Consider the following 107638-nt stretch of genomic DNA (forward strand, 5'->3'; position numbering starts at 1 on the left):
CCTACTCCGCAGCCAGAATGCATCTATTTATGGGTCCCAGATATTTAGTGATGAATATTCATGCAGACTTGGGGGCAGATGAACGACTACGACCACTCCGATGACGCTGCAAATCAACAGACGAGCATAATTTTTGTTAATAAAAGCGTGTAATAATTTGCTGCCAGCCAAAAACACGTTGAAAGGAGAAGGGGCATGGGGGAGAAGTGCCCAGCATGTGTTGCAAATGAAATTATGTAAATGTGACAGCAACAGCGGCAACAACAGAGATGTATCTGCAACTGAATTTTGTATCTTTTTGGGCAGTCGGCAGCGGTTGACCCGCGAATACAATGGAACTGAGGGGGGATTTTCAGGGGGGGGAGTGCGGTCTGCATTCCCTGCCAAAACATGGCTTAATGTTGATTAGATGCATTAAACATGCAAAAGCCCCAACCAGCAGCAGCCGATGTTCTTGTTGTTATTTTGGGGCAAAACAATAAACGGAAGCATAAAATAGATATGTGCATTGCGTATTTGCTGGTTTTTCGTGGGGGGGAAATGAAATTAGTGCAACCTTTTAACTTTTGCGCGGCAATTGAATAACTTTAATTGGTAATAAAGCTGAGCCCACATGGAGCCGGAAATTGCGAAATTGCAGCTGGCAAAGCCAATTGCCAATCGCCAATCGGCAATCACCAGGGCCAAATCAAAAGGGGCAACTATCCGCATTTTCCCGACTTTCCCCCCCTTTTGCCCGCAAGCTGTTTACGATCCTGCCAACTTTAATAGTAAATAACAACAATAACAAGCGCCGCAGGAGCAGCTGCGCAAAACTTCAGAACAATACAAAATCAAAAAAAAAAAAGAAAAATAAAATACAGGGAAAAGCAGCAGCAGCAGCAGGAGAAAAACCAGAGAAAAGAAAAGTTGGAAAACACTTTACTTTGATGGCCGTCCAAGTCTTTTGCTCTCGACGTTGTCGCCATGGTTGCCATTCAAATGGCTCGCTTAATTTTACCCTCACCGCGGGGATTGTGGCAACTTTTTAATGACTCCTGGACATCCATATTGTCCGCCCAGGTTGTCATCTCATCTTCAAAAGGGGGAATGTGTCGCTTCGCCGGACTTCGGGTTCAGTGTGAAAGGATCCACTTCTCGGGTACTCCTTGTTGCGGAATTTCAAGAGGTGCTATTTATCTTTACCTTTAAAAGTCACAAGTTTGGATTCCAGGAAATTACAAGAAATGAGTCAGAAGCAGCAAAGAAGTTTGAGGTATTTATTTAAACCGACATTTTGTAAATTCAATTGGAGATCTTTAATTTTGAGCAATTTATAGTTGGTGGTACAGAGTCAAAACATTTTGAAAATGCCTATAAAGGTGTCTAGAAATATGCAGTCATAAAATGTATCGTTGTCTCTCGCAATAAATCAATAGAATTTCTAGGATTCAAAATATATTTTTTCATACCTAAAAGTACCTTTCGACACTACAGGAATTTTTAAAAATTGTTTAGCTTAATAAATACCCTCAAATATAATTCATACCTTTTTTTCCACCTTTTACCAATATTATTTTTCATAACCCCCTTTTTTTAATTTAAAGGGCATTAAAGAGTCTGTGATAAGACCCAGGATTGCATCCAGTTTACAGCCGATGGCTAGGCCAAATCATTATTGATTTCCCGACTGGGTGCCCCAATCGCGTTCGACGGCGGACTTATCTGGAAAAGGGTGAGCTGCGAGTGCCACTTGGGGCGCTTTGACAAAAACTTTCTTTTGTACATATTATTTATGCCCGGCTCCCGAGGGCTCAAGCAGTGATGGCAAAGGGGGGGTGGAAGCAGAGGGGGGTCAGAGGTCCCCTCAATACAAGTTGCTCCTGTCACGGTTGTTATTGCTCTTTTATTTGTATTGGCTTTGGGCCTGCTTGCTACATTTTTTAATTTATGTAGCAGCTGTTGCTCCGGCGAAAATGTCAAATGCATTGGTTTTGTATTTCCCTTTTTTTTTTTTTAAAGGGGGAGAAAGTCAAAGCGAGGGACTCATAATGTGTTAAGTTTTCGCCCGACGAGTGAGTGGCTCGTGCTCGAGTTGTTGGCAAACAGTTTGGCTCCTTGGCCAAAACGCCGCTCCACTTCTCCCAACTTCGAGCTTCAAGTGGCACAGAAAGTTTGGGCCAAAAGAGGCCAGCAAACTAATTATTTAGTTTCGCTTCGTTCCTTTTCGCAGCAGCGGCAAATGCCAAACGTCAGCCAAATATCAATAAAAACTCCAATCGAGATCTATTTCAATTAACTTGTTAAAAAACTTTTTAATTAACGGCACTGCAGAGTGGTTTGCTCCTGTTCGCCAGAATTTATGGCTTCGCCTAATTGGGCAACAATAAAGCGGGTGAAAAGGACGAAAGCAAAGAAAGCTCTATAAAAATGGAAGAGGAGTCCTGTGATATGTAAATGTTTATAAATCAAGTTGCGACTGTTGTCGGTGACAAGTGGTGGTCGGCCGACTGGTCGTACACTTCAAATAAATAAATAAACAAACAAACGAACCGGCGACCTGTGTCCTGGTTAGTTCAACATTCCAATTCCCCCGTTTTATTCGTATTTGTTTGGCATAGTTCCACTTTCACTTCTACCCTAATCAAAAATAGACTGGGGGTTATTTTTTCAAGCTGACACCTTGTGATTTAAAAGCCGCAACATATGAATGGGGAGCCTAGGTCTTGGGTGATTTATACGGGCCAAGTTGATTTACCGCCACAAAGGCTATTAGGAGGGCCAACAAGGAGTCGAGGATCCCACTCCTCGAGTGGCCACTCGATTTGCTGCTGTCGACAATTACATTGTCTAGACCAAGGCGACTGTCAAAACTCGATGCTCCTGCAGGACTTCGAGGACCTGGAGGCCAAGTCATTGCCTTCAAGTCGATTATAGAAATGACAGAAGCAGCATGGCAATACAAAGCTAAGTAAATTCGGGTTTTTTAGCCGCTTGATAAATTGTGCGACCAGCTTGCTGGAGCTATTAATAAGATAAATGAGCGGCAATAAGTGGCGCTGGCACTTCGATTTCATTCCCGGCTGACTTTCCGACTTCCGCTGAAACAACGCGGCGTATGCGTAATTACCATTTCATATGCATTAAGAGGAGCTTCAATCACATGCCAATCGTTTAAAAAGGAAATAAGGTGCACTGTGGAAAAATAGCATAAATATTTCTATGATGAATTTGTATACCTTATTTTTAATTTAAAAAAAAAAATAATAATAAAATTCCTTAGTTTCCTATTTTAACGGTTGTTCAAAAAATCAATTAAAAATAAGATAATTTGAAGATAAAATTACATATTCTAAGCACTGTTATAGTTTTTCTTCTTAAAATTATCTATATATAACAAAGTAAATTTGTAAATATTTATTGTGGCTATGCCAGTTTGCTTTTAAATATTTATAAAGGGATAATTGTTATAATTTATGGTGAACGCATCATGACTAAATTACCGTTTCACCATAAGTATATAAATCTTTAGTTTTTTTTGTTATTGTTATATAGGCATTCATTTTTCCTCAGTGACCATAAAAGAGGAGTAGTGGTAGGGGACAAAAAGGAGCGGAAAAGATAGTCAGAAAGCGGGAATAAGCGAACTGGAGTAGGGGCAGTAGTCCCGATGTCATTAAGCGCATTTGAAAAATCATCAACAATACAAATGCGATGCGTTGACAATGTTGCCAGCTTGGACGCCAGCGGATAAAAAACGTACCAATAAATTGAAATACGATCAATAATAATTATGATTGGGATTGGGAGATTGCCAGCCAGACAGGCGGAGCACGGGAATTTCTCAAAGTGAATACACCGAATAATTGCGTTTCCATGCAATTGCTCAATTCCACAAGGAGCCGCTGCCTATCGGGCACAATAGGGCGATTATCGATAAGTGAAATGGGGCTGCAGAAATAATCATTAAAGAATGGCCTGCCGACAAATGGATGCCACACTCAAGTTCTCAAAGGGCAATGGAGTGCCGCTTTGGGCTTATTTCCAAAGAATAATATTTTACAATTACTTATCGATGGGAATTAAGTGCTTCAATGGGAAGAATTTTATTTGTGCTTAATCAGTTCGCAAAATAAAATAATTTATTCCCAGAAATGTCTTATAACTAAACTTAAATTATGGAAATTATAAATAACTATTAAAGATTTTCTATTGATCAATTATTATCTTTTAAAAAATTTGACATTTTTTTCGCTTTGTTTAGCCAAATATTTTTTTAGTAAATATTGAAAAATTGCAACAATTATTATCTTTAATGCACAATGGTTTATAAATCCATTCATCCATTGTGATATCCCGCAGAGTTCAGACCGCAAATCCCCATCGAAGTTTCTATTGTGCTGCTTCCCTACTCTTCGGATATATTTGTGTATATACTTGTATATATATATCGCCACGAGCCACCGACAATGGCAGCGTTTAAAAAAACATTAGTTCAACTGGCCGGCAGCAAGTTGAACCCCAGTTTATGTTTAGTAAGGGAGGGGAGGGGGAGGGAGGCAGACCAAGATGACAAGGTCCAAGGTTTTCCCCGCCCCCGAAAGTGAAAGATATCCCAGCCGAGTGACCGCAAATTTCACTGGCCTGCTGCTGTCCAGTTCGTCACAATGGAAATCCAATTTAATTTTACTGATTCTGCACTTTGCACAAATCGAAGTGCCCTGACCAAAATCTCATCGTTAAAGATGTGGTCGAGCTGAAACCGCAGGTTCCACCGCAAAACGAACTGCATTTGCCAGGCAAAACTGAGGACCAAGGGAAGTGCTCCATTTCACAGATGCCCAGACATGCATATATAGTACGGCACAGTACGGTGGGCACATCTAATTATTGTTTACCGTGCTTAAACGCCGGGAAAATTGAATTGGAATCAACAAAAAAATGCGACGAAAATCGAATTTGCGTCCGGAAGTTGGGTTTCCTTTGCGGCCAGCAGACCACGAGACGGGAAACAGAAAGGAACCGACCAGGACTCACTGCCAGGACAGGCCAACAAACAAATCCTCAAAGATTTCGGCTTAGCCCCAAGGCAATAAGCAGTCAGAGAAGCGTAAAGAAAAGACTTGGGAAAGACACAGGTAAAAGAGATGGCCACACTGCGAGAAATCTCTGGGGTAAAAGAATGGCGGAATACGTGGAAGCAATTTAGATTTTTTAAAGAACATTTCACCCAAAAATATAATTAAATCTTATTATCTTTAAAGCAAGAAAATTTATATATACGAGTAGTTGTATTTTTTAATATTTGTAAAGGTTCTTTTACTTGACTAAAAGCTCAATAATATGCAAAGTAGAGTGTGTGTTCTGAATGGTTTATAAACACCATAATTGAATTGTTTACCTAATCTACAAACAAAATAAATTAAGTTGATTTTCTTAAATGAAATTATTGTTATAAAAGCTTCTTGTTAATAATTCTACTTCTTTTATTTATTTAAACACCATATTCATAATTTATTGGATTGATTTCATTCCAGTCTTGAAAGTCCAAATGAGGATTTTAATAAACATATAATTATAAGTATAGTAAAGGAATCCTTTAATGTAGAAATACTTGTGTAAAGATGATTCAAAGTAAATTAGCTAAAATTTTCCAGATAAATGAAAACTTTTTAAGAGTCCTTATAAATTCTTTGATAGTTTTATACTTTTTCCGCCGTGTAGCTAAAACAGAAAGACGGACAGCAGGTCGGTTGGGGTCTGGCAAGGTTAGGTCCGGTTCACTAGACGTCAAGTCAATGTGGATTTGACATTTGATTTCAGACATTTGGCCTGGCCGAAACCTTTCACTTGCCTCGAACTCACTTCGACTCCTACAATCCAGTTTCGTTTGGGAAATGCAACTGGCCACAACCAGAGTCATCCAATTAGAAGAAAACACCGAAATGAACAGCTCCAAGCAGCTGTCAAGTTGGGGAAGCGAACATTTTGCATTTCGAATGCAAATTAAATTTCTCGCCTGGAATATAAATCGGAGCTAAGGTTGTTGGGCCCCTCAGATTTGTGTGTGTTTTTTCGGTTTTTCGAGGGCCCTGAAATGTCCGGCAAATATTTACCTTATTAATACAACGCGACTGACATCGAGTGGCCATGCCAACAGCCCACGCAATTTTCGCAGATTTTTCCTGAATTTCCACCGAGCCTATTTTATTTCACCTTTCGCCCGAGAGTATGCCACAAAAATTGAGCCTGAGCGGCAACTTATGCTAATGCCCCCGCCGGTGGGTGTTAATTCAAACAACATTATTTAATGCCCAGCACACGCAACACTGAAAACAAACTGTGTGCCAAAAGCCGCAGCCAGTCGGATGTGTGAAAAGAAAGTGCCTTTAATTAAACGTGTGTGTTAAGTGTTAAGTGTGGCTTGCATAATTCAATGAAGCCCGACGAATTTCTACAATTGCGCAATGTGCAGGCAGCTGAGTCACGTTTTTCCAACAATAGTTGTCTTTAAAACTAACAACACCACATTGCGGACATTAAATGCTCATCTTTAGGTATTATTTTCATTGAAACACGAAGTGCTGTCTGTGCAACACGGCAATAGGATAATCGAAAAATTCTCATGTACCCGTAATTCTACACGGCCAGACAAAATTTGCATATTTATTAAATTTTCTGATTGAATTTCATAAGGGCTTGGGGGCGTGGCGGGAAACCTTCGATGTGCCGAGCTGATTTATTGATTGGAGTCGGTATCCAGTTTCCCCCGACAAAGTTCGGCTACCGAAAACTTGCGGTTTCATTAGCGAATACAGACGTTCGCATTGATTTTTGCCTATCATCTCGTGACTAAATTGGTTGTTAAAGCGAAAACATTAAATTAGTCAGCATAGTAAAATCCCACAAGTTTCACATTCCCCGCCAACTGACACATAGTAAATGTCAAATTTGCGACATTATATCAGCAATGTGCGATGTTTGATAAGGGAGAAAGTTATTTTTGTCTATGTTCCTTTAAATCTTTGCTTTATTGTTGCCAATTACTAAGAAATAAAAGGTTTGGATTCGGAAACTCTCAAGATTTTACTGTTGTCTTAACATATAAAATCTCAGATAAATTGTTATGAATCAAATAAAAAAAAGGTAAAGGGGATGCTCAAATGTGAAGAGTTCTGGGGGAAATCGGTTCATATGAAAGCAAGTTTTATGAACCGAGAAGAATTGTACGATACAAATTAAACTTTAGCTGTGCAAGCAAAAATTGTCTGTAGGTACAGGGGTCTTAAGGCCAATTAAATTGCAGTTTTTGGGGCTTCATCCGAGGGATTTTCTTCGTTACCACAAAAAGGAATTACAACTGCTGATTTGATTAAGTTTAAATTTCATAAGAGGTGGAGAAAATAATCCTATTAAAGGAGTTACAGTTGAGCCCTTGTGGTTAAGTTTTTATTAAGGCATCTAGACATTGTTGATCAACACAACAAAACAAAGATTAAAAAAATCTAAATTCTTAAATTTTATTCCATTAAATAAACAGTGTATTTTTAATAAATATTTAAAATTCAATTAATTTGACAATAATCACATCTTACGATTTAATGATAACAAAAATATTTAAAATTAATTTTTTTAAGTTTCCAAAATTTTGGAACAAATTGGTCAATTTAAATCTATGTACTTATTTGTATACATAAACAATAGAAATCGAATTTGTTAAACATTATCGAACAAAATTTAATGTTATTAAAAGTTTTGAATATCTGGGCGATAAAATCATCTTTTAATTGCAATTGAAGGATATGAATTCTTAGAATAGTCTTTATATCCTTTCAAAATTGAAAACTATCAAACTATCTACACACTTATTAAATCTAGCTCTTCTTTGCACATTAATAACAACGTTGAAATGCCTCGGGTAATAAACTTCAACTTTTGGCTGAGTTGAGCGATTTTCGCAGCCTGCTCCTTCTAATTTTGGAGTGACGTTGATTTGGCCAAAACCCCTTCCCCTTCCCCACAATTCACTCATCATCTCTGTGATATTGCGTGTTAGCCAAGTCGACACTTCAATTTGACAGTTTTATGAGCGTAAATGGTATTTTGTTAATGTAGTTGTCACTCGTGTGCCACGCCCACATTTCAATGCCTTAAAGTGTCAATTACCAAGATGAAACATCAGTGCGTGTGTGTGTTCGTGTGTGCAAGTGTGTGTGTGTGTTAACGGCATAAATAAATTATAAATTGCTTAGGGGCAACAACAAGAGCAATTGGTCTATTTACTCCGATTGCCGTTGTTGTTTTTCTATTTGATGTGGCTGTTTGTCGATGATTGTGTGTGCTTCCCTTTTTGTTGTTGTCCCCGCCTTTTTGGCCACCCCCCCTTTAGGCCATCCCCTTTTCACCTCCCCCCTCCCCACCCCCTTTTAGCCATCCGTTATCGCCAGTGAAAGAAAGAGAAAGTGCCTGGAGCCAGTTTTTTTTCGGTATTTTTTCTTCTCTTATTTTGTTTTTCGAATTGTTGTCGATGTGTTGCCGATGCTGCTGGCGGTTTGTTGGCCAAAGGGGCGGGGTCGGGAGGGGGCGGGGCGGCAAAGAATGTCAATTTCTGGCCATAATGTGCCTCAGACTTTTGCTTTTCTTTGGAGCTGTAAAACAAGACTGAGGCACACACACAATTCGATGCTCAGCCACATTGGCCGCTTTCCCTTCCTGTGCGAGAGCTGAATTCCGCTCTCAGTTGACTGCACTGAGAGAAATTCACCTTAAAGATGGGAAATTGCACTAGGAAATACTTTAGTTTTTGGTATTCTTAAGGAATAAAATTATAACATTTTTTGGCTATTACATGCAATGTTTATAAGTTTCGTTTTCATACAACTCCTAAATAATAAATGTGCTTACATTGACCTTACAAAGTCTAGCTTTACAGTTTCTTAACTTTTAACTTTTGCAACATACACATTCATCTGTGACTTCCTATTTTAGGTTCAAGAGCTTAAAATATTATTCCAGTTTTTTATTAATTTTTCCAGCATTTACCTGGAAAACATTTTCTTTAAATCTCATTTTACCCCTTTTTAATAATAAATAGTTTTACATTTAATCTTTCTAATTGATATATAATTTTAATTTATATTGTCTGTATTATGTAATATTTTGTAGATTATCAAGTTGCAAATAAAATAGTTATAATATAACATAATTTTGTTTGGTGACAAGTTATTTTAAACCTGATAATGATGTAAATATATTTAAGTGTTAGTTTTAAAAATTACAACCCATATCAGCAGCGCATAAAAATAATAATATTATTAAGCTGACATTAACTTTTTCCGGTGTGCCACTTGTCTCATGGCCAACTTCGAATAGGCCTTGGCCATTGGCTACTGGCCCTGGAGAAGAAATAGAAGCCGCTAACCTGAAAGTAAAACTAGGCATAAATAGATAATTAGATGGCGTTTTAACGATACCATTCCGGCCGATGACAGCTTTTTCTTTCTGTTTCGCCCACTCCGATTCGGGTAGAACCAGCTTCATATGCATATCGGACTTTCGCTAATTGAAAGCCGGTGAGTTCTCTCTGCAGTCAGTCACTCAATCGCTCCGTCATTCAGTCATTCACTGCACTGCGACACAATTAAGCCCAACCTCAAAAAAGCCGGAGTAAAAAACGGAAAAAAATAAAAAACGGAATTGGAAAAAACTCTTCTTCGCGCACTTGGAGGTACAAATTTAGAAAACCTTTTGAGGGCACTTTCATTTACCATTTCTTGTTGCCGTTGCTGCCGCCGTTGATTTTGTTCGCTTGTATTGAAATTGCCTCGGTTGTCTTGGCTTTCGTTCGATGGATGGATGCGTTCGCTTATTGAATGCGAAATGAGACTTAAGGCACACAAAGGCGGTTGCAGAGGCACACGGAGAAAAATCATAACTTTATTGGCTTATTTTCAATGTCCCAGTAATAAATATAAGACATCAAAAGAGATTTTTGTGAAGCCAAATGTTTGTGGTTAATTTAACAAAAAGATGTGCCTATATACAAAATGTTTTGTAGACAAAAGCCTTATAGGAAATGCAAATATTTATTTATTTAAAATGATTGTTGCTGAATTAAGTCATTAAATTAAATTCGAAAGAGATTTAATTGATATTGGGAAGCAATAAATATTAACAAAGATAAGGATATACAAAAAAAATGTGTGGAAAAATTCTAAATAATTAAAGGCATATGTTGTAGTTTTTTAATTCTCTCAATCTGTAATATGCAACTTAATATTTAAATATGTAGTTCTTATGCAAATCGTATATCAAATGTTTAAGTAAAAATAAATAAATGTTGGGACTAACTTGTTGTGCAGTTCTATATTTTCCTGTTGGTAATAAACATATGAGTTATATGTCGAATCGCTTTCGGTTATTTCATTTTTAGAAGTGTTTTCCCAATTCCCACTGACTCCAGGGTTTTCAAAATTTCTCACAGTGCAGGAACTTAACGGTCAAGAGGATTCCAGTTGAGTTGCCTATTGTGCGCGGTACGTGAATGAATTCATAAAGAAATAAAAACGAAACCAAAAGGCAGCCCTAGTGCAGGGCAGCATGAAAAATTGAATGTAATGCGCAAATGAAATTCAGCGGCGTCAAACGCAAATCCAAATACAAATCCCGGTAATGTCCAATGGTTTTCATTTGGCTTTCGGCGACATGCATGTACTCGCTTTAAACGAAGCGAAATTAGCGGCACGCACTTTGCATTTAATCAGTACGCATAGCAGCAACACCAATTGGCACGGCAGCAACATCACGGTGGCAACAGCAGCAACAGCAGCAACATCAGCCACTAACTATAAGCCGCTTTTGAAAATCGATTAGTCGCGGGGGTGTGGAAATCCCCCTCAATCACCATCAGTTTATTGACAGTTGGCGCGTGTGAAGAGCAGCCTCCCCCTTGTGGCCACGCCCCTAAAAAAAGTGACCGCCTTGATTATTCCAGGCACACGAAAGCGCTTTCATGCATAATCTCACCTACAACTATACACCGAATAACAACCATTACACCAATACCACAAATACTCACGGCAACACACACGTGGAGTGTGGAGTCAAGGAAAAGCCGAGAAAATTCGTGCGCTCGTGAAAAGCTCGAAAGAAAAGCGAAATTCGTTTGAGACAGCGACAAAACGTTGGTAATCAAATAATTTCATGCCTTTAATTGTCGGCGGAGGTCGGTTAGTGAGGATAATTGGATGGCTTGAATGAGCGCCGGAACAATAACGAGCGTTAAATGAACAATGTACGTGGCACTGAGCGGAGTTGTGGGTGGGGGGTATTATTGGGTTAATAAGGAGTTTCATGGACGAGAAGCGGTTAAGGACGCTGCCAGGGCAATTAGTGATAAGCTGATAAGAGTTAAGGGGGAGAAGAATAAAAAGTTAAAGCGAAAGAGAGAATTGGCCACCCTTGCATACATTTAATTGGATAAGTTTCAATCGATTAAATTGGTCAAAATTTGAATTGTCTTTAAGCAAAGCTTATTGTTTAAGTAATATGTTATTATGTAGGACTTAAATAATTCCTCTTATATATTAATCATTTTATTAAGGGTACAAATCCATAACAAAGCTCTTAACTCTTTTGCTGTTTATCCATAAAAAGCTAAAAGATTATACAACAAAACCCTTTAATTCTAGAACAATTAACATTTGTAGTTTACAGTAATAAAATCAAAAAATGTTAATAAAAGCAAGCCATTAATAATATGTATATTACTACAAATTCAGTTTGGCAAACTTTATTCAAATTCAAATGAATTTTTCAGGGGCCCTTGGAGGTTCAGACCAGTTCAAATTTAGTTTTTACCATTGATAAATGCTAAAATATAATTAAGGTGACAACCTGCAAGCTGTCACAACTTTTGTTTTCTCCATTTGTATGCAAATTGTTTGCATTTGCTTGAATAACCATTTACAACTATTACATTTTGTTCGGCTTTGTTCGAGTGACATATTTTGTATCTTAAATGGTTACCACATTTTCGGAAATATTTTATTCTTAAAACTTATTCTTAAATAGTTAGTTGAAATGTAATTTTAAAACTTTCATTATGTTTTGTTTTCTTCCCTAAACTAAAAGTCCTTAAACTTTGCAACTCTGTTACAAACCTATACATTTTTCAGAAGAGTTGTTTTGCTCTTTGGCCATGTTTCAATTAAAACTATATCCCGCAATTACTATAGCACTTGACGTCCATAATTAATCGCTGAATCAAGCGCCAAATAGGCGAGCGGAAACTCTCAATTAGAACTGCCAATCGCTGGCAAAGATTTTCAGTGGGTGGCATTCTCGGAAAACTAAACAGCCCAACAACAAGTGCAGCCAAAATTAGTAAGCCGGAAAAACTTTTGGCAGCCCCCCACGAAGCCACTCACTGAAGCCTAGCAAGTTGCCCAGAAATTAATTAGTCAAATGGAGCAGGAAAATACCCCTAAAATATTTAGCCGCAGTAGGATTTTGATAAGCCCCACGGGAGGGGGGTTATAGGAATACCAAGTGTTGATGTGATTGTTTTCGCCTTTCCAAATTTTTCGGCCACCTGTGTGACCCCAAAACCGAGCAAATGTCAAAGTGTATTAAGCCATTAAAATGTAAAATTATATGCTTTTTGAACTTGCCTCAGCTCAACTTCCCCCCTCAAGAAATAGTTAAAGTTTGGCCAAGCGAGAAGTGTTGTTTGTTTGTTGCCTTGAAATGAAAGTTTTCTGGGCATTGCTCACTGAGCAGAGCTTTGTTTTTTTTTTTCAGATTGTTTTCCCATTTTTATACCCTTGCAGAGGGTATTATAATTTCAGTCAAAAGTTTGCAACGCAGTGAAGGAGACATTTCCGACCCTATAAAGTATATATATTCTTGATCAGGATCACCTCCTGAGTTGATATAGCCATGTCCGTCTGTCCGTCTGTCCGTCCGTCTGTCCGTCCGTCTGTCCGTCTGTCCGTCTGTCCGTCTGTCCGTCTGTCCGTCCGTTTCTACGCAAACTAGTCCCTCAGTTTTAAAGCTATCTGCTTGAAACTTTCCCAAAAGTTGTCTTTCTATTGCAGGTAGTATATAAGTCGGAACGAGCCGGATCGGGCCACTATATCATATAGCTGCCATATAACTGAACGATCGGAAATGCCATAACTTTGGTGTTTTTTAAGTTTGGAAGTTGGGATTTTCTATGGGTCTTATTTTTGGCTAATCAATCCGACCTACCAAATTTCATAAGGATCGGACGACTATATCCTATAGCCGCCATATAACTGATTGATCGGAAATGCAATAGCTTTGGTGTTTGTAAAGTAAGGAAATTGGGATTTTCTATGGGTTTTATTTTTGGCCAATCAATCCGACCTACCAAATTTCATAAGGATCGGCCGACTATATCTTATAGCTGCCATATAACTGAACGATTGGAAATGACATAACTTTGGTGTTTTTAAAGTTGGGAAGTTGGGACTTTTTATGAGTATTAAGAATGCATCATATGAATAATTTTGGAGAATATAATTTATAGAATATTCTGCAAGGGTATATCAACTTCGGCTCCGCCCGAAGTTAGCTTTCCTTTCTTGTTATTTTTGTATTTTTTTTTTTGGCACATTACATAAAATTTCGTAACATTCTGCGGCAGTCTGCAGACACTCGGTTTCGGTTTCTGTCTTTCGGCAGCGGGCTAAGTTGGAAGTTTAAGAAAACTCCACTGACCTGTTAACAGAGACTTTACTATGCCATACAGCCAGTTAACTTGGCTCGCAGCCTCAGACTTCAGTTGGCCAAGAAGAAAGTTATAGACAGCTACACTACAGTAAAAACAACTTTTGCCCAAGAAGAAGCAGCCCGTAGTGTTGGCCATAAACGAGTAGAACACGTTTTACTGTTGGATGTGAACCGTCGTTGCCTCAGTTGACGTCGCTGCCGCTGCCTCTGCCACTGCCGCTGCCTCAGTCGACGTCGACATGGACTTCCAACAATTTTCCCGAGTAAGTGGGAAAGCTTTGACTTTGAGTGCCAGTGCAGTGACTGTCAATTTTCCTCGTCCCGGACACTGAAAATGAAACGTCAGTCAGGGCGAATCGAATTAATTACACCTCAATTTATCATAGGATGTATTTCTATAAAGCGTATTCACTCATTTTTCCCCAACTGCCCCAGTGCGATTTCACTTTGATGGGCTGGTCGGTTCGGCAGAAGCAGAAATTAGCACCATATATGCATAATACCTTCCGATCGGGGCCAGGAGAATGTGGAATGGGGTTAGGGTGCGGAACGATGACTGAATAAATCAATATTAATATAGCACTCTGCGATTCGCAACTCCAGGTGGCAAAAATATTTATGTATGGCTAACTCGCGGCGGAGAATCGAGGAAGGTCAATGGAAAGAATTTTATTTGGCTACAAATCAAACAAACCTTTTTCGGCTTGTCAAAATAAATTATGTTAAGCCAAACGGAATGTCTTTAAAAAAAAAAGGAAGTTGATCTTTAATGCGAGCTAGATCTATCGAAACTTTATCTACTGTTTCAATCGCAACTTTTAAGTTCCATTTATATTGTTGAGGAATAATTTGTAAAATAGATTTAACTTAAAGTTATTTAATACAAAACATTTTAAAAGTAGAACGCCTCATTCAAATTAGTTTAATTTATAATTCCTTAATTTCTTATTGCAACTAAAATGGGAATTGGTTAGTCTTAATTTTTCTGAGTCTAGTATGGTATATGTTATCAAGTTATCTAATAAAAATAATTAATTTAAAATTTTAGAGTTTAATTATAGAAAAACTTAAATGTAGTGTTTCTTAGAAAAAGTGCAATTTCAAATGTTCTATTTTAAACTCCAAACGAAGAGTTTTCCTATAAAATGAGGTTAACTAAATTTACAAAGACACTTTGATCTGTTTTTCATCCCATTTTATGGGCTGGCTTTTCCATTCGAGTAATTGAAAACTTAGTTTTATGATTCGTGGATTAATTAAAATGGGTTTTATGACCGGCTCGGCTCTGTTCTATTTAGAGCTGCAATAAAACAGCCGAGCCGTCAACGAGACTCGCCCGTCCTGGGTTCTTAGATCATAGCTCACGAGTGTTGGGGAGGTTGTCGTACCGCTGACAAGCCGCTAACTGTTATAGCTGGTGTGCTGGTGTGCTGGCCGTTTAGTGTGCCAAATACTTTCCCAGGCCAGCCCAGCTCGTCAAATTAATTGAAGAATCGACGAGCGAAGAGAGCCAAGAAAGCAGCCAAATGTAAATTCACGCTTCGGGCCGAGCTTCGGGCCTCGCGAGCCAAGTTGGTATGTTGGTAAGACGAGCTGGCTGAAAGCGATCAGTTGCAGACGGTCAGTCGAGCGAGACAGTTGTGTGCGCGGCGGTGTTGGAAAACCGAAAACTCGAATCTCTGAAAAGCCAGCCAAGCTCAGGCCAGAATCCACAATCCACCCAACTCGAGTCGACTCGAATCGAATCGAAACGAATCGAATCGCCACAAAAACAGGTAAAGAGAGGCGGTAAAAAAGAAAGTCACTGTCCAAGAATCGGGCAGAAAAAGGGGGGGCCTCGAACTCAAGACTAAAAACTCAAAACCATCCAAGAAGCAGTTCGCCAGCGACAGTCTTTCACGGCAACTCGAGGAGATCGCAGCGCTTCGAAACGGTCCAAAAAGCCCACTCCTATCGGTTGTTATCGGTTCTGTGCCAAGATCAGTGAATAATACTTAGTCAAGGTTAGCCTTTGGATTACTAAACAAAAAAGAAACACTGTGTGAAAGTGGAGAGGAGTTTCCGTAGTTCCTGTACTTTTCGTGTAATCACTCCACTTAATATTAAAAGTCTATTTTTGAAAATGGCTTCATAATGAAAGGATTACCTTGAGTGTTTATTTTCCATAGCTTTGCAAATGGACTAAATACAAATATGTAAAGGCCTGAGGACTATAAACCATTTTAAAACAAATTATGTTTATCCCATAATTTTTGATAAAGTTCTCTTGCCAGTGCATAAGCCATCTTAAATAGTTTATTAAAAACGATTTCTGTTTATTATGGTTTTTTAAATAAAACTTGTCTTCTCTCATTATCAAGTTGATAATCCAAGATTTATTTTAAAATAACATGTGCCATAGCAGAGCTTCTCTAATTGATTACTTCAATATTGATCATTTTAAGCCACAAAAACTTGTGAAATCTAGAGCAGTTCTCGGTCAAGAAATCTGATAAAGAGCATTTAGAGAAGGCTAAGTCAAACATTGATAATAATTTCTGCTAATATTTACAGTCGTATCAAAAACTGTGAAAAAGTTCGAAGGATTATCATCGGCTTTGCTGTGGGAAAATATGAGTATCCTTAAAGTCAAGTTTGCAAGTTAGCATTGGACTAAAAAGTACGTGAAAGTGGAGCGGCGATTTCGATCTGTTCCATTTAACCTTCCACTCTTGTACTATTTTTTGTGGGAAATGTAAGCGTTTGCATGCTTAGTTTTTCCACCCCTCTCCTGATTTTCCCTTCCCCGATTTCCCTCGAACATAAAGGGGCCATAAAGCTCAACGCGATGCAGCCTTGGAATGGGCCAAACGTCTTGGGCAAGAACTTTTAATTGATTTTCAACTGCGGAAGGCAACTTGTGCTCGGAGTCGGACTCTTAACTGGCCGGGTCATAAATTGTATCTGCGGCAATTTAGGGCCAGAATAGTACAATACAGTCGAAACCCCCCTCCCCCCACTCGTTCACTGGCAATTTCTCTGGTTTTTATGCGCTCTATTTTCACATGTGCTGCTGATGTTGTTTGGGATTCTGCGGTCAGCAGACCAGGCCAAGCCAAACCAAACCAAAGCAAAGCACAGCAACCTATACAGAACCGATGCGAACCAAGTTGAGTAATCATCTCTCGTGGCTCTCAGGTTTCTTCTGCCCAGCTGACCCACATACGAGCGACTTGAAGCAGTTAATTTAAGTGTTTCCTGGCCAGCTCCAGCAACCTCAACCAGTTCCAGTTCCAAGTTATAGTTTACACTGTTTACATTGGCCAGCACTTTGCTGCCAAAACAAAACACACTCAGGCCAACGGGGCGGATGAATTGGGGTGTACTTGCCAGCAAGGACAAGCTATTAACAGAACAAAGTCTGCTGGCAATTCGAGTGGCTCCAATTCATTTTCCACTTTTTCGCACATTTCCCGCCAGTGTTCTTATTTTTTTTTTCTTGCGTCTTTGCTTTTTGCTCTCCTAAGTAGTTAGTTCATGACCAAGTTTATGCAGCCTGTCAGTCAGGAAAATTCAGGGGGAATCCCCTGTCCGGCCACAGTTGCCAGCTTGTTCCGCCAGGTGGCGCCGACGCGACGATAACAAAGTCCTAATTCAAGTGACGTGCGAGTGCATGCGAAAAAGAAATGCTGAAGAGGGGCAAACAAAATGCAAAAAACATAAGAGAGAACGATAGCAACTTTTGCGTAGGCAGTGCACTTAAAAAAAACAAGAAGCTTCAAAAAAGTTTTGAGATTTTTAAAGTGACAAAATCTATTTGTCTAAAAGTTAGGGAAATATTTTAATTCTTCACAATTTCTAAAAAATCTTTAAAATTTATTATATGCCAACACTGTTTGTACTCGCAAACTGCTCAGATTTAAATTTCCTAATAATTTTTATTAGTACATTAAATTCAATGTAAAAAGTGTTTACTTTAAGAAACATTTCTTGATGTTTTTTTTCTTTAAATCAACATATATTTTCATGCAAACTTTTTAAAGAACACTTTTGCTTTACAAAACAATTTCTTCCTTTTTTCGTGATTTAAAGCCCCTTGAAAAAACTCCACCCATCTGCAGCAGCGCCCCCAAAAAGCGCTTACTGTAAATTTAGAGGGGGCGTGGCCGTTGAAGCGGCACGTGTAAAGCTTATTTTTCTACACCACCTCTTGGGCCATTGTCTTGGAAAATTAACTGCAACGCAGCTGCGAAGACAAGGCTCCGCAAACATATGAGACAAACTCGAACAAAGAAGGATCCCAAGCTGGTGGGGAAATCAGGTGCAGCAGCAGTGGCAGTAAGTTAGGGGTATGCAAATCCTGTCTGCACGTGGCCTTTTGTGCGGCCTGCATATTTATTGATATGACGCTGATATGACAATGCGGATAGAGAACAGGAGCTGGAATAGGGATGCGGGGGGCGGGGCCAACGGGCTGAAGCCCCAACGTCAAGTGGCAGCTGCCGCGCCTCAGGCAACCACCTTCAATAGTTACCCCGCTCCCCTTCTCCCCACTCCCCTCTCTGAGTGGGCTTAAGTAATTTTTGCCAGCTATGTGACGTGCAAGTGCACAGCAAACACTACCAAAGTGCACTGGGAAAAATTAAAAATTCTTAATAATTTTTTTATGTTTGAGAATTTTTAAAACAAGTCATTTTAGCTTTGTTCTTTAACAAGTTCTTATATATGCATAGCCCCTACAAAAATCAATATATAATATTTAGCATTAATGATTTGTACTAGATTTTATATAAAATAACGTAGTCGGCTTAATTCTAAATAAGACAAGATTTTATTAAATAACTCTTTGATTAAAAGCTTGAAACTTATTTTCAAACAAGTATTTACTATTTGTTATTTAGTCAACAGTTTTATTTGTATATCTCTGGTACATATATTTTAAAGAAAAGTCATTTCAATTTAGTTTGTATAAGAGTTTCGAACTTCCTAACTCCAAACTATTGGATAAGTACATTTTCTTTTAGTGTACTGTAGCTGGTATCTTTTCCATCAGCATCACGCACATGAATATTAATGTAGAATGCACACACGGTTAGCTGCGTTTTTCTATGGGGGCATTAAAATATTGCATAGTGGGAGCAGCGTTCCATATGAGTTAGTTCCTACAATAGACAACACCAGAACGAACAAGAAGAAGAAGAAACTAGTGAAGAAGAAGAGAGAGCCAAGTGGTTGCCAAAGCTGAAGAACTGCAAAAACTCGCCCCCCCATTTTCTTTCTGTCCCACGCTTGTCAGAAGTTTTGCATTGCATTGTTGCCCTGCCCTTCAGCCTTCAACCCTTCAACCCCCCCTTCGCCCCAAGAAAAACCTTCCAGTAACCCCTAAACTCCCCTTGATTTTCTTGTTCTTCCCGTTCTTGCGGCATGACGCGTGAAATGTTCCGAGTTCGGCGAGAAAAATGGTAGATAAAAGAGCTTTGTGGCCGAAAGGGCGGGGCCGGTGCAAAAAGTAAATGCAATTTCCTCTAGACTTCAATAGGCAGGAGTTTATAAGTTCTTCGAAACAGAAGGCCCTTGGGAAAATTCAAAAAGGGATGGGCATATAGTGGGAAAATTGCATGTGCAACAGGGTGGTTACTGAAATGATTTTAGTTCAGATTTATTTTACTTATTTTCAAGATTCTATCACGAAATTTCACAAACAACTTAGGTTTCAGTTAGCAATCTGCCAAGTATTTATGTACTTTGTGGTCTTCACTTCACTTAAAAAATCACAATTCTTCATTTTAATCTTCATTAAAATTCATAAGGTCCCAGAGTTTGGTAAACAAATCGTTGTAGAAGTCTCATATTTTCTAGGTAATTAACACCCACTGTACTTAGGCCAGGTAATATGTCATCATATTTTGTTGAGCTTTTCCCTCATTTCACGGCCCCTCGACGGCTGAGAAGGTATTTGCCTGGAGCATCGGTATTTAATAAACACCGCTGAAGTGCTTCGCTCCGTAAAACTTTTAATTAAGCGACGGCAATGGCTGATGTTGCTGCCGCGATACTGATGTTGCTGCCGTGATGCTGATGTTGCTGCCGGCTGTCTTCCACTCCGAAAACTTGAGACACTGGAGCGTCATAAAACACCGTCTTGGCGGCTTATCAAAAACCGAGCCCTAAACCCCGAAACTAAACCACTCAAATCTGAGACGTTGCAATGTTGCTGCCGCATGCAGCTGCAGTTGTTGCTGTCGCTGAAGCTGCAGCTGCAATTGGCCAGTGGGTCACTGGGTTTTCACTTTGGTTTATGGCCACTTTGCTGTTTGCTTATCAGCGCTGGACTTGATTTCCAGAAAGCGTTTTATTCTTTTTTTCAATAAGCGGCGGCAGCAACATCCACGACGGCAACAACAGTTGCTGCTTCGAATTGCTGCGAACATGTTTTTGGGAAAACGTTGCGTCGCAGTCGACGTCTCAGTCGCTTTCACTAAGCCCGCAGCAGCCGCACTTGACATTGCGACAATAACGGCAGCAACATCTACAACAGCAACAATTGCGACAACAACTGCGACAGCAGCAACAACGGCAACAATTGCTGCGGTTGTTTGCAGTTGCCGTTGGCTGTTGGTCGTGCTGATTGTCATGACTAAAAAGCCACCAGCAATGGAAGCAACAGCAGCAACATCACGGCACAAACTACAATGAGAGCAATGCCAGGACAGCAAACCGAACTTGTGCATACCCTTCGAAGCCGGACTTCCCCTGAGAACTTTGCCAAGCGTTTTTCCCCGACTGCAAGCGTGTTCATGGATAGTGAGACCCGCTTATCTCTCTCAGCCTTCAACTGCCATTGTGGCGCCTGCAGCTGTCCAAAAAGGTGTTGTTGTTGCTCAGGTGACTGCTGTTGCTGTTGGTGTTGCTGCTGCTGCTGCAACTGTTGCTGTTGCTGCTGTGTGTCAAGTGCCAGCGAATGGACATGTGAACACCGCCGGCGGCAACTTTGAGGCGTAGCTCAAAAACATGTTTACACTCGCACTCTCACACGGGCGCCGCTCCTTTGTCTGCTTTCTTTAGTGGCTGGCTTATTGACCGAACGACCACTCCACCGCTGACCGACGTTTGCCCACTAAATGTGGAATTTCACAGTCATGTAAAAGAAAGTGACTGCACAAAGAAAAAAAAACAGGGTTAAATAAAATCACAATTTACACGCATTTATAGAGATTTAGAAATACCAATGACCTGGGGCACTTTTCTTTGGTAGTATCTTTAATAATAGGATTTGTTTCAAACTCCTATTATTAAAAAGAAGGGATTGCGCTCCTTTGGACGCGAAAAAAAAAAATATTTTCAAGTATACCGATCTATGGACTTATCCCATCACTTCCACCTTTTTTTACAGATCTGACAGAATGAAGTTCGTGATTTTGCTGTGCGTGCTGAGCGCGTTGCTGCTGCAAATTGAGGCATCGCCTCTTCAGCGACTTTCGAGAAGCGAGCGGGCTGTTTCTCGGCAGCAGGCGGTCAATAATGAGGTGGCTCCAGCGGTGGCTCCTGCCAGCGACGATGATGATGATGATGACGATGAGGACGACGATGATGAGCCCGATCTAGGAGATCTGATCGATGACGATGATGGTATGTGCAGAGATATGAACAATTTTTAGATCACTGAATGCACCCAGGCCGCACCACCAGCACAGCACCACTGTATGATCTGTTCGAACCACTGAACCACTGAGCAATGCAATACGCACCCTGCCAAAAACGATTTTTGTCCTGCTTTTATTAACCAACATTTTTTGTGACTCTCTTCTGTGGTTCCCTTCTCCTTGGGTAACAAAGTTCTTTTGATTTCGGGACTTTCAGATGATGATGAGGAGGAGGACGATGATGATGACGAGGAGGATGACACCCCCCAGGGACAGGCTGCCCCAGCAGCCACTGCCAGCGATGATGATGAAGAGGAGGACGATGATGATGACGATTATCTGGACAGGCTGTTTGATGATATCTTGGGAGGTAAGTTTATAGACTTGGTGCTACTCAAATCTGTCGAGATTAGGCAGGAAGCCAGGCCTGTTGTCTGGACCAATATCCAATATCTACCCGGGGGCGCCAAAAATATAATTCATTGAATATTATTGAAACTTCTTAAAATTTCTGAGGCGAGCGAACTTATATCTCTTCTTTTCCAGATGATGAAGATGAGGATGACGATGACGAGGTGGCACCCGCTGCCAGCGCCCCTCAGAGCGCTGCTGCCGCCGCTCCCGCCCAAACTCTGGATGAGGTCGCCCCCGCTGCCGCTTCCTCCGTGAGCGCCGGAATCTCCGATGGCGTTGATCTGCCCGCGGAGTCCGGAAACGCTGCGGATCCCGTGGCCGCTGGAAATGCCGCCGATGAGTCCGTGTCTGCTGCCGTTGCTCCGGCGCAGTCCGCTGCCGCCAGCAACAATGAAGGTGAACAAAATGTTTTTTACGATGAAGACGCACTTGTAGATGGTGTTAGTGGTGGCACAAATAGTTTAAGTAGCACCCTTGCAATTGACGAACAACAGAAACAAACAAACATACGGCTGCAACAGCAGCAACTGCAACTGCAACCACTGCAACAGCAATCACAGGCCTCATCTCAGCATTCAACGACAACAACAAGCACAGTCAACAAGAACACTCTAACCAACAACCACATCATTAACAATAAGCTGGTGGCCAGTGGTGCGACCTTGGGGCAACCTGCAACACTTGTTGCCGGTGTTGCTCCGGGGGGTGTTGCTGCTGGCACCGACGACACTGACAACGCTGACGATGACGATTATGATGAGGACGACGAGGACGATGATGATGATGATGATATTGATGATGGAGTCGATGAAATTGGTGAAATTACAGGTATCGCCGGTGATGACGACGAGGAGGCCGACGATGATGATGACGATGACGACGATGACATTATCGGCGATGACATCATCGAGGCCCGCCGCGAAGCACGTGAGTCCAAATCAAAGTCGGAAACGGCGACGAAAGAAGGCAAGGCCAAGAAATCAACAAGTCCCTCCAAGAAGGCCAAAAAAGAGCTGAAGCATTAACCAAACAATTGCTAAAAGAACAACAAACAACAGCAACAACAACAACCGCAACCACAACTAAAGACAGGGACCCACAACAACAACAACATAAAAACCACTACGGCAACAAAGAATGACAAGCCCCACAAAAAATATAACAAAAGAAGGAAAGCGAATTTTCTGAACATTTTCACAATGGGGCAGGACGCGATCCGGACTTTTGCAATTGCATCTTTGCCTGCACTGACAATCCTCCCCCCACCCCTCGCTATCCTATAATTTATTAAAAACTGAGTTAAGTACATATATTTTTACGCATCCCCGATGAGGGGATGAATTTATCGAGAGTTTGGTGCTAGTCAAACTATCTGCAAAACAACAACAAAACAGCACAATTATCCCTTAAATTCCACATTATCCCTCCAACGCACAATTGTTGAGTTATTTACGCACGGACTGTTTCACCTGACAAAAGAATTGCAACAGCAACTGTACGCACAACAGCAACACAAGTTGCAGCTGCAACTGCAACAGCAACATGTTTAATGCCCAAGCACAAAAATGGTTGAATTCAAAGAGATCACAAAGCAAAAGAAGAAGATGAAGATGATGAAGAAGAAGAAGAAGAAGAAGAAGGCGCAGAGGAAGAAGAAGAGAAGGCGGAAGAATGAGAAGAAGAAGAGCAAGAGAAGAATTGAAAAGGGGTATCGGAGAATTAAAAGAAAGAGAAATCCCAGAAAGAATATCTTCTCTTGCTCTCTCTCTTTCCCACTCCATCACATCCTCATATCTCTCTCCCCCTCTCACACACACACACACCCCGCATACACTTATAGCTAAATTGATGTAACAACAACAACAAACATCAGCAATAAGAATTGTTCACTTAGTGTAATTTATTTATTTCTAGTTGTAATTTCTTTTTCGTATTTATTTGTGTAATTAAACAAATCAGATTCGGAATTAGTTATCATGATGTAATCAACTGCCTATCTCACTCGCTCTATCTCTTTCTACCTGTCTATATCTATCTTTCTTACGCATACACAACACACACGCATTTAAGCACTATCGCTATCTCTTGCTTTCACACATTTGGCTTACAATTGAACATTTTAGATGAGAAAAAAGATGTAAATGTTTTATCTTTGGCTTTTTCTGTCTCTTTTTTCGGCTCGCATAATTTTCCGAACGTAAATAACGCAAATTTTGTAAAAATATGGAAAAAACTCCGTCAAACTTAAAGAAAAACGAATTGTAGCTAAAAGTTGAACGCTTGAAAGGCAGCGCAAAATTTCACAAGAAAAAATAGAGAATTGTTAAACTTTGCGTTTTAGGTCATTTAATTTATAATTTATTATTTATTTATTTATTTATTTATTATTTATTGTAAAAAAACAAAGCAAGATGATGAAGAACAAACCACAAAACAACATGAAAATTTGCTTAAATAAATTTGCGAAATGAAATTCTATGTGAAACTTTTAATGGTATTGGAAACTGTGGAATTGGAAATTTTGTGTTTTCTATTTCTGGTAGCATACTTTCAAGCGTCACCTTAGGCCAGGTATTGGTGTCTCTGTCTCTGTCTGTTCTCTACCCCTCTCTGTCGCTCCTCACACACACTCATCATTAGCAGCTTCTGTCATTACAGTAATGTTCCGTGCTATCTCGTCAAACCCTCATATCATCCATCTTGCCCATCTGCAGCTGTAATTAGTTAGAATCTGGTCCTTAACCATTGCAATTGTGCATTCCTTACCCCCACATCCCTTTTTTTGTAATGCCCCAAACGCCCACACGATTATCTATTCTAGAATATGCCGCTTTAAATTTAAAATTCCCCGCTTCAATTAACAACTAGAGAAAAGGGCAACTGCTAAAACTGAACCCGATTCTGGGCGTGGGCGAGTACTTAGCGGACTCACTGTGGGGTGGGGCTGGGTTAACATGCAAAAAGTACATTAGTACCTCATCACGTTCAACGGTGGTCGAGTGTGAGATTATATCCGCTTGTGGGTGTCTAACCCACCCGAAGGGGAGGTGCCCGGGTGATGGGTCACCGCGATAAGGAGGAGACAAGGATTAAAACCTGGGGTCCTGGCTGACAACAAGGTCCTGGCGAATCGCTGCACACACTTTCGTTCCGAGGGTGACAGTTTCGGAAATACATTTTTGGGGTTAAGTGACCACTTAGTTGGGGCTTTGTTATTTTTGTGGGAATTCCTGAAAAATACCTCTCAACTAATTAGACAGAGATTCTTCCAAATTGGGAAACTTTAATTAAATATTTTTGATTAACCTCTTTTTTTTCATTTTAATTCAAACAATTTAATATTTTAATATTTTTTTATTGTCACAATAAATAAAAGTTTAGTATAGGAAAGATACATTTATTATATCACATTTTATTAATCTAAACAAAGAAGATTTCATCAAAATATATTTATTACACCTATTAATTATAAGGATTTATTTTCAAAAGTTTTATAGAAAATTAGACTACATAAATATATGATTTATATCGATCACATTTGTTTAATTTTAATAGCGATATGGAAAATCTAATTGCTTATCATTTTTATAAGTGGATTTCTTTAATCCTACCGCAAAGTTATATATATAATAATTATTTTGCAATAACAAAAAGGCTCAACAAATCACTTAATTATCGAATGATTAAGCACGCTATTAATTACACTAAAGTTTCAATGAATTATGATAGGGAAAGAGCTATAAATTGCTTTGCTGAACCGTTGGTTATTGGATTTTTAATACGTACACGCTTGTGAACTTAACTGCATGTTGGAGGTGGAGCTTTTCTTTTTTTACATTATTTGCTAACCCCAGCCACCAACACACACGCACCGTATAATCACTGGGGTCCAAGTGTGTTAGTGAAGTGTGTATCTGTGGTCAGTACTCACACACACACACACACTGCTACATTTGAATGTAATTAGAGGTTGAAAACAAAGCGAATGCCTATGGAAAATCACACCCACACACACCCTTTCGAAAATGAAACCACAATGTACGCCCACTGCCCTTTCCTCACCCCTCGATTTGAACTTTCATTGTGTTCAGCTGAACCGAACTAATGTGAACATTTTTCCACCCCCGCCGCCCTTTTCCCTGCGCTCCCCGCTCGACCTTTGACCCCCACGCAGGTGACCTGAAGAACAACGTCATCGACATGTCCACGGATGCTTTCCAGGCCCGCCACAATCACTTCATCGACGCCATCTTCTCGAGGATCAATCGCATCGTGTCGGATAACTACGATCCCTATGTGGTTAACCTCACGGGTCGCTTGGCATCCCCCAATACCGCCAGTGGGTCAACGGTCAAGGCCGCCAACAAGAAGCAATCCACCAGCAGCAAGGTCGGAGGTCACAAAAAGCTGTAAGTTGCATTTTTTATTTAAATATTTTTTCGTTATTATTTATGAGATAAAAGCTTTTTGAAATAATTAATTCATTTGATCCTTGAGTTTGTTTTTATTTCCCCATTATTTAACGACTTCTTAAACCAAAAGCTTTAACTATTTATGAGAAATGTAATAAAATATTTTCGATTTTTATTATCCCAAATTTACGCATTATAAAAATGTAAATTTTTTTTTTAAACCGTAACATTCGCAATATTGAAATGTAAAATTATTTAAAGAGTCTGCAATAACATTGGTGCATTAAAATTCCAAAACAAATATTATACCAATAACAATAGGTTGCTAAAATTCGAATCTACAAGTCCATGCATCATTTTTAGTAGATAAGGAACAAAAATAGATCCTTGCACGTAAAGGTCTTTCAATTTCTGATGAGAAATAGCTACATAAATTCCGCAGTAAATCATTAAAGAAGATTTAAGGCTGCAATCAAGCTGTGTCCTATTTACCAACTCAAATTGCGTCCCTTTTGCAGGAAGAACACGCGTTCGGAGCCTCGTTCCGGCAATTCGAACAAGGAGGCTCGGGAGGCTGCGGTGAAGCTGCAGGAGCAGTTGACGCAATTACAGTCCGAGCTGGCCATCAAAGCCGTCGAGAAGCGGCCCACTGAATCGCAGTCTGACCCCGCCCCCTCGGCATCCGAATCCGATTCACCGAAGGCGGAAACGCGCACTGTTTCGGGCCCAAAAGCGAGCCAAAAGAAGTCCTCGAACGGCACTCAGGGCCACAAGCAAAACACGAAAAAGGCTTCTGGCCTGAAATCAGGAAACTACAATCAGCCGGCGGGGGCCAGCAAAGCGGGGGCGACGGGGGGAAATGCGGTGGAGAAGCTGCAAAAGGCCGAGGGAAGGCTCTCGGGATTGGCATCCTTGAAGCGGGTGGGAAATGTGAAGGTGATCAGCGATGCCGAGGGACGCAACTCGACGATCAAGGCCAAGTTCACACTGGGTCCACTGATCCTGCGCGTGGAGAAGTCCTTCAAGAAGGGCAGCGTGCGGAGTGTGAAGAGTGCGACGGCCAGGACGAATGAGATGGTGGGACGCATCAAGTTCAGCGTTTTGGACGATCGGGCCACCCTAATGTCCATCAAGGTGCAACAGCCCAAGCAGGTGAGTGACAGCCTCAAATCCGTTCTATTTTTTGCCATTTCTTTGACCAATCAACCTTTGACGCAGGTGGAGGTGGAGAGCAAGGACAATCACGACCGCACCCGCGAATTTGTGTGGCGACGCACGCCCAAAATCGCCAAATTGGTCAACGAGAAACTCAAATTGGCAGCCGAATCCTTGTTTGCCCCTCAGGGCGTCGAAGTTGTCAGGCTCTGAACGCAAAATGGTCCTCGAGGATAACAGCCATCTCTCACTGCTCTGCTCAGCTGTAGTCTACGCCTAATTGTAATGCCTAATTTATTTATTTATTTAACTTATTTACCCATCTATTTATCAAACCCATCTATCGATAATAAATCAACTTCGTCTATGCAATTTGATTTTGATAAAACCGAAATTAAATGGGTGCTTATCCAGGGTTTTAATTCAATTGACACTTGTCTATATAATGGAAAAATAATTAACTTTTGAAATAAATATGATAAGCAGTATTTAGATTTATGTTTACCCAAATAATGCAATTAAAATAAAGCTAAATGGGGATAAATCGCACAAAATGAATTTTAAAACTTGCCGAAATATTGGAAAAAATCTATAAAGTAGAATTTGATATTTATTGCGAAAATCAATCTGAATAGCTGGTCAAACTGTGTCAGCTTCAATTTTTGATAATTTATTGCTAGTACATATATCTCAATTAAGTTTGAAATTCAAAACAATTTTAGTTTATTTATTTCGGAATACATTTCATCCAGTAAAATGGTAGGCATTTATATGCAATGAAAATGAAAGTAAAATCTGAAGAATGCTGTGGGAATCTCTTCCAAAGGATATTAAATATGTGCATATTTGTTTGAATCATTTTTTCGCTCTAAACGAGTTTCTTTAAATTGCAAACCCTTGCCAAACCATTAAGCCCAGTTTAGTTGGCAATTATCCTAGATCACCTGCAGGAAAATCAGGGACTGAAAATGGCTAAAAATATTGTCCAATTCTGGAAAAGCTCTCCCTGCGCTTCCTTGGCTCTGTAAATAAAGGTGCCACCATGTCCTTTTCCGCCCATTTTGGATCCCCTTTTCCCCTCTATTCACCCCTCTTTCGCCCCATTGTCCTGCCTTTTCCCACTTTTCACCCCCTTTTGATCCCTTTTGCCCACCTTTCCACTATCCCACATGTATCTGTGTCAGGTCGCTTGCAGTTTTCATTAATGTTGCAACTGGGCGAGGAGTTCGTCGAGGTCCAGGTGCGAACGAGAGGGGAGATGGAGACAGGGGGGACAGAGACGGAGACAGAGACAGGGACAGGAACAGAGAGCCTGGAACAGGATCCTCCGAACAAAGTAAATATGAGTGCGTTGTATATTGTGTTGCAACCTTAGGCGGAAGGACATGCAATTTGTTGTTGTTTGCCTTTGTTGTTACGCCAGCTATCGCTGTCCCCCTCCGACATCCTGCCATCGCAGGACTTTCTCTCTCTCTCGCTCGCTCATCATGCATGCTGTTTGTTTTGTCTTGTCCTTGTCTGCCGCCGGATAGAAACGGACGGGACGGGCGGGGAACGGGACGGGACGCATTGCTGCTCTTTGTTGCACCTAAATTGACAACAATATCGTTTCATTTGCTCACTGAAGTGAACTCATCAGTGCCCAAGTCCTGCAGCCTGCTGGCCCACGACCACCTCATACAGATACAAAAATCAACAAAAAAAGGAGTATATAACTTCAAAATATGCCATATATATGAAGCACAAGTTTCTTTTTTAATATATCAATTTGAGTTTTTGTCATATCTATAGATCATAATTTATAAACCAACCTGTTTATTTATGTTTAAATTATCAAGCAATTTCTTTATTACAAAATTCGATCGGTTTTTGATCTGTTATTTTAGTGTTATTAACAAAAAAAGTTTTGGTAAACTTGGTAGACGAGCATCTTTTTATTATTTGCAAGTTATTCCAACATTTCTAATAAATAAATATATAATATAAATATATATATATATTATTTTAGTTATTAGACCATATTTTTAAATACTGTTTAAACGAATACAAATATGCTTATTAATTAATAAGTATATATGAACTGAAAGCATTGGGAAAATATAATTACATGTAATTAAAATATTGTTTTTCTGATAATTGATCTAAATTAATTTATATTTTTCCCAGTGCACCCCGCACATACCCATACACATTGCCACATCATTTTTTGCCAGCTGCTGCCGCTTGATTATATTGGCTCTCAGCGTGGAGGACAATGTGTCCCGACTTGAAGTTTAGTGGATCTCCCCTTTCCTGATTGCTGATGCATGGCTACGATTCCGCTCGACTCTCACAAATTCAGCAGGCAACAATTTAAACAAATTCAATTGTCAGGGGAAGAGGGCCGGCCAAAACTCATTTGCACTTTTGCCTGCTGTTGCCAAAAGGCAAAAAGCACAAATAAGTAAAATATGAGCTAAAAATAAAAAAAAAATGTATACAATTTTTGCAAACGAAAATTCTTGAGCTTAAAATTTGCATTTGTTATTACTTCGTCGGTTTGCAGTTGCAATTGTTGAATATGCAACAATGCCCCAGAACAGAACCTCTTATCCTCCCCTCCTTGAGAGCTATAACTCGGTTAGCAGATTTAATTCCAAGCCAGATCCTGATTGTATTACAATGTGGGCGGAATGACGCCCTCCCATTTAAAAGTGGGGGAGAACAGAAATATTCGTAGAACATTTTCATAAATCATAAAATTTTCGCTCAGCAAATGAACTGCATTTGGCCTCCAGGGTTGTTGAGCTAGAGGAAATGGCTTATAAGATGCAAAAACTAAGGTAAATTGAAAGAAACTAGAGCCATAAATTATTTAAGGAATATTTTTAAGTGTTTTTCGTTTGGAAATTCTAGTGCCAGTATATTCAAAAATTGTATATTTTTTTTCTTTAATTTGCCAAGTGCATTCGTCATTCGTGGCGTGAGACTTTCAACAAATTCCTTCAACAATATTTTCTGTGCAACCAAATTGGAAACTTTTGGTTTTTTGCCTTTTCGTAAAGTTTCTAATACCGAGCAAGTACCGAATGCCGCTCATTAGACTGCAGCCACGCCCCCAGAATGCCCGGCCGCCCATTTAACCCACCAGTGACCCAGACTTTTAAACACCTCTGACAATATGTGCAGAAAGTTGATAACTGGAGAAATGTTGTGGGGTCGAGTCGGTTAGGAGTTGTGGCAAACTTTTCATAGATGGACTTGCAGTGGGCGTGGCAGCTGGCCAAGGTCAGCGGGATGATGAGCCGTAAGCGGCTTGTTTAATTAGCTCACTAAGCCCCACCTGGATGGGCATTATGTGGCTGTCGGAGTAAGATGCTCTGATTGAAAGTGTCGCGCGGCTTGCCACAAAAGCGACAACTAATTGCCACATAATCAACAACAGCAGGGGCAACAAAAACAACAGCAACCACGAAAACAAGAAGCAACTACTGCGGTGGGCTGGGTTTTTGGGTGGTCCGTGGGGGTGGCACAAGTGGGTGGCGGATTTTGAACACTTGCGCTTTTTACCAACTCAATTTACGCTAATTACTGCCTTTCGCTCCAGCGATAACTGCTGTCAGCTGCCCTGCACCCTGCCATTTTCCCCGCTTTTCATCCCATTTTCCCTTCAATGAGCGGGAAAGGGAAATCTTTCGCCCAGCTCCCGTTTCCCATCTGCCACGGATTTCCATACGCCATGCGAATTTATATTGTCATTAGCTCTTTTTGTGCCAACTCCAGTGTATTTTATTGAAATCCCTGCCTTCTGGCCACATTATCCAATTCGCCGCAAAAAAAAATAAAAGAGAGAAAGTCGAAGAGAACTTTCGTGTTTTTTAGTGCATGCGCACTCTTTGCTTAAATCTATCAAATTCTCTTTGACACTGACCTAAGCCCGTCAATCTAGCTTAAGATATTGTCTGAGGCAGACAGATGGACCTTTTTTACGGAGGAGATTTTTAAACATTTCATTAAAAAACATTTTTTGTTTTTAATATAACTTTTTAATCATGAGAGAAAGTTAACATTAGCAGCCATTTTTTGAAAAAATGAAAAGGGGTTAGCTCTTAGAAATGACTAAAAATCGACCCAAAAATACAAATCAAGATGAGTATACAGATTTTTAGAGAATTAAACCACAATCATTTAGAGGTATGCCACTTTGAAATCGGATGTCTGTAAGAAAAGTTATGGGCTTAGAAGTGCGGGTTTTTGGTCACTTTTCAGGACGAAAAAAATTTTTTTTTCGAAAATTTGGAAAGGGGTTAGCTCATAAAAATGACTAAAAATCGACCCAAAAATTCAAACCAAGATGAGTATACAGATTTTTAGAGAATTAAACCACAATCATTTAGAGGTATGCCACTTTGAAATCGGATGTCTGCAAGAAAAGTTATGGGCTTAGAAGTGCGGGTTTTTGGTCACTTTTCAGCAAAAGCCATTTTTCGAAAATTTGGAAAGGGGTTAGCTCATAAAAATGACTAAAAATCGACCCAAAAATACAAACCAAGATGAGTATACAGATTTTTAGAGAATTAAACCACAATCATTTAGAGGTATGCCACTTTGAAATCGGATGTCTGTAAGAAAAGTTATGGGCTTAGAAGTGCAGGTTTTTGGTCACTTTTCAGCAAAAGCCATTTTTCGAAAATTTGGAAAGGGGTTAGCTCATAAAAATGACTAAAAATCTATCCAAAAATACAAACCAAGATGAGTATACAGATTTTTAGAGAATTAAACCACAATCATTTAGAGGTATGCCACTTTGAAATTGGATGTCTGCAAGAAAAGTTATGGGCTTAGAAGTGCGGGTTTTTGGTCACTTTTCAGCAGACTTTTTTTAGACTGACCCAGTCTTTTCAAATATGAGCTAGAATTAGGCTAACATACTCAATATGGTTTTAATTACACATCTTTTTACTGCCCTAATAAATGCTTTACGCTTTTTATAAGTTGTTTACGCTCCAAAGCATTTAACCTACTTCTACATTCCGCAGTTAATTCCTAGACAGAAATTAAGTTATTACCTTTAATTTCCATTTAATTTCCCCTGCTGTTAAGTCAAATCACTGTTTGTGTCTTAAGTTCCCACCATAGAAATAAACTTAACCAGTTAAATAGACAATCGTAAAATATGTTTTCATAGCGGGACCACATAATTCGGAATCATTAAGTTATTCCCCCTGTTGCCACTAACATAATAATCGCAAATTTCCAAAACTATTTAAAACATTTTATTGTTAGACCTTGAAAGAGCATTTCTTGGTAAATATAAGAGAGTATGGCCAGAAAAGAGAGCGATAGGCGGCGAATTCAGCTGGAGTAGAAATGCTCGGGACACGATTTTCCCACCCCCTTTCCCCGACTTTTCCCGAGACGAAGACAACAAACCCGAATCGCCGCTGATAAAGGTTCGTGTGTGCTCGGAAATTCCCCTCGAGTCCCCAAAATAATGCTCCACTGCTGGCAGAAATCAGTTTCAGTTTCTGTTTCAGTTTCAGCGCGACATCGACGGTGAACGAAAGGCGAAGACGCGGAAAGGCGCGTGGAAAATCCAAGAAAAAGTTGATGGAAATGTGAGGCCCAAATACGTGAGGCGCGACATTTTCCGGACCAGCGGGTGTGTGTGTGTGTTTTTGTGACTCGAGGCAAAAGTGTGAGTGGAGTGCAAACGGATAAGAAAAGCGGGCACAATTGGGTCGTAAATTTTGGAAAACGTGTGAAAACGCAGGAAAAGCCTCATTGCCCCCTTGCCGGCAGTCGAAAATTGAATGACCTTTTGTCGCTTTGTTGTTGTTCCAGTTACTGTTACTGCTAACTGTTGTTGCTTTTGCTGGCCAAGTCAAAACGCGCTCGGCACGCGAATATTTTACGACATCGCCACCAAAAAAAACGTATATACCAAAAATGTAATAAGAAATCTAACGAAATTCGGTGCGTGTTAGCAGCTTGTCAGCTATGGCAGGCGACAAAAGACCAGAATAAAAGCTGCAGAGCAATCCGTCTGCAGGCAAACAAATTATAAAAGTGTTAAACGCCCCCACAACGACCTCCAGCCCCGCCCCCTTTCCCATCCCCTACGCCTCATTAGCATGCAGCAAATTAAGTTGTTTTATATTTAGACAGACGAGGGGATACCAGTCCCCCAAACACAAATTAACAAATTAAAACAACACCAAAATACCAAACAAAAAACAAAAAAACCAAGGAAAACTATCTTTGATCTGCGTCAAAACAGAAATTGCTGCCACAAAAATATCGAGCGTTAATACACTTTTTTGTGTAATCCAATATTCGGGCCCAGCAACCACTAAAAGAACTAACGGAAAACAAGTGTGCAGGGAAATTTACGACAGACTTCCAATCTGGCTGATCACAGTGCGTATGCGCAATGTGCCTGGCTGAAGAAACTGAAAAACATCTCGTATGCGTATGATAAGATATTGTGGCTGCTTGAGAAAATTAAGTTTCCTTTGGAAAAACTTTCACCATCACAACTGCAGTTGTTGATGAAAAAGTTTTGTCGAGTGTCAAGTACTTTGGCTTTTTAGCGTTTTCCTTTTCGCCAACACTATTGTTTGGGGTATCAACTTTTAAGGCCATCAGCTTATGTGGGTTTGTAGCTGCCATACCCAAACAAAAATTTAATTGTATCCTTTCTTTGTTCTCGCACATAATGCCATGTTGCCAATAAAAAGAGAAAACCTTCCTCAATAAAATATTCATACACCAGGAATTAGACGACACACAATGGGGCAGAAACAAAAGCAAAGCAAAGATTGCCCCGGGGGAAAGTGGGTGGCGAATTAAACCCACCCGGAACTAAAGTTTCCTCCTAATCACAGTTACTAAGCATTAGAGCAGACACTGCCCCCAAGCTGAGAAGTTAAATGCAGACGCTTACAATTAGAGAGAGAGGCAAAAGGACCCGGGGGCCATGGGCAGAAAGAGAGGGGCCTAGTTGGCGGAGAAAGAGATGGCCAGAGCAATTGAGTGCGTTAACACTTTTGAGAGACATTGCTGACGTTGGCAGGAGTCTCAGACTCCGTCTCTGAATCACTGAGTCCTTGCCTGGGGCCTTGTCCCTCCCCGACATTCCCACGCACCCTGCCCCTCTCTAATTCCATTACGGAAGCAACAGTGACAAGTGGCCAAGGATTCCAGGCAGGATTCCAGGGAGGAGTGGGGGCAGGTGCAGGAGAGGGGACAACATGTCAGCAGCAGCCACTTGTGATTGAAGTCACACAGAAAGGATCGTGCAGAGAGAAAAAATTAGGCCACAGAGCAAAATATGATCTTGAATTACGATTTTTTGGGGATTTAATGGATAACAATATTAATGGACTTCCATCATATTTTCATATTTTATTTAATTATAAAACTTAGATTATTATGGTCTTTGATCTGGCAAATCTTATATCTTCATGTGAATGAGTAAGGTTTTGCCATCCGTAATAGGATTTTTACTTACTGTTCATGCTTTAAAGTTTCATTTAAATTTTTTTTTAATTTCTCTGTAACAATATTCAGGAGATTTATTTTTTATATATTTTTCATAACCGTATATAATATTCTGTCTTTATTTTTCCAAGCAGAATGAAATACTCTTTGCAAAGAGTTTAAAGCAATCACAGTTGCATATCATATTTAATTATAGTTCCCAATACTATTCATAATTATACATTTTAATGATGAAAATTTTACTTTATTAAAAACAAATAAATATAAAGCATAGAAATTAATGTTTGACATGGTTCATTTTTCGTTTTATCGTCTGTATGACTTTTTTTCCGTTTTTTTTCGCTCTGAACCACATGATTAATTTTTTCTCTCTGCATGTCAAATGAGAGCTGCAGTTGAACTCGGACCTTAATCCCTTCCCCCTTCTCATTAGTCTGTCTGTTCTGTTTCCCTCGCCCCAGCGAAGTTAGCAATTAATTAAGTTTTAATTAATTTCACACAGTGCGAGGGAAAAAATTTCCAGAGAAAAACACACACCGTTTTCGAAGGGGCGTGTGAAAAAGGCAATTCCCTTGCAAATGTTTAACAAATTAGATGTGAGGGAAATACCAAAGTGCGGTAAAGTTTTCCCCTGGGCCGGGCAATTGATTGATGCCAAAGTAAATGGATGGCAGCAGGTCTGAAAATAGCCGCAGGCGGAAATATGTGGAAAAGAGGCGTGACTGTTTTGAACAGACTTCCAAAAAACTCCATCTAATTTCGGTAGTACTGGGGGCGGGGATTTATTTTCGGATTCGGACACATGCCACAGAAGTTTTGGCCCATGAAATATGCAGGGAAAGCCAGCTGACCAGATAGAATTCCCAACTTTCGTCAATAACTGATTCTGGCTTATGCATTAATCATAATTAATTGCCTGATGTGAGGTGGTATTTAAAAGAGAATCGAAGGAAAGTTTCGGGTTGGGCGTTGCCTCAAAGGCATGTTCTTCTAATTTGTAGTTTAAACTTTTGTGTTTTAAAGGAGGGAAAGTTTTAAGGCCTTTTTAATCCCTTTACACACAAGACAACCAATAATTTCAATTATGTATTGATTGCTGTTTCAAAAATTCCCTTGGCTAGCACTAAGCTTTTCCTGGCTCTTTTCCAAATGGGAAATGCCAATTTATGCTAAGTTTTAGTTAACAATATTTTACGTGCCAGGCACTCTGTCAAAATCTGGCTTATCAGACCCGACATCAACACAAATTTAATCAATTTATGTTCCATAACAGCAAGGGGAGCATCGGCAAAAAAAAAAACAACCAGAAACAGGATAAATGAAATTCCTCTTAAACCTTTTTAGCCCCAGACGAAAATCAATTCTTTTTGGGTACGTTCCAGGCGGAAAGAAAATAAAAAGTCGTTCGTGGAAATGCGAAACGAGCAGGGCAACAAAAAAAATATCGGCCTAGAACGAGCCAAAAGAGCAAACTGGACTGCAACTGCAACAACAACGCAGTAGCAGCAGCAGCAACAAGGACGAACAACAACAAGGACATTGCACAAAAAGTTCAACAAACGAACGTTAAAGGATTAAATTGTCTGCCATTGATATTAAGTGTTTTAAATGTCATTGCAAGTGTTTAATTCACGCGAAACGAAAAGAGAGAATCAGAAAGAGTTGCAGCTGCAGAGAGAAAAATAAAATAGATTTGAGATTATACTAGAAATGATAATCACGTTTTACATTCCACATTTGGTTTGAGAGTTTGAAGTGTATTTTCAGTATATCATTTTTTACGATCTTAAATACGTTAGCTGAACCTTATATCAGATTTTAAAGAAAAATCAAGTAATGTTTAGTTTTTAATATCTTATTTATTATTCGACATGAGATGTATATTTTGATTGGTAATACAATCTTAAAAGCTATTTTTAATAATAATAGTTGACTACTTTAAGGCCCCTTAAAACTTTATGGCTAGAGACCTTCTCATAAGGCTTACTTAAATATTATTTTCTCAAAAAAATGTATTAATTTTTTAAGAAAATTTAAATACCATATTTTTCTCTCTGTAGCGAGGGCTAATAGAAAGAGAGACACGAAAAAAGTGTTGTGTGTGAATAAGGGTAATCAAAACAAAAATATATCTTCCCCAGAGATTGTCATAGATCAAAGCTCTCAAAGCAAACAAAGTGCGAATTGATAGGACGCAAAGTAAAACCGATAAAGTGATAGAAAACAGAATCAAACGAGGATTGGAAGGAGTGAAAAAGAAGTAGAGCTGCAACACTAAAAAGAGACCGCAAGTCGAGTGGGTCATCGCAAAATGTTGACCCTGTGGACGGCACTTTTCTGCTGCCTGACGGGTAAGTCAAGTTCCCCCGATCCTTCCATATAGTATATTCCCACCGCACATCCCATATTCTGTAGCCTGCTTAAGCATGCATAAGATTATCAGCAATATATATATACATATACAATATAGGCTCTATACCACCCTGCTCAAGGTTGTTATTGTTGCCGCCTCGCCGGGCGCTGAATCCTTTTAAAAACATTTGTGGTTCGGGCTGCGAAAATCCTGATTTATGTTTCTGCCTGCTGCGTTGTCCTTGCAGTCCTGTGCTGCTCTTCTGACATGGCCACTGCCAACCGCAGCAGGAGCAGTGAAAGCGATGGGTACATCGAGAGAAAAATCATTAAATTTAACATTTTTCCATCCTTTTATTCTATTTACTCTACATTTATTTAAAAAAAATCTTTATCTACAGAAAATTACAATAGTAAATTGAGATAGCAAAATGTATCCCATAAATCAACAGTGCCTCATAAAATTTACTCAATCTTAATCGATTTTAGATTTTTTCAAGAAAATTTATTTTGTTCTTTATTTTTTTTCGGTTGTTTAAAAGTTTATTTATCGTTTTAATGTAATTAAACAAATACTCTCCCACTTTAAAAGTAATGATTCCTATGTTGTTCTTACTATTTTCTGAATTCTGGTTATACTTTTTTTCAGTGTAAAAAGTGAGATAGCAACGTGGAGCCAAAGCAAACAAATGCGGTCGCTTGCTGGTCGCTTGGGGTCGTTTTTAAGGGCATATCGCATAACAGCAGCTCCAATGAGGAATGCGGGGTTAAGGGTTATGGACGTGGAGTGTGGGGTCAGGGGTTAAGGGTAAAGGGTGAGGGGCGAGGGGCGAAAGGCGACTGGTGTCACTGCACTTTAAATTTTAAACGCGCTCCAAACACACACAAATTGCTTTCTACACATAATTATGCATAATTGAAAAGTGTAATTATGCCCGAGACTCTGACTTTATGAGCCGCAAACTGTGAGCTCAATCAGGCGAAGAGCAACAGGCAGTGGGTGGTTGGGTGAGGGAGTGGGTGGTTGGGTGGTTCTGCTGCCACAGGGCCATCCACTCAAGCGCAATGTTTATGAGTCGAAAGTCCTTTTAATTGCGTGCCGCCTGCACAGAGCAAAAGGGCAAGAAAAAGCCAAGGAGTCCTGACAGCCTTCACATTGCCCACATACTTTTTTCTCCTTTCCTATTAAAGCTCCCACTGACATTAGCGGACTTTTCATAAAGGATGGTTTTTATTGGAAATATAAACTGAATGTACTGCCATGAGAGTTTTGAAGCCATCTAGTTAATTAATATACATTTAAAATACATTCTTTTCATTTTTAACTTCCATGTATTGACAACTCTTTATTTAAAAAAAAAATTTTATGATAATCATCTCTTACATTTTAATAATAAATTATGTTATTGGTAAATATAAACAATGTTAAGCAATTTTGTATATAACCCAATAATTTCCATATTATTATGAGTTGACACACCCAACTTTTTTTCTTGAAAGTTTGCAATAACCCAATAATTGTATTTTATTCCTGTTTGTCATTCGATGTTGGATGGCTGTGTAAGCAAAAACTTATCGATCCTAACACTATACCTGTATATCCCATCCATCCATTTGGCTTTATTTCTTTGCCATTCTGGCAGCCAACTTTTCATTGTTTGTGTCCTTTGTTTGGGCTTTTGCTCCTGCCAGTTTGGCCATGTGTTTTTATTGCATTAATTTTTATGGTCGCTTGCTTTTGTTGTTCTTTGGTTGCTCCCCCAATGTTTTTTGTTATTGTTATTGTTTTTGTTGCTGGGGTATTTTGTTGTTGTTGCTGGCAGCTTTACCGTCGACTGCTCTTGTTTTACTTAGCTGCGTATGCCCCAAAGTAATAAAGCGAATTGGTTTTCTTCAAATAATTTCCATTTTAAATCCAGTTGGCAAATCCCCGCCCACTTTGGCGGATTGCTGGTATTTTCTTTCTTTTTTTTTGTTTTAGAATTTCCTTTTTCGGATTTTGCTGTTGTTATTTTTGTTGTTGTGGGCGCTAAGCAAAAGTGGCTTCATTTTCCCGCATAAGATTGTTTCCAAAGTTTTGGCCGAGATTTGTTGTCGTTTGCCAAAAAGTGGCAAGTGGCATCGGCAATTGTTTCTCTTGCGCTTCTATATACTACTTGAATATTCCTATTCCGGAAGCCTCCCGCTTTTCTTGTACTGTCAGTTGTCAAAGGAGGCCTCAAAATTTAATTGAAATTTAGTGTAAACACAATGACAGGCAGTCGATTATCCTGCTGCGGCGGATCCAACAGCTCCTGCTCCAATTCCTTTTCCTTTTCCTGTTCGACTCCCTACACACAAAATGCACAACATGTAGCTGTACAGGAAAAAAATATTATAAATATTATTTTCATATTGACAGCCAAAAAAAGTTTCCTCTCATATTTTGACATGCACAATTTCTGTATAGGAATAAAATATTATCAATATTTTAATATGGAATTCTAAATATATTTGTTATAAATCATAAGATCGATGCCAAAAAAAGTTGTTTCATGTATGTTTCATATGATTTTTAATAAAAGTCGAATGAAATATATAATTTAGTTAAAATATAGGTAGGGTCATTTAAATACTTCTTATACTTTTCAACAATTTTTTTGATATGGGTTTAAAACAATTATGATAACGAATTGTTAATCACATTTTTTTCGTATAATTAAAAATACTTTGTTTATATCGACAGATTTTTATTCTGTTATTTATTTCCAACTGAATTCTCTTTAGCCTTACATTTTGACCACTAAATATTAACTAAATATTACCACCTATTATTACTATTAAATATTTGCAAGGAAAATAAATACTAACCATTCAGAAGCATTGGTAAATCGAACTGTAAAGTTTTTTGTTGTGTATTTTTCGCTATATTTCCCGGGTAAATCCTTTTGCGCGCAAATCCTGTCAACTTCGGCTTGACTTTCCAATTTGCCATCGTTCGCCCCTTGTATGTGTCAAAAAACTTGGAATCGACCCCGGTATATCCCTCCTCGTTCGACTGGCCCCCTGATTCCGCAGAACACAACATTTCACACGTGTCACTGAGCAGTGAGTTGTTGGCTGTCAAGATGCCACAAACCTCCGACTGGAATCTAACCCGCTGCCAAGACAACCACCAACAAAATTGTATCGGGCCGGTATTAACATTCACTCACAACTCGCATGCCACACCCCCACCGCCCCCTTTTCCGATTTTCCCCCCATTTCACCCCATATACCCCCTCCCCCACCAGATTGTTTGCCTATTTGCTTTGTGCATATGGAAATGAAATGGCAAACAAGAATGAGAGCTGAAGTGGAGCAAAGAAAGTCAGGGGAAAATTACGTTGACACAGGCAAACGCTCACACACACAAGTGATGGAAAAGAAAAGGCTCACTCACACCAACGCCATCGGGAATCGGCCAAGTCAGAGTTTTCACCCCACCACCCTCTTTTCCACTTTAATTTACAGCAACAGTTTAATACAATTATTTACTGTCTCTTTTCTGATTCACTGCACTCAAAAATAGCTTTTAGGAGTGGCCAATCAAGGAATTACTGAAAAAGAACTACTAAAAAAAACATTAAAAACATTTTAATTTTTAAGACATCCTTCTTTAAAATTCTTTAAAACGAAAAAACAAAATGCCACGAGCTTGAATTATATCATAATAGTTCGGGTATATACCTTTTATCGATTTTAATTTAATTTTATTACAAAAAATATCCTTAAGCAAATGCCATTCATTAAAATAATCCTTTACATTCTGACACATCATTTATTTTATTGTGAAAATTTATTCAGGTAAGAAAGCCTAGAAAATCAAAGTATGCCAAATTTACCAGCAATATTTGCATATTCCTAGCAATTTTCTTTGTAAATGTGTCTGCCCAAATTAATCCGACTTGTCCTATCAGCTTTAAAACGATTATAAATCAATGAAATGCTTAATAAAATGTAATTTCCGATATTATAGGCACTCAATTATGATTTTGACTACCAAATAGTTAGGTTAATTAACACGAAAGCTTTGTTCAATTTAATTTTAGCACTTGCCAATGCAATTAAATTACTTGAGGACATGAAACAACCTTCTGAAGTAAACAACAATAATTACAGCAGTTTACGGATTAAAGAACCAATGGATCATAATCACGCTGATTAACGACATCGCATAACTCAACCATGATACTGGAAACTCTTTCGCACACTTCCGTTTAACCCTTTTCCTACCAATTGCCACCCAGGGCGTTGATTGCCCCTTTTTAACCCTTTTTTTAAATGGGAAACGCGCGCTTGGAAAAACTTGAAAAATTCCAGAGCCACTCGTGTTTCGCCTTTTTGGGTTCGCAGTTCATTTGAATTGTTTTTGTTGGGCTGCCATTTGTATCCCTTGTAATAGGGTTGCCTATTTTCAATTCTCCCCGTTTCATTTCTTTATTTTGCTTATCGGGGAGCGGCAACAAAAAGCCGAGAAAAATAAAAGCGAATAGGAGCATGAACAAATTGTTTACGGATGTGTTTGCGACCCGCTTCTCTGGCAACGAAAAAAAAATACAAAAGAGGAAAAAGTGTACGCCAAAACCAAAACCGAGAAAAGGATGTAGCTGAAATTCATAACAAACTACATTTCATGGCTTTGTGTCTGTGTGTGTGTGCGCTAAGGAAATTCACTTGACTTTTGGCCAGCGTTTTTTTACCACACCCCCCCACCCATTTTTTCTTGGCTTCTTCGGCTGAGACTGGGGGCATAAATAAGCTCTGGGCCAGGCCAAGAGTCCGACTGCTGCAGTTGTCGCCGATCTGGGCCAACAATGGCCAATAGGTAGCACACACAAGAGCGAGCATGGGTATTTGGCCCCAGCACTTATTTATGGCTATTTGTCGGCGGAGTTGGCCAGGACTTTCATGGCATCTTTATGGGCCCTTACTATATGCATATCGCAGCGAAAGTTTGCAACTTTAAAGTCAACAGACTGCTACTGGAAGCGAAAATAAAAACACATTTTGCCAAAGAAGTTTACTTTGCAGTTTCTTAGTTGGCTTTACTTAAGCTTTCCAACTTTTCGTCAAGTTTTTGTGTTTGGCTATCCCGTTGCCAAGGGAATCCCTTAATCATTTTGAATAAATGTGTATCTTATTTATTGCCCATTTAATCCTATCAAAGCTCTTGAAAATCATCACGTATATCAGTTTTTCAGTTTATTTTCCGTATGCCAGTGGCCCATTCAACGGCAATTGAAGTCAATTGTTGACATTATTGCCAACAGCAGACTTCTAGGACAGCCTCCTGGCTTTTATTATTACGCTAAATTGATTTTGAATTTAGTTCAATGTTTATGGTCAAATGATTTCATTTTTGTGTCAGCCAGCAGCAGCGGGTGGTATGAGGTGAGGTGAGGGCTTGCCTCAATTTTTGCCCTTTTGTCTAACCTATAAATCATTTGTGCGGCGATGCGTAAGCAAACGGCCCAAAAAGCTTTAAGAACCGACCGGCCCGAGGGATAATCCAGGGGCCCAAAAATAAATATGTGAAACGAGGTAAAAATGAAGAGCGATGCCCCGAAAGTAATCCCCAATCGATTTAAAAAAAAAAAGAAGGAAGAAAAAAATGAAGTGCAAAGGAGAAGCGAGTCTCATTGAATGAGTTTCCGTTCGCCATTTGGTGACTTTGAGCGGGGTTCCTTTCTTTTTTTTTTTTGCATGTCGGGTGTTATAGAGGAAGTCTCTGGTGTCGGGGAATATGTATACATTTTTTATGTATTTCATATCCATTAAGTTCAAAGCGAAAGATGTGTCCGGACAGACGGCAACATTGGCGGAAGCGTCTAATGTATTGGCTCCGACTCCACTTGGTTTCCCGGTCCCTTGGATGCTGCTCGTGGAGCTCCTAAGACCCAGCAGCACCACTTTGCACCACCCGGAACCACCCGGCACCACCTAGCTCCTCCTGATTGCCCCACTCTCGCTGCTTTTGCGACCGGCGACGTTGAAATTTCAATTACTCAAGCAAAATGATAAATGAACTTGTAGCCGCAAATTTTTGCTTTGCCTTTTGTCTCGGCCACCTCTACTCGTCCCGCTCCTTCCCCCTTCCCCTTTTCTCATCACTTTTCTCTTTCTTCTAACCAAAAGCCATTACGAAGACAGCCCACTAAGTGTGTGGGCGTGGCAGACATGTGTGTATTATAGTGTGTGCAACTTTTGCCAGTTCCCCAATGTTTGACAGTTTTTCGCACGAAAAGGACCGGCATTGTTGCTCATTAAACTTTGCCAACTATTCCCGGCCAAAGGCCACAAAAACATGTCCTGACTTAAATACAAGGTTTTAGGAAATTATTTTTTGGTAAAACAGTTGTCAAATGGGGTTTGAATTTCATTGAAAAAATGTTTCTATGAAATTAGCTAAACCATTTTTTTTTTTGCTGTTCAAACTATAATTAAAAGAAAAACAAGAAAGAGTGAGTAAAGTTATTTGTCAACTAACAAGGAGCAAACTTATAAATTGTAACTTTTTTAACTTTCTAAAAGTTTATAAAAATGCATGGAATTAAATTTACATAGTTATAGGTTTTAATGAGCTGTAAATGGTTAGATATTTGGCAAGTAAATAAAATGTAATTTATTTAATAATATATTAATAATATCTAAAATAAATTTCACTGTTGCATTTATGCATGTATATATTTCGATAATGTGGTGCATGATTTTTCACTTTAATTGAATATAACGCATATTTTTATTAAAAGTTACGTAGGTGAAAAAAACCCCTTAACTAAGGTACTTAATTTTCCCACTTCCCATGTTGCCTTTCACAGTTAAATACCCTTTAAGTGCACACTTTTATAACGCACTGTTTGACTGAGCTCAACAAAGTTGCAGCACAAAGAGGGAGAAGGCAGTCCAGTCCCAGTTTATTTTAATAATATTTGCTTGGCCTGCAGCTAGAGAGTTGTCGTGACTGCAGTTGTAGTTGCAATTGCAGTTGCAGCTGAAGTTGCACTGTTGCTCTTAATTAGCGACGGAAATATGTGGCAACGTTTGGGATTGTACAGCGTGTTGGCGGGAGTTGAGTTAATTAAATAAGCTGGCATGACAACTGCTACTAGAGCGGCTTCATTAGGTCCAAGGAACTTGGGCAAACCCCACCCATTGCCCCTCTGCAAAAACACACACACATGAGTCCACTTAGTTACTCAAACGGTCGTTGAGAATTCAATCACTCAACACCGAGTTTCACAACAACTGAAGGGACACTCATCAATATTCTGGAGCTGCTTTGTTTGTTTGCTGTTATCTACATTTACCCCGCTACAAACTTAAAAAATAGATATGTATTTCAAGAAGGTGTAGATTGCATTATATTATTTTTGATAAGAAAAATCAATATGTAATTTTTCAACATCTTCGGTAATTATTCTTTTTCTGCGTGGCTTGTCTAGAATCCAACTCGAACATCTGCACAGAGCCACTATAAACTCCCGTCGACATCCACTTAACTGCATTTCATTTATAGCTAAGCAGAAGCAAACCTGCGGGATGGGAAGGAAATAAGGTGTCGGTAATGGTGTGAAGTTTTATTTCTCTTCAATGCCATTTCATTCTCGCTCCAGCGAATTGGTTAAAGTGGAATATACAAAAAAAATAGCGAAACAAAAGAAAAGCAGAAGATTTTGGAGCATCGACTTTAAAATAACCATTAAAAAATTGTTTACAATAAAGTAACAGGGAATCTAAAACATTGAATTATGTTTTTTCTTCATAAAATGGCATGTTTTGAAATTTCATTAAAAAGTTTATGGGCTCAAGCATGTGTCAAAAATGTGGTTTCTAAAAAGTTTACATATTTATTTTGTGGCATAGAAGGTAATTTTTCAAAGGTTCACTTTTTGAAAACATGTGAGAAACAATTTAAATTAACTTTATCTTTTATCGTGGGAGCTTGTTAACATTTTTTGGGCACAGACTAAGCGCCAAAGATTATTTATTCTAATATCACCTGATAATTTCTTATTATTTAATTATAACATATTTATTTTTTATTATTGTTTAGGTACTTCTTCCACCTGATCTTTCGATCAATTCAAATTTATAGAATGTTTCCCATTAAATTTGAAGAAAAGAATTCGTGTACACCCAATGAATACCCATTGGCGAGGCGCCAAGCCACAATGCAATGCCAAGTGGATATTCGGGGGTGTGAGTGACTGCGGTGGGTGGCATTGAATTCGCAAGGTTGCGAGTGGGTGGGCGGTGTTGAGGTTTCAAAGTGTGGGTGTGAAGGAGTGCGAAAGTGAGAGAAGCTGCCAGAACGTCGAAAGAGAAGTGGCAAACAATGGGTGCAATGAGTGCGGCAAGTGAGCAAAAAATGAACAACTTAAGCCGCTAGGCTTTTGTTAGTGCCGCTTCCCATTTCGCCGAAAGTTTGCAGTGCAAAATGTTACCCACGAAAAACAAATGAGTGGCATAAAGTTTGACAGAACCGAAAAAAAACAATGTATTGTATCAATAACTTTTTGAATTATGATTTCGTTTTATTTTTTGCTTAAGCAATTTTATTTTCACAAACAGAAAACTAATAAAAATATATTAAACTAGCTACATCTTATGGTCTTGGGTAAAAGAAAAAGATTAATACAAATAAATCACTCATACGCAGTGGGGGTTGTTGTTAAACATATATAACTTTCATTTGAAAAAATGATGGTCACAATGTCAAAGGAAGTTCAGAAAAGTTTAAAACTCTATCAATCTCTAGCTATTGCCCACTGTCTGAAGCATTTTCCTAGATCTTTGCTCTTTTGTTTTCCCTGACTTTTAAATGCGGCACGGACATTCCATTCGCTTTTGCCTTTTTGGCCTGCGGCGGTGGCTAAAAATTGAGACGTCCCCGCCAACGCAGCAAACGGAACGCAATGGGAATAAAAAAATCAGCAGACAGGGGAAAAAAAGAGCAAACTTCGTTAATTGAATTGTACGCTGCACGACTTCAATTGCAGGCGCTTTCTGCGCGATTCGATCCCTCTTTTTGGCCATGTTTTAGCTGTCGAAAAGGGAGGTTCTATAGCTTAAGTTTTGGCGTCTATTTTAAGCGTTTTGGTGTTTGGCACGTTTTTCGTTTTATCTTCGCTCGCCGCACAGAATCCCAACTTCAGCGGGGGTTGGGGGAACCACTCACCACTGGCTAAATGTGTTGGGATCCAAAACATGTTATGTAAACACTTACGACCGCACATCTGCTGCGAACATCCCCTCACCTCCCCCGAATTCTTGTCCCTTCGACGGTTTTATTAATACAAATATTAATTTTTGCGGCGCTGCATGTGGCAGGTTTGTTTACATTGACGCCATTGCCCAAACACCCAGGCGTTTCCCACCCACCGTGAAATCCACGATGGTGTATATCATTATCCCCCTCCACGCACTTCAATTTGCATGAACAAAGCGCGCTGGTCCCCTTAAATTATATTCCACGAGGGAAGGACCACCGCCCCAATATCCCCCCGCCCAGCGACCTTGGCTATGGCTTCATTTTTGGTCACCGGCTTTGAATAACTCAACCGAGCTGAGAACTTTCGAGGCCTTTGTCCGAATGAAAGGGAATGAATGCATCTCTGAGTTGATGAACAATGTCCATCAGCGGCAGCTCATCTCCAGATTTTAGATGAGGTCTGCGCAGGAAGGTGCACCTTGAAATAAATATATATAATAGTTAAACAGATACGATTAAAATATAGTTAGCTAAAATCTAAGTTCTATTTAAAAGAAGAATTACAAAATGAATTTGATTTGAATTTCATAAAATACATTTATAAAAAATATATACAATTTTAAGATTAATTTTTTCAATCAAAATACAAATGGATTAATTATATAACAATTTTTACCAAATATCAATACAATCTTGGTACAATTATTTTTACAAAGTATCAATTATTCGTTGTGTAATTATTTAATTAAATGACTAATTTATTAAATCGAGTTATACTTATGTGCACACATTTAAATGTAAAGAAAGAAAAAAAGCAATCCACTCTTTATATCGAAAACTTTAAAGATGCTGCTGCTACATTTGCTACAGCATAAAATCAAGTTAAAATAAGAGGATAAAAATACTCTTGCGCGAAAACTTTCATATTTTCTTAAGGTCCTTACATCAATATTAGATCAAGGCGAAACAATCTGGGATCCAGTTTTCTCCAATGTGCAGATGGGCAATCGCACCTGAGCTGACCCACCTGACCCAGTTCAAGGCTGCGAAAGGGGGAGGTGAAAGGGTGGAAGGTCGAAAAGAAGGTGGAGGAGACGGAAGATGAGGACGTGGATGAGTGAACTGATGTGCAGCGAAGCAGGCCAGAGGGCAAACAACTCGGGAAAGGGGAATCCCACTGGGGTACATTAGCTTTGTGAAAAACTTTGTGGGAAACTTTTGTCCTTTGCGGTTCTGACCGAACTCCAAAGGGTTTGTCTTTAATCTGTGGATAGTTTGGACAACTTTCAGTTCAAAACTACAAATCAAACTATTTTCTACTTAAGGGGACACTTATTTTTCTGTGGTCGGAAATGGGCGCTTTGTTGGTTTGGTTAGGGTATGGGAAAAATTTAATTTTGTTGTGGCCGAATTTTCCGCCTCAGTTGGTGTTGCCATTCCGAAAGATGTTGATTCTCGAGAATTGCACTGTGCCAGCATCCTGTGAAAGGAACCGACCAATCCCTTTTCCCCGACCAATACAAACTGCAGCAAGTCTCAGCAGACGGAATGCGGCAATTGCTCGCCCGGCTGCCTGTTTGGCTATATCCTTTTCACACTTCAAGAAAAATATCCTAGGCATGAACACAATATTTTTACAGTTCGAGAAATTTTAAATTTTTCAGAAGCAGCATATTTTGTTAACTTATCTGTAAATATTTTACATCAAAAGGAAGATAAATTCCCTTTTGCCATTCGTTAAGTATGTTATTTAAGTTTGCTATCAGGTCTCTAATTAGATTTGATGTAAAAGAATAAATATTTCCTTGGCGTTTCAAACTATATTTTTACAGTTCAAAAAATTAAAAAGTTTATTTATTTCCTTGAAAATACATTTATTGTCCAAAAGGGTTTTCACCATTCCTCGATGATAGACTTTGTTATTTATTTGAAAATTTAAATGTCTGAAATTATAGCATTGCTTGATTCGAAGACTGTTTCTATATTTTTTCTGAGTGTTTCTCTCTTTTGCCAATCCCCGTAGCAACCCAATTTCTCTTGGCCGAGAGAGCTTGGCAAATATTTTCTTAATTAGTTGCTGCCAAGGCTTTTCCGGCTCACGAAAAAAGTGCAGCAAAGCATAGAGAAAGTAGGAGAAAAATGAGAAAGGCGGTTGAGTTTGGTCAGTTGTCAAGTGTGAAAAATTGCAGCTCAAATTGCAGTACAAAATGGCTTCAAGTGCTCGTTAAAAGTCACGCAGCACGCAGAGGAAAAGCCGGCCGGGGAAAATGTTTCAAAATTTATGCGTATGAAAACAGAAATTATATTAATTACAAATGCCACCGGGGCGAGCGGTGGCAACATGAAATTGCAGCTGCGACGGAAACAACGGCAACATCGTCGCCATGGGGTTAAACAACACTTGACATTTGTCCCCCCGAAATGCACACATAAACATAAAAATTGCATAAAATTTGCATGTCAAAAGTGCGTCTCGAGTTTACCGAGCCACCCTAGCCGCACCCGCTTTTGGGCCACCCCATTTGGCCATCATCAGTGTTGTTTAGCAAGCATTTGGGGAATTTACTTTCGCCGCGTTGCAAATTTGCAATCAACATAACAATTATGCGAAAATGCTAAAAGGGGGAAAGCAACTTTGCACCATCCACTTGTTTACGGGTGGCTCTTGCATATATTTTTGTTGTATATATTTACACACAACATATGTTGTTTTATGGTGCATTCAAATTTAAAGATCAAGCGGCTAATTAGGGTGTGGCACACATGTTGGGTCTGAAATAAACCGGAGGTACTACCCGGCAGATCCATCATTGTCTGCCCCACAATCAGATAAGCGAAGCGTAGCACTGCGATTGTCAAAGCGTATTTAATGAGCAGACTCCCCAACCACCGGGGCACCTATCTCTATGCCCCGCCCCCTGCACCACCAACCACCCAAGTGGTGCTCTGCTGTTCCTGTGAAAATCACAAAATCAGTTGGCAAGAAATCACGGCAGACAGTGGCGCAGGGAAGGGGGGCTTGGGAGAAGGGCACCAAAACCGCGGCGACAACATCGAAACAACGACAACGACAACGACAACGACGACATCATGCTGGCACTGTTTGCTAGGGGATTGTGTTTTTTGGGGTGAAACTGTTGGGGAAGTGTGTGTTTTAGTGCACACAAAAAAACAGCTTTGGAACATTCAAAGTCATTAAATACATTTTTATAGAAAGAATTTATTTTCATGTTGGTTTTATTCAGGAGTAAAATAAAAGAATTTTGAAATAAATAAACACTTTATGGAAAAATAATAGCAAAATATATTTAAGAAGTTTGTTAGTATATAAGACTTAATTATTTAGTTTATTTATAAATGGACAATCACATTTTATTGTTTTTAGTGACCTTCTGCTTTTCAGTTTATAATAACTAAAAATTTAAGAAATTTTTCAAAGAGGTAGGGTCTAGTTATAATGCCAACAAAATTATAAATGCTTTGTATATATGTAAATAAATAATTTGAGCAGTACAACATTTTTTTAATAAAATTTAAAGGTATAGAGAATGAAATGAGATTTAAAGAAAACCACTCTCTTTAAGCATAAATATCAGTGTGTTTTAATAAGCTCTAATATTTCTAGTTCCATAATACAGCTTAAGACCAAAATTAAATTTTTCCAAGTTGTTGTTTCATGTAGGATTATTTTTCTGACTGTTAGTGTTTTTGGAATTGCCACAAGCAGGCGGAGAAAAGCTTGTGGCAAATACCGCGATGTGTGTCTGTCTTCGTTTCCCTCGATTGCATTTGTGGATGGGGGAAGGAAATCTAAGGAGGTCTGGGAATTTTCCATGAGGCAAACCGAAATTGTCTAGGCCGATGTTGGGGCTTTTGTTGTTGCCTAGGTAGGATAATGACATCAATATGCTTGACAAGACTCACAGAAGCAAGAAGCCAGTGACCTTGACGCGAAATTATTCGGGGAACTCCAGAGAGACGGAAAATGAGACGGCATAAGCATAAGTGAAGTGGATACCTCAACTCCAGTGCTGATGGGGCAATGTTCCTCCCAGTTGGGAGATGCTTCATTAGCAGTTCGCTCGATAAAGAATGGAACTCGTTGCGCTGCTAAAGACACTTTTCCCCCACCTGGCCGAAAATCTCTAGGGAATTTGACCAAAAACTGCCACCGGAGTGAAGGAAAGGACAAGGAGCGACCACAGGAGTTTTTCATTAGTGCAAGTGCCGCACAGCTGCATGCCACAAGCACAGATTCAGTGCCGCTAAACACACACAGTCGCACATGGCCAACTCCCGACACGTTCCGTTCATTGCGGGACGTGCCAAAAAGCATTGCATAAGTGCAGGCGGACAACGAAATCAGTGGAGCAAAAAAGGTGGAAAAGAGGAAAACAAAAAACGAAACGTAAATACGGACTGGGCGAGGACAATATTTTTGCTCCTACTGCTGCTGATTCCTCCGTTTCTCGTGTGAGAAAACAAATCTCAGCCACACATACCCAGATAATACACTGTAGAAAAAATGTGGGATATCTATATATCCAAGCTACTATATTTTATCAATGAAAATATTTTTTATTTCAATAATGCGAGCTTCGAAATAAATAATTTTCAATGCACTTGGGAGTCAAGCTTATAAAAAGATAGACTGTTTCTTTAATAATTTTGATTTCTATATTGTGAAATATATTTTACAAATTTATTATTTTCTTTATTTTTATATACATCTGAACATTTCGAAATAAAACGCGATCCAGTAATTTATAGGAATTCTTTATTCCATGCTCGAGTATCATAGTTTTATTACGTGTCAAGATCCTCTAAAACCCTTCTCCAAGTGCAGTCGTTGGCAATGCGTTTGGCAATCAGCTCACGACTTGGCAGACGGTCCAAGTTGCAGTAGCTCTGCTTGAGAACTGTCGTTGCGCATACGCCACGTTGCACTGCTAGTGCTGCCATCCGATGGGGCGTGTGTTAATAATGCGTGACATAAACTGAAGCTCCCGACAACTCCCGTCGATGGGACAAACGAATTGAGTTGACTCGACTTGAGTGGGGCATTTTAAGTGACAGTTTGCACTTTGCCGGGGAAATGAAGAACTGAGCACTACCGACTTTGTCTGCGACTCTGGCGATCAAATGACATCGTCATTGTTTTATTGACATCTCACACACACACACTCACAGCAAACTCTGAAGAGCAGAAGAAAGAGAAAGGCTTCCGTTTGAACAAATTTAAATTTTTACTTAAAATATGCAAATAAGTGCTGCCAAAGTGCCAGAAGCAAGTGCTCCTTTTAACCGAACTTCCACCCTAATGTGAGTGCGAATGTGTGAGTATTTCAATTTCCTGCTCACACCAGTGCCAATCAAAAGAAAAACCCCTGATCGAAGGGGAGGTTGAATAAATTTACAGCGAACGAGGAAATTAAACCAAATTGAAATTGTTTCGCGCACACACAAAGTTTTTCTCCTTTAACGCTCCTTATTTGGGCTCGACTTAAGCCGGGGAAAGTTTTAATTTCCAATTGACATTTTGCAAGTGCATCCCTAATCCTGGGGAGCTGGTAGTAAAAGGGGCTGAAAATAATTACAAACTGCAATTATTAGCCGGGCTAAGGAGACGCTGCCAAGGCAAATCCAATTAAGTGAAAAGCAACTGTAAGCCGATGCCTTTTACCTGACCAGTTCACCTGATTCTTCGTTACCCCATTTCCCCCCTGTAGTTAACTGGGTAACTCTAGCTACTGACCTTAGCCTGTTTTTTTATCCGCCCCTGCATTTTCCACCCCTTTGTTGGATTTTCCCTCCTACACTTGAGGTGTGTCCCCTTTTTCCTTTGGCTCTCCAGTTTTCCCAGTCCCCCCTCGAAAGCATGAAATGAAATTGCCCAGCTACAGGCACAACAATGACTATAGTAATAATAAATAATAATGGTTAAATGTGTTTACAAAAAGAGAGAAATCTTTTGCTGTTATCTGGACCAAAGCCTCCTCCTTGCTCTTCAATCTTCGCTCTTGGACTTGGCTTACTTTTGTCTGCTGTGAACTGTCATTGCGTGTTGCACACAAAAACACCCGGAGATTTAGAGCGGAGAAAGGCGAAATAAGAAAGCGGGGAAAGGGGCAAAGGAAAGCGGGCTCTGTGAAAGAGAATGAGAAATTATGTGGCAAGAGTTGCTTCACCAGTTCAGTCTTACTTAATTTTTGATGCGAAAATGCCATTTGAGTGGGCTTGAAATATTTTAGAAACATTTCGGATTCACAATTTTGGTAACAGGGGGTACTTATGGCTTTAAATTAAAATGTGGCTTTATTTTGAGAAGCTTGAAGTCCAGTACTCTCACTCAAGGATAATCGGTCACTCATATCCTTATATATTTTTTTCCAAAAGATATTTAAGAATACAGCTTGCTTACTTTCAAAATATATGAGGTCTTTTAATAACAAATTGGCTATTAATATTATTTTATCATAAAGCTAGGCTTAAAACACACTTTTTAAGGTCCATTATAATAGTCAAAAAATATGTTATTTATATTTTAAGGAAAAAAACCTTATAAATATTTTTTTTTAAATTTTCATTGTTTATCTTAATTAATATACTTTCTATTATTTAAGTACTTTTGAAAGCTCTTCTAAGCCACAGTTTCAATAAATAATTAAAAGGAAAACCTTTTACAATGCGTGTCTGAATCAATATTTTACTTCAAGTTAAAGTACTTTTATGAGAAATATTTCGTCAAACCACCCTCGTAATCTTCTCCCTTCATAATGAAAGTGAAAAACTGTTGCAGCAACAGCAAACAATTTCGCAGCCGAGGAGAAAACTATTTCAATTGAGGTAGAAAATGAACGACAAGGACATGGCGGCATTTCCCTCTGGTTTTTTCTCGTATTTTCATTTTCTTTTTGCCTCCTATGTTTTTCTTGGTCTTGCCATGAATGGATGCCCACTCCTCTCCATTTCTTTTTGTGTGTTTGCAGTTTAAATTGCACTATGAAAGGAATTTTTTGGATTTAAGCATTCGTTTTCATTTGGCTTCTATGTTTTTTCCACTTTTTTTTTTGGATTCCAAGTGGGATAATATGTCAAGTGGCATAAGTCGGTGGGCGGCAGGAGGTGCCTGTGCACCTGGCATTGATAGGATCGAAGCAGGTGTCATCCCATTTGGCAACAGCCAGCTCTTAGCTTGGTCATTTACGGACGGCTGGCTGTGTTTGTGTTGGCCCGGCTAAGTCCCATTTTCAGTTTGAATCAAGTTGCTGGGGCAAAAACAGCTGTGGCAAGTGGCCCGATTGGGAAACAGTTGTCCCCGATATTGCCCGACTTCTGGGCAGTATAAAAGGGGAGCTTGGCTGGCAAACGAGCAGTCAAAGACCGAATCAGCAGCATGTCTACAGTGTTGGTAGCGGCCCTCATTCTCTGCGGCATCCTGCAGGTTGTGTACTGCCAGGATAACACCTCCGATACGCCCACGGACTACTGTCAGAGTGGTTTATGTCACTTTACGAAAAAGCATATTGCCTGCAGGAACAAAGGAGTAAGTTTCCCCCTTGTTTTGAGGACATATGATCAAATCTTTGATTATTCCCTCTAGGAGTTTAGCAAACAGTGTCCTGCCGGAGCCGAGTTGGTAAATCTTAGTGGTCTGCATGATCTGATCCTGAACGAGCACAATGCCTTGCGAAATGTCCTTGCTGCTGGCAAAGCCTCGAATTTACCTCAACCCGATCGCATGGCCACACTGCAGTGGCATTCCGAACTGGAGGATCTGGCCACACTGAATGTGAAGCAGTGCATTTTGAAGTATGATCCTTGCCACAATACCCCTGATTTTCGTAACTCTGGCCAAAATCTGGCACTGGTAGATCTAAACTTGCTAAAGGGAGAAGGAAATCACTCGGATGAATGTCTGATAAAAGAGTCCATTGGAGGTTGGTGGAATCAGAGTGCCCATATTACAAAGGAGCAAATGCATCGTTTTCCCAAGGGAAAATTGGCTGAGTGGGTTTGGTTTTACAGGGGTTTCTTTCTTTTTCTTATATTATTGTTTTCTTAATCAGATCCATTGCCAACTTTGCTGTTATGGCCCGTGACAACAACACTTTCGTGGGCTGTGCCGCCTTGAAATTCGAGAAGCCCGTGGGCAGTCCTCAATTTCTGCTGGCCTGCAATTACGCCAGCAATTATATCCCCGACTGGCCTGTTTACCGGGAGAAAGCCATCGGCTGCCAGTCGGGCTCTGACCCCAAATATCCATCCCTTTGCAAGGCTGGTGAGAAATACCAGGAGCAGCCGATGGAGGAGGGCAATAAGGTGAAAACTTTTTGGAGGCTGTAGTAGTGCTAAAAATAACACTCTGCCAAAGGGTTGGAGTGGGCGTAGGAGCACTCACAGTCTATTTAACATGTTGATTTGTGGCACAGTGCGTGGCGGTCATATATCATCTCACAGCAGCCGCATTAGCACAGACACCTGAAAAAGCAGTGATGGCATTATATGAAGTACCAAAAAAGCCGAAATGTCAAAAAAAAAATTAATCAAATTTTAAAATTGAAAAGAAAGTTTAATTGGGTTTTCAGAGAGAGATTTTAGTAACAAGCTAAGCTTTCTATTTTTACAACTTCATTATCCATCAGATAGTAAATTATTGATAATCAATAAAGATTTATAATTTTTAATAAAATGTAATTATTTATTCCCAAAAATAAACAGTTCTTAAGTATAAGTTTGCAAAGCAGTTTGTATATTTAAAATTGATATATTTTGATAAAAAACCAATTTGAAATTAGTTAAATTTGCTAGAAACAAATTTACAATCGATTAAAAGGGCGTTTGGGCCTTTTAATTTTTTAATATTTAAAGTAATGAGTAATTGCAATGCAAATGTTAGTTTTATTTTTCTTTGAAACATTAAATTCTATCTTTAATATAAAATTTAAAGCTTTAAAATCCAGAAAAACTCTCTTAAATGGCTTCCACCGCAAGCCCGATTTGTTTTCTCAAAAAGCACATATTAAATGTTTAATAACTATATTTGCATAATAAGTTGGCCTCTAAACTTTGTTTGGACACCAAAAAAAAGATATAAAATGGCTGAATCCACAACTCAGCTACTTACACACATTTAGCCACACTTCGCCTCCCCCATCATCATCATCATCATCTTCATCAGCAACTAAAATATGATACGCGTTGTTTGGGTCGGGAAAAAAAAGCAAACGAGACGACGACAAGTTGGCATCTAATTTTAACGTCAATATACAAAATGTAAAAACGTGTCTTCATCAGCTCGTAATATAGAGAACGCCATCCCCTCCCCGGCCCTCAAATACCTAAGTGCCTATTAATAATGCCGCCTCGACGGGCTGAAAAGAAAATGTTTTCCTTGGCTCTGCTTTATTTTTAGTGTCCATCCGCGATGAGGACCGCGTTTAATATGCCGTTACTTTGTCAAATCCGAGGCTCATTTAAGTCAGGCGAGAAAAATAGGCAACATTTTTGTTCATTTTTTTCGTCGCGATAATTAATTTCGTACTAATGCTGGCCACATTCATTATGGCTTAATTAAAATTCAACTGGAATTAGTTTCCAGCACCTCCAAAAGCGACCATTATATACTTATCAAGCTGAAAATGTACATATATATATATCTTTTTATATCTCTATTTTTTGTGCTAATTACTTTTTAGTGCATTTTCTGTTGTTCATTTTGCCCGAATAACCGGAATATGAAAATCACTAAAGTGTCGTTTTTGCTGTTGTTTTTGGCCCTCATTAAATGCGTGTAAAACTAACATGGCCAACAACATATTTCACGCGGCTCATAAAAGCATAAATACACGCATAAATAAAATAATGTACAAAGTTATGTCAGTGGTTAGAGTCAAATAAATTATTCTCCTACTAGGACAACGATGTAGGGTTTCGGGTTTTGATGGATGTTGGGTTTTTATAGGGTGCCATTTATTTTACGGGTTTAATATTGCATGTCAAAGTATGGTAACGCTTTTAACTTGAAGAAAATTTAAGCTCCTTGGAATATAAAAAGTGGTGAGCATTTCCGAAAATATTTTCCCAATTGCTATTTATAAAATGTCTTAAAATATATAGAAAATTATTAATAAATTGCCTTGCTTTTCTCAAAAGAATGATTAAACATTGCCGTTAAATGTTTATCAGGTCTTAAAGCTTTCCGCGTGATAGTATATGACGTATTAAATATTTATATTCAGTGATTTTGGAATCAAAACACACGCCCATTTGCTGGTGGCATAGAAATTTGTATGGACTGTGCGTCCCTGAACGCTTCACAAATTTGATTGTTGAAAATGATTTGATGGCCCGGACAAAATGAAAGCGCCAATTTATGGCCCAAAGGAGGTCTATGCGTTGCATAAATTGTGGCTGAATTTAAACAAGTTAATATGATATTAGTTGGAAGCGAGCATAAATTATGAAAGCGTGTGCTATTGGTAAGAGGACGAACAATATAAACAAAGCTGGCCTGATTTAGTGCTGGTCGTTTGACTGTTTAATGAGCACTCAGATGTGTCAACAGGCTAAATGGAAATTTATTTAATTATGATTCATAAGTCACAAAGCGGCTTACAGACGGCGAAACATGCAAAATCCCATTCTTTCCGCTTTTGAGTGTGTTTGAAGTTGTTCGCCATGGCATGCAAAGTCTGGCCACGGACTTTGCCTTGGACATGAAAACATCGTAAAAGGCAATCAAAACTTTGACCAAAAGAAATGGCAACAAGAGCGCAAAATATAAAAACAAAATTGACAAAGCGAAACTTTTGATTTATGCAATTTGCGCTAAAAATACAAATCCATTTGATCACTTTGGCGTGGGGGAAATACAATTTTGCCAACAATTCCAATAAAATGGCAAAGCAGGCTTTGATTTATTTCTCCTTGAATGGGGGGGGTTTGGGTCTTGGGGAATTCCCCAAACACTGCCGCAAATGCTTAGCCGGGGATTTGGAGACAACTCCTTACCCCTCTCCCCCTTTGAAGCACCAAAATGTCATACATGGAGCATAATAAATGGGCTAGTAAAACTTTGGACAGGAATGGGACTGGGCCTGGGTTTCTTGTGCCCGGCGTCTTGTGTCAAGTCAAATGCAAATGACCGACAAATTTGCCAGGCTATATAGCGATATGCAAACGGAACGGATATATGCTTTGTTTATGTATTATATGACCGCAGGCCATACTGGCTTGGCTGCCCACAAATTTCCACACAATTTATGCACACAATGTGGAGCGAAAAGGGGGTGGGGGTTTGGACACGAAGGATCCCATTGCCGGATCATTTATTTTATAGTCCGTCGCTTTAAGTTATTTTTCTTCATTATTTTTTATGTGGCTCCGAGGCTGGCGAGGACAACCGAAAACAATTGCCAAAGGCATTTGGCAATCAGCGCCAAATGTTTGCTCTGTTTGCGCAAATAATTTATACGAGGAGCAAAAACACACAACACAGCACACAACAGACGACAGCCATCACACATACGCCCCGTTGGCCGGCTCAAGTTCATAGACAGGATCTTAACGGCACAGTTCATTAGCGGTCCCTTTGGCCAGGAACTTGCTTTATTAATCCTCGAAGGACCTAGACAACGGGGCCAGTTGTCATTAGGGTTCGTCCTGCGATTTCCGTCTCTTTCCGACATAAACACCAAATTAAGTTTTAGTGTTTCATTTATTTTTGGCACTCTCTTCACATGCGTGTGTGTGGGTTATAGTGTGGGCTTTCGGACCTATTTGCTTTTATGGCCCCAACTATGAGCCCTGTGGTCTGTGTAATTTTTGGCCACCGCCTATTGCCTTTTGATTGTTTGTAATGAGCTCCTCGGACTGCTTATGTGCGGGTCATCAGGGATATGAATAAAACAGCGATCGAAACAACCCGATAAAGGTTGCGCAAATGTCAAGCAGTCAAATTGTCGGTGGTTTAAGGCCTTCGTATGCGATTCACATGATCCACTCATCATGAAGGGCTTATAATAATAGAATAACACTATACATTAGTTTTTTGTGCCTTAAATTTAAGCTTTTTGATTCCTTTAACCTATTTGATTGCATTACCACACAATCCTCTTTGTATCCTTTTAACTTTTTGTATTGTTTTTTAATTTATAAAAATTCCCTGGCATGATTTTTCTATGCGGGAATATATTTCGATTAATTTGTGATTTAATTGATTCGTTTGAAATGTGATTCCAGCTGATTTAATTTATTTGCCAATTTCAATGGTTATTTATTCAGCTCATTTGAGCATACAATTTGCTTCGATTGTACAGTCATTTCAACGGCAGGTGGATCAATATTATTTTCTATACGTATATATATTTTTTTTTTTGAACATTTTTTACCTTCTAAACCAATGATCAAACATGTCCAGAGGTCACTCTTAATTTTGTTGCACTTGCAGCGGCCAATTGTGCGGCAAACATAATTCAATTAACGCCTGGCCATTGGATGCCACAACACATCACTTACACATCCCACATGCACAAATAGATAGAGGCAGATATAGCCAAAAAGAAAGAGAGCGATAGATGGTCCGAGCAAAATAGCCGGAAAGTGGCGCTTTACAATTTGTGCAATTTCCGCCTCTGAACAACATCAAACAGAAAATCTCCACTCCACTCCCAAAAATAAAAACTTTGCTCTCTTTTGATCTGTGAATTGCGCAAATATTTTTGTTAAAAAAATATTCCCTCCGAATCCTCATGCCGCGACGAACATTTTGTTTTTTTTTTTTTCAGCCGAGACTTGTTAAATGGAAAACAAACAAAGAATGTTTTCACATAATGCGATTAGCGGCCTCGGCTTCGGTCGCCATTGAAATTTATTAGCCGCTTATGCAGTCCGATTGAAGTTTTATTGAAAGCATAACAATATTTTGCCAAACAGTATTAATTGACAGTTGATGTTGCGTGTCAGGCAAATAAATTTCGTTTTTTCGTTTTTCAACTCATGGCCATTTAATAGATGTCCTCCTGAATCCACCGCTTTCATGCTCCGCCAACAGCGGAATCTAATTAGCATTTCAGACCCCTCCTGCCAAATGACATGGCTGAATAACCATAATTGCTTAAATAAACACCACGACAAATGCATATAAACATCAGCCCGGCTGAAATATGAGTTATGGCAAACCCATCTCGAGTCTGGCCAACATGCAATAAAGTGCACGAAGCTAGAGAAGTGGACTTTGTGGGCTAAAGACGGCACATCGGGAAAGTGCACCGCCATTTGCATGTCAGGTTGGTCATTCACGTCGCCATCAACTGGTAGGTGGATACAGTCCTACCCAGAAATGCAAAACGCATTACAGTAGGAAGCTCTCAAAGAAAATTCCATCTCAAAAATGCAATCTAAATTCCTCTATTTTAATACATTCCTTAAAATTTTAAACTGTATTCAGGCTTATGGTATTAATATATTTTCTGATTAAACAAAAGTTTTTCTTGGACTTATAGTTTTATCTTTTATATCAAAGAATATCCAAGGTATATGTCAGTCTTAAACGTTTCAAATACAATAATTTGAATGCTACAAATAAATATGACTAAAAAATTGATTACCTTTCATAAAAAACCTGACAACAGTTGGAATTCAAGGGCCTCAGTTTGAAGTAGTAATTAGTAAATATGGAAAATATATAAAGATAACTATGTTATTTCTTTCAATAATATATGACTAAATAAACCCTTATCAATTTGTATTTAATTATTTAGCCAACTATATAATCATATTCCGTACTGTAAACAACATGTGTATATATTAAGTAGACAATGCGTGACGGTTCCTATGGCGTTCTTGGTCTTCTGCTGTGGACTTTAGCATGGCAATTATGCATTTTTAATCAGACGACCATAATGCTTCCCGGAAAAGCTTTTCCTATTGATTTTCTGTATTAACCAATTGACATACATCCGTTAAAGGGCCGAATTGAACCCTTTTGAACCCTTTTCGAAGTGAAATAGTCTATATATTCCAATAAGCCAAATCAAACATTGAACATCAAATTGAAAAGAATCATTCCAATTCAGTTTCGGTTTCTGTCTACATTTGCATACAAATGCAGGCGGGATTAAAATCAAAATTCGATATGCCACAGGCCTCATGCACACGCACAGCCCCTCCGAGAATTTTCCCAACAATATTTTACTGCTCAAGACATTCCGACATTGTTGAACGGCAAATGGGAAGGGAAACGGTGAGGGGGAAAACTTACCCAAGTTCTTCAATTACAATTTGATTTGCAAATGACACAGAGAGAAACATGGCAAGAAATTGAAGTCGCAAACTTTCCACAGTCAAGAGGAAAATGTGACAAGTCGGGTTGCAAAAGTTCAGCACGAGCCGAGGCAAGTGGAATTAAATGTTTGTTAAAGGTTTCAACTGATTAAAAATGACGGAAGAAGGCACTCCCCAAAAGTTTATGAACATAAAGTACGGATATAAACCTAGATAGAACTCTCGCTCGCTGTTAACCCTCCTAAAAATATTCGCCATCAACGACTGTTCAGGCAATTGAATCCTTTAAGCCTGCCACTTTTTTCATGGCGCCCGGCAATAAAATGTTGCAACATTAAAAGGGCGGTGCACATAAATAAAAAAATCGCTGAGTAAAAAATTGGGTTAAAAATTAACTACACCAAATTTAAATCAACTGCAAAGCGGGGGGTGGGCGGTGAAGTTTCGCTGCCTGTCAGCGAATCCTTCGAATCCTTGGGCTACCGCCGCCGGGAGCCGTAAAAAATCGACTCGCTGGGCAGGCTGAATACGGCCGGAGTCCTGGCAGCCGTAAATAAAGCGCCGCAAACATTAATAACTCCCATTGGGTGTGTTAACAAGCAATGACCAAAGAGGGCCGTACCCGGCAGGACTGGGATTTCGGATTCGTTTTCCTCCCGTTTTTCCCTTGTTCTCCCTTTTTTCCCGCCCTGCCAATGTGCATAAATTGCAGTAAAAATGGCGCAAAAATTTTACATTTTGTGGCTGTTGTGAAAAACGATGTGCAACAAAAAAGTTTGGAGTGCAGAGAGCGGGGAAAATAAGTAACAAGTAACCGAGAAGCTCGCAGGCAGGTAAAAATTGCGCATACGCCAGGTGCGCCTCCCCACATAAAATGGTTGAGTGATGGGGCTTCCAGGATGGAGGGTAATGCATGTAAGACAATCATTTTGACAGGCACTCTCCGCCGTGTTTACCCCGGCATCAGCCCCAGGCCGTGTGCTGCTCATTGGCCCGTCGCTCGGCTGGCTGCCTCCTGATTACTATGCACTTTGATACTTATCTTTAATTGAGGTAACATTCTGCACGGCGCAAGGAGACGGAGGACCAACAAAAGTCTCGTCTGCCACGCCACGATGAGCACGCCTTTCATACTCGCATTTGGCTCGTTCGGTCTGTCAGGATTTGCTTTCTGTTGAGAGTTGAGGTCGGGTGCTACTGAAGTTGGGTGCTGAACGGTGCTGACACTTTGCCCTCTTTATGGAAAAGTCTGCCCTTTTTAAGAGAAAAATACTTAACATAAACAAATACCGTTGGCTCTCCAAGAGTCTGCAAAAAATTATTTAAATTTAGAAATGTCTTTCGTTGTAACAATATATTTAATTTATTAGCTTTCAAAACTTGTAACATTTATTTTTGCACGATTTTCGTTTTAAAATTAATAAGAATAAGTGCATAGCTCAGAATTACATCTCATTTTCTCCAAGTTACAGCTTTAAAAAACCCTCGTGATGTAATTTTTAATCGCACTACATCTGCTATAGAAAATCTCATGAAACATAAAAGTACTGAATAGTATATAAAATGTAAGCAGTGTATGATGATGTGATTAACATGTCTATAGCTATTTCTAAGTTATATTAATTAAGTACCAACATCCACATTTATGTACCAATCCCGCTGTTCCGATTTGATATAGAATTAAGTAAAACTAATATTGCAAAAGGCTAAGGATAACGTGAATATCAGAGAACGGTCATTTTACGATAAAACAGAGAAACAGAGTGACATTGTAAAAAGCACGCTAATATAAAATTAAAATAAAGTGAAATAAAAAGAATTAAAACTACGATAACAACTTCAGAAGTGGGATAGACACCATTTAAACATCCGCCTACATAAACATTGTTGGCTATCCGAAGACGCACAAGTTTTTTTTCCTATAATTGCGTTTTGGCGAGTGACGCCAAATTGGAATGGACAAGGCGAACATTGTAGAGTGGCTTCAAGCCAATGAAATCAGGTTTCCAGGAAGTGCAACTTTAAGACAACTGCGCAAGCTTGCATTGGATGCCGGTTGCCAGGATGCGGCTAATATCCCAGAAAGCCTATTGGAGGAAGAAGATGCCAAAATTGAGGTTGTAAGCCAGCGGAGCGCTAGCGAAGACATCGACGAATTAGAAGAAGAAGAAGCACTACTTGACGCCGCCATAAGGGTAGCTAAGAAGAAGAAGATACTGGCCGAATTAATGCGAAACGACAGCAAGACTACAGATGACATTCGTATGGTGAAACAGCTCATGATTCCGTTTTCTGCCACTGAAAATGAGGAAGCCTTTAAGTGGATTTTGGATTTTGAGAGAATCTGCAGAGATGTTAACGAGTGTAAAAATTTCCAATTACGCTGCGTACGAATGCTGATGAAACCGGGAACAGATGCCGACTTGTTCTTGCGTGTTGACCAATCGAATACTTATGACGCATTTAAAGAGAACTTTATAAAAACATTTGGTCGTGGTAGTTCAACTGCTGACATCGTATTGCTGTTAAAGGAGACCATTTTCAACCCGCTGAAAAACACTGTTATGGGATACATACTTCTTATGGAGGAAATTGCTATGCGTGCTAGCATCGAAGAAAAATTGACAGTTCAGCTTATAATTGATGGTTTTCGCGATCGTTCAGCCAATATCGCCCTATTGTACACAGCAACAACAATCGAAAAATTGAAGGAGTTGGCACGGAAGTATGAAAATCTAACAAAGAAGTCCCAACATTTTTCCCTCCGCTCAGAAAACACTAGAAAAGATCGGAACACAATCCGTTGCTACAATTGTTCCGCTTATGGGCATTACGCTTCGTCGTGCACTGCGCCGAAGCGCGAGAAGAATTCCTGCTTCCGCTGTGGATCGCTCCAGCACATGCTAAAGGACTGCCAACAGAAGCCAGCAAGTAACCCAAAAATGGTGGGAGCAGCCAACAACCAGCCGATACGGGATGACGAAGAGGAGCCAAATATGTTTATTCCGATTATTAACCAGGTAGGAGTATATTTTTACACTGATTGTCAAATGAAGCCTAATGTAACCTTCCTTTCTGCCATGTTCGATACGGGTAGCGCCATTAATTTAATTCAACACGCTGCCATTCCTTATAAAAACATTAGCGATGTATTGTTTCCGACTGACTATTGTGGAGTTAATGGATTTAAGATTAAAACTTTCGGAAAAATATTTGTTAAGCTCGTTTTTCAAAACATAGAAGATGTTGTACCCAACAACTATGTTGCAACTAATGTTCTTTTAGGGCGTAAGTTTTTGGAAAAATTTGGAATAAAATTGATTTCTAAGTATAAAGTAAAAGAAATTATTGAATTGAATAGATTAGTGAATAGTGAACCATTGAATATTTTAGAGAATAGTGAACCATTGAATATTTTAGAGAATAGTGAACCATTGAATAGATTAGTGAACAGTGAAACATATCGAGACAGTGATCAATTGATAGACAGTAGAAGTTTTGAAGACTTATGTGAAGAAAGTGAAATTGATAGTGATAACAGCACACCAGAGATATATAGTATAGATGTATTTAAGGATGATGAAAGTTTTGACATTGACCCAAAGTTGAGTGATAGAGATCGGAGTGAGCTCAGTGAAATAATAAGATTGAATTATTTATGTTTATCTAACATCCCAGCGATTCAACATAGTTACGAAATGAGGTTAAGACTAAAGTCAGAAGAACCTGTACGTTCTGTTCCAAGAAGACTTTCATATCAGGAAAAGAAAGAAGTAGATTTTAAAGTTGACGAATTATTGAAAAAAGGATTTATAAGAGAAAGCAATTCGCCCTATAGTTCTGCTATTGTACTTGTTAAGAAGAAATCTGGGGAAAAGCGCATGTGCGTAGATTATAGGCAACTTAATAAGATAACCATTCGTGATGGATACCCGCTTCCCCTTATAGATGACTGTTTAGAGCGTTTAGAAGGAAATCAATACTTCACACTTTTAGATTTGAAAAGTGGATACCACCAAGTGAAAGTAGCAGAAAGTTCAGTGCAATATACAGCTTTTGTAACACCTTCCGGACAGTATGAATACACAAGAATGCCTTTCGGACTCATGAATGCACCTGCGGTATTCATGAGATTTATTAATTATACCCGTTACTCGTAGAGTAAAAGGGTATATTGTATTCGTGCAAAAGTATGTAACAGCTAGAAGGAAGCGTTTCCGACCCTATAAAGTATATATATTCTTGATCAGGGTCACTAGCCGAGTCGATATAGCCATGTCCGTCTGTCCGTCTGTCCGTCTGTCCGTCTATCCGTCTGTCTGTCCGTCTGTCTGTCCGTCCGTATGAACGCTGAGATCTCGGAAACTATAAAAGCTAGAATATAGGCATTTTGCATGCAGATTCTAGGAGTTCCTACGCAGCGCAAGTTTGTTTCAAAAAGGTGCCACGCCCCCTTTAACGCCCACAATCGCTTATATACGATTTTAAAAATTTAAATATTTCGGAAAAGTAAAAATGCAGTTTTGTTGTGTTTATCAATACCTATCGAAATGTTGAAGAAATTTTTCAAATCGGACCATTCGTTAAAAAGTTATGCGTGATCAAAGTTTCTATCTCCATCTCCCTCGCACTCCCTATACCTGAGTAACGGGTATCTGATAGTCGGGGCACCCGACTATAGCGTTCTCTCTTGTTTTATTCTGCAACCTTTGATCCGCGAAGGAAATGTAGTAGTTTACATAGACGATATTGCTATAGGTTCGAAGACATTGAATGAACATTTTAAGACGGTAGGAAGAGTATTAAGAATTTTAGCAGCATATCGATTGGAAATTAAAATAAATAAATGCCAGTTCGCTTACAAAAGTATTGAATTTTTAGGATACACACTCAGTGAAAAAGGGATAAGTCCGAATAACGAGCATACATCAACTATTAAACATCTTCCGATACCAAAAGATCGCCATGGAATGCAGAAATGTTTAGGACTATTTTCTTACTTTAGAAGATTTATTCCGGCGTACTCAAAAATAGCAAAGCCATTGCAGGAGCTCACAAAAGCAGGTGTTAAGTATGAACTCAATGAGAATTGTATCAATATTTTTGAATATCTTCGTGAGAAATTAATTTCATTCCCTATATTATCTTTGTACAATCCAAATCGAGAAACGGAATTGCATTGCGACGCAAGTAGCGAGGGATTTGGTGGAATCTTATTACAAAAACAGGATGATAACAAGTTCCATCCAATAGCTTATTTTTCACAGAGAACAACAAAACTAGAGGCAAGATATGAAAGCTTTAAATTGGAAACACTAGCTGTGGTTTACTCATTACGAAAATTTAGAATATACCTAGAAGGAATTCCATTTAACATAGTAACAGATTGTAATGCAGTAGTTTTATGTCTAGGGAAAGGACGCCTTAATTCAAGTATTGCCAGATGGGCTTTAGAATTGGCGAATTATAATTATACACTTAAGCATCGTAGTGGAAAATATATGAATCATGTTGATACATTGAGTAGATACCCTTCAGCCTTAAATGAAAATTTTGAATATGAACCAGTATTGAATATCCAAGAAAGTGACAACAAAGACCAAATAGTTTCAGTAATTGACAATGACGACATCAATCTTCAGCTTCAGATAACGCAAAATAGGGATAATCTTATAGTAAAACTGAAAGAACAATTAGAACATGGAAATGTGAAAAATTTTATATTGAACGATGGAATAGTTTACAGATTAGGTGAGAAAGATATTGAATTGTTATATGTACCAGTTGAAATGGAATCCCATATAATTAGGAGAGTCCATGAAAATTTATGTCATTTAGGTACTGAAAAATGTTTGAAGGAAATATTGAGACATTATTGGTTTCCGAACATGAAATCTAAAATAGAGGCATTTATTGGCAATTGTTTGAATTGTATCATGTTTACAGTACCTACACATGCGAATAATCGAACCCTACATAATATACCCAAGCGACCAATTCCTTTTGATACATTACATGTAGACCATTTTGGACCATTGCCCTCAGTTATATCGAAAAAGAAACATTTGTTAGTGATTATTGACGGATTTACCAAATTTGTTAAATTGTTTCCTGTAAATTCAACGAGTACGAAAGAAGTCAATACGTGTTTTTCGAAATATTTTCAATATTACAGTCGACCACGTAGAATTATAAGTGATAGGGGTACGTGTTTTACTTCATTAGAGTTTGCCAACTTTTTATTAGAAAATAATATTGAACACGTTAAAGTAGCAACTGCGTCACCTCAAGCGAACGGTCAGGTGGAAAGAGTAAATAGAACAGTGAAAGCAATGTTAGCTAAGATAACTGAACCAATAAAGCACGAGGATTGGAGCAAACTACTGGTTAAGGCCGAATATGCCATTAATAATTCAGTACATTCAACGACGAAGGAATTACCATCAGTATTATTATTTGGAGTTCAGCAGAGAGGGTGTAATATTGACGCATTGACAGAATATTTAGATGATAGAAATGATAGACCACAGTGCGATTTAGGAAATGTCCGTAAGAATTCTTCAGATAAAATAGAACAGTCTCAGAAAAGAAGCAAGGAATATTATCAGAAAAATCACAAAAGTCATGTAGAATTCGAAGAAGGCGATTTTGTTGTAATGAGAAACATTGACACCACAATTGGTACAAATAAAAAATTTGTACCGAAGTACAAAGGACCATACGTCGTTAAAAGAATTTTGCCAAACGATAGATATGTTATAACTGATATTGAAAATTGTCAAATTAGTCAAATTCCCTATGATGGAATTGTAGAAGCATGTCGGTTACGAAAATGGGCAGATTGGCGTAATCAGTGTGAAATTAACTCCTAATAAATGTTAAGCTAACCTATATATATTTAAACAATTAATATCTAAATTATTAACCAAAATTTTACAACTTAACTTATTCTTTACAAATTATTTATATTTATATTTATTTTACTAAACGTAAGAACATTTTAATAATACTTATATAAACTAGAAACCCACGATCGAGGACGATCTAATTGTCAGGATGGCCGAGCTGTAAGCAGTGTATGATGATGTGATTAACATGTCTATAGCTATTTCTAAGTTATATTAATTAAGTACCAACATCCACATTTATGTACCAATCCCGCTGTTCCGATTTGATATAGAATTAAGTAAAACTAATATTGCAAAAGGCTAAGGATAACGTGAATATCAGAGAACGGTCATTTTACGATAAAACAGAGAAACAGAGTGACATTGTAAAAAGCACGCTAATATAAAATTAAAATAAAGTGAAATAAAAAGAATTAAAACTACGATAACAAAAATAATAAATGCCTTTGGTTTCATGCTTACCTAAAAATAACCTTAATGTTTTCTATGATAATTAATCTTTCTTTTTATTAATTTCATTATTGTATTTTCCGATAAACCTTCTCAGAACGACAATATTTAATTAATAAAGCTAATTACCCCTATATTTAATGACAGATCGTTTAACCAGACCTCCCTGAAGCGACCGCAATTCCTCAAATATATTTAATGTAGCCTACCGACCCAATCCTCCACCAATAATGCGTTGACCCCATCCATATTTATCCAGGCGCCGCAGGAGTAGCTCGACTTTGTTTCAATTAATCGTTAACCCTTCGGGCAGCTCGACGTTTGCTGCTGCGGTTGCCCAGTGCTTGCTTTATAAATATTTAAGACCATTAAACAGACAGCCCACACACATGCATGCATTCGTAATCCTGGCCAGGACTAAGCGTTTTATGGTCCTTGCCCTGTTTCCCCCGCCCGTTTGCCATTGTTGCCGTAGTTTTGTGTCCGTGGCTGGGGCCGAAGTTGAAATTCCCTTCCAAGGTCCCGCCATCGTAACCGTAATCGTCATCGTTATCGTGTGTACCTGGGTCCAATTGTTTTGCCATCATCAGGCAAAGCTGCAATGTCTGCGGCGGATGCCGAGGCTAATTTTGCGTAAAATGAGCGCCGAGCAGCCGCTCGAATGATTCATTATAGGTCCCAAGGGACCAAGGACTCGTTGTATGCGCATATATGCAAATGAACACCGAGGGGGAGGAATGGACCTTCCGGTACCTTGGGGCCACTGCACCCGCACAACGAATCAATCATAGATTGTCAACGGCCACGATTCGCTTTTGTCGGTGGCGTATACGTGATGTTGGCCACTCCCTGCGGACCCACTAATTGATTTATTGCCCCAAAATTAATTCTATCCCTGCACATTAATATTTATTGCACAAGCTGCGATTTCGATTACGACTCCGATTGTTCTTCCTTGTACCTTGTACCTTGACCTTTCACTTGGATTTTTGTCATGAATCCGCTTTTTGAATTATTTCCATTTTCGGATTTGCCCGCAGCATTTTTGTTCGCCCTCAAATTGCTGCCATGAATAAATGAGTTGCTCAAGCGGGCCGAGTACAAAAGCCTGGCTAACGAGTCCGTACAAACAATCTGTGGACTTTTGGAGAGGGAGTGATGCAGTACTGGGGTACTCACCAACCCACCTGCTATTTGCTGTTTTATAAAAGCAATACGCATATGCCCGTCATGCCAATGCAGCACTGTTATTTGCATTCACTCTTCTGCAGTGTTTGCCTCGGAGGGGATCCCCCCCTGCCCGCTTTCGCCTCCTTTAACCCTGTGGAAATCCCTGTGGAAAACCCTGAAAAGCGCTTGCAGGGCTTCTGGCTGGCAGCTCTTTAAGTTCTGCGGTCCGTCGCTGGCTTCAGAAAACTGAAGTTCTAACTAAACGACCCTCGGAATGGCGATGCAAGGCAAGCAAACCGAATTTCATCGAAATTGCCACACAAAAACAAAAAGTACAAACAATAACTGTTCATTATTTTCATATATATTTCCCCTTTTAAATTGGCAAATATTTCATACATGTTAATTGTTTAAGACTTTATGAAAAACCAGACACGAGCTTAAATATTTAAAACGACATGTAGGTGATTCACACAGAGAATTCAATATGAGATACAAGTTTCCAAATTGCCAACCAATTAAGGAAACATTTTTCCCAAGTGCATGTTCCCGAAATGAGCATTGACTGATGCCATTACAGGTGACCATTGAATGCATTTCCCAACCAAAGGCTTTTCCTTCACCAACTGCTCCGAATTTTCCCTTTTGGGTTTCGGTTTGTGGCAGAATTTCATTTCGGCGTGCATCTCGAATACTTGAATCGATTCCCAGAGAAATGGAATTTTTACATACCCATCGTGCTCATACATATTATTTAAGCATTTCTTTCATAATTCTCAGTGATTTTTGATTGGTATTTTGGTTTGGTTTTTACCCACTTTAAAGATTCCTCACCTACCCGTACTTAATTTTGTAAATGGCAAAGTTTATGAGCTGAGCCATTTGGGAGTACGTTTAGATTGTTGTTTGTTTGTTTGTTTTGTTTGCCAGCTGGATTCCTTTTAGGCGGAAATGAAATTTTTGCAATTTTACAGTTTTACTATTTTGCCGTAAAAGGGTTCTATGTTTTCTCTTCTGTTTTTTTTTTTTTTTGTTTTGAATGGGTGGGAATGGTTTTGAGTGGGCTATAAAAGCTTTTTTGCTTTTGCCGTTTTACAAATACCGGCGGGGAAGTCATAGAAAGTCATCGTCGCGTCGAGTAATTAGAAAATTAACCCCTGCCAGCAGGCCATAAATGAAAATGAAACAACAACTGTGTTTTCGCAATACGAGCAACTAACTAAACAACATCAACCGGCACTCCACATGGTCGCCACTTGGAAAAATCAGCCAGGCGAAGGCCACTTAGTGACTCTTTTTTTATTTGAAGGGAGGAGAAAAGCGTGAAATGAAACCGAACGAAAACAGGAAAAAATACGGGGGTTGTGTCATCGCTTTAATTAAAGTACACGTTAAGGTGCAGTTCGCGGCGGCTTTTATTTTATTTCTCTCGAATTTTATTTTTCGGCCAAGAAAAATTGGGGGTGTGTCCTTGGCGGCAGGTGCCTGTCCCATTATGGCAGGCGATTTTCGCACTTGAGGTTATATATCTGCGGCATATAGCTCTCTTAAATCCCGTCTCCTTCCATTTATTTTTACAGGGCTGGCCGTGTGCTACCAGCGGCAGTCGGTGAGCAACAACAATCACAACAACGCCGAGGCGAAGCCCACCCACGCACCCCCCTCGCACCATCCCCATGGCCACAAGTGGAACGAGCCGTACTTTGATCTCACCATGCCCAGGAACATCACATCGCTGGTGGGCAAATCCGCATATCTGGGCTGTCGTGTCAAGCATCTGGGCAATAAGACGGTGAGTCCCGGGATGACGCATTAAATCTACACATGCGAAATCCCAGAAAAATGTTACAAAAATGAATACAACATTTTTATATAGCCCAATTCATAAGATAAAAAATGATACGATAAGATAAGATAAGATAATATTATTTGCAGTCACTAGAAAATATTATTAAAGTCATACAACCTAATTATTAATTATAAGTCTTATCTATACGATACAAAATGGGTTTTAAAAACATACAACATTTACTTATTAACAGACAGTAGAAAATATTACAAAATAAATCGACTTTTATATAGTATATTTCATTTAAAATCTTTAACCAATTCACATCAAAAGTTTTTGAACGTAAGATTTTCTCCCAGAAATAAATACACCGTTAATGCAAGGTTTTGGTTTAATTTAGTTTTTTAGGAACTATATTTTTTGTTTTATTCAGTTAACATATTTTTGGGTTAACCTATTTCCCTGAGTGCAGGGAAAGTCAACAGGGAGACAACAGCCGGAAACATTTCGTATTAATAATCTTGATTTTTATTTACATTTAATAAACAAAGAGCTCCGAAATGGGGCGGCCGCAAGTGTGGCGAATGTGTCACCAAATATCCACTTAGACGGCCGCCACAGACACAGTGGTGTTATTAAATTTGCTGCCAGTTTATTATGTAATACGTGACAGCAGCCGACAAACACACACATGCTGACCACTCCGTACTTTGCCCTTTTTTTTCCCTAGGATGGCGTCACTTGATCCAACCGACCCAATTAAAGTCTATCCCAGTTGTTAGCCCTTAAGTTTCGGGTGCGAAACAAAGTGTTGCATTTCAGCGATCAAAATTAAATTGGTTGCCATAACAAAAGGGGGCGGTATGGGCGGATATATGGTTTCTGCCGCAGACACAATGCGGATATATTTGGCACGCATTTGCCAAATTCACGGCTGCCATTTTTCTGGGAAAGTTTGCAGGTGCTGGCAGGCCCGAAAACGTTGATTACGCTAAGCGATTTGGCCACCACGGTCATGGGGCTCATAGATTTCCTCCAGGCCAAATCCGCTTCCGCAATCAGTAAACTACACACACTCACATTCTCCAGTTAACTGGCCGCGCTCGGTTTTTGGCCAACAGTAAATTTATGGCCAGCCCAGGCTAAAGTTTACTTTCCAACTTTTTCGGGCTGCCTCGTTTTTTTTTTTGGGCTCTTTTTCTTGCTGCTATTGCAGAATTAGACAGGCGGGCAGGCAGGAAAGTGGAACTGCACAGATGGATGCCACACAGTTGGCTGCCTCTCTGTCTGTCTTTCGGTCTTTCAGTCTGTGTGTGTTATTGGTTAGACAGTTAGCCGCATAAACAAGGAGCCTCCACTAGAAACGAAATAATAAAACGAAAAAATAGAGGCAGACAAAAATTTGTATCAAATGTAGTGGGCAATGTCGAGTGAATGTCGCAGGATGGGGAGTATCATTTTCCGGGTCTGTCATGCGTTCCGCACACTAATTCCAAGTTGTATGAAAATTCAGTCTGTGAGCTGCATAAATTTTGCTTATTCTGTGATGGCGAATAAACCCCTCAAATAAATTTAAATCTGGCCTTTTTAAAGTCCGCAGAAGCGAGAATTAATGAACATCATCCTTTCCTCAGGTCGCCTGGATACGACATCGCGACCTGCACATCCTCACAGTGGGCACCTATACCTACACGACGGATCAGCGGTTCCAGACCTCCTACCATCGGGACATCGACGAGTGGACCCTGCAGATCAAATGGGCCCAGCAGCGGGATGCCGGGGTGTACGAATGCCAGATATCCACGCAGCCCGTGCGCAGCTATTCGGTCAACCTGAACATCGTGGGTGAGTAGCTACACCGGAAAAAAATATCTGGGCAATAAAAATATATTTACCAAAAAGAAAATCAAATGGCTTCTGTAATATTTAATAATGAAAGCATTATATTCTTACCTTACAAATACATATTGATTTGAAAATATAAACATAGTGTTACACAAATGATACCTTCATTTAATGATAATATCAAAAAGGAGCTTTGAACATTTTAATTTTGTCATTTATATATATCGCAATAATGATGATATGTAAAACCCAATTTACACTTTTAGCCATATTACTTGAATCTAAAAGCTGTCATATAATTTTGCACATTTAGAATTATCAGATAATTAATATTTTTATTTTAGGGACTAAAGGGACTTTAAGAGCTAAGGATTTACTTCATACAAATACAAATTATTCATATTATTTTTAATATATCTATTCAACATTTTGTCACTTGATTCTTATTAAATGTAGTCACTATTAAGCAATATTTTTTAAAGTGCATTTAAAAATCCACACATATTCCTGTTCTGCTCGCTAAACGTAATATACACATGCAGATACGAAAGAATTCAGAGCCTCTGTCAGGGGTACCTGTTTGTTTGGGGAATTTCGCATATTTTTCTGTATCGTTTTTGCATATTCATGCAATTTTCAAGAGTGTAAATTATGCACACTTGGCAATCGTCGCAGCAGGATACAAAAGCGAGTCGCGACTTCGCCGGTAAATATGACAGAGGAATTTTCCCAAATTCTTTCGGGCAGATTGATGGACTGACGTGAGCCATGACGCACACATAAACGGATATCGACAACAGACCATATTTATACAGGAATTAAGGTGTAGATAAAAAGGAAAGCTGACTGCGAAACAAAAACATTTCGCAGCCATATATTTTTACCGACAAAACATTCATTCCCACTTTAATCCTGGGGCCATATTTTGGTTGAATTATTTTTATGGTTTTTCTAAACCAACAGACAGCCCCTCACCAGATAAGCGAGCCTGGAGTGGAAAAAGCCAGAATACCAAATTTGAAATCGTGATTGGAAACGCAATTGGATTGAACAAAACTTTAAGTTTTTTTCTTAAAATAATAGCCAGCAAATTACGTATGCATTATTCAGCATGTGGACTTCACCCCCTTAATTAAAATGGACGGTGAAATTCTATTTTTGTTTTTAGGCCCGCCAGAGTACTTTAGTTGGCTAGTTTAGCGGTTTGCCCATTATAATTATTTAAACGATTTTCTATTTCTATTTATATATTTTTGGTTTCATATATTATTTGTTTTCCTTTCCCTTTGTTTTTATTTTTGGTTACCCCACGCCGACGATTCGATGGGCAGATCTGATTGACGCCGAGACCAGCGATATGATGCAGCAGTATTATAGCGACGACGCCTTCTATATAGCCGAGAATCGGGTGTATCAGTCCGGCAATGATGAGTTCGCCGGCATGTTCGGACCCATTCAGACAGTTGCGGGTTAGTCAAACTGTCGTAGAGTTGGTAAATGGGTTCAGAGTGTAGACAGACAGACCGCCTTTTTTGGCTGAGTGACAAGTCTGCTGCAAAAATAGAGGAAAAACTAAGGTGGCAGACGGAGATGAGAGCTCGGCTCGAGGGCTGCCATGCATGCATATTATTTTTTAATATTTTACAACGTTTTTCGTGCCAGCTGCGGTTGCGGTGCGGAGTCGGGTGTTTGCGGAGTCAAGTGCTGGGCGCCCCGGGCTGAGCACTTTTCTGGCTCATGACGAACAAATTGCTTTCCAACAAGCTTTTACCTTTTACCCACTAACTTTGCCAGCTTGTTACGGTTACTGTTACTCCACCTATTATTTTCTACCTTTTCGCAATTTTCCGGTCTCTTTTCTCTAGTGTTGCCGCAATTTGAGAGCCAAACTAAATTGCTAGATTGGCAAAAGCAATGTTTGCAATTGCAATAAAATGGAAAAGTTTTGTTGTTTTCGTTTGTTTCAAATTAACATTTTTTTGTAATACAGAATATTTTTAGTTAAATGTTATTCTATAAAATATTATTGGTTCATTATTTGGCATTTTCTAAACTCTGTAAGGTCTGCAAAATAAATATTTTTAAAGGTTCCCTTTGCAAATGTTTCCAAACAAAGGAATGTTCCCTCCAAAATTTTTTTATAATTTTATTTAAAAAAAATCTTTAATTTATATATTTAAAAAACTTCATTCTTAATGTCTTCGTTATAAATAAATGTATTATATGGGTTCACGATCAGGCTTCTATAATTTATTGAAATACCGACATTTATTACTCAAATTTGGGCACTTTTAGTTACCAGAAAATTAAAATCAAGCTATAGGGGAATCCAAAAGTTCATCACTGCCCCTTTCCCACTTATGGCCCAAGTGGCTCGCACATTTAATTATACCCAAAGCCTTTGCAATATTTATTTTTCCGGAGATGCTGCGACTTAGTCATTCAGGGTCAGTGTTTTGCAAAGGTTGGGGTATCCATCACTTTTTCCGTGGGGACAAAGGCTGGCATTGAAATTGCCTTCTTCGTAGAGGTTTCCTTTTTTGGGAGGTCCCGAGCTGTAGTAGCAGATGAGGATAAAGTGTATGTTCCACAGATCGTAGTCCCGGCCAGCGGCACATCCCATATATGCGCTCTGGTCGTTTATAATATTTCCAATCTCGCTTTCCACGTTTTCCGAGCCAATGTCGTCCATTTCGAAGAGCTCATCCATCCACTGTTCCGATAGGATTGTCATCTGCCTAACGTTTGATTGGCGAACCAGTGGCCTTGGATAGAAGTCCTCGGCGTAGTTGAAATGGGGATCGGCAAAGTCATCGGTGGCCAGGCAGGTGTCATCGGGAAGTTCCATTTCGCAGCGTTTCAGGTGATATTCAGCCACCACCGACAGGTAGTCGTCCCACACCAATTCCGGCATTTTTAGGGCAGGTGGGAGGTCAACAAACAAGCTGCTAGCCACGTCCTGGCGATATTCATTGTGGAGACCCAGCAGATACTGCTTAAATAGTTGCATATTAACCAGATCATGGAAACGCAGGCAGCTGTCCTCGAACATCTTAGGAAAATGGGTTTTGAACAAATAGAGTATAGAGTATAGACCATAGAGTACTTCCTTACCATGTTGTTATTACATCCAATATGCCGTTTGCCATGGCAGGACTTCACATCACAAAAGTCTATGGCCAAAATAGTTCTGAGGAACAAAAGAGGGCTCAGAAAACAACTCAACTGCAATCGTTGCATTTCAGTTAAAAACTACGAAGAAACTTTTAAGTGCAATGGAAGTTACGTAAAAAAAACGGGACTGCAAAATTGCCAAATGGTAAACAAATTGAACAAAAATATTATTATAATTTTTCAACACATAACAAGTAACATAATATAAACTGCTAACTAAATTATTTAATTTTGACATACAATTCAGTGTGGCAAGCAACTTTTTTTTGGTGTTGACTAATGAAGTTTTAAAGAAATAGTATTAACATTTCCTTAATAGTTCTTTTGTCAAAAAGCATTTTTAAAATACTTTTAATATTAGAATCAATTTGTAGGCAATTATAATTTTATATCCTTTACTTGCAATGTTAAAGCTTAATAACTAACAACAAAAACCCCAAGAACTTTGTGAGCACCCAATGAGAAAATTAAATTGTAAATTGTAGATTCACTTTCAATGCAGCACAAAATTAAGCTGTAGTCCATCTTAAAATCACATTCAACTTTGTGCAGCTTTGTCCTTTCCAAACTTTCCGTTCTCTGGTCACCTGATGGGCGGTAATCGATTATTTAACGTGCTGACTTTGACTGGCACGGCAGCTCCGACTACGAGCTATGGAAATTGGCAACAAAAGCCGAGTTGGACCGGATTGGCCTGGTCAGGAAGGTGGGACCGGGGGCGGGATGGGGGATGTGGGGTGACATGTCACTGGTTGCAGGCGATGTGCTGGAAATTGGGAAAACAAACCATTTTGGAATTTCACAACTCGTCAGAGACGAGAGCTGTGAACGGTTTCCTGATTAGGCGACGTAACGCAGTGATTAGCAGAGAGCTCGGGAATTTTTGTGATTTATAAAGGGAATGCGGAGTGCATTGCATAATGGTTGCCGTAATATTTCCCTCCCTCTCTCTCTTTCCATTCGCAGTGCCCACGGCCACCATTTTGGGAGGACCTGATCTGTATGTGGACAAGGGCAGCACCATAAATCTCACTTGCATCATCAAGTTCAGCCCGGAGCCGCCGACCCATATCTTCTGGTATCATCAGGATAAGGTAAATATATCTCTTAAAATCAATTTACAGGGGAAAAGTAAGCCAAAACCGAGGGGTGTTAGGGGGGAAAACCCAATTTAAGGTTTTCCTTTTCGGTGCCAAATTATCTTGCAATAATTGAGTTTGTGCGCAGTAAAAAACGCCAAAGTGTGTGGACGAGGGGGGAGGGGAAGGTTGAGGAGGCGGTGCCACGCCCAGCCAATTGCTGCGGGATAAACGTTTTTAACTTTTATGAGCTCTCGACTGGCGCCTTTCCAGTGAAATTGAGTGTGTGGGAGTGTGAGTTTGTTCGCGTTTGTTTACGCGTCGTATACGCAACGTATTTAATTTTGGCTTTTATGATTATGAGAAAACATGCTTTTGCATTTAGCTTAGCACTCACCATCCTGGCTGTTTGCAACGAGGGAAAATCGCTTTTAATATGACAACCTCCATTGCTTTTTTCCCTCCAGGTTCTCAGCGAGGAGACTTCGGGCGGTCGGCTGAAATTCAAGACCATCAAGTCGGAGGAGACCAAATCCATTTTGCTCATTTACGATGCGGATCTCCTGCACTCCGGCAAATACTCGTGTTATCCTTCGAACACGGAGATAGCCAGCATACGCGTCCATGTCCTTCAGGGTGAGTTTGTGTCCTTTTTCAACCGACTTTTTTTACGTGCGCTGTCAGGCTCTCTCTTTAAGGCCTTAATTGGATGCTCGAGTTTGATAATGTGGATTATACATTCATGCATCTGCTTGACCTCGATTTGTATGCATTAAACTTGCATCTCGTTCTCTCTTTGTTGGGCAAACTTTTGCGCAATTTATGAACTGGTGGCCACAACAGAAGTACACTCAAAAAAATGTGAATTTGAAGAGGTTCATAGAAAGCAAATTGTTCTAGTTTACAATTTTTTGGAAATCGTTGGCCTAGAAAAGGCATATAATATACATTAAAGGAATTACAACTTCAAAGTTTTCGAGCTAATTGAAGATTTTCGGCTAAAATAAATTTGATAAATAAATTTTTAACATATTTATTGTTTTGTTTTTATTTTAAGTAAGCTCCCGATCGTCACTTTTAAAGGTTATCATGTTAACAATATAAACTTTAAGCATTAGTTTTTTATCTTTTGGTGGAAAGTAAAACTTTTTTACTTTAAACATTAATAGTAGTAAAATTTAAAAATTATATGGCTCAGATGATTTTAAATTAGTATTCTATCTTGACAAAACTAAATAACTAACGAGGGTTCAGGCCTTTTGAGTTAAAAAATGTATGCAATTTTTTAAAACATATTTTGTCCTTGTCGGCATAACAAATCTCCGTAAGCTGCCTTTTTGGGGCCACTTCATTTCTGAAAGTAGAACCTTTTTGTGACGCAGACAAACTACAAATTGTTACTCATTCAGCGCAAATCTTGTGCCATCTCCCCACGACACGACAGCACCCTAACCATTTGCCATTTTCCATTTTCCATTCACCATTTCCCGTTTCCATTTCCCGGACAGGCGAGCGACCCGAGGCGATGCAAACGAACGCGGCACCGGCGGCCGTCGCCCTGGCCTGTTGGTCCTGTCACTTTGGAGAGGCCACGCAGGCGGTCAGGGTAATTAGCACAATGGTGGCGGCACTTGTATTGTTGGAGGCCTGCTCCTCCCTCCTCCTGCAGGGGGGAGGGGTGTGGGAGCAGGAGCAGGAGCAGGAGGACCCACTCGAATCAGGAGTGAGAGACAGGAGAAGCCGCGACCAGGCCAACAGGCTGACCCCAAGGATATCTCGACGACGTCCGAGGAGCGAGTCAATAATGGCAGCCGCATTGCACGGTGATAAATTAATGTCGCCCAGTTGGAATTCCACCGCCAATGCAGCCCCCAAATGCAGCAGAAATGATTTATAGGCGAACTTACGGGAGCAGCAGCAGCAGCATCTGAGGTCCTTCCGCCTGAGCTGCATGTAATACCTTTCTAAAAACCAACAAAAAAAAAGCAACTAATTATGCTAATGATGGAAGACGCCGTGCTGATGGCGCTGCTCCTCCTTCGCAAGTTGTAAGTAAGTGTGTTTCTAATTAAGTGGGCTGGGGATTAGTTAGTTAGGCGGAAATCAGAGCCATGTACATAAACTTCTCACGTAAATTGCCAGCACACTAGCGAACTTAGCTAAATGGAAAGCATTTCGAACGAATCATCAAATTAGAGAACTATATTAAAGTGGTTTGCTTATAGAGCCATGGCTAGGTGTTTAAAGAAATATTAAAGTAAATAAAATCGAAAATATGGAAAAAAGTATTGAGGATGTTTTCCAAAAAAAAATGTAATTCGATTTAAAAACCTAAGGTATAAACTAGTTTGTTTCTAGAAATGTAAGTAAAGAATTTAATTTGTATATAGTACTCAGCCACCTTAACTTCTGTTTTTGAATATCTACTGATTCCCAAAAGACCCCTGACTAGAAACTTAAGAATATACGTAGCGAATGTTTACTCAGATCGTTGTACATATTAAAGGGATTCGTTCTTGATTTGTGTGTGTTGTGCTTGGGTTACCCTGTATAGCCTAGAGTTTAAGCATTGTAAATATATAGACATACAAAGTAGCTAACTGTTTCGACACGAACTTCTTCGAAGGTTCCTAAACTAATTTTTGAACAAATTTACATGTCCACTTCGCCTCAATAATCTATGGTAACTCGGAGAATGCATGAGAAATTCCTGCCAAAAACACGACTCAGTTCGAAGTGCGACTTTCCGGGCTAACAATTTATTTAGAAGAATTTCTCCAAGTCATGTGGGCAGTTCCTGTTCCCATTTACATGCTCCTCGCAATGGGTTCATTGCTCCAGCTCTGCTCGAGCCCAATGAAATTTAGAGCTCCCATTTCAGCATGTCCGGTTGCATTTTTACGCCCTGCCCCTCCGGAAAAAATAGGAGGAAAAAGGGAAGACAGAACTGGCAAGTCACTTTTCACTCTTGTCAACAAAATATTTGCATTTCCATTTGCCAAGGCGGTCGAAGTCGAAGTCGAATGTGTTCAGGTTGGGTTTGTCTTGGCGAACTTTGTCCGGTAAATCGACCCGAGACTCCTTCGTCCTGTGGCACTTTTAAAAATGTATGGCCCATGCCCGGGACATTGGGAACCCATTGCCTGTGAGGAGCTGGGTTTAACTGATCAAAATTGTAAATAAACCTGCATATATACCATATGAATAAACTATAAACTGTACTCAAGTATTTGTGTGGTAGTCATACATTACATATTAAAACACACATAAAAATGCACACTGACATCGCGAATCGGTCATATATATATACATATAAATATATGGATTTATATACGTACACGAATGTATCGATATTAAAAATGTAAACCCAACGCATGCAAAATTAGTCGCGACATGTAAATGAATGTTTAATGGGTAAATTAATGTTGCCATAAGCGAGACAGAAAAAACCATGAATATAATTGCAATTAAGCAAATAAAATAATATATGTATGTTATAAGCATAATAAGGGGAAAAATAGCGAGTATTATTACAGAAGCCGAAAAGCAGAAAACGGAAACAAAACCAAAAAAACAAAAAAAAAACCAAACTCTGTTGACTTTTGTTGCAAACAAAATGGCAACGCATTATAAAGATTATGAAATTGTTTTTAATTTTTAAGCGACGTAGCCACGTAAATATGGAAATCGGTATGAAAAATTTCAATAAAGTTTTTTTAGTTATTACCATCCAATGATAAATATGTATAACAAAAGCCCGACTTGTCTTTGATTTTTGCCTTGGATGGGGAGTTTGGATTGGGTCCACCACATGCTGTTTGGAATCCTGGTAAGATTTATGCAAATACTTCCCGTTGCCATTCATGCATTTAGCCTGGGAATTTTAATGGGCCACACGCACAAGACCACAGACAATGGAATTTTCGGAGGTGGCCCTACGGGGGATTGCAAGTTTTCTCCACTGTTTTTAGAGGGGGGGGTGTGGCATTTTCCATTTTTCAGCCTAATAAAGCCGCAATGCAAAAGGCAGGAAAAACTGAAGGCAAGAAGAATGGGCATTAAGTGCCTAGCTGGCAGCTGTCCCCACGAATCCTAGTGGGCCATGTGTGGCAGGACCCTGTTTGCGCTTTGGTAAGACATCAAAAGCCGTTAACATAAAAGTTTATTATATGACAAGTAAGTATGTATCTGCCTGTGTGTCCTGGCCCGAAATATCATGCCAAAAAGTTTAATAGCGCACAACGCGTCAACCCAGGACTCCTTCCCCACCCCGCTTTTCCCCTCGAATCCATTGAGTGGAAAGCGTAAGGAGCGAATAAGGCGCATAAGGCTCATGAAGCGGAAAGTTACCCCTCCCCCCTTTAACCGGAAAGACAGTATTACCCGAGATGATGACGACGATGATTGGGATACTCTGGTTTCGGTTTCGGTTTCGGGACCACATCCGCGTATGCAAGATGGATGGACTGCACAAGTCGATAAATCGGTGGATCTGCACAGGAAGCTTTAAATTTCTTTGCGGGGAAAAGTATAAATGGAAAATACAATATCCGAAAATAATATTGGGAATACAGTTCATCATAAAATACAAGAAAAATGAATCGAAGAATTTTATATATGTATATGTGAGGCATACAAATTTAAATAAAATAGTATGTAAATAAATTTTTTTTTAAATATATGTTTGACACACCATTAAACACATACATTTTATGGATACAATTTGTTTTTAATATTATAAAACAATGTAGAGCTTTTAAACTTAAGGTGGTAAGTAAATATTCTTTGTTTACCAAGAACTAAATCCATTCTTTTCTAGACTTTATATGTCCTTGCATAAATGAAAGATATTTTCATACAGTGTCAGTTCGTAGCAATCTATAAAACATTTTCTTTTATGGTACACATCTTAGTGCCAAACTTAGATACACCTTATATTTATTAAACCATCGCCTGATGCTCATTCTCTGTGGGAAAGCCCCCAAAAAAAGGCGCCAACGCAATTGTCGGATATTACCTTTAATTGCGCATTGCTCGGGCCACAGATGTCGAGCGGAGTGCAGATGAAAGCCGGAATGCCCGGGGAATGTGGCACACAGTTGGGTCCGAGGAAAGGCAATCGACAAAAGGGAAAATAAATTATCATCATTGTGACATTTTCATTTGTCAACGTAATTTTCCCTGTGTCGCATTCCTGGGCTGCCTAAAAGGACACTACACTCTCGCTGTACCCAGTGCCGTGCCGCAGGATCAACATTAACGTTTTGAAAAAAGTCTGGCAATTTGGCCAGGAATTTCACTTCACTTTGACTGGCGAAAAAAAATAAAAGCGTTGGCAAACAGAGACACGTTCGCCTTTTATGTGCCGACTCCTGTGGAGACCCTTAATATTGCCGCGTACATTTTTAATGCGAAAGTATGATTTGATTTTATTTGGCTCAGCCACACATTTGTTTCGTCTGCATCAAAAGTTCAAATTTAAACTCGCATATTGAACATAAATCAAACGTCTAAGGCCTCAACTGCACACACAGCCTGGTGTTTGTGTCTTTGCGAAAATCCAGTACATAATTTATTGACATGACTGTGAGTCCTGGCAGGACCAAAGCCCTGTCAAGAACTGCCGAATATTGTCCTCCAGCTGCCAACTGGAATATTGTACATTATTTCACTGATCCCCTCGACCATTCAACGTGTTTGTGGCATTGTCAAAGCGAATGCCAATGGCCAATTCAAATTGCAGCAAAGTGGCGAGTTAAATGCATTCGTATGCAGGTTTTCCCATTGAATTGTTTCGATTTAAGCTGCTTGAGCCTGACTTCCCCTGGTCAAGTTTCCAAATTTTCCTCTAGGTAAGCAAACAATTTATTAACCCCTCATTAGTGCTTACATGGAGCGTTATCAATAAGTTTAATTACTTCCACATTCTTTAAATATTCCTCTTAAAAAAAACAACAAAGAAGAAAATAAAAAAAAACAAATTTGTTGGCTATATTGTTTACACATGTAATGAAATTTCTGTGGTTATTCGCCAGGGAAAACAAGGGGTTATGGTCCGTTTCCCTTGGAAATTATTTTGGCGCCAGTGTTTCAGCCAAATTTCTCATTTTCCTGCTTTAAAAATAGCAAATTAATTATATTTCACGCAGCGTTGTCGACAGCGACAACGGAAAAAAAATAAAACGCTGGCTCATAATTAAATTTTGCATTTTTACGTGAGGAGTGGAAAATAGGGGTATGTGGGCTTTTATTACGTATACGTATGGATGTGCGGTTTTTTGGGCCGGGGGAAGTAATACGGCTTTGATTAGGAAATCGGTTTAAATGGGTTCGCCCTCGCTAACTGTTTGTTTTGTTGTTCTGCTTTTTGTTTGTCTGGAATTTCGTTTTTAAATTTTTCTATGTGTTCTTGTGGTTTTGGTTTTCGGTTTCAATACTAATGTGTGTGTGTGTGAGCCAGTTTTAGCCGAGAATTGCTTTTTGAATATGTGCGACATTGTTGCCGTTGTCTCCATAAATGGATAACCGAGCTGGTCTGAATTTGTTGCTCACTCTGTGCCCACTTTGGGCTGTCATTTTTGCGGTCAACACTCCCACTCCCAAAAGCGCTTGAAAACCCCGCCCGGAAAAGCCCTCCTAATGCAATTTGTCATTTTCAATTTTTGTTTCTTTGGTTCTCTGGCTTTTGTCTCAAATGGAATTTTTGGCATTTCGTTCACATAAATTAGGCCTGACCGACGTCCGTCCCCCCGTCTTTCCTTGTTTATTTTGGCTGTAGCTGTTGCTATTGCTATTGCCATTGCCAGAGTTGCAGTCCTAAATTGCTGTATAAATAATTATTTTTCCCATTTTGTTTGAAAGCAAATTGTTTACTCTTCGCATATTTCTGCAACTCGTTTGCTGTTGGCAATTTCATTAGGAGCTGTGACTGCAAGTTAAAGGAGAGTCACGGTTACACGAACGCTGTCATAATCGTTAATCCATATGGCCATCTGATCTGGGCTCTGCCACAAGTTAACTCGATTTGCTGGCAACTGTCGTTCTTGGTCAATTTAAGTTGGCATCAAATGCAATTACCCATCTGCACTCTGTTCGTGTCTGTGTGTGAGTGCCCCATTATACGGGTGGATTGGTGGAGTTTCCAAATCAGGGGCAATAATTCCTGACTTGGATGAATTAGACTGGCTTTATTTTATGTCAGAATGTCATACCTCGTTGAATATGTTATGACATTTTCAATCAGTGGGCATTCACAGCTGATGAATTTTATTTTCGCAACAAATAATGAAGTTAAGCTTTATTCAAAATTTCAATTTCGGTAAAAAAGAAACTGTTTAGCTGAAAAACAAAATTAGTCTTGAATTGTTAGTTAAGGTCTTTAGAACAGTTGTTCTTACAGCTCTGCGTCCTATTTTTGCTAAGTGTAGACCAAAATCAACAAAAAAAATTTTATTATTGCCGAAATTCCGAAGAATATAACTTAAGTTTCTGTTTTTTGATCAAAACAATGAAAAATAATGGTCAAATGTTGAAATGCCATACCTCGTCGAATTCGTAATGAAATTTTGAATCGATTGGCATTAAAAGCTAATAAATGTTATTTTTGTTCAATTTTCATTAAATATCATGATGTAGCCCCTTATTAAAAAAGGAAAAATCAATCAACAAATAAATTATTTCAAATCAGCCTGGAATCGAAAGTTTATTTCCTCTAAATATTTATTTAAGTACTGGAATATAAAACCTTACTTAGCCCCATAAATATAACCTTGATCTGGCTAAAATATATGTAAAGAACATCAAAAATATTATTTTAAATCTCAATCAGTTTAATTCAGTTAACCGGGCCTGGACATGCCCATCTTGTCATTATCCCTTCGCCGTAGTTCGAATTATGGGCTGTCAGGCTGGATGAAAAATCCCCGGCCCTGGTGTGCATTTAATGCCATTTAAGCCGGACCTTTTCCGAGCGGACAGTGTCCAATTGCTGGGCACTTAACTGAAATACAATTTTTATGGCCACGCGCGGAGGAGGGGGTGGGGGGAGAGTCCTGGAGAAAGAGATCCTGGGTGGTGATGGCCTCACTCCTTCTGTCACTTTTATAGCATACTTTTGCGCGTCGCTGAGCGCTCGAGTTGCGACATTTCGCACATCCTTGTGACTGCATAATTCTGTCGTACGGCACGCCGGCATATTCTCATCTTTCGTTTGGATTTTGCATGATTTACTCTGATTTCAGAAGCCGTCTCCTTCGCTCCATTCAGACTGCTTTTGTAGTTTTATCACACACTTGACCCATAAATCAAACATGTGTAAATGTTTTCACTTTATATGCACACTCATACATGCACATCAAATGCTTTGGCCGCCTCTATCTATCTATTTTCCTCGTTTTCCCTGGCGAGCGGATAGAGTGGAGCAAGGTCCTTCGTCCTGGCAGCTCGTCCTCCATTTCGTGCGTGTAAACGAAGTAGAGAAGCGTGTAAAATATGCCGCAAATAGCTGGCTTCTTGTTATTCCCAATCCCGCCTTATTTATATATGTGTATTTATGTCCTTCGTTTCTCCTGTCCTTCGTTTCTCCCCAGAGTTTGCTGTCAATCCCTTTTGATGGGCCACTGACATTTTCGGCGGCCTGTCATGCCGTTTTTGTGCGAATTTTTATTGGCTTAGTGGGCACAAAGTAAAATGAGTTTCGGGCATAAATTTCGCATATATACACATATCCATTTTTTTGGGCTTTACTAAATAACCGAAACAAGCCAACACAGGCCGCTAATTGTGTCAAAAAAAAACCGAACATATTTTTATCAAATTGTATTTTAAGCGGGCTGCCTTTGGTGGCCAAACTCAATTTGTTGCTATTTAAATTTGCACTCTTTGCATTCGCCGCTAATGACGATGTTGGCGGTGTGATTTTATGAATTGAATTTATCGCTCAACTCAATTAAATTAGCATGGTTAGGTGTGATGTATGGGCGTGTGGTGGGCAGACAAATTGTTGCCACATTCTCACTTATGCATAGCATAAATTCTGGCTAAGAAATGGCCGCAATTTGTTTGGCTGGCATGTTCAGCACCAGCTGCAACTTTGTGACCCAGGAAGTTGACCCTGAATCTGGGTGCCAGCACCCCAACCCGCTCTCCGGTGTCCAAGGATCCGTGCTGATGTCCTGGCACCCGACAACCGACAACCATCTGCAACATCACGTTTGTGTCATAGTCATTATAACGCCACTCAGGCAGCGTTAGGGCCACTAAAAGTTATATGTGCCACTCTCCGCAGGAGATGACCTCCTTCCAGCTGCAGGCAGCAAAATGCAGGACGGGCGGAGTCGAGTTCTGGTCGGGAACTTTTTCCATTTTACGCTCGACAGCCTTTTAAAATGTAATTTTTGCCTAATTAGCAACAAACAACGAGACAAAGTCTTCGAGTCTCTTATTTTGACTTCGCTTCTGGGTGACGCTGCTTTTACAGTGCAAAAAATTTTAAAATGTGTTAAAATTACATTTAAAGTTTTTCTTTTATTGGTATTCAGCAAACAAGCAAGCTTACAAAAATTAACAAAGTTGCTCAATACTTTCTGGAGCCTTCCTTATTTAAATATTATTTCCTTAAGATTTTATTTAAGCTTTTATTTAAATTTAGAAAATGTTTATGTAAAAAATGATTAAAGTGTTATAATTTTGAACAACTTTAAAAATAAAACTTTAGCACTTTAAAATCTATTACACAGGGATTCATGGATTCGTTTACAAACAATAATAATTTGTTTAAATATAAAAAATTTCACATAAAAAATTACCTACCCACTCGATTTGGATAAAAAAAAATGGGTACTAAAAAACAATTTTACAGTTTTTTACCAATGGTAAAGCGAATATCAATTATATAAATATTATTTAGTTAAATAGGGTTGAGAAGCACATATATTCAGATTATATTTTTGTCATAAGCAGAATATGATATCGCAAATGACATTTATTTGATTATATAGTATATGTAATATTGATTACTACCAAGTTTCAAATTATCTGGTTGCCGTGTTCTCGAGATGCCGGCCCTTTTGGCCCTGATCTGTCATGGCTTTGGCGGCTTTGTCTCGGCGCACGGTTGGCTCAGCCAAATCTAATTTGCGCCTTAGCAGCTGCTCAGAGCATGGCGACAGATGACCTTGGCGCAGTATGAAATAGGAACCCAAGACCGCCGCCCAAAACGCCTTAAACGGATCCCAAGACTCGCAGACAGCGAACCCTGCGGGGGAATTAAAGCCATTCTGGCTGATGGATTGCAGGGGTCTCGGCTTACTTTCACCCCCTCCCACTGACCATGTTTTGCTTTCATCATCCTTTCTCCTGGCGTTTCACAATAATAAACAACAGCGAAATAGAAATGAGTATTTCACATTCGCACGTAAACAACGCATTGAGTGGCCAAAAAATGGGGGCGTTCCTAATCCACATTCAGCTTGCCAAGGCATGAACGGATAAATAGGGTGGACTTGGATGAGATTATAATTGTAAGTCCCTAATTTCCATTACCTTAATTTTATTTGTAAAGGTTAGATTTTGGAAAGTCCAAAATTTACTTAAATTTAATGTGATTTAAGCCATATTTCCTTATCTTGTAAACAAAGTCTTTAAGCACACTCATTCATAAATAACTTCCTTTGCATATAACCTAACCAAAACCTTTATTTTAAATTTATAAAAGACTAATAAAATTTTAATTTTATTCATGTTTTAATTTGTCAGTAGGCAGAAAATTAAATCAATTGAAATGTTTAGTCAATGTATGTAAATAATCCACTATAATTCAAATGTTGTTCTCGACAGATTACTTGGCAGTTCAAATTAGTTCAAACGAATATTTGCATATAATAAATTGGCTAAAGCAAAACTGTGTATGAATTAATACAATTTTAATGCAAGAAAATCCTTTAACTATTTAATTTTCCTTTGACTTTTCTGCATTCCGACAAAAGATTGCCTAATATTGGCAGAAAATCCGTATGAATGTAAATTTAATTGCTTAGAAAAGGCAATAGTGCAAATGACTGAATCTTTTGATAGTCATTAAAGTCTTGTTCCTTTTTATTGTTTTCACTTTGTTTTTGAATACCTAAAAAGGTCCACCCAGAAGGAAAACTCTCCCAATTTTCAGTTTTCCTCCGCTTTTCCCCCGTTTTCTTCGCACCAACCACCTTAATCCGGTGGCCCGGCTAATAAAAGTAAACATTTCTTTCCGCGTGACTAAATACCTTTCACTTGCTGTCGCTGTTTCTGTCGCTTATGCCGGCCACGCCCCCTCGTACCACCGCCCAACGCCCACCGCCCATCACTTGACTTGCCGCTTGGCCCCTTTTATTAATCGCGTGTCGAGGCGCGTCATGCGTCGGCAATATGAAATAGAATTTTGCAGCTTACAGTTTTCTTCAGCTTTTGTTATTGTTGGATGGGTGGCTGCTGCCGAGCTAATTAAAAATTATAATTAATTGCATTTGTTGGGCGCACAAGTCACTCGCATGTGCGTATGTGTGTGTGCGTGTGTTTGTGTGTGTGCGTGTGTTTGTGTGTGTGCTTTTCGAGGGTGTGCCCAGCATATCTTGGGAAATTCATCTAAGTTCGCGCTACCTGTTTGTCCTGGCAGACGCATTAAGCTTATTAAATTCGCTTAGACCAACCTGAAAGGCGGGATGTGTGTCCGCATTAAGTTATTAAACGGAAAAGGTAACAAAATGTTATTTAACTTTGTAAGCCAAGATGTTAAGCGGCGATTAGTTGATGTCCTTGTTATGCTAACTGCTTATTAAAAAATGTAATTACAAGGCCCAGCCAGTATTCGGTATACAGTATATAATATCCAGGCATCCAGATCCCGGCCTGAATTGGCCCACTCATAAATTTCCGCAAAACATAATTTGAGGTTGTTGCTGCAGCATAACTCATTTTACCTGCCATTCGGGTTGGGGGCGTAATTAATCGGATATAGCGACAACCGGATTAATGAGTGAAAGGGGATTATGCGAAGCGGGAATACGCTTGGTGCAAAAGGGTTTTGCACCCGAAAATCTGAGAGCATGTTTAATTGCATTTACATTTCTTAACCCAAATTGCGAGGGGAGAAATAATAACTAAAAAACGGAAAGGATTAAGGAGCTTTAATCCATTTTAATGATTAAATGTTCCCGACTCCACACTATACACTATATTCCCGCAAGGACTCGCCTTAATGTGTTCTGTCAGCATTTATATAAAATGCAACATAACTGCAGAAAAACAGGCCGTTGGCCCAATGATTTATGCCGTTGAAGTTTGCTGATCAATGGCAAATAATAAATTAAATTACTTTAATTGCACATTACCCGGACAGTTGAGAGTGTGAGGGCCCTTAATGAAAGCTTTGGGCCACTTGAAGAGCGCCCGTATGGGCCATTAAATATACGTGCCACCATTTACCATTGCAATGCAAATCGAGCTGCGACAGATGCCAATGACAGTTGCCACTTTTCCACCTGCCCAGCCTGCTCAGCATAAATGCCATCAGTCCCCATCAGATGTTGACTTAAATATTTCATTCACCTTTGCCACGGCAACCGCAAATCAATTAATTCATTACGACTGCTGGAAAAACTGCTGACAAAGGCCTCGTCATTATCTTTCGCATCATCGGAAAACTACATCATCGCCAGAGAAGCAAAACTGCTAACCAAGTTATTTTCCTTGCCTTTCGTGTTAATTATTTCCGCTGGGGCCGTGGCTCTTATTTATTGTATTGCGCACGGGAAACTCTCCGTTTTCCAAGAGTAGTTGGAGCGGTAATAGCCATAAATAATGCAGATACTCTTGTTCGAATTTGACATGAACTGTGTTTAATTAAAATTTACAACCCAATGGCAGCAATCTTTTGGTGGGGGAAAAGTTTTACTGTGTTTCCTCTATAAAATCAGAGCATTCCCCAAATAAAAGTGAGCGTTTCTGTTGACTTTAATAATAGAAAAGGTTTCAGTGGTGGTAGAAGCTATTTCAAAATACCTGCTATACACATTTAGATGTACCTTCGATTCCTTTGAAAATATCTCCCACATTTATTTATTTTCTAAGAGATACACCTGCTTTTTCACTCCAAAATTGTTCAGTTTCTTGTCATCGTGTCGCATAAATAAGTAAAGGAAATGAAAGAACATTAAATGTGAATTCGGAGAAAATCAATTGAACAGACTGACAACAGACTTTGTATATTATTAAAATTTTCAACTGCTCCGTCCCCCTGAATAAATCATGAGCAGCTGTTGCTGCTGGCTGATTGATTTGCTGGCAATTTACATTTGGCCAGAACAGGATTTGCCAGCCCTCATTATGGGCAGAAGGGAAAACAAAGAAATTATCAAAAAATTGATTGGAAATTGCCTTAGCCATTTGGCAACTAATTGACGTTGATCGACAGTTGCCATTTATACAGAAATCTGAGTTATATTTTTACGCTTCTGGCAATGGCCTTGCCTCGAGCGGCTCCTCCTTCGCAATCATTTATTCATTCATTAATTTTTGTTTGTTTTATGTTAATTTATTTATTACACTTTGCCCGCTTGCCTCCATCTCCTTTGCACCCACCTGCTTTCATCAAATTAAAGGTGAGCCAATTACGAATGCCAAAGACTCGGTTCGAGCAGTTCATGTGCGCATAAATAAGCTCTTTCGATGTGGCATGGGAATTATGGCCCAATGTTTTTGGTGTGGCACTTAACAAGTTGCTTTTTGATTGGCTCACGCAATAACTGAATTTTTATTTACAGTTAATTTGCTTAATTATGGCAAAAACAAAGCCCATACGCAAGTTATGAAATTTAAGCCGGCAACTTATCACTTCAGCATTTCTGTCTCTGAAATGTTCCTCTTGTGCCGAGTATTGTATTGTATTTTAATTAAAGCACGTAGTGGCTGAGGGCAGGGGGTGCATTCAGCAATTAAAGCCAAATAATGGCAGCCAGCAGTGCATACAAAAAAATGGAAATGAATGGCAAAAGGCCAGCTAACAAGGCGACAACGCCGTCGCCATTGCGTATACGCCGCGGTGGCCCATTACATAACGCTTTTCTTCGCCTGGCCCTTCACAAAATACCCCCTCTTCCGCGGAGATCCTTGTTTTTCGCTTTTTGTGCACGACTGGACACGCGTAAAGGTCGTGGCGAAAAGAAAACTGAAATTTTCGCCATTTCTGGTGGAAGAGCCTAGGGCAAAAATGGGAATCACAGTTGAAAATTAAAAATTTTCACTTTATTTACCGTTTTAAAGCTTTGTATTTGGAATAGTAGTATTTAAGTTCTGCAAATTTTGTATTATCCTGAAAACAAATCTTAGATTGGCCAGCAAAATCTCTTGCTACTAAGCTGCAAAACTGCAAAAAAAAGCTATAGCTAGCACATGCTTTTAAAATGTAGTGAAAACCGAAATTCAAAATCTAAAATCAAATTTATTACCATTTTACTAGGATTTATATGAAGCGTAAAACCTCAAAAAGTAAAGTAAGGCAATTGCTTATATTTTCCCATAAACCATTTCACCTAAATTTATATTAACCGCTTTAATAGCCTAATAAATTTTGTCATATAACTACTTAACTATAATCCTTAAGTCTCATGGAATTTTACTTGAAATCAGATCAAGAAATTGTGCGTTTTTGGGGCTTATCATTTCGATTAGTAGAAACTTTCTCAAAACCTGGTGGTATTCAAGTAAAGATAAATTTGCAGCGTTGTTTAATTATGCCAATTTATGCAAACAATCAGTGCGCAATAGGCAGACAAGTGCCAGAAGCAGCCACACCGATGGAATGTGGCAACACAACGAACAGAGGGCGTGCCTTGGGGCCAAAATGGGCCCAGATAACACGTAAATAAAGACGCACACACAGATACCCAGAAAGTGCGACACATGCAGAACAATTGACTTGAGCTAACAAAAAGATACAAGATACAACGCAGACACACACACACAAAAGACACAATTCCAGGCCATTGTTTTACAACTGCCAACAAAAGCAGCAAATTTAACTTCTTTTCCATGTGTGTGTGTGTGCCGTACTGTTTGTGTGTTAAGTGACTTGTTTTACAATGCCAATGATAACACACACTCACAACAACGCACCCCTAACACATTCAGATACATACACAAACATCTTGATAAGCCCGCTCTATCTGCGGCTTGTCTGACATTTTGTAATTGAAATTCTGCAGCCTACTTTTCAGCGTTGCACCCATTACGCATACGCCACGTTGGGCACTTAAAGGAATTAAACTATTTGCCAGGCCCTCACCAAATCCGCCTCCGTTGGTTCGTCTGGCCGAGCATGGGGGTGTAGAAAAACGAAACGTCATTTTTTAAATTAAAAAATATATATGTGTACGTTGAAGCATAACATTGGCTTCGTTACACTGTGCAAGAAAATAACATAATTTATTGGGTACAATGAGTTTGGGCATATGATTATATATAATGATATTAAAAAAAAAAGTCTTCTTGTACTTGTTATGTATCTATATAAAAGGTCTTTTCCATGATTTCTTTTTTGTTATATTAAAACTTTTTATTATCATCTACAAAATATACAATTTAACTGGAAAGCCCTAATAAAAATAAAAAATAATGTAAAAAATTATTTTAACGATGCAGAGTTATGTATCAATCATTAAAGCTAAAAAAATGTTTTTCTTTTACCTTAGATATTTTTTTGAAAGTAAATATATACTACTCAATATCTGTCGAGTTTAATACTCCTACAACATTATAAAAAAGCGTCAACCAATAAATTTTTAAGTCGTTTTTTTGTTGTCTAGTGTGGTGCTTGCACACTCATGCTGCTGGCTGTTTTGCAGTCTGTTAGCCAGATTTCCAGCCACATACACGAGACAACTTGTTGCCCGACAGGCCGACAGACACCAGCAGTTGGCATGAGTGTGCGCAAGTTTTCAACTCAAGCCAAGGTCAACTCTGGCCCATATTAAAGTGAAAATTTGTTTTATTTTTATCCTGGGCAATGTGCATGAAAAATAGATGAAGCCGGGTGGCCAAAAAAAAAGTAAAAGAGGCAGCTTTTCGCTGCCTCAGAGAAAACGGCCCAGCAGAGACACGAAGCAAAGGAAAGGACTTCATTGAACCTAATCAGTTTTGAGGCCGGAGCAAGTTTGGGTCCTGGCACGTGGCCATTGGCCGAATGGTCTGAGGCCACTAATCCCATAAATAATGCACAGGCCAAACAAGTCCGGCAGATTGGCATGGACTCGGGAAGTCCCCGGTTTCGGGCTCTCAAAGATGCGGCTGGCCAATCATTTCAAGGACATAAATTCACGCAAATGTTTCAATCAATTTTGCCGCTGCCCGGGCTCAATACAAATTCAATTTGACCCACAAATTGCTGGCGCAGCCCAAAGGAGTCCCCCCCTCATGTTGTTATTGAGCCATCTTTATGCGATTACACCAACAACAAAGGGCCGCCGTGGGAACGCAGTGCTCACTGTACAGTGAAGCACGGAAAAGGCAGAAAACAGGACACGGGCTGGACAGGCGCAGGATGGCGTGTACACAAAGGACGAGAGTCGAGCGTCGCACTAAAAAGGGACAGCGCAACGGAAATGTCTAACGATTGAACAAAACGGATGCCAGAGGGGCGGGGCCGGAAGAAGGCGGTAAATGGGAGGGGGCTGGGTAGAGGGGAGGGGGTGGCGGTGCTGCAAAGGAGGAGCGGTAATAAATGACATGACAGACATCGAGGCGAATTCCTTTGAGGAACCCGGAGCGCTGCATCGGAGCTCGACTCCTGTCAGACTCATAACCGCTTACCCAATGCAAATGGGCTGGCTCTTACACTCAGAAAAATTTTAAGCTGCAAGGAAAATTGTTAACTGGAGTAGACGATAAAATGGAAAGTATTAAGACAAAGCCTTACTATTTTTTAATCTTTATGGGGTTATTTATAAAAGAAGTCAGTAGTTTTATAAAACAGTTTGGTAATTTAATTCTCAAAATTTTTGGAGACTGAATTTTACTTTTTAAATCATTAAATTATCAAATTACGTATAATTATGGTTATCCATATTGATGATTTATGTCCTTATGATTTATGTCCTTATTTTGACATTTCGTTATGACAGGATTAAATGAAGAAAACTTATCAAAAGATGATGCAGTTTTAGCATAAAGCCTTTAAATTCCTTAAATTTACGACGTTCTTTTGTTCTTTTACTTTCACACTTAACTTTTTTATTGCCAGTTGACCAAGATCATAAGATATAAATAACTTTTTTTGAGTGCATCAGGGTATAATGTCGACTAGCGTATTCTGATGATTACTTGAGTAGAGTAGCGTATTCTGATGATTACTTGAGTAGAGTAAGGGGATGGCAGTGGAATAGTGCATACTGAGTTTCCTCATTAAAAACTGACTAAATTGAGTTGTGTGTGAGCTGTCTTACAAACATCGCCAAAAAAGAAAACCCAACCGTTTACATTTCTTGGTAATGCTCTTACGTTGGATGGCTAAAACAGGGAAGGGGCAGGGGCTGGGTTTATCCACTGGTTACAAGTTGCGACTGCCACTTGCAAAATGCCTGCCAAGGATTTATAATGTTGTCCTCGTCCTCGAGGCGCTCGAGTTGCCGTTAAGTGCACGAGTTAACCCCATTTTGTGTCTTCTGCTTGCTCCTTTTTTGCTTCGTTTTTCTCGATCTCCAGGACGAAGGAGAAGCTCCTGCAGTTGCAATTTGCTACTGTAAGGATAATCGTGGGAAATAATGGTGTGAGCGTAATATGCGGAATGGTTTGCTAATCATGCGTGCGTTAAATGCCAATGAGCAAGTTTATATTTCAATTTTAAAAGGGAAACTAATTTGCAGTGCAAATAAAAAAATACGGGTTATATCGTAAAACAAATTAAGAAATTTAGCTATTAAGAAATAAGTGTGTGTCTTAAATCTACATATATTAAATTGAATATATTTTGCAATATATCGAAAGTACACTACAATTCCTTGGACGCTTTTTACTGTTTCTAAAGAGTTGCTTTATTAAAACTCTATATTTTTGCCATCTCTACTACATACATTTGTTGACCTAGTGCAATGGCATAAAATGTTCACCCCAGAAAACACACGGACCAACTTCCACGTGCCCTGGAATTTATTGAATCAACGCGCGTGGCATAAACAATGGGCAGCTGCAGGATGGGCCCAGATAATGGGGCGTGGCACCGCCGCCTAAATATAGAACACAAGCATTTCCTTATTGCAGATAGAACGGGGCATTGTCTGGGTCCTGGATGGGAACAACAATAACAGCCGCCGCGGGGAAAGGACCGCAGGACGTTAAAGAAAGTGCAACACATTAGCCGGTTCTGTGGGGCCTTTGTCTTTGTCAGACAAGTGCAACAATGGAGCGAATAGTATAAAATCTGAAAGCGGGGAGTGGACTGGGCGAGTCCTTATCCAATTGGGCCTGCCGCAGAGCCTTTTGTTTAGAGCCCTTTGTTTCACCTATTAAGGTTGCTGCGACGGCAAAACGTGTGAATACCCCTTGCCACACTACTGATTTTTCTTTGTGCCCCTTTGTTTTTTAGCCTTAGTTTTGCCACAACTAACATCACGAATATTGCCATCAACAATTCACTTCCTTCCCCTCAGGCTATTTGCTTTGAATGCAATTAAAACTACATTTTATTAGCTTTTTTATTGAAAAAATGCACTCAATAGCTGAGTGATATTAATGAATTGTTCTTTGGCCAGGCAAAATGAGCAATAATCAAACAGAAGGCAGGGTACAAAATTCATAATTGCCAGTCTAAAAGTGAAAAGCGGACAAAGGAAAAAGAAAAGCGGGCCCAACGTAGTAAAAAGAGTGGTGGCAATAATAAGTAAAAGAAAGGAACGAGCGATTTTATCATTTGCAGAAGAGTTGGAAAAAATATATTAAATTCCCCCTTGCTCTTTCAATTAAACTTTGAAAGTATTTTATTTCCTCCCTATCTATACTTAGCTACTGATTAAAAGTTAAGCCGAGCCGAGCTTTTCCACCTGGTTTACGTTAAAGTTTTCCTAGCCCAAGGCTTGGGAAATTATCAGATTTGCTGTTGGAAGTGTATGTTTTAATTGAGATATTTTAGTTGCATATAAGATTTGTAATCATAATAATATAAATATATTCTTGATTTTCTTTTTTTATTTGGTAACAAAGGGATTATTTAAATACGATCTGAGGGGTTCACTCAACTAACTTGAAATATGCTTCGTTTGGTTCGTGAAATTTCATTGCTTCTAAATAAATTATATTTTTGATTGCGACATTTCAGTAAATAGCTTGTGCTGGCACTTAACCTATTAAATCAAACATTTAAATAAGGATTCTTCTTCCCTCAAATTATCTGTAAGTCCGAAGCCATTTCAATTTTCACTGAAGCCTTTTCGTTTTAGTGAGCTAATCAACTCGTTAGTAATTTTATAGCAATTTCACCAGCTTATCCGTACAGCATCCTTATGGCTGGCCATCAACAGCTCATTTATCCAGCATCCCCGCCAGTTCTTCGTTTCATTCTCGCCTTCCAGTTAATGACATTGCTCTGCGGCTCTATCTCTCCTCCAGTGGCCATAAATTCACCCTGCTTCGGTCATTGGATAGCCATTTCTGGGGCTCTGCTCCACAGCATTATGAATTGATTGCTTGCAGGTGCTGGCCCGGCCACACCGACCGTACAAATATCAATAACTATCTAAGGCAAATCCTCATCCCACACACGGTAAGCTATTTTTCATTTTCACTGCTCACAACTCTGGCCCCCTTTGGTGTGTGTACATTTTATACATCAAATAACCACATCTACACTTTATGGCTGGCTGGGTTATTTTTCCCTCAATTCTCTTTTTGTGCATCATCAAAACTTAGTAAATTAAAATGGTCAGCGAGGCGTTTTTTGTTTCGCTAGCATTTATTTTCAATTTGTGTGGCATGCTTTTAGGCGCTCGCACCCTCTCCCTATTTTATTCGACCTTTTGCCATCGCTTCTGCTTACCATTTAGTTTTTGTTTAGCCACAATTTTGGATTGAAACTTCTGCTATCTCCATTTCAGTCGGCTTTGTGTTTTGAATATTGATTAAATGGAAACGCCGCTTAGGAATGTGAGTAGAAACAATTGCAGAGGGCACAGGGTTCCATTGCATTACGGCCTGATTGCACAAATAAAAGCTTTGGCAATTGCCCTGGCAAAAGGTTAAATTCGGGCCATTTATTAACGCACACGTGTCGAACATTTGTTTGGAAGTTGAGGGAACGGGAGGCAATTTGTACGTCTGCTAGCTTCGGTTAATTGAAACAAAAATTCGTCGAGTTTAAAGGAGCACAACATTAGCTTAATCATCCGCCCAACCCGAAAGGACTTTCAATTCGCTCCCATTCACGCTTACCGCTAAGCCTTGCCGCCGGAAAATGCTCGCTTTTCCGCCTCGGGCGTCTTGGGTGCTCCATTAAAAATGCATTTATCATTTGGCGTTTTGAAAAAGCTTCCTTCCTTTCGGGCTGTCTGGCAGGAGACTGACACCTTGTATCAGGATGCTCATCCTTTCCATTCCCGAGCACTTTAAGTTGTTTGTTTTTAAAAACCGAGCACAAATTGTATTTGTTGCCGCCAGGACTGGAAACTTTCCCTTTGCCAGAGAAATATGCTCGAGTTTAGTTTTTCGGGGCGAAAGTGAAAAGTGCCAGCGCCATGCAACTTGGGGCCTGTTGGAGCGCTAAACTGTTACTTCCACATGCTGAACCCGGATCGGGGCTGGGATTTCGACTCGACTGGGGCAATTCGGAGGGGAGACAGGTCGCCAATCTGGCTCCAGCTGGCCATCGATGTCGGGTTTTAGCTAAGCTAACAGCCGAGACAAAGGCATTTCCCAGAGTGTTCATAAAAACCCCGACTGCCTTCCCTCTCGTTGGCCCGGGAACTATGTAGGTCAGCCGTACACTTAACAAAAGTTAACGCACCACTTGATTATTTAAGAAAATTAATAACAAAAACAAGTTAAAACAAATTATAAAGGAATGTAGAAAAAAATAAGCTTTCTGAAATTAAATTTTAAGCAAGCATTTATTTATAGTTCTTGACTCTTCAAACACTTAAATTTTAAATTGTATAATTGGATTATTTACAAAGAATAGAATATAAGCTTTTATAAGCTTTTATACGAGGTGTGTTCAAAAAGTAAGGTGACTTTGTATTTTCAAGAAAAACTATTAATTTATTTATCAATATTTATGTTGTCCCCTTCAAAGTAATCCCCCTCAGATACAATACACTTATGCCAACGGTTTTTCCAATCCTCAAAGCACTTCCCATAAGCACTTTTCGGTATAGCCTTGAGCTCTTGCAGCGATGCAGTCTTTATCTCTTCAATCGTTGCAAATCTCCGTCCTTTCATAGGTCTCTTCAGTTTTGGGAACAAGAAAAAGTCACATGGGGCCAAATCCGGTGAATATGGTGGCTGAGGCATTATTGTGGTGTTGTTTTTGGCCAAAAAATCTCTCACAAGCAAAGATGAGTGAGCAGGGGCATTATCGTGATGCAAAAGCCATGAATTGTTTTTCCACAATTCTGGACGTTTCTTTCGTATTGCTTCTCGCAAACGGCGCATAACTTCCAGATAATACTGTTTATTGACCGTACGACCATATGGTAAGAACTCCTGATGCACCACGCCATGGTAATCGAAGAAAACAGTGATCAAAACTTTGACATTTGATCGAACTTGGCGTGCTTTTTTCGGTCTTGGCTCGCCTGGGCTCTTCCATTGGGACGATTGGGCTTTGGTTTCGATATCATAACCATATACCCATGATTCGTCTCCAGTTATGACCCTTTTGAGTAAATCTGGGTCGTCGTTGACGTCATTCAACAGCTCTTGAGCGATGCTCATGCGACGGTTCTTTTGGTCAAAATTCAGCAATTTCGGAACAAACTTCGCTGACACACGACTCATACCCAAAACGTTTGAAAAAATTTCATGGCACGAGCCAAGCGATATACCGACATCTTCAGCAACTTCTCTGATAGTGATTCGACGATTTTCCAAAACAATTTTCGTCACTGCTTGAACGTTTTCATCAGTTGTTGACGTGCTTGGGCGTCCAGAGCGAGGCTGGTCATTGGCATCTTCCCGGCCATCTTGGAAGAGTTTGTACCACTTGTACACATTTTTTTTACTCAGAACAGTTTCACCGTATGCCACTGTCAACATTTCAAGTGTTTCAGAGCACTTAATTTTATTTTTTACACAAAATTTGATGCAAATCCTTTGATCCATATTTTTCGATAGCAAAAAATCGCCGAGCTCGCAAAATAACTTGTAACTTTACGCCTCTCACAACCAAACAAAAGAGGATGTTCCATTGAAACTTGGTACAGATGTTAGGGAAGAGTGTACCAATATAACAAAACAAAAAAATCGATAATCGAAAATATGTTGCCCGCGAAATTTGAAAAGTCACCTTACTTTTTGAACACACCTCGTATATAAAATGTGAGACTTCAAATTAGTTGCATATGGATAAATTTAAGAAAAGTATTTAAAGTGTATGTTCCAAAGCAAAATGGAGGTCAAATTATTATATTATTATTATATTTTAACTCATGGCTCAGTGATCTTGTTCAAATGGTATTCCTCTTAATTCTTATCTTTGGTATTCGCGGTAGATAAATAGCTCACTTATACTCAACGTTTCTCTTCATTAATATAATTTAATACATAATTTCGCAAGCTAAGAAAACATTCTAATATTTATTTTATTCCATCTCAGTCATTGATTTTTTCAAGTGTAGCCACACACACTCGTGGAACATTGTAAACTGGCGAACAAGCCAGGTAAAAGTGGCCGCCACATGGACGAGGTGAGTGAGAGTGAGAGTTCGGGGCTTCCCATTCATGTTTAGCCGCAATGCAGCGCTTGCATAAATTTCATTAGATTTTAGCTCCAGCCGGCTTCAGTCCCCACTCTCGATTTCTCGCCCTGAAGCCTCCATCTTGCTGCCAATGTCTATAACAAATCAATTGGCCTTCAGCGCGGGCCCACAAAGGATAGAGCGGGATAGACGGCGGAATCGGGGGAATATATATATATATATAAGTACATATATATAGCAAATGGGCGGGCGGAAAACATCTGAAGCACATACTCGTAAATGGCTTCCTAATGAAGTCATAAAGTGCCCGGCGCAGGCAACTAGATGTCCGCCATTAAACGCACCTTGAGCCACTGCCAAAGCCACTGCGAAGTATGCTAATAAACGTAAACCGAGCTCCATTACCAGGGGAAGTTGAAGTCATAAAAATAAAAATAACCGAGAACCGAATGATGAGTGCTGTGCTGGGTGCGACTCAGCCCCCAAAGGCAATTCCCGATGAGCTGATAAGCTCAAAAGCGGCGCGAGAAGTGGCAACTAAACTTTTCTAGACCAACTATAAATGGAAGTTTCAAGAAAATGCAGATAAAGCAGTCTCTGATGTGATTTTCTTTAAAACATCAGCTTTAAAAGAATTTTATTAGCTTAGAATTTTATTAGTAAAGACTGAAACTTTTTCTGTGGCTTAGTTTTATACATAAGCTTAGAGTGTGCTAATTATTCAATAAAACTTGAAATATACCATCACTAATTATGTTATTTTAGATTCTTCATTAAATTGTTATGAGCAAATTAGATATATTTATTATTTCTGCTCACAAAAAATTAAATAAGTCTTAAAAGAAAAATTATTTATTTTACTTTATGACTATCCTATTTCCTTTAAACATTTCTAGTACTTTAGTTGCATAGTAAACTCTTTTTTACAAGAATATATTTTCTACTATCAATAAATAAAATGCTTTCCAGGAGGGGTTTTACGGTTTATATATTTTGGATACTATCATTAATTTGGTAATGGCTTGTCTTATATTCTGTAAACATATTAATGCTAATTTCATTAAAAATGTAGGCAACGAATGCTTAAAGCCTCGATACTTTAGCACTTTGCCCCAATAAACTCTATCTTCTCTCCTACCTTTTAGAGCGTAGCTCGCGGCATAAAATAAAAATTCTTTCAAGTGGTTTTTGCCTTTTGGGTCGGGACACCTTTGCCACCTGAGTTTTCAGTGTGTGTTTGTGGAACAGAGAGAGAGAGAGAGAAAGAGAAAGACAAAGGAAAAGTGCGGTCAAAGGCATAATGCAAGGAAAAGCCGCGAAAACCCAACTCGCTCACACAGCCACTGAAAACACATATTGAACATGCGAGCAAGCTTTACGTGCTGACAATGATAATGACTTTGCAGGGGGAAAAGGGGAACAGGAGTGGAACTGTCTCCGTGGGAAGTGCATCGAAAACGCTTTACACGCTAATGCACCATTATCAGGAGTCCGGAGCCCCGTAAATCTTCACTTGCATCTGAGGACTTGAAGGGCTTTAATAGATATTTATTCGAGGGGTTCATGGTGGGTCCAAACATTTGCTCTACTTCCAGATCCACGGCCATAACTTTGATAAATTGTTGGCCCCCGACGCTCCCTGGCAAAAAAAAATGAAAATGCTTTAAGTTCAAGTGCTTAAACGGAAACGGAAAAGTGAAAAGCGAACAGTGGGAACGGTGAACCAAAGCAAAACAAATTGTGGCGAAACAAAAACTGCAAACTACATGAACAATTTGGCATGCAATGCGAGAGGAAAACGACCAAAAAAAAATATTAAAAAAGGGAAAAATGGAAAAATGGAAGGACACCGTCTAGTATTTTTTTATTCAGCCCGCCCAGCTTGTTGCATTTTTTTTCTGGGGTTCAGGAAGCCTCAAAAACGAGCAGCGCTTCAAATTTATGTGCTGCGGAAGTGGTGACTTTTAGTTTTTCTCTCGCCAGGTGTCAGACATGCGAATGGAAAGTGGCTAACAGTGGGTGGAGGTGGAGGTTACCTCCAGTTAAATGCCAGCCAAGCCGAATACCAGATGCCAGCTGGGAGAAAAGTCGATTTCCCGCTTTGCCATTTTCATCCCGCCAAACTCTCATGCATTTCAATCAAATGAAGTCGCATAAAATAATGGAATGGCAGTGCAGTGGAGAGTGCTAATCGGATTGGAAACAGAGGGGCTATGTTCCGCGTCTAATGAATATCATTCCGCCATTCAATCGGTGTGGCACTTTTAATTAACTATGGTGTATCAGCTCTATGGAGCTCCGTATCTGAAAGAAAAACACGTGTTTAACACCCCGGTTGGCACTAAGAGGTAGTTGGCTTTTACGATAGCAATACTCCTCAGCAACAGCATCCACTTTGGAGGGGGCTATCCACTCCCCATTGGCATTGCAACGGGGTCGGTTAATGACCCGAACGCCACTCGATTGCCCATTAAATACCAATCCTAAACAAGCCATAAAGTTTATGCAGGAATAAAATTAAATTAAATGAGCTCAGCCCAATCAAGTTGTCCTAACCAAGTTGTTTACACCCATAAAGGGGCGACGGAAGTGAGGATTGCGATAATGAAGAGCGTTGCATCATTTTGCTTCCTTCTTATTCCCTTAGAGTGCCCCTTATACTGAGATAGAAATGCCTGAAAATAACATTTTTACTATCATTTCCTCTTTGGAACCGCAAAGTATACTTAGGGAAAAAAAAAGTTTGGAAAATAGAACGATCAAAAGTAGATTTTAAGACTATAACTATGAAACCATGTATAACCGCATTACAATATTTTGGTATTTAATTTTAGTGACCTGTATATGTATCTAAACATATATGAAAGTTTATTTTCTTGTTAAATTTTCAAAAGTAATTTCGAATACATTTAAATCGGTTTTAATGAAATTTTGAAACACAAAAAACCAAAAATTGTTTATGTTTTATTTACATAAGCTGGATCGAAAAAAAATGGGTTTAAATGATGCTTAGGTTTTTTTAATGTGTTAAAATCAATGACATCGATTTTAAAAAATATATTTAATTGCCTCTATTTATACTCCTAAATTGTTGTATTGAAATGTCTTTAAAAAAAAAATCGACTTAAAAAAGCAATGTAAAACGAGTTTCCAAAGCTCTATATTTTCCGAGCGTTTATAAACATATTTTCGCAGTGTGGCTATTTTTCCCGGCTGTTATGCAGGTAATTGCACCGCCATCGATACTTCCTGCCAGGCTCGCCAAGGACCTCGGGCCTGGTTCGTCACAGGAAATTGGCAGAAATTCCATTCCGATGGAGTTGTTTGAATTTTGCATGGGCAGCTGTGGAACATGGCCATTCGTTTTGGCCACTCGTTGAATGGTATTTATGGCCAGGGTTTTTCGGGGTAAACATGGATAAACAAGATGCGTTAATGTGGGGCCTTTCGAGATGTGCGTGTGTGTGTCCCCTTGAAAAATTCAGCGGAAGAGTTCGGTGGGCGAGCACAAGGACGAGTGCTTCTTGTTGCGGCCCGTCTGGCATCCGACGGGTCGGAAGCGGTAGATCGGCTGTCCGCAGACCGGAGCCCTGGCGTAGTTGCAGGTGAGCTTGAACTGGGTCAGGTTCCCCACCACGTACCGCAGTCCAGCGCAGCCCACGTGCGAGTTGCCCTCGACGGCCATGACCGCAAAGTGGCGGTAGGCGCTGTCGAATGGAGTGCCGTCGGTCAAAGGAGGCTTCATAATGCAGTTAAGGTATTTCATGGCTTACTTTTGCAGTTTCTCATCGCACGGATAGAGGTCCATGTTCTCGGCGGTCATCCGTTCGGCCTCCGACCACCAGGTCTTCACCGCAATGGACAGTAGCTCCGGGTACAGTATTTCCATCAGCTGTTTCTCCACTCGTCGCGTCATATTGAAAACAATGATGTTCTGGCCGGATCGTGGGAACTTGACCGTGTTGCGGCAGTCATCGTGCTTGGCCACACACATTCTGGCATTGAATCCTGCCACGGCGGCCAGGTCCTCGTCCCACTGCATTGCCACCATTCGAGCGGCACGTGGTAGAGAGGAGTCCTTGCCACTGGCCAACAGATAACGCCTCTCGTTGTGGTGCTTCACGATATTCTCCGCCTGGGTCGTCATGTTCACAAAAGTCGTCTCCTTGGCGGCGCAGGTGCGGTGAAGACTCTGAAGAAGGATTTCGGGAATTATCTATATCTTTAACGCCTAAATTTCCTTCAATTGATCGAGGGTATAATTTTAAATACAATCGAAATATAAAGAAGTTTCTACTTATTTGGCAAATGAAAATTATTAAAAGTCTTGGAAAAATTATATAGAAACGGTCAAGGGTTTTCATTATAATTTTTGAGAAGATTTCAGTTTGTTACAGTTCGTTTTCTGAATCTATCCATTCCCTAAATTGTAACCAGCATTTTATAAATATTTATTAAAAATACTCCCTTTAAATTTTGTTGATATACGAGCACCTCAGTTTATGACTTCGATTCATACTCACTTTGTAAAAGCTTTCACAGGCCACATGGGTTTGTCCTTTGGGGCACAACTTGGACTGGCAATAAGGACTCGGTGGCTTGGGGATCATTGTCCGCATAGTTGTGGTGATCACATCTTCCGCATTCACTGAAAGCTGCGTTGTGGCCCCCAGGAATCGAGAGACCAGTGAAAGCAAGACAAAGGACATCTTCATGATCGATGGCTTAGCTCAGTTCGACTGCGCATTAAATTAGCCATTGCTCTGGTTTATAAAGAGAATCAGCTTATAAAAACGGCTGAAAGTTGTTTCTTCATTATGATTATTGATATCTGTTCGCGACTTTAATTGTCTCTAAACAGATATTGGATAAACACAAATGAAACCTGTGCTGCTTTTCATTCTGTTTTATAGGTGAGATAGTTCTGTTGTTATTGTATCCGTATATCCAATCAATTTGCACTCAAACCTAGATTTTTACTACAGTCCTAATTCCAAATTCTTATTGAGAATTAACAAATGGTTTAGATATAGAATTTGGGGAAATCGCCCGGAAACTGATTGGGTTTGATTACTTAGGTTGTCAGCTGTATTACACCAGTTAGACTTTAGGATGTGGGTCACATGTGGGCTTAATTAACATAAAATGCTGGATTTTGTTAATAGCAATGAACATGATGAACCAAATAGGGACTGTAACTCGTTAAATTTTTAAAAACATATGAATATTTTTTGACGTGTTCGGATTATTATGTCCCCTAAATTCTGCAACCTTTTTTTTCCATTTTGTTGTTGATGGGGGATTTTTTTACCAACCTCAAATTACCACGGACTCGGTAAAAGAGACGGGTAAAGATTCAGGGAAAGGGACGGCAAAAGCGACAGCGACAGAGACAGCTACAGGCTTTGCCACTTCCCATTGTCAGTCAGTGGGCCACAAAATTGGCCGCGAAAAGTTGTAGCAAACATTCTGTTACCAAAAATGGCTGTCATCATCGTTGTCGCGTTTAACAGCTGAGTGCCTTCAGACTCAGACTCACTTTCGTTGGATGTAACACTGCAGAAAAGAGAGTTTTTGAATTTTGGACCGCTTTTTTTGAGAAAGGAAATATAAATGATTTTAGCGATTAAAATCTATTTCAAATCTTTTAATGATTACAATTTTATATAACCAAACAGCGTTTCTAATTAATGTATTAGTTTTACAGAATTGGAAGGGTTTACCCATATCTTTTGCTGTTGCTTTATTTTTGGTGAACCGATACATAATTCTATGAAAATACTTTACCCATTTTACAAAAACAAATAAAAAACTTTTTTATATGGGTTTTAATATCAATGTATCTTAATAAGTACAATCAATTCCAAAAAAACATTAAAATACAAATGTTTAAGCCTTAAAATCTTATGGAATTTATAAAATAAGAAAATATTTTCACATTAGTTTATATTGTCATTAGTTTTCCTTTTAATTTAACAACCTTTGTGTGGCCTATATTTTCCCCCAGTGAAGCGGATGTCAATGCCATTCGCATTAGGGCACATTAAATGCTATTTGGGGGCAACCGCACCGCATCAACTTTCCCGAACACACACCCACTCCCCCCCTCCACGCCCTATGAAAGCCAGCTTGAAAAGCATAATAACTCAATATCGCTCAATTGATTACGGGCAAAGACGCTTTTGCCGGGTTGCCAGCTGAGTCGCCTTGGTCGCTAATTGTCTGACAACTGGGGCCCACAGTTGATTTGCGTGTAATTGGCTCGACAGCGAACTTATAGCGAACTTACAGTGGACTTAATTAGCCCAACGGACCTTCGACTTTAAGCCATAGCTTTTTGGCCAGCAAGATGAATGCCTGAATTATGCGAAATCGCTCATTCCACAGACTCCAATATTAAGGCGCGCGTGCACATGTCAAGTGGGCAACTCTGGACGTCTGTCTTGTTTAGTAGGTTGTAAATTTTAATGCAAAAGAGCAACATTTTTTGTGATTTATCGCTTTGGGTTCAGGCCACACCGAACTTGAGCCCAGTCCATGTGAAAAGGGCATGCATTAAACAGCAGACAGGGGCCAGCCTCTGGCCGGAAGTCCTTCAGCCAGGACTCGGGACTCCTAGATGTGGCCAGCACGCGTGCACCTGTTGCCCGTTCCTTCCCCACTTGGCCACAAAGTCAGTTTGTTTTGCGGAAATTTATGGCCCCGGACGTGGCCGAAGGCAAATACAATTTTTTCGCCCCGGCCCTGTCTATAATTTATTTTTAATAGAGAGACAACTTTCTTTTCGGGACTGGCCCATAAATTTTGGTCTTCCATTTTGGGCCAGCAATCAAAGGAAGCAGAAGTCGGGGATCAGCAGCAGAATAATGCAAGCGTTTTGCATTTAAAATGCCATTATCCGTGGGCCGAGCCTTTGTCTTGGGCATCTGGATATCCTTTGGATATCCTGGTATCTCGTATCTGTAGAACACATCTGTGTGCATTTCCTTGGTTGCTGTCAGAATCTTGCAATTGAATAATCAAATTGAATGACCACAATTGTCCGTGTTCGTGTGTAAGCATTTGAGTTGATTTATTGGCCATTGCAAGGCCCGACTGCGGCTTTGGCCATAACTCAAAGCGAGCTACTTGGACCTCAAATATTTGCTAAATGAAAATTGGGCAGGGGCCGAAAATGGGGGCCTTGAGGTTTTGCAGGGAGTCGGAATCTCTGGGGCCGTGTCAAAGGATTGCCAGCCATCAATATGCGCATAAAGTTCAATATTTCCACGCAATGCCCCGAATCCTGCTAACAATAATCCCTAATTTTATGCAAATCTCGTCAAAGTACTCGGCTCTCGCTTTTCAATCCCCCGCGCTTCCCACAACTCAACAGCTTAGCTGCGGAAAATCCTCTGCCCGAGACTTTTCCGAGGGGAGTGGGAGGTGAAAAGTTTTTAAGCGCCAGCGTGGAAAACTTGTCCGTGTCTTGCATGCCAAAGAAAATGTGTCAAGCTTGCCTTCCTTTCAGTCCGCCATCGTAAATATAAAAGTAAAAAGGAATCCGGCGCATTGCGCCTTCTTATCGCCCCACCCATTCAACCCAATTTAAGTTAATTAAGCT

General features: G+C 39.4%; 5 protein-coding genes and 1 long non-coding RNA gene across 8 annotated transcripts; 4 read left to right on the top strand and 2 right to left on the bottom strand.

Annotated features, from left to right (window-relative positions):
* Positions 1–15329: 15329 nt before the first annotated feature.
* On the top strand, positions 15330–27709 carry LOC108051807 (acidic repeat-containing protein). Of its 2 annotated transcripts, none has more exons than XM_017134027.1 (8): positions 15330–15509; positions 21107–21342; positions 21574–21726; positions 21903–22166; positions 22599–22697; positions 25945–26179; positions 26701–27334; positions 27401–27709. In XM_017134027.1, exons 2-8 carry the CDS (start codon positions 21117–21119, stop codon positions 27548–27550), a joined length of 1761 nt encoding a protein of 586 aa, XP_016989516.1. In that variant the 5' UTR covers positions 15330–15509; positions 21107–21116; the 3' UTR covers positions 27551–27709. The 2 variants fall into 2 exon arrangements, with proteins under 2 accessions (XP_016989516.1, XP_016989515.1); XM_017134026.2 differs by lacking the exon at positions 15330–15509 and adding an exon at positions 15611–15737.
* Positions 27710–32862: 5153 nt separating this feature from the next.
* LOC108051808 lies at positions 32863–80833 on the top strand. Its single transcript, XM_017134028.2, is given in 9 exon segments — positions 32863–33014; positions 36961–37170; positions 70798–71009; positions 72641–72851; positions 74183–74320; positions 76992–77119; positions 77572–77740; positions 78613–78780; positions 78783–80833. Coding segments are annotated over 8 exon segments (1215 nt in total). The 5' UTR covers positions 32863–33014; positions 36961–37130; the 3' UTR covers positions 78932–80833.
* On the top strand, positions 53799–54931 carry LOC108051810 (antigen 5 like allergen Cul n 1). The gene is made up of 3 exons (XM_017134035.2): positions 53799–53949; positions 54007–54413; positions 54473–54931. The coding sequence occupies exons 1-3, from the start codon at positions 53800–53802 to the stop codon at positions 54747–54749; spliced, it is 834 nt and encodes a 277-aa protein (XP_016989524.1). The 5' UTR covers position 53799; the 3' UTR covers positions 54750–54931.
* LOC123037383 lies at positions 63609–63901 on the top strand. Its single transcript, XR_006417473.1, has 2 exons — positions 63609–63709; positions 63787–63901. It is a non-coding gene; the product is annotated as an uncharacterized LOC123037383 (long non-coding RNA).
* LOC108051809 (antigen 5 like allergen Cul n 1) lies at positions 75080–76581 on the bottom strand. Of its 2 annotated transcripts, XM_017134033.1 has the most exons (3): positions 76138–76581; positions 75966–76076; positions 75080–75903 (listed from the first exon to the last, which is right to left on the bottom strand). In XM_017134033.1, the coding sequence occupies exons 1-3, from the start codon at positions 76261–76263 to the stop codon at positions 75286–75288; spliced, it is 855 nt and encodes a 284-aa protein (XP_016989522.1). In that variant the 5' UTR covers positions 76264–76581; the 3' UTR covers positions 75080–75285. The 2 variants fall into 2 exon arrangements, with proteins under 2 accessions (XP_016989522.1, XP_016989523.1); XM_017134034.1 differs by having other exon boundaries at positions 75966–76581.
* Positions 80834–103032: 22199 nt separating the features above from the next.
* Positions 103033–104763, bottom strand: LOC108051804 (antigen 5 like allergen Cul n 1-like). Its single transcript, XM_017134024.2, has 3 exons — positions 104559–104763; positions 103809–104227; positions 103033–103742 (listed from the first exon to the last, which is right to left on the bottom strand). Exons 1-3 carry the CDS (start codon positions 104748–104750, stop codon positions 103517–103519), a joined length of 837 nt encoding a protein of 278 aa, XP_016989513.1. The 5' UTR covers positions 104751–104763; the 3' UTR covers positions 103033–103516.
* Between the last annotated feature and the right edge of the window lie 2875 nt (positions 104764–107638).

The sequence above is a fragment of the Drosophila rhopaloa genome, unplaced genomic scaffold, assembly GCF_018152115.1.
Source record: "Drosophila rhopaloa isolate 14029-0021.01 unplaced genomic scaffold, ASM1815211v1 contig_163, whole genome shotgun sequence".
Classification (NCBI taxonomy): domain Eukaryota; kingdom Metazoa; phylum Arthropoda; class Insecta; order Diptera; family Drosophilidae; genus Drosophila; species Drosophila rhopaloa.

Bases quoted from the DNA above. Each gene is read 5' to 3' on its own strand.
- LOC108051807 (XM_017134027.1), top strand. From the start codon at position 21,117: ATGAAGTTCGTGATTTTGCTGTGCGTGCTGAGCGCGTTGCTGCTGCAA. The intron at 21,343-21,573 runs GTATGTGCAGAG...CGGGACTTTCAG, and splicing joins TCTGATCGATGACGATGATG to ATGATGATGAGGAGGAGGAC. The intron at 27,335-27,400 runs GTGAGTGACAGC...CCTTTGACGCAG, and splicing joins AGGTGCAACAGCCCAAGCAG to GTGGAGGTGGAGAGCAAGGA.
- LOC108051810 (XM_017134035.2), top strand. From the start codon at position 53,800: ATGTCTACAGTGTTGGTAGCGGCCCTCATTCTCTGCGGCATCCTGCAG. The intron at 53,950-54,006 runs GTAAGTTTCCCC...TATTCCCTCTAG, and splicing joins TTGCCTGCAGGAACAAAGGA to GAGTTTAGCAAACAGTGTCC. The intron at 54,414-54,472 runs GTGGGTTTGGTT...TTTCTTAATCAG, and splicing joins CCCAAGGGAAAATTGGCTGA to ATCCATTGCCAACTTTGCTG.
- LOC108051809 (XM_017134033.1), bottom strand. From the start codon at position 76,263: ATGTCAAAATTAAATAATTTAGTTAGCAGTTTATATTATGTTACTTGT. The intron at 76,077-76,137 runs GTAACTTCCATT...CAACGATTGCAG, and splicing joins TGCAGTCCCGTTTTTTTTAC to TTGAGTTGTTTTCTGAGCCC. The intron at 75,904-75,965 runs GTAAGGAAGTAC...CATTTTCCTAAG, and splicing joins TTGGATGTAATAACAACATG to ATGTTCGAGGACAGCTGCCT.
- LOC108051804 (XM_017134024.2), bottom strand. From the start codon at position 104,750: ATGAAGATGTCCTTTGTCTTGCTTTCACTGGTCTCTCGATTCCTGGGG. The intron at 104,228-104,558 runs GTGAGTATGAAT...ATCCTTCTTCAG, and splicing joins CCTGTGAAAGCTTTTACAAA to AGTCTTCACCGCACCTGCGC. The intron at 103,743-103,808 runs GTAAGCCATGAA...TCCATTCGACAG, and splicing joins TGCGATGAGAAACTGCAAAA to CGCCTACCGCCACTTTGCGG.